Below are 144,179 nucleotides of genomic sequence, written 5' to 3'. Positions count from 1 at the left end.
TACAGATGTTAAAAATTGTCTCCCTAAAACAACAGTAAAAAGATTAGAAAAAGAACAATGCAAATATAAAAGATTCGTAAAAAAAAAATAGAAAAATTTGATTTTAAACATTTTTTCCAAGTACAAATAACTGAATTTGCACGTTTCCTGATCAAATACAAGGCAGAAGCCTAAGATGAGGCAAGCGTCTCTTCTCGGCTTAGTGGGCAAGCATGCCTTCCAACTCAGTGCACTCACTGAGTGCACTCAGATGGTAGGCATGGCGCCTGCCAGTTTCTGTTTGTCAGCAAGTTGCCAAAACATTGATTATACACCATTACACCATGACTTTCTACAGCCCATGTAATGTATTTAAGTGTGACATTGTTATTCTTGCCAATCGGGCAATAAAAAACACAGAAATGTCAGACGGGAGCTGCTTGCAGTATTCGCATCATCCTGAAGGGGTGGGGGCGTGCGCAAGCTGAAAGGTGCCCCACTGCCATTCTTCCATAGAGAGGCAAAGTGTTTTTTGTTTTTTTTGTTTTACTTCATTGAAATACACAAACAGGCTAGAGCTACATTTACAAACAAGTCAAATGCAAGATATTTTTATGCCCTGATGAATGAACGAATGAATGAATTTGACTGCCACGATGGAGGACTATATTTTAAAAATCTCCAGGAGGTGATCAAACTGTTAAAATAAGTTATCAGAACTTATACTGGAGAAGAATAAGGCAAATCTACTTCACACAGAGACAAAGAGGTGAGACCACAGATGTTTTTCAGTTAATACAAATGAATAAATGAAGTAGCGGAAAAAACAAGTTTAAACAAAGTGAATTATTTGTTGCATTTGTGTGGTTATCCTCTTAATGAGCAACATTTATTAAGATTAAGATAAAAAAAAAAACCTCCAAAAGATTAAGATAAAAAAAACAAACTCCAAAGGAGTCAGTGCCTCACCAGCCATGAACCTCACAGCATGTCACTGCTGCATGCTGGGAGTGAAATTATTCTTGCATCAGAACAGCAAAGATGGGCTTCCATCTTTTCATAATAAGTCTGCTTTTGGAATCCTAATAAATAGAGCAGGTCATCTTAGGGTGAACATATTTTGATTACCAAAAACCAGGAGACAGAAAGAAAAATCAACCAGCTCAGATCATGTTGCCATATTATTTTGCTTATTTTAAGTCATTACTGTACTATTGTTACAACACTGAAAAAACATAATCATAATTATACAATATTTGAAATCTAAGCAAGGTTAAATATCTAAAATCATGGTAATTAAAAGAACAAGTTTTTTTTTCTTACCAGACACTTTTGATGTTCAATCATTCGGCTCATCGTAAGTAATGGGTACTAAAATTGAAGATATCATAATTTCCAGACTGTAGAGAGCATCGGTATGTAAGCCGCATCCGCAAAATTTAAAGACTAAAAAAGATTTGTACGTACGTATATACACCATACCTGTCTATAAGCTGCAGGTGTTGGATATGTATGGCTGGAGGACATTATTCAAGTTATTGAGTGACAAAAATCTTCAACAAGATGGTTTGGACTACAAGCAAAGCGGTTCTAGCAATTTGTATATAACTGATTTAATGCTGAAGTGTTCATTATATCGTCATCTGATCATTGAACTATGTCTTAATGCGCTCTCCCTTTTGGTAAATGCATTTGATTAATATTCTTCAGTAAAAATAATGACTTTGCCTACCAACAGGTATAATGTGTAGTAGCTCAGGGGTTTTCAAAGTCTTACACTGGACCTTAGTCATTTAACAGTCTTTTTCAAAGTCTAGTGGGCTAAGTGCATAACTTCATTTTTGAATCGTTTTCTGCCATAGTCTACATATTCTTTAAATGCCACCTGATCTAGCAATCCCATGAACCTCTCTAGTGCACGTCTCACATTTTGCAAGCCACTGTGTTACGCCACTGTATCTGCACGAGTGCTTCTTGCAAAAATATATTATGCCAACTACCCAATTTACACAACATCACGAGAGACACAAGAAGATCGATTGAGGAGGCGGTTTGGGAATAAATGTAGGGTGTTGTAAGTCTTGCCAATCTTTGCGCTGAAAATCAAGCCTTTTATTGGATGTTTTTAAATGTTGTGGCAGACACAAAAGTGAAACCAATATAAATGCAGATGGTGTTCAGCCTAACCAAGGTTACCTTTTGCCCATCTGGCTCTCATTTGCTCGTGTGTTCCAGTATATAACCAGATTTGGATCCCTTTTATGTGTTGCCTATTTACAAACATTTAAAAGTGTTGTATGTTTTGAACTTCCAAAACATCGATGTCATTATCACTAGCAAGTCATTGATGCTATTTAAAGTCAGGTCTTGATTATGAGATTTCATTTGGCATCCTATTTGCCCACTAAAAAAATCTGTCAAATACGTGAGGTCATGACAGCTGCTCCGGCATTCATCCAGTACCCTGAAGCCCTGTCACCACTCTAACTGCGTTTTGGGACCAGGCCAGAAATGTTTGCCAGTGTGGCGACAAACAACCCACCGGTGCTCATTATGTGGAAATACTGTGTGCTTGGGTGAATATGACAGTCTTGCAGCCCCAAAGGTCTATGTGTGCTCAGGTCATGACTGTGAATTAGGTGGCACTGCTCTCCTGCGAGTCATTGCCAACTTCAGTGTCAACATACTGTCTGCTCAAATCTGTCTCTCAAAGCCACAGGCCAGTCATGTGGGTCATGTTGGAAGTGACAGTCATTTCGTCCCTTAAATGTTCCATCAACAAAAGCATGGAAAGGCAAAATGACACTGACATGGTCACTCTTCAGAAACCAGGGAGCCATAGCAATCAGACTGAAAATTAATGTCAGAGGAAAGAGGTTAAGAGACACTCAGAATGCTGAATCATGTGATTAAAAAAAATGTTAATTGTTGCCAAATATGCATTTTTAATTATGTATGCACGCACAGGAAATGGGCACAAATGCGGTATTACTGCAAATGTTAGACACTCAAACCCAGTGTTATTTCCGTCAACGATGACGATGAACACGGCTCTTTGATGACTAATACGTGACGAGTCGTGTGTGAGTTTTCGCTGACGAGGCGAGACTGGACAAAAATGTTAGTGTTTGGTCTATCAGACGTTTAAAATGCATGACATTTCTGCCTATAGCGTGTGTAATCTTTCAGGCAAAAACTAAAACGCAGCAATGTATCCCAGCAGGGCTGCAACTAACGATTATTTTAATAACTTATTAATTGGTCAATTATTTTTTCGGTGAATCGGATAAAAAAAAAACATTTAAAATTTCCGCCTCTTTATTCAGAAATAGAAGATTTGAACTGACAGAGCAAATAAGTGCACAAACGCCAGGTTGACACTCGAATGGTCTGTTAAAATAATGTTAAAAAATAAAAAATCTTTTTGTGAAATGGTAAAACAATAAATGTACACATGATCATTTTCTTAGTCGATTAATCTGTAGCTTGTTGTTTCAGTTAATGGAGTAATCGTTGAGGCCATAGATGGACCAAATTAATATGAAGCAAACACCTACACTTAGTGGTTGGGTCCACATCATATCAGAAAACAGATACAAATGCTCATCACCAAAGTCAACGGTGATATGTGTGAATATCTTGTTTTGGCTAAAACACGAAGATAAGAGGTCTGCTTTCATATGTTTCATATGTTCTTATGCACACAGGTGCATCATGAAAAAAACAAAACAAAAGTGTTGCATTTATATTTTTGTTGAATATAGTATTACTATATACAGTAAAATAAAGTGGGTAGTTTGTTGACCTAACCCATACTGATATCATTAGTTTGCCCCTTACAGCTGTTGTTCCTTTCTATTGTTTAACCACCAAGAATTAGGGGTGTCACGAGACGAGATGATGCAGGAGAATGGTTCTACAAGAACGAGATGATGCAAGACTTTAACATAAATTTGAAGAAAAGTAAAATGAAAAAATATGACAGTTTATTAGAGTCACAAAACAATGCAGGTGCATTTTGAAATGTTTATTGTTCCACAAATTGATGCTAAACAATATTAGTCACCATTTTTTTGGAGACCAAATAAACCACTGTTATGATAACATATAGTATTAATAATAAATAATAATATATCATCATAATGCAATATTTCCTTTAATGTATTTTCTCACAGTCAATTCGTACTGCCAGTCAAACATTTGCAGCATTTCCTAAAATGCTGGCTTTTCAATGGGGTGTCAGCATTAATCGTTCCAGATTATAGTTGAGCAGTGCCAGTTTTTGTATTATCTACTTGTCTTAGTCTTTACGTCAGGGCTATCTGGCAGTGTCTAAGAAGACTGTGTCTAAGAAGCTCTGCCTTCTTGGCACTGTCGCTGGTCAGGGACTGTGCTACATTGTGTTGGGGTTTTTACAGCTTTCAAACCTGCAGTGGTGGTACAGTGGTGGAGATTCATTCCTGCTCACCTGCCCGGGGGATACTTAACTTTTGTTGACCACTTGTATTTAATTACTGATTGCATGACACTTGAAACATTTCCTGTGTTTCGCTTTTAAAGGGCACCCCTACTTGCTAAATATAACGACCAGGTTGCTAAATTACCAACACGGATCTCTTTGAGATATGAGCTGTGTTATGAAGCGGAATCGGTGATTGGCGCTGAGTCATATGTAACGAGTGTCAATAGAACAGCTCGGTGTTAAAGGTGCAGACAAGTTTGAACATCTACGTGTTTTGATCTGACAAATCTTAAGTAATTTTGATCAAATGTAGAATTACTGCTTGGATATTAACATAGCGCCAACTCTTCAACTCTGATGGAAAAACAAACACACGTCACTAGCTGACGCTGGGAACACTGAGAAAGGTTGGATTGTAAGGTGTACGTGAAGCACTTAATGTGCACTTCCAATAATGTATCACACACTATGACTTCCATATTGCCGCATTATCACTCATGGTAGCGATGCCATAGTTCACAGTCTGATAGGCTTTTGGCTGCCCTGTTCTTACGAGACAACTTTTTGCCAAGTGAGAAATCTTGTCACGTTGTAATCTTGTGAGATACAAGTTATATAACATAGTCATCTTATTGTTGCACAGAAAAAAAAGACAACTCTTATTTTTCTTTTGCACAACAAGAGAGGTCAATCAATCATTGATGCCATTTACATGCCGTTTGCAGTCAGCAGCTGAACAATGAGTTTAACACTCAATGGAATGCGTGATGGAGGCAATTGTAGAGGAAAATAAAATATACCTTAATGATGGGGATTTAAAAATCAATGAAGATTCTGCTTTAGGTTTTGCTTTTTTAAATGTGCATATGCTCCAATTGTTCAACATAATCAAAGTTGGCACACACTTCAAAACATTGTTAAATAATGTATGCATAACCTCTGCTTAGAATAAATACTACAAGACATGATAAGGAGGGGTTGGGGGGGACAGATACTACAACAACACCAGCTACAACAACAGGACTACAATAGTCCGCGATAATAACAATAACAAGGTAATATAAATAGCCACGGTGATACAACTATTTTGAGACAGTAAAACTGAGGAGTAATAATAATAATAAAAAATATTAACCAGAACAATAATAAGATTAACAATAACTGTTAGTGTGAGTGTGTATATGTATGCATGTCTACATGTATATGTACGTGCATATATGTACGCTCATGTATGCATACATGTATTTGTCACTGAGAATGTATGGAAGGGGTGGGACTGCTTCCCACCCGCCCCACACAGTCACCAGAGAGCCACCAGACCCACAGGGGCAACCGGAACTGGGACAGGCCCTCCAAGACCCAGCCTGTAGAGACCGCACCCCCACACCCCAGGCCCTGGACAACAAGCCCCCGAGACCGGCGAGAGATCACGCGCCACAAGGGCAGATGAGTCGCCACCTGCCACAGGAAGGAGACCCGCCCATGATCGGGAATACCAGCTCCCCACGCCTCCCCACCCCAGAGAGCACACATGCATGTACACCCACACCGTGTATGCTCCCCCGACACCTGGAATCTGCACCGTGGCACCCTGACATGCCCCACCAGAGCGATATGCCAGACAGATATTGTTACATTACAAAAATCAAAGTGGGATGCATGGAGTGCTCTTAAACTTTGCACAAAACTCAACAATGCTAGCTGCTCCTAATTAGCATACATAACACCTCTTGTTTCCCAAGGACATAAGTCTGATTTTATATCATATATTATTGTTATTACACAGTGGAATGCTTTGAGAACAAATAACATCAGAAGGAACCCAGGGCCCACTGCATCAGCATATGGCATATAGAGGGTCCGATCGAGGAGCAAATAGTGGCCCTGCTGCTGGGTCGTCGTCCTCTTTCATCCCCCTGTTTCCTAGTATCTCCTCCACACTCTTGACACTGTGCTGGGAGACATAGCAAACCTTTTCACAGTGCGGATTGATGTGCCATCCTGGGTGAGCAGCACTAACTGAGAAACTTCTGTGTTGCAGAAACCATCCCCTGCTACCTCTAGTGGTGAGGGCTCTGGCAAAAGTGACCCCCAAAAAAAGTGACCACCAGAAAGGATGAGCACAGGGAAATAATCTGTGACCAGCACCCGCAGAACCATTTTTTTATTGGGGTTGTCTTGCTAATTGCCTCTTATTTGTTGTTGTAAATTGTTTTATCGCCCACATGGACGGTATCTCCTTCAAGCTTGGGTCCTCTAACTAAACCGGGTAGATTGAGGGTTCTGCGCAACATCTTTGCTGTTTTCAGCACAGTCGTCCCTCGCTTATCACGGTTAATTGGTCCCAGACCTAGCTGCAATAAGCGAAATAGGATTCAATATTAATGGAATATTTTTGTAGTTAGAGCATAGAAAACCTGTTTATGACCTTCTAAAAACAGGTTTTAACATTATTAGAGCCCTGTAGACATGAAATAACACCCCATTTATACGCGTATCACCCAATATAGTAGACATAATACACAATGACAAAGACAATGACAAAGACCAAATGACTCCGTTGGGCTTATGAAACCCACTGTTTACTAAGCTTTGACACACTGCCACACCTGCATCAGAGGGAGCGATGTTTGAACCGCGATGTAGCGAGCGACTGTATTGCGGATCAAATCTGTTGGAGCCATTGTTGGGGTTACTGCCCCCAGTCACCCAATAACTACTGGCAGCAGCTGTTGCCTTCACATCTTACATTTTATCTAGCTCTTTCTTCAGCCCTTGCTATTTCTCAAGCTTTTCGTGTTCCTTTTTCTGATGTTGCCGTCACGCTGGATTGCTACATCCATCACCACCGCTGTCTTCTGATGTTTATCCCCAACTACTATCGTATGTCAGGCTAGTTGGCCATCACCAGTTTGTCAGTCTGGATCTAGAAGTCCAACCAGATCTTGCCCCGGTTGTTTTTAACCATCTTCTGCCATCTTGGCTGCGGGACTTGTTTTGACAGCCTGCAGCTTGGGTCGTGTCCGAGGTGGTAGAGGCTGGCCTCTCTTACTCATTGAACTGCTATGATTAGTTCTGTCACTTTGTCTTTCAGACCAGCCTTTTCTCGACATCAGTATGTTTTTTCGATGATGGCGCATGCTATGCAGGGACTTGTTTTTCTAAGACAGCCAATCTGGCTCTTCCTTCTTACTGGGATTCTGTTGCCAGAGGCATTCACTTAGCAGGCCATCCCTGGGGGCCATCTTCTTGATATAATTTTGGAGGCCTACTTCCTCCTGGATAATATCTGTGATGCTCACTAGTCCTCGAATCCCCAACCCTCCACCCCCCTTTTGGCTTTGTGAAGCCTCAGGATGCTGGACATGGCACGGAATACTCCATGCACTGTAAAGTATGATATCAGTGCCTTTAATCTCTTCCAGTGGCCAGGGTATTATGCCAGCGGGGTATCTGATGACTGGTAGGGCATAGGTGTGAAAGGCTCGGATCTTATGCTTTCTGTATTCAGCTGAATCTTCAGGATCTGTATCACATTCTGTAAGTATTTGGTTGTGGCTGACCTCAAAGCTGCCTCCTTATGGTTTGCTTATGGAATCCCCAGGTATTTTTAGCTGTCTAGTTGCATTCAGGTAGTTCAACTCCTTCAGTTATGATCATCTTTAATGATGTAACACTTACGTTAAATACATTACACAGGCTCCAGAAAGCCATGGTGTATAATAAATGTTTCTGCAACATTATATTATTGGCGACATGCTGACAAACAGAAACTGACACCGTGGCACCATGATCCAGCTCAGTGCACTCAAAGGCAGGGCTTGCACACTAATTTAAGAGGGGACGATCTCAGCAGCCTCATCTTAGCTGTTTTTACTTAAGAAAATGCTAAAAACTATTGGAATGATATAGAAAATAAAATGTCAATATAGAGTACTTTTGATGAAGTACTAGTGACAGCTACAGACAAGGTTAATGTTAAGCGTATGTAAGCGAGAAGCGATTTATAAGATGAATCAAGTGGCATTCATCACAATTAGTATATAAAAACACGATGTATTCTAAGGGATACTCACTCTCGTCCGTGAGTTTACAATTTTTAATAAAATATAATGTATAGTGTATATACTACACAGTAATTGCTTCTTCACCTGAAGAGTTATTTCACACTTTTTTGTAAAGTACATAACTCCGCATGTGTTCATTCATAGTTTTGAGAATCTACATAAATAAATAGTAAGTAATCATGAAAATAAACAAAATTAATTGAATGAGAAGGAGTGTCCAAGCTTTTGGCCTGTATACTGAATATCAAAGTCATAATTGTACCATGTGCAAAAAGCATGGTTGGCAGCTTTGGGCAGTGTATGCAAATGTCACCGCTCTTGGTACAGTACTTAAGGAAAATCCTTGGAGGCATCGACTCTCTTTTTCCCACATACTGAGCTAGATAGGTATAAATATAATATGTACAAAAACAAAAGCAAAAAATACAAAATGCACAAGCAGCATGAGTGAGAATTAAAATAAAATAAAACAAGGTAGAGGCTTTAAAAAGTTACCCAGGGAAAAAAAAAAGCTCCATACTGGCTTTTTTTTGTACACATGGTAAGTATGTGATTGCTATTACAATAATAAAGTGGTTACCAACATTTTTATTAAACTTTTCGAGGCCCCTCACCATTACGCATGTAATATAATATACATTGGATCTTTGGTTAGCGTCATTAATTTGTTACAGAAGGTCTGATTCTAATTGAAATGGACGGTAAATGACACTGGAAATTCATATGCAGTTATCCCTCGTTTATCGCGGTTAATTGGTTACAGACCTGACTGTGAGGTAGGATTCAGTAATAATAAATGGCATATTTTTCGTAGATAGAGCATAGAAAACCTGTTTATGACATTCTCAATACAATTTTCACCATTATTAGAGCCCTATAGACGTAAAATAACAGCCCATAGTAAAGCTGCAACAATTAAATCGATGGTTAATCGATTACCCAATTACAACTATTTTGCTAATAGATTAATCGTTGTTTGAATTAAATATGTAAATATCCTCTGATTTCAGCCTCTCAAATCCGTGAAATCATCCATGAAAGCAGACCTATTATTTTTGTGTTTTAGCCAAAACAAGATATTCACACATATCAGCTATGACTTTGGAAAACAGTGATGGGCATTTTTGCCTCTTTTCTGATTTGTTGTGGACCCAACCACAAACTGTAGGTGTTTGCTTCATATGAAATTGGTCCGTCTATGGCCTAACCCATTACTCCATTAATTGAAACAACAAGCTTCACATTTATTGTTTGTACTGAAGCTATTTAACAAACATTTGGATTTTTTATGATTTAACATTATTTTAACAGAATATTCAAGCAGCAGCCTGGTGTTTGTGCTCTTATTTGTTCAAATCTTCTATGTCTATTTCTGAATAAAGAGGCGGACATTAAAATGTGTGTTTTTTTTTTTAATCCTATTCATTGATTAATCGAAAAAATAATCAACCGATTAATCGGTTATTCAAATAACCCTTAGTTGCAGCCCTACCCCTTAGTAACAACACATTACAACATATTGCTCTACAGGATAACTGCAGGGACACAAGAAACGACCGCTGCTTTAAACATAGCATGCTAGCGAGCTCACTCGTTAGCCTCCAATTTATTTAAACTGTAAGTTTGTCTGCAGGAACAGCGTGCTAAATTGATGGTTGCTACTCGCTGACTTTAGCATGAGTTTGCAACCCTGTTACTTTTCTGTCCTTTTTTAAAGTACCAGAATGTTGGTAACACGGTTATATAAAAACAATAACACATATTATACAAATGACACCTTGATGTCTGAGCTGAGCCAGTCAAGGTTTTCACAATATAAATGTTCATTTTTTCAAATAATTGGGAAAGATAATGTTTTGAAGTGGAAAATAACCTCCAATTCTGGAATGAATCATGTAATCTAACAGAATACAATAATGTTTCTGAAACTCTTTCACAGCCCACAAGTGCTATGGCCAAGCCTGTATTTCACTTGCCAAAAATGTAAAAAGACTTTCAAGCGTGTCTGTCAATCAAGGCTATCCACTGCAAACCTTATTCATTGATACATGAGAACCACCAGCACACATTTTAAAAGAAAGATGAATGCATATTCTGCTGGGATCAGATATGGTGGCGAGGGATGGAAGAGGGGGATAGGTCAGCCTGTGTTCAATTTGCCCTTTCTTGTTCTACAGCGGAACGTAATCAACATGCCATTGAAATATCTCATTGAAGGAGAAGAAACAGGTGCAGCAAATGCATTTTCTGAGGGTCAGAGCTGAGATAGCATAGATGTCTTTACTTAGTAGGCCTCACTGTATGAAATTGATCTGGATGTAGAGTATGGCCCTGTGACATCACATTTCCCACAAAGAGACAAGTAAAAATTACAATTTAACATGGACAAGCATGGAGTTTAAAAGTTATACAACTGACCTGAGCTATCTTGGAAGGCCCATGGTAAGACGTGTTACCTCCGTGCACAACACGTGCAAATCATTTTAAAAGCCCCAGTAATGAGCAGCATTAACAATAATACAAAGCTATACCACAAGTCAAAATTAATTACTGTGTTGAAAGATGAATACTCGGGATATTAATAGAAGAAGGGCTGAAATGTATCTGTCTGAATAATTGAAATATGGTTTGTTTTTTTTGGTCAACAAACATTCAAGGACATGCGCCTGCACTAATCATTTTGTTTTGAAGCCAATATCATTTCTAAACAGCACCACACTGACAAAAATCTCAAGACAGCAAAAGTTTTGCACTACAAAGCTCTTGTTTTTATATAGGTCAAAGGAAGCTAATTTTAGCTTAATTAAATTTTAGGGCCTCGTCAGAGTATGTCTCTGCTCTGTACGGTATGCCAAAATAAAATCAATAAAATACACCTGTGTTTGCTGTAAATAAAACATACACCTGTCCATGCCATAACCCCACCGCCACCATGCGCCACTCGATCGTAACGTTGACGCCATACACGCTTGTCTGCCATCTGTCCTGTACAGTGAAAACCGGAATTCATCTGTGAAGAGAACACCTCTCCAAAGTGCCAAATACCGTTGAATGTGAGGTTTTGCCCACTCGATTCGTCGGTTATGCCGAACTGTAGTCAGACCCTGAAGAGGACGACGAGCATGCAAATGAATTTCCCTGAGACGGTTTCTCATGGTTTATTCATAAGTTATCCGATTTGAAGAGTTGAATTATGACTAAGAGACCGATTAAACGCTCAGCAAGTTTTTGCAGTTGATTTGCTGTTTAGAGCCTCCCTTATCAACCTGTGTGTAAATGGTTGTCAATTATTTCATAAGACAGAAACTTATAAAGTGTGTAAGTACAGAAAAGCTCATATTTATCAAGTGTGCAAACACCAAACGCACACATACCAGCAAGTAACCTGTGTTGATAAATCCCACCTGTTCTAAACTACCATGCTTGTGCATGTTAAGGCTCATCAATTCATAAACTCGTCCAACTGACGAGTACACCCTTTAAGAATGCCTGAATGGATTGTTTGCCTCTCCAAAATCATGGCAAAAATGGCGAGGAATAGATATTTTTCCGACACTGAGATTGAGGTACTCGTAGGAGAAGTAGAAACAAACCAAAAAATATGGTTTGGAACACTTTACAGAGGTGTGACCAACAAAAGACAAAAATTGGCCTGAGAGAGGGTAACGACTGCTATTAATTCAGCTGGATCAGAGGAAAGAGTCTCAGAAAAAAAACAAAATAAATATAAATGGTTTGACATCACAGTCAGTGGCAAAAAATGTCTCACGGCCCACAGATGCAAATTACCTCTAACTGGAAGAGGACAAGCAACAACCCAGCTTTCACCATGACATCCGTATTGCCAGCATCATCAGGGACACAGCACCATGTGCCATTATTCCTGATGGAGACACAGACGCTCTCCCAACAGAACCAGCTGTACCATCAACGAGTCAGTCATGCTGCAGGTAAAATAAAAAGCCGGGCTGATAAACATTTATTTAGACAGTTTAATTTTTGAAAATTAAAATAAATGTGAAAATAATGTGATGTTCTTTCAATAACTCGGAAACTCAAGCAAGCCTCGCCTGCCCTCAGGAGCCGGGGGCGGCGGAGGAGTGTACTGACAAACATCGCAAACACTGTACTGCACGTCAACGAATCACTGGCGCAGACTGCATCGCAAATGTTAATCAAATTTAAAATGTTGAATGATGAGATTTTCCCACACACTTTCAATGCGAAATGTATCCCTTTTCAAAGATAGCTAACAGCCAGGCTTACCTAAAATCTCAATCTCTGCATGATCCGCTCTCTCTTGAATGCCAGCTTCATTAGGGGGTGGGACAGGCTCTGCATTAGGCATCAGCTTGCCTGCTCTGGGGGCTCCTGAAGAGGGAAGACTTGTATGTCACAGACTTTTTCAAGCTTATACTCAAGTGCCCTCCCTTCACTGGACAGACACAGCCATCAGCCTTGGTGCAGGCCTATTGTGCGTTCAATTATGCTTCTTGAACATTTCTAGGTTGCAGTTTGTTGGCTCTGGGGTTACTGTGTAAAAAAAGTAAAAAAGTTTTTTCCGGTGGACATTTCCGATCACCTATAGAGATGTAATAATAAACCATACAAACCACAGAAAATAGCTTTGAAATGTTGCAACACTCACCAATCAACCATCCATTCTCAACTGCTCCTGCTTGGAGGCGCACACCCACAGAGCTCTTCTGCAGAATGATTGAGTCATGCGTTCCTCCAGGCCACCAGGCAACAATATTTAAAAGGGACATACAGTACAGTATGTGGATCGTAGATTATTTGTGCAATGATTGAATGAAATCTTTTCCTGTTGACATGTTGAGCTGAATTCATTGTGTGATGAAGCTTTGATTGAGATGTGGGTGCAATTTGTGGCTCCAATTATGTTTGGAAATCCTGCAATGGCATACAATCCTTAATTTTGGCTTGTAGTTGATATCTGTATGGGAGCTGGATGTAAGTTGGCACCAGAGGAATGATTGCATCTCAGTTATTCCGATGCGAAATGCCGCATTTGTCTCCAATCTCCTGCTAAAATGTTCCGATGGTCAAAAAATCCAAGGGTAGACAGGAGCTGGACGTGCATTGTGATGGCTTTGGTGCATTTTGTCTCTCGCTCCAAAATGGGTTGCAAATCATGGCATAAATCTATAACTTTGTAATTGGGGAAGAAGTACCTGCAGAACTGCCACCCAGCGCGCTCACTGAACAACACGCTGTTTGAGAACCCACAGGAAACAGGGAACATGTGTGAGGTCTGAGATTGCTGAATGCTGTGCCTCTCAATGCGTTCTATTTGTAGTTTCACTGTTCTACCACTAGGTTTTGTGTGTACGCATGGTAAGAGTTGCGTTTAAATTTACACGTTACTACGAACGAGTTGATAAATCACACACTTGGCGTGAGAATGTGCTTACACACTCATTACACACACACATCTGTGCTTACACACAGTAATTTACAATATTGAATTTAGCAATTTGCACTTTTTATTAGCTGTAAGCTGTAATAATACATTTTTTTAAGAAAATGGTAAATATGCTTGAAATATTTCACTCTCTGTATCGAGTATCTGTAGAAATAAAACTGAAACTTTTCAAATATGCCGTAAAGCACCATGTATAATCCGCACTTTGTTTCCACTGGTAAGAAGCAAAAAATCGGGGTGCGGTTTATACACGATGACAGGTCTGTGACCAGACGCAGAAATTGACGAGAAAGCCATTTTGGAATAGCCGTCTGTGAGTCAGACAGTTGCTTTGACTTTAGCGCCCTCTGCTGTCCAGTTGCTAAAAATGCTTGTGTATGCAACTAACTTATCTGACGGCTGTCTGTATTTTCACACAGTGAAACGATCTCTATATACACTGAAGCTAACCTAAGCTTCCAATGTAAAATACAATACAACGTTGGAGTTTATTCAAATTCACACTGAAGCAATGCAATAAAAATAATAACAGAGAAAAAGAGAAGCAGTGAAAGATATCAAAAAATCTCTGAAAATTGCAAATTTCTTTATTTTGATTTTTTATTACGAAAATTATTATTATTATTATTAATCTGTGCATAGCCATAATATTAAAGATCTAGATGCCGAAGTTCAGATTTCTCCTTTATTCTTCTTTTTGAAATTGCTTAGTACCTTTACGCATGTTGATTTGAGATGAAAGAGTTGGCAAGCATTTATGAACTAAAATTTTTTTTTTTTCCCCAGACATGAGCTTGAAAATCGGGGTGCGGTTAATACACGGGTGCGGTTTATACACGGTGCTTTACGGTATTCAAATTTATTGTGATGTACCTGTACAGCCACAAAATTAGACATTTCACTTGTATCTCACAAACCAAGAAATGTGATAGTTTCATTAAAAAATTGTTTTTAAAAAAAAAAGCAAACAAGTCGATGAAAGTTTTTGTCGCTGTTTGTTATCTTTAAAGGGGTAGTTTGGATTTTTTGACATGAAGTTCTATAACATCCCCATCAGCAGCGTAGTGTATCAGTGAAGACACTTGCATCCTCTTCCGCTGTGGAACACACACGTAAACAAGATGGCCGAGGCGCTCTGTCACGGAAGAAGATGCGAGCGTCTTCGTCACATACGCAAGAATGCACAGGCGACAGTGCGCAGGGATACAGCAGGAGACATGTATAACGCAGAGCGATTTATGAGGCCTGATTTTTTTAAAGTGGCATTTTTGTGATGCAAATGCATTACTTGGATGCATGAAAGATAGGTCAACTTGAACAGTTCAATTTACCAGGAAGAATGATACACATCTGCGGGTACTCGTTTTCTACACAGGTGCAGGAGCAAGTCTGAGGCACTTCTGGTCAGATGTCCTTTACCTAGCTTAGCCCCCCTCACGCGGGCGGGTGAGGGGGTCATCTTGTTGCATGTCTCCATGTGTGACACAGTGGTCTTAGCTGATTGGAGCTGGCTGATACTAAGTGTGCCAAAGGTTGTGATAAAGGATAAGATGAAGGCCAAACAAGTGATACAGATACATAGAGTAAAAAAGTCTGCTCTGGTCACGCTATATAACATGTGCCAAGAGAGGCCCGGGGAAAGAGAAATGAGCAAAAACTGAAAAAGAAGAAGCATCTGGCTGCATCTAATGCTGAGTACAGAATGTGTCAAATGGAAATATCCATCAGAGTAGGGTCAACAACAAACTGCAAAGACATTTAAGAACCACCCACATGTGCAGCTGGAGGAGAAAGGGCAAGCTCCCGCCTCTGACCCTGGAAGAACTGACTATTTTTTTTTGGCAAATATTTCTTCTATAGCAGAGGTGCTGTTGAAAAGTGCAGGTATCCCTTGTCCATCTGCAACGCAAAACAAAAATAAGTCCATTTATTCCAAAACAAATAACACCTGGCAAGCAGATAACTGGCTAAAATGCTGAAATTACGTACTTCAAGCCATTTTCCAATACTTTCACAGACCTTAAGACAGAAAAATCTTCACCCATTTTCTTGACAGTTGACTGCTGGGCATCCAGAATGACACACAGTACATATGTCCATCACTTTGGTGAAAACTTTAAGATGACATCCTGCCTTCTTAACTGTTTTGAGATTGCCGAGAGACATACTGCAGAACGCCTGACATGAGCAGCTACTAAGAGCGGCAAGTCGACAACAACATGGTGTGCTATGTCACTGATAATGCTGCAAACATAAAAGCCTAACAAATTTTCAAGTGGCCCCAACCCCATGTTTTTCGCACACAATAAACCTGATGATGAAAGATGCCCTGAGAATTGTGAAACCAACTGGGCAAGCTGAAGGCTATTAGGCTGTTGTAGAGTTTTTCCACAAAAGCACAGTTGCCACAGAGAAACTGAAGTCCACACAAGGTTAGCTGGCAATGCCAGAGCTAAAGCCCAATTAGGGGTGTTCAACCACGTGGAAGTCAACATTTTATGGCATCCTCAATTTCAAAGATGTCATTATCTCCAACCGAGCTGTCGTCTAAGTCAAGAGGAATGACAGACAGTGAAAGAGGTCTGCACTAATATGGAGCCCTTTTAGGAGGTGACTGTGTGGCGAGAAGTGCTGAAAGGTATTTGGCAGTGTTGCCAGGTCTCACGAGAGAAGCAAGCAACCAGCTCTATGAAAACATGCCACAGGCATTCCACCACACTGTGAAAGATATAGAGTACATACATTTATTATTGCATTATGGACATGCAACATTATAATAAAAATAACTAGCATAATAACTGTGAACAACAAATTATAAATCATTTTTTGAATAACTTACATTTTTAAAATGTGATGTATGACAGGCTCCATAAGTGGCTATTTTAGCTCATTAAATTGTCAAATTTGTTTTGGGGCTGTAAAACAGCTAGCCTCATCGAAGAGAAAGGTGCACAGATGTCCTACTTTTTTTTTCTAGCTTTACCTATATTTTTTTACAGACGTATATCCATTTTATTCTTTTATTGTTTTTATTTCCTTGTTCTTGGAAAATTTTTACAGTAAAGTTGTTTTGCATGAAAGTTATGTTACGTAGTTTTTATTGTACCACAAACTTTTTTTAGGTGAGGGAAAAGTCATAAAATAAAAATACAGTATTAAACAATAAAATAAAAACAAGCTCAAATAAACAACTACACATTTAAAAACAAGTCTAAAAAGATAAGACTTGCGAGATTTGCAAGTGACTTTAGAGCAAAACAAGATCAAAGCACCAGCTTGAAAGATTTGTATTTGCTTTACAGATAGAAGTAAATATTAAAATACTCTTTATACTTACAACACACCATGCATAATTACTAAAATAGGCCACAATAGAAGGCTATGAGTGATGCTAAATGAAGAGCCATATGGGAGCAGTAAGGAGCTGTTGTGACACCACCTACTAGCCTTTGGAGGATGAATTATTTGAATTACGCTATTAAATGTAATTAATATATATATTTTAAACAATTATAATCAATTATGCTTAAAGCAAATAAGTACAATTTATTGAAATCCACTTGGGCACCACCCTGAAACAACCAATTCCCTAATTTATAGCTCGTTATCAGTCTCACAGTCTTGCACTTAACAACATATGGAATTATGAAAAACGCCAAATGAATAACAATAACCACAACTACCAAATGTAATAAAAAGTAAGAGTGATGCAATTGTGTTTTTTTTTAAGACAGAGTTTGGTATTACTTTTGCGAAACACAAATACTATCTCATGTATTCTTATTTCTCATTTATCATCATTAATATAGAATATTTATACAAAACACAATAAGCGTAATTTAAACCTTATGTGCGTGGGTGAGCTAGAGCGGGAGAGAGAGATAACGAGACAACCGTTTGCACCTTCAAAAGAATGTTCTTTGTTTTTGTGGGGGGGTGCGTGAATGAACTTTGCATGATATGATGCAATGGAGAATATACAGGATTAGTGGGAGTTTCTAAGCTTCTCTCCGTGGAAAGAAAATCAAATCAATACGTGTGATGAATTGATATAAACTGGTTCCGTTAGTGATGAAAGATCGGTTTGCATGCGCAGGCCGTGTCTATATAAGCATGAGAGAACATCACATTACTAACTAAGCAACGGATCGCACTAATTATATTGTTGTGTTGTAAACACAACATTAAGAAAAGACACTAAACATGCTTCAAGATTCAAGAGTTTTATTGTCATATGCACAGTAAAACAGGTAGTTCTGCTATGCAATGAAATTCTTCTGCTCGTTCTCCCAAAAAAGAAAGAAAACACAAGAAAATGAATAAGAACATAAGAAAACATTAATACCAATAAATTAAGCAACAAGAACAGAGGAGACATGAATACCAATTAATAAATAGAGTTATGAGTGTGTGTGTGTTGCGTGCGGCGTGTGTGAGTGCTTCGTTGAGAAGCCTGATGGCCTGTGGGCCATGCTTAGCCGTCCAAAGGAAGAATGATACTTTTCTGACGATAATTTTATGATCTTCCTAAAGTTGAGATACAGTCGGTATCAAAATAACTGATCAGTGCAACAGGACAAGTATTTCTCCACCAAGTACTAAGTCATGTTTTACTTGAGGATTAAATATTTATTTATTATTTATATTATTTTGATTGCCTTATTTCAAAATCAAAATACACTTTTGTTATTGTCTGAATTTTGACGAAAAAACTAAGAAATAGCATTCGAAAGTTCACATTGTGTGTCAAGGCAGACATCAGCTCATTTGCATATAGTCTTTACATTTTCGTTATATTGTGCGTGAAACTAAACTATGCTGTTTACCAGTGTTGTGTCGGCCACAAACTTTGAAATAAACGGCAGGAACCGGTTCGCGTCGTTGAGAGCCGATGAGTTTTTTCTCGTCTTTTTCTCTGTTAAAGGCGAATGTCATGGGTCCAGAGGTGTGGCAGCGTGTCTATGTTCACACTGAGCAGGGGGAGGGGCGGAGTTAAACACACTCTGTGGTGCCCTTAGAGCTGATTTGTTCGTGAGAATTTTGCATGAAGAGATTTGACCTATTTTGACTTAATTTGTCTATTGAGATGGGTCTCTGTTTTTGTATCTTATTCATAATATAACATTATAATATGTGCATGGCTCAGATCAAGGGTACCCAAGTGTTACATTTAAAATTTTAAACTCGTGGATAGACCTTGGTAATGTTATCAACACAAACTTCAAACATTGCAAAACACACACCCAACATACCAAAGCTCGAGACATCTTCCATTTCCCATAGCAACCCTCCGAAGTTCACTATTTCTTAAATGTAAAGTACATAACTCGGTGTCCACTCGGTGTTAGACTTTTGTTCAAATAATCTTATTTTACTCTTTTATACACAAACAATCACTTTAGTTGCAGAGTTGAGTAATTATTCCATGAATATATACCATTGTAATCATCATGGGGTTTGTTTTTCCATGGAATTATGTCCTTCAAAACTTTCATCAGCAGGCGGACACAAAGGTTATGTACTGTTCACTAATGATTACACAACAGTTATTTTTTTTTACACTGAGAATATTTGAATAAAACACATTAGAAACCAATTTCAGACATCATTCTTTAATTCTAAGTAGAAATCATGACAAAATTATCAGAGAAAATATTGTTAATTTCACAACAAAAGTAGACATGCTTTACATGTAACATTTCAATGTCCAAATATAGACACTTTTTTACAACATAGCCGTGCTAGCGCAAACTAAAAACATGAACAGGCTTAATTTATGGTTTGGTAAGCTTCCTCACTCTATAAACGTCAGAGTGATAGGGATAATACACATTGTTAGAACAACTATTTCAAATACTACTCAAGTGAAGTTGAAGACAGCAAAGGGTTCCCTTGATCTGAGCCATGCACATATATTTTTGTAGCTGCTCATTGAGTTTTAAATGAATCCATTTCAATAAACATTTGATATCATGTATTTTTTACGTTTGCAATTCATTTTGCACAATACACATACGTTGGTAATAAATTCATTTCAGACAACAAAAAACAATCTGAGGAGCCATTTGGGAGCCGAAAGAGAAGGCTTTTTTAGTGAGCCGAACCAAAAAACGGCTCTCTAAAAAGAGCCAAAATTTCTATCACGAGTTTTTACCATCGCGACTGCACACATTTTGTCTGTGCGTCATGCCCCTTGAAGTGACAGTATGCTCTCACGTACCCCTTTCAGGAGAATCACCCTTAATGTTCTGAATTGTGAGTGGACATTCCGTCTCTTTAGTAATATCAGTGTATCGGTATTAGTATCAGTATTGCCAGCTTGGGGACTTTCCGGACCATCTTGGTGACTTAAATTGTCAAAGCCAATGACATAACTGGTGACTTTGACTGGTGTAATGTGGAAGCATGTACTGTAACATACATTTAATGTCCTTAACAAGCAGCAAGAGTTGTTGCAAGCACCTTGCTAGACTAATTTCAGTTCATTTCATTTGCAGTTTTGTGTAGGTTGTATTTCAACTTAACAGTGGTTTTCAATTATTTTCTGTCATGTCCCCCCAAGGGGACAGAATTTTTTCATGCCCGCCCAATTTGAAATACTATCGAGAGCCTGACCTCCCTCATCACACCACCCCACTCGCCCATGGGGGCAGCCCGCCCCGCTATTTGGGAACCACTGGGTTAACTGTCCCTTAGCATCCTCAGTGGTGTGGTTGTGTATTTGCACACGCTTGGGCAATAAATGACTGCTCCTACGACGACAGCTTCCTCTTGACTGTTTTGTGGAGGGAATGAGAATCACTAAGTAGGTTGAATCAGGCTCCAACCACCCATAGATCAAACAGGAAGACGTGCTATGGTGAAATTTAAAATAGAACTGCATAAATTTAGCGCTTGATGTATCTATTCCTTTGTCACATGGATCAGCATTCAAGGGCATGTCTTCTTTAAGTTTACTCAAAAGCTATGATGACCCTTGGCTGTTATATATAAAGTATGTTTGCAACCTGACCAACTGGCACATCTGTAAATAGTACCTTCTGACAATGTGTGCTTTTTCTTATCAGAAAATTGCGCTTTAACACCTGACACATCAATGGGCGAGGTAGGTGCTTGGGTGAGTGGGTGGAAAGCAAGTCATGATTTGCTCACAAAAAGAGACAGATGAGCATGGAGAAGGGTTGCTCACCATCATCTTACGACAAGTGATCATAGAAAAATGTGAGGAGGTGTCAAGAGAGAAATTTTGGTTCATCTTCATAAAATGTATCATGTGAGTGGTACAAGTAATAGTAATGTTACATTATCTGGAAACATGTTGTCATGTGCAATCACAAACAAGTGATGTCAATCAAAAGTATTTCAGTCTTTATCGTGCTCCCCCCGACTCTGTAAGTATGATGGCCTTAAAAGAAAACTGCTTTTTGGGAATTTTGCGCATCATCCACAATCCTTATGTGAAACATGAAGACATATTTCTTTCTCTTTTCTGTGCGTTCTAAAGACAGAAAACGAGTTAGCATGAGGGATCTAACAGTGAGAATGTTTACATGCAGTCAAATAACCCTACCCGGTTCCACACGGCCATGTAAACACCAATAACCCTTTTGAAAAACCAGAATATGCTCATATTCCGTTTTTTAAAAACCCAAATATTACCCCTGGGTTACTCCTTCTCCTGAAAATTGGCTCATGTATACGCCCATCCGGATATCCCGACGAAAAGAACATTAATTTGTGTTCCGTGCATGTTGTAATGGAAAGGAATCTTGTGTCTTTGGCAGGAAATACATTTAAACATGGCGAAACGCAAAACCCCACATTTTTGGAGCGACGAGGAAACAAGCCACCTCGTTAGTGTGGTGAAAGACAAGAACATTATGTCTTTTATTGACCGTAGAAAGTACGGCAATAGCGAGAAGTTACACGAAGCAGGGTTTGTACGAACGCACCTTCAAAAGTTTCCGGGGGGCTCTGACGGATGCAGGAACTATGGATGGCACAGCTCTGGCTACATTTCCTATTTCTTCACGTTCTTGCCTTCCCTTCATGAAGAAAGTATTGTAAGCATGTAAACGGTTTATTCTGAATGTTTCAGAAACCGGAATATTGACCTTAACCCGAATATTGACTGCACGTAAACGTAGTGAGTGTAAGTCACGGGACACACCTATTTCGAAAGCCCTCTAAAAAAATCTCTGACAACATTTGTATCATTTTATAAACATGATGTGATCATGCATTAGCAGGTACATTCATGATAACATGTAATACTTACAGTATTTATTTTTATCATTTTAAACATTACTGGAACTTCTTTGTTAGGCAACTTAACAGAGCCGACAGGAGCTAACGCTACTTCCATCAACAAAACATCAGACAAACAGTGTGTCTGTGCGATTACTAAAGGACAACTACTTTTGGACAAATGAGGAAACAGAACCTTATCTTTTAAGCCTGAATATATGCAGGATGAGCTACAGGTTATCAGGTAAGACTCCCTCTTACCCCCCCCCTTAGCGCTAGTGCTAAACGTTTCATGAATAACAGTATAATAAAAACAGTCACTTACAATGTCCGCTCTCATTGGGATGGCTTTGTCTTTCAGCACAAGACTTAGCGTAACCCCGTAGCGCTTGTAAATACAACATAGTCCTCGTGCTGACAACAACCTAGCATCTTGTTGAGTCTTCGTAACGAAGTTGATAGCTAGTAGTCTTCACTCTTGTCTTGTGGTTTAGTTGGTAGCGTGTGGAATCTCAAAGTTGACCAACTTTTCGGCTCATTGCCACAAACTTCTACAATACACGTGCGATTTATGCATGATTTATAACCTAGCGTTAACTTTTCAAAACTCACAAACAACATAGCCGCTTGCTGCAGTAGGTAGTATACGGCTGAGTGACGCTGAGACTGGCGAGGAGTTGTGTTACTCCGCCAGCATAGTTCTTTGTGTTAGCTGCTACAATAACAATATCACTGTAGCTTGGTTAATATACACGTCAGTTATGCAAATGGTACATTGTTGCTGTTTTTTCAGTTGTTTTTTTTCGGGCTTTATCTTAAAAATAGTTGTATCCCATGACGTCCATTGTTAGCTCGCTCAGGCTAACTTGTTTTCTGTCTTTAGAAAGCACAGAAAAGGGAAATAAATATGTGTTCATGTTTCACATAAGGATTGTGGATGATGGGCAAAATCAAATTAAAAAAAGTGCAGTTTTCCTTTAACAGGTCAAAATGGTGGCAAGTTTGTAAAAACATATTATAAAAGTTGTCCTATGGTTAGTGAGTTTTCATTAAAGATTACATAATCAAATAATTTGCAGGATATATAATTTGCATACACTGGTATTTCACGCTGTTTGATCAGGACATTGACCATGGAACCAGATGTTACATGCTACGGATGAGCCGGATACTCGTTTCAGACGAGTATCTGTTACGGATAATGCATATTTGCCGAGTACGAGCATGGAACGAGTACAGCTCGTCATTATCTGTACTCGTGATTAAGGAAAATCCTCATTGGGCAACTACGTATGTATTCACTCTTCATGTTCTGTGATTGGCCAGTCACACATCGTGACCGCCCCTCCCCAGACAGACTTGCTGCAGGCTGCAGTCAGAGAGAAGCCATGCTTCGGGCACGTACGTGGTGCAATTGGCAAGACGGAGTTGAAAACAGCTTGTGTCGCACTGGTCACTGCCTCCACTCCACTCCTCAGCTCAGCTCGTATTTAAAGTTACTTGGTAAACTTGTTTTGTTACCTACGGGGTGCATTTGACGGTGGGTTTTTTTGTGTTTTTTTTCTGCTTGCCATCACTGGAGGTTTGCATGAATCACCAACTTCACACAGATCATTAAAAATAATTAAATTATAAAGTCTTACAGATCACATACACACATACACATATAGCTGAATAATAAACAATAATTATCACAACTTCTGATCAATCCATGTCAATTTCATACTTAAAATAATGTACAGATTTAAGTCGCACCCATTTACTTTTAAACCACGCCCACTTGTGGCTTATGCCCCACCCACTCCGAGTAAAGATACGGATACAAATACTTTAGATGGATGAACAGATACAGCTACAGATAGTGGTGTACTCGCTTATCCCTAGTATTGATATTGCATTTCATGAAACAAGGCACGTTCATTTCCTAAAAATAAATATTATAAACTATTAAATTATTTCATTTTTCTTTTTCTATTTTTCTTTTGTACTATTTATTGGAGAATTACAGATGAGCAGTTTACAATTTTTTGTAATGTTTCATTTTAAAATGTATTTACGTTTACACAAAAGCTAAGTGTTTTTATGCTTTGTATTTTGTTCCCTTACTGTACCGAATAATATACCAAACCGGACAAACCTTAAAACGTATGTACTGAACTGTGATTACGGCGCACCGTTCTCAATTTTTGTTGTTAGCCTAGGTAGTTAGATAGATACATTTTTATTCTTATTTTGCTCTGGCAGAGGTTTTAAAGCAGCTTTACAGACAAAAGTTCACAGATACCAAATGCTGTAATGTTTTAGCTGGCCAGAATTCAAATAGTAAAATGCTGATGCAAAGCATCACTCGAGGCTTCAAGAATGTGCTGCAAAGTCACTTGTACTTAGTAGCATTCCGAGAGACATCTTCATGGTTTCAGTTTCATCTATTTATATGGACTGATATAAAATCAAGGGATAAAATGGACTGGCGGTACTTTATAAAATGTCTGCTAAGCCAGTGTCAACTTCATAAATGGCTTCATAAGAAGCCGGTGAAAAGTCATGTTGGGGCCGTGTCTTCCTCTCACCCTAATTAATTAGCTTCATACCATTGAAACTTCTCTTTCCGCCGTATTTTATATCATGAACTGAAGCTTCTAACAGGGTCATGCTACTGGGTCCCCATGAATGACTGCTTCACCATCCACCTCACATTACCAGTTACAGCGGCACTGCCATAAACGTGCAGCTGTATTTATCATAGTTATGATTTGGAGACAGGGTCACGCCGTATCCCACACCCTGCAATCCCCTGCCTGAGATGCAAGTCTCATAAACACTGCCTTGCTGCCAGCAGGCATCCTGTTATGGCACCTGTAATTGGTTGATTAGTGGTGAGGAGAAGCCAATGCTGTCTTGTGAATAAATGACCAATAAGGCACAAGTGTGTTCCCCTGGGCAGGAAAGTACCTATTAGGGCTCTTTTCCAGCACCCCATTGTCATTGCTATACACATCCAACCTTTTCATGCTATTACATTTGTTTTCCCTCGGAATGCTTTTGCCTTTGTCACAGTCTAGTAAACCATCACTTTTAAATTGCCTGTTGTTCAGAGATAGTATATCTTGGCCTAGTTTTCTCTGCTGTGAAATGTTTGATTGCCTGGTTCAACTGTACTTTTGTGGAGTAATTAGGCAATGCCCCTAAAAACTTCAAAATCATAAGTGTAATTAAATTCCCGTAAGTGGGTATTGCATCTCACCATCCATGTGTTTTCTGCACATTACACTAACAGCACTAGGCACGGGCCGGTTACCGGTTTCAAAGTATACCATGGTATGAAAAAGTCATGGTTTCAAAGCCGATGACATAGTCCGTCATACCGTCTTACGGTATGAGAGAAAGTAGAGGTCCAACTATGTGGAAATACTTTGTCATGCCCTGTTTTATTCCTCGCAGAATTGGGCTTCGATGTGCTGAAACCAGCATGAGCTGTGTTGCCAAAAGTCGGCAACTTAACCATCGCGGCATCGCTAGCACTGTTTTTAGGTGCCATTAGCATCAAGCGGCGCTGATGTGACGTGTGCCCTCGTAGAAATTTGCATTCCGTATCATGTGGATTTAGCGTGTATTTCACATGGCTTTGCAGCTGTCTAACTAATGTGTAAGCACTTAACACTATTTAAGTACATTTTCCACACGTTAACATGAATATCATAACGCAATCAGTCGCAAATGTCATCGTTTAATCGCTTGTAGTGTAAAACACGTATTGACGCTACTATTTGCAGCTTAAAACGTATAGTATATGACAAAACACACTAATAACATGAAGTAAAAACGTTGTGTGAAAGATTCAAAAGGATGCACATTTAGCCAAGGACAAGTAGTGTAAATCGTCTACTCTACACTGAACAACACGCAACAACTACTTGGCAAAACCTGGAAACAACAATCACATGACCCGGAAAGGGAAGTCAAACTTGGTGACACAAGCAAATGCGTAAAAACTCAGCAAAAACACAGTTCAAAAATTCCCAAAAAGTTCACCATGCTATGAAATAATAACATTACAAGTTTTTTTTTTTATTATTATTTTTGCTGTTACATTTTTGGGCCACCGATTAAGCCAGTGATTTATTTTCATTTTGCTTTGTTTTTTTTAGTAAAGAAAATATTTCTGGTCTTGTGACATTAGTCGCAACATTACCCACCATAGACTGCATTTTATTTATTATTTCTTTAGAAAAATAATTCAATTATTTTTGGTTATCTTAAATATATATGGTCCACTTCCAGCATATTCTATTGTAATATTTAAAAATAACTTCAACTGAAAAGTTTTTTTCTCTTCTTTTCAAGAGATTTCAAATAACACATTTTAATTATAATACTGTTAAACCATGATATTTTTGCCCAAGGTTATCATACCGTCAGAATCTCATACCGGCCCATGCCTAATCAGCACTTGGCAAGCGAAGCTTTGCTCTCTGGGGTACAATAGCTAAATTATTATGGAAAAGATTAGTGAATTTTAATCACTATTTATATACTTTACAAGCATTCAGAATGCAGTGCAGAGGCAGAGGCTATGAGAGTAAATAATCTTCATGTCAGAATTATCTATGCAGCTTTTAGGTAGTGCTGGGAGCTGCTTTGTTTAATAAAGAGCTGATTAATGAACAAAGCAATGGATGATGATAGGATAGTAGAGACACGGAGAAGAAAAACTGCTACTGCTTTCTAGGCGCTCTTTACACTTGTTTGCTCCTAGGTGTTCATGGCATGGCTCCTTTCTCTGGCTGTAGCGAGTCAAGAGAGGGGTGGTCGCTGTGTGTGACTGGCCAGTCACAGAACATGAAGAGTGAATACATAAGTAGTTACCCAATGAGGATTTTCCCTCATCACGATGATAGATAATGACTCGTTTCATGCTCGTACTCTGCAAAAATGTATTATCCGTAGAAGTCTCAGTGCTTGATTAATCACTTTTACCTAAATCCATGGGATCATATTTATTATTAAGCCAAAACAATGTGCTATTAACCAAATTCACCTTGAAAGCATGCTCTTCAAATAAAGATAATATACTGTGTATGTAAAGAGAATAGTAATGTGACCTGAATATATGGGCTGCCTGCCAATCTGCTTATCATCAGACAGACACTTAGGTGTGATTGTATGCTCTGTTCCGTGTGTGTTTGTGCTTTGTATGCATGCATCCAAGGTGGGATGGAAGTGAGGTGGGTGCCTCTCAGTGAAACAATTAAAGGCTGTCTATGTGCAGGTTGCGTCTAGAGATTAATACAGAGGCAAATTGCATGGCCTTATCACACTGTGAAACTAACTGCATGTGTTGTAGGATAAGAAAACATCACTTTGCTGTTGTCCAGGCAACCTCTTCCTTCCAATACCAAAGATCTAGAAGTCAATTATTCATTACGTGCACTACAGTGCTACAGTGTACCACAGACTGGTGTCAGTCCTTTGTACATACAGCACAACAGCGGTACTTAATGTCCACAAGCATGTCCACTCTTAATTGAATTCCGAGGAAGCAAGTCAGTATATTTAATGCAATGATAATATACCCTGTATTGTAATGTGGCCATATAGGACTCCTACAAATGCATACTTCACAAATTACTGGCACATATGTATTAAGATAAATTCAATTAGTTGTTTGGTTTTGTTTATGTTTGTTTTATAGAAAACAGGCAAGGTATGTGATGTTTTTCAAAGGCTAAAATGAATGAATCTCTGAATGTATGGCATACTGGCATTTGACATGCTTGGTTAGAGCAACATATTCAGCTTACTATTCCTGATATGACTTATGGAGACTGCAGTTCCACCAGAGCAAAAATGTAATTGAGTAACTGAGCACACAAGTCCAAACAAAAAATGATTTGATTAATCAGCAAACTGGTTGATGCAATCCCTCGGTTAAATGTTTTGGTTTTTGCAACAGTGGCTGCCTAAAGAGTTTTTAATTTGGATTTACATGAATAGGCCAGGGCCGCATGGTGTCTTAGTGGTTAGAATGTTGGCCACACAGTTAGGAGATCGGGAAGATCTGGGTTCAAATATCCGTTGGGCATATCTGTGTGGAGTTTGCATGTTCTCCCCGTGCGTGCGTGGGTTTCCTCCAACATTCCAAAAACATGCATGTTAGGTTAATTGGAGACTCTAAATTGTCAATAGGTATGGATGTGAGTGTGAATGATTGTTTGTCTATATGTGCCCTGCGATTGACTGGCGACCAGTCCAGGGTGTACCCTGCCTCTCGCCCCAAGTCAGCTGGGATAGTCTCCAGCATATCCGCGACCCTAATGACGATAAGCGGCATAGAAAATTAATGGATTGATGAATGCTTAAGGTCTGTTTGTCAACTTCACTTATTAGTTAAAAGGTGAAGAAATACAGATGATCTCTTTCTCATGCCAGCTTCAATCAAAATCCATATACTGTTTACCATTTACTGTTGTACAGCTGTTATTTATGAGGGCTCTCATATGACCACTTACCAGTGGCTGCAGAGGGGCCACAGTCATAAATCAATTACACAGAGGGTGTAAATCTACTGAAGTCCAATAATATAAAACATTTTCAAACATGTATTGCTACATACACAGTCAATATGAATTTAAAAAATGATATTGTTAGAGATGCTCTGATAGATTACTATCGGCCGATTTCCGTAAAAAACACGTGATCGGCATATGATGATAAATGCCGTTCAAAGCCTGTGACAAAAAACGATCTCTGTGCGGCGGCGAAATGACAATGCATGTCACGGTGACAACACCTGTATTGAGCCGAAAAGGAACGCACTTTTTTCCCATAGTGCCGCGAGAATCAACACTAGTCTGTAAAACCTCAATGGTTTCTGTTTGACAGCTTGCCACAGGCTACGCCAACTGAAGCCTGTGTATTTCATCACTTCCTTTTCAAACCTGTTGGTGTTCGACTTTTCTTGCATCATTTTATACTCACTTTCCCTAGTTGGGTGATAGCTGTTAACGGTTGCAGCTAACTAGCTAGCTAGCTAGAATTCTCCACCGATCTCCAAATGTGACTTTTTACCACAGTGACTTTTTGTTTTAAAAACAAACAAGCAATGCGGTCAGTTTGAAGCTCGTTTTTGTTTGACAGGAAAGTGGATATTACGTCCATCGGGTACATACTAACTTTTTTAAGTGTCTATTGTTGTCGTTATATGAATTATGTTGTGTCCTCCAAACACTATTTATGTGTTGTTGTTTAATGAACATTACCCATTTGCCAGGGGCCCTTGAAATTGTCTAATGGGGGCCCTGGCCAATAGCACTCATCATAAATAAACTGAAAAATGTACAGTTAATCCATGTGATTGTTATCCGCCGATCTCACTCATGGATGATCGGTATCTGAATCAGTAGCATAAAACCTTGATCAGAGCATCCCTAGATATTGCGTTAATTCATGTGATAACAATCGTGAAAAAGCTATCTCATGTTTGAACTTTAGAGTAAAGTTTGAAACAAGCTTGCACGGTGCATTGGATCTAAGAACCAGTCAACATAATGGCCGAGTCCAGTGTTACCTTTTTTGTCTTGTGTACTCCCAGTGCCTTTTTGTCATACCATGAGTACCCCCTCGCTTATACGTGTTGATAATTCTCCACAAGTAGAATGTAATGCAACTGTTATGAGTTTGGCGCACCTCTGCCACAAGTTATTTTCTCCTTGGAGAAACTAGTTGCATCGCACACGTACCATTTTATTGTCTGGTGTAATATGAAATGAGAATATTTAGGTTGCCTGACAAAAAGGTTATTAAGCACAGGGCACAAAACTATTTATGGGCTTCTCTATTCTGGAATTTAAATGTATGTGGTAGACTCCTGTTTTCATAAAATATCAAAAATAAGTAAGTCCAAATATATTCCCCGTTTACAAAGACAGTGTTTCTGCTAAAAAAAAAAAAATACTGTAGGTTCCTTTAGTCTCTCAGAAGTCCAATATGAGCTGACAGAAAATGAAATGGAATAATAAAATTAAATTTCTATAAAATAACTGCTGTGGCTCTTTACCTTATCATATGAAAGAGCATACTCTTAAAAAACCTTGTTACACAACATTAACATATCATAACATTAACATATGAGTATCATGAACTTTACACATTTGATTGCGGAATATCTTTTGGACACAACAAAATACTACCTTAAAGTGCTCATACCACCAAAAAGTTTGAAAAAAACAATAACAAAATGAAAGTGCTTAACATGCTCAAGACACCAAAACACATGTTAATCTTATTATTTACTATGTGGAAAAATAACATTCAAAGGCATATCTCCTGTGTTAGATTTGTGCTCGAATGTTAAAATATTTATTATTTTTTATAATTTACGTCACTTCTTCCGTGTTTGGAGGAGGCGGAGCAGGTGACGTCAGATCCGGGCAGCCCCATCCGAAACGTAAGCTTCACTACAACGCATTCTCTGATATTATCCTCCACTTATATATATACTGTATATACTGTATATATATATATATACAGAGTCAGGCAAAATGATCTGACACATTTGTAGGTTAAATTAAAGGTAAATAAAGTAAAGAAACAAAAAAGTGTTTTTATTTTCGAAAACTGCATTTAATGCCATTTTTTTCATATAATGCCATTTTCCTTTTTTTCTTTGAAATGCCATTATTTTCCGTTTCTTTTTCAGTTGCTGCCATGAATTGGACTGGTGAGCATCGCGCTTTCATTGTGGAAACGTTTATCAAAACAAACAAATCTGTAACTGCAACACAACGAGCGTTCCGTTTGCACTTCAATCTTGGTAGACATGATCCCGTACCAGCTCGAAACACGATCTTGTTATGGGTTACCAACTTCAGAGCTACTGAATCTGCATTGAGTGTGTGGACAATAATGGATCCCATCTGACTGATTTAATTTTTAAAACTTAATGAAACAGAATGGAATTATATGTACTTTTTGAAAAAAAAAAACAACACTTTTGTTTCTTTACTTTATTTGCCTTTTATTTAACCTATAAATGTGTCAGATCATTTGGGTGAGGGATCCCTCACCCAACCCCATCTCCCCTGGTAATGTGGGTGGCTGTTCATCTCAAGCTCGGGTCCTCTACCAGAGGCCTGGGAGCTTGAGGGTCCTGCGCAGTATCTTAGCTGTTCCTAGGACTGCGCTCTTCTGGACAGAGATGTCTGATGTTTCTCCAGGTATCTGCTGGAGCCACTTGTCCAATGTGGGGGACATGGCCCCCAGTGCTCCTATGACCACGGGCACCATTGTTGCGTTCACCTTCCATGCTCTCTCCAGCTCTTCCTTGAACCCTTGGTATTTCTCTAGTTTCTGGTGTTCCTTTTTCCTGATATTGCCATCATTGTGATGGCTACATCGATCACAATGGCTGTCCTCTGCTGCTTAACCATGATCATGATGTCCGGTTGGTTGGCCACAACCATGTTATCGGTCTGTATTCGAAAGTCCCACAGGATCTTAAGCCTCTCATTTTCCACCACCTTGGGAGGTGTTTCTCATAGTGATCTAGGGGTCTCCAGTCCATATTCTGCACAGATGTTTCTGTACACTATACCGGCTACTTGGTTATGACGTTCCATGTATTCTTTTCCTGACAGTATCTTACACCCTGCTATTAGGTGCTTGACTGTTTCAGGGGCCTCTTCGCACAGCCTGCACCTGGGATCCTGCCTGGTGTGGTAGATCTGGGACTTTATTGCTCTGGTGCTCAAGGCCTGCTCCTGTGCTGCCATGATTAGCGCCTCTGTGCTGTCCTTCAGTCCAGCCCTCTCTAGCCATTGATAGGACTTGGTCATATCTGCCAATATCGGTGGTACATCCCATGCAGGGGATTTTCCTCCCATGATGGTTCGTCCAACTCCTTCTTTTCCAGTTTCCACTGCCTGAGACATTCACTAAGTGCTTCATCTCTTGGGGCCATCTTCCTAATGTATTCGTGGAGCTTGGATGTTTATCCTGGATAGTGGTCCTGATGCTCACTAATCCTTGGCCTCCCTCTTTGCGCTTAGCGTATAGCCTCTGGATACTGGATTTGGGGTGGAACCCTCCGTGCATGATGGGCAGCTTCCCTGTTTTAACATCTGCGGTCTGAACTTCCTCCTTTGGCCAGCTTATTATCCCAGCAGGGTATCTGATCACTGGCGGGGCATAGCTGTCAATTGCCCGGATCTTGTTCTTTCCATTGAGCTGACTTCTCAGGACTTGCCTTACACGTTGCAGATACTTGGCCGTTGCAGCTTTCCTTGTTGCCTCTTCATGGTTACCATTTGCCTGTGGTATTCCAAGGTACTCAGCTCTCCTCAACATCTACTATTCTGCCCTCTGGGAGTGCAACGCCCTCTGTATGGACTACCTTTCCTCTCTTTGTTACCATTCGGCCACATTTCTCCAGTCCGAATGACATTCCGATGTCCCTGCTGAAGAACCTGGTGGTGTGGATCAGTGAGTCAATGTCTCGCTCGCTCTTAGCGTACAGCTTGATGTCATCCATGTAGAGGAGGTGACTGACGGTGGCCCCATTCTTAAGTCGGTATCCATAGCCAGTCTTGTTGATTATTTGGTTGAGGGGGTTCAGGCCTATGCAGAACAGCAGTGGGGACAGAGCATCTCCTTGGTATATGCCACATTTGATGGAGACTTGCACAATTGGCTCAAAGTTGGCCTCAAGAGTGGTCTGCCACAGCCTCATTGAGTTTGCAACGAAGGCTCTTAGAGTGGTGTTGGCCTTGTACAGGTTCAGGCATTCCAGGATCCATGTATGCGGCATTGAGTCATAGGCTTTCTGGTAATCAATCTCGGCAGTGCACAGGTTTGTCTGTCTGGTTTTGCCATCTCGGGCGACAGTTCTGTCAACCAGTAGTTGGTGTTTGGCTCCTCTGGTGTTTTTACCAATGCCTTTCTGTGTTTCTGTCATGTATTGATCCATGTGCCCACTTATCTTAGTTGCTATGATGCCCGACAGGAGTTTCCATGTTGTTGATACATATATATATATATGTATGTAACATAATTGTGCAATAAATATGTGTAAAAAATATTCAGTCTGCTACGTGCAATAATACTTTGCTTGACTCTTCAGCAAATAAGTATATTGCACCAGGCAGTGTTTTCTTAGCAATTGTTCCCTCAGGACAGGTTTGAACTTTAATGGAAGCCATGTTATTTGACCCTGTGATCCAGCGGTAGTGAACAGGACCAGAGAGAATTTGAGATATGCTCAACGTGATGAGCAAAAGCGCAGGCTGTGGCCTTTCAGCCTCTGTGGAAGGTGGACTGAAGGTCATATCCACCTTGGAGAAACAACAAAAAAAACCTGTTTGTGTTGGACTTGTGTAAACTACAATGGGTGAGCAAGAATAAGATAACAAAGTTATTTTTTTCTTACAGATGATAAGTCTGCAAATCTACCTAACCCATACTTGCATAGACAGAGAGCATGAGATTCCTTTTCTTCTTCTCTGTGACATCACATTTGCTTTGCTCACTCGTGCTTCCTCATTGCTGGCTCACCCCCATTTCCAATCTCTGTTGTTGCCTTTGTTACCCACCGTGCTTTCAGAATACTGCTCATCAAGACAGACAAAGCAATTCCAGGGTGAGTTGTGTGAAAATAGGGAGTTTAACCAGAGGGTGTTGGAGAAAATGGCTTGTTCTGTCCTTTCTTATTTGTTGTGGATGAGGTGGACACTTGGCCATACTGCTCCAACCACTGTCGTCAATTCACATACAAAGAGCTTGTTGTGTCTTGTGAATAGGCCTAATGCTTGTTATCAACATGCGACAATCAATAACTGCCTTGGGATTCAAACACATCAATATCCAATACACAATAAGGGGCTGAGTGTGTGTCACAACGATAGAGAAAAGTCATCAAAGTCAATATCAGACACTTAAAAAAAAAATGCAAAGAGTATACATTATGTCCCAATCGGAGTTGTTCAATAAAGGTTTTGGACTCTCGGTCTAGACTGCTATCAAATTCTCAATTGAAAAATATATTGCTGTTAAAAGCCATGTTTTTCCTCACCTTTTATATGTTTGATAAGAATGCTTTTAGGTCAGCCCTTGTGAGATACAAATTGCATACTCATGACTTACCAGTTAAGTGTTTTAATTGCAGCATGAGATGTATTACCCACTGTTATAGTTTTCATTTTATTTATCCCTGGTGGTGTAATGATACATGCCTTTGCTTTTTATGGCCGAGGGTATAGGTTCCATGCCCGGCCAGTGTTGCGTTAGGAAGGGAAAAAACTATGCCAACTATGTGATTGACTTGCTGAAAAGCCCCCCAAAAAACCTTTGAATTTAATTTATTTTATCTGTCACTTTGCATGAACTGCTTAAAACATTTCTTAAGAAGTTGTTGTTTCATAAATGTTTCATCCTTGAGCTTACATGAGTCCTCTCTGGGTACCAGAACTAAAAAAAACTGTTTAAAGACTGGCAGCAGTTCCAGAGATCTATCTAGAGTGGTTAGATCATGTTTCAGAGCGACATTTCATATTTCAAATTAAATTACTTTAGCTGTCACATTACACTCAAATTGTTCAACTTCCATTGAAAGTGGCATAAAGCGCATAAATATACAAACTGTGATGGCAAATTTGCAAAATATAGTGACCATTTGTAATAGATGTGTTGAGCTATTTAATTTTTTTTGGTTTGGTTTTGTTTAATTTTATTTGAACATGCATGCAGATTACAATGGACTACATCTCATAAATCATTTCACAGTTCCACATGTCCAAAAGGAGTAGGAAGAAGCATACCTTATTTAATCCTACCCCCCCATCCATTCCACATCTTGTCCAGTACATATTATTCACTTCCTGCATCCCATGTAATATTTTTGATATAATAATCAGTGTAATAATAAATAATAAAACATAAAAAACAAGCATGACAGAACAATAAGTATAATAATCATCTTCTGCCTTGTATTTAGCAAGCATCAACTGCTTGTATTGTTTTTTGAATTCGCTCGTCTTGGTACATTGAGTTCCTTGCTCAATTCCTTCCATAATTGTATGGAATATAAGTGCTTTAAGTTTAATTTTCCTCTAAGATCATATTTCTCCTCTCTTATAGAGAAAGACTGTATGACGTTTTTAGGTAACAAGTGATTGTTAACTTTATGCATTATTTTAGCAGTTTGAAAAGCAAATTTTAATATCTGTGATTTTAAAATAAAGGGTTTGTATGTACTCTATATGCGGCATTATGAATTATCCTCACCGATTGTTTTTGCAGTACACTGAGTGAGTGAATATTGGTTTAATTATTGCCCCATATCTCCACACAATAGGTTAGACACGGTAATACCAAATAACAGTAAACAGTGTGTAGTGATTTTTGATCAAGAACAAATTTTGGCTCATTCAATATTGATGTATTTCTCGCGACCTTTTGTTGTATATTTTTGTTATGAGATTTCCAAATCATTTTTTCGTCTATTATAATCCCCAAAAATGTATTTACTTTCACTCTTTCAATATCCACTCCGTCTATTTGTATTTGACCGTACGTATCGTTTCTGCTATTTCCAAATAGCATTATTTTAGTTTTACTTAAATTCAAGGATAATGTGTTTTTATCACACCATGTCTTTCATGACCATTTCATCCTTGACCTTTTTAATTAGTTCTTGTGTGCTTTCCCCAGAACAAAAGGCAGTGGTATCATCCACAAATAATACCAACTTTAACTCCTTTGTCACTTCACAAATTGAACAGTTTTGGTCCCAATATTGACCCCTGGGGTACTCCACATGTGACATTTAAACTTGCAGATGTGTATTCTCCTAGCTTGACAAATTGCTTCCTGTTTGCTAGCTAGCTTTTAACCCAATTCAAATTTTGTTGTTAATATATTGTGATTAATTGTATCAAATTGTTTGTTGTTGGTTTATTGCAAATGATTGTAAGTTCATAAATTTTGCAAATAAATAGAATTCATAATGACGGTTGGAGCAAGTAACTCAGTGTATAAACTACTGTATGTAAACTGTATGTATAAACTAACTTAAGGAGGTTCTTTTAACAGCCAACAAAAAATGCCCACAACCACAAAACATAAACAGAGAAATCATGGAATACTGAATATTGGAGGTATGACCCATAAAGATTATTGTCCCCTTAGCGATGTGTTGTTTTAGTCCACTAGAATACCACTTGAGGGTGGTACATACTGTATCTATTGGATGGGGGAATGAATGACACAATGGCCAAAAGGCCCGGACAGCATCAAATGTGACAAAAATGAAATAAAACCAGGAGGTTTACAGACTGCAAAGTTCTGGCAAGAATAGGAAAAATATGAAAGCTTGAGGCTTGAGGGTTCATATTGGCAGAAGTAAAGAAAGCAGAATGATGACAGACCTTCTGAGCCTCAAAGAAATTTCGCAACTTGCATTAAATAAGGACATTTGCTTCACAAATCAATAAGTCATACAAAAAGCCACGGGTATTGAGCTATATAAACATATAAAAGGCGATGGGAATTGCTGATAATTAGCATTTTAACCTTTAATTTTGTTCTTTCAGCATGGATATGCAACGTTTATGCAGTGATGACCTGCTGTTTCTAATTTGTCCGAAAGACAAAATAACTGCAGTCCTGATGATTGAAATTCATCATGTTGGCTTGAGTACACATTGTGCACCAGCATATTTTCTCATCCCAAAGTGCATATGCTTGTTCACTTCTTAATGCTAACAAACCATGCACCACATGTAGAGAAATCAGTCAGCTCAGCTCATTTGACCACTGCTGCATCATCACTCTGAGGGCGCCAAACCTCCCTGGTGCATTATGTATGCTCTCATAGACCTAATTGAAACTGAAAATGTTATGTTCCACTCCTGTGCTTTCCAAATACATTGTCGCGCATTCAGTAACCAGGCTTCAGACGCAATTACACTCAACAAAAATATGAACGCAACACTTTTGGCTTTGCCCCCTTCTTTCATGAACCAAACGCAAGACTTTTCTTTCTACACAAATGGCCTACTTCTCTCAGATATTGTTCATAGTTCATAGTGTGTTCATAGTGTCTAAATCTGTTAGTGAGCACCTCTCCTTTACTGAGTTAATCCATCCACCTCACAGGTGTGACATTATCAAGATGCTGATTACACACAATGGTTATTGCACAGGTGTGCCTTGGGCTGGCCACAATAAAAGGCCAATCTAAATTTAAAATGTGTGGTTTTATCACACAGCACAATGCCACAGATGTTGCGAGTGTTGAGGGAGCGTGCAACAGGCATGCTGAGTGCAGAATTGTGCATTAGAGCTGTGAATTAAATGTTCATTTCTCTACCATAAGCCATCTTCAAAGGCTTTTCAGAGAATTTGGCAGTACAGCCAACCAGCCTCACAACCGCAGACCACGTGTAATTACACCAGCCCAGGATGTCCAATTCCAGCATCTTCACCTCTAATATTGTCTGAGACCAGACACCTGGGCAGCTTTAGCAACAGTCGATCTGCTTAACCAAAGATATTTTGCACAACTGTCATCAAATTTTTTTAGGAAAGCTCATCTGTATACTCATCGTCCTAATCAGGGTATCGACCTGACTACAGTTCAATCACCGTAACTTGTGTCCAAACTTTTTGCATAGAGGGTCAGATTTGGTAAGGTGAAAATGTGGGGGGCCGCCCATCACACAGTCTTTGATAAACAACATCCATTCTTTTTCTCTGCCGCTTATCCTCACCAGGGTCACGGGTACGCTGACTTTGGGCGAGAGGCGGGGTACACCCTGGACTGATCGCCAGTCAATCGCTGGGGACATATAGACAAACAACCATTCACTGTCACGTCCATACCTATGGACAATTTAGAATCGCCAATTAACCTAAACTCCACACAGAGATGCCCAACGGAGATTCTTTCCGATCTCCTGACTGTGTGGCAAACATGCTAACCACTAGGCCACCATTACTTTCACAACCTCACCTTCAGTAAAAGGTTTGCTGTGCTTAGCAATCAGCGCTGCCACCTCATTACTGGCCTTTGTGGCGTTTTCATTTGACTCTCGGGCTCTTGTGAAAAACTGCTGTTGTGGCATTAAACTAGCTGTGTTCGTTCACTGTACTCTTGTCGTAGCTGTTAGCATGTCTTGTTAGGTAATGTCTCCTGACACTGAACTCTTTAAAAACAGCCACAGTCTCCTTGCAAATGAGAAAGACACAGTTGTTCATATTTCTGTGAAAATATACTCCAATTTCCACCTTTCCTTGAATTGTCAGCACTCAACTGTCAACTTTCCTTTTTGATTTGTTGTCGCCATTTTAGAAACTGTCCGGAAAGGGTCACACATCATCATGGAGCTGGACACAGTGCTGTTGCTCTCTTGTGGATGAATGTGAAATTTCATTTAAGCGTGTATTTTATACGCTGATCAACAGAGCTATGGGCCAGACGTTATTAATCTTTTATGACAGAGGTTGCAGGCCGGATAAAATTTGACCACGGGCCACATTTGGCCCCCGGGCCGGACTTTGGACATGTCTGCTGTAACCAAATCGATTGGGAAAATGCTCATATTTTGTAGTGTCTGGCACGTTGGAAAGGTGTTCTCTTCACGGATGAATCCTGGTTTTCACTATACAGGGCAGATGACAGACCGTGTTTATGGCATTGTGTGGGTGAGTGGTTTGATGATGTCAGCATTGTGGATCGAGTGGCACACGGTGGCGGTGGGGTTAAGGTATGGTCAGGTGTATGTTCGTTATACACTGACAACAAACGCCGGTGCATTTTAGTGATGGCATTGTAAATGCAGCGCGATACCATAACGATATCCTGAGGTCCATTGCTGTGCCATTCATCCTCAACCATCACCTCATATTGCAGCATGATAATGCATGGCCCCATGTTGCAAGCACTACACAATTCTAGCATATACCACATCGTGTTGTATCTAGCAGCTTTGCACAGACATTGAAGAGGAGTGGACCAACATTCCAAAGCCCACAACAAATAACCTGATCAACTCTATGTAAAGGAAATTTGTTGCACTGCATGAGGCAAATGGTGGTCACACCAGCAGATACTGACTCGTTTTGACCACCCCCATACACACACACACACACACACACACACCGGTGGGATGGATGGATTATCTAGGCAAAGGAGGCACGCTCACAAATCAGAAAGTTTAGACAGATTTGTGAACGCTATTTGAGAAATATAGGCCTTTTGTGGACATAGAAAATGTTTTACACTGTCGAGTTCAGCTCATAAAAGATGGGAGCAAAAACAAAACTTTTGCGTTCATACTTTGGTTGCGTTCTGTGCGTTGAAAGAGTTTTAAAGTTGTAAAAACGTGCGATGGCATGTGATTTTATGGGAGCGGGGTTGTGGCCAGATGAGAACGACATGGGACTGAAGCAAAGCCTCCCTAATTATAAATTTCTTTTTTGGCTTTCACTTTATGATTCGTGCTGTTCTGTGTAGATGACGGCCCTGGCAGATGAAACCACACGCCATGCTTCACTGGCACAGCTTAGAAACATCCAATCAGAGGGCTCTGGATGCCAAGTGAGAGCAGCCAAGGTAGCATCTTCATGTACTTTAAGTGGTGTGGAAATTGGGTTGATTCCACAATGTGACTCTTAATCTTCATACAGCATTGGTCACATGAACTCACTGGCTTGATCCAAAAACATTTGCAAAGGAACTGTGGTCGATGTGGTGCAGAGTTACAGTACATTGCCAACTTTTCTCCCACTGGGGATGAGTTATTTTCATTGACATAGCGAGCAAGGAGTGATAAGTGCATTCCTAACATTCTTACTTTTTGTTTGCTAGTAGAGAAAAGCTTTGCAAGTGACGTTGTTTCCTTGCTGTGGAAGTGGATGTGGTACTTTAGTGATGCCAAATTACATTCTTTATGTCAAACGAGTTGTTTGTTGAAGTTCTGATTTAGTGAATGAGTTTAAAAGGTGTGGGTTTGTTTTTATTCTCACTTCTGCATGCACACAGGAAATTCAGTGGCTCAGCCTGTAAAGTTACAGAAACAGCTCGTCATCTTCTTGAGCAATAAAAGCATGGAAGGAGTTACTGTTTTAAGTCCAAAACAGACCAGTTAGGATAACAATCGGAGGGGAAATGGAATTGTTTCTCAAAACAAATTGTCTGTAAAAATGTCCTTTAAAGTGTCAGGCTTAGTGTACTAGCTCCTATCCCCGTGGTTCAGTACACCTCTTGTTCTGTCTGTGAACATCTATAACTGTCTTCTGTTAACGGAAACAAAAGTGTAGTTTGGCCCTTGCAGATGTGAAGCTCCAATGAGAATTAATTAGCACAGATAGAAAAGGTGACTCAGGAAAAATGCAGGGTATGAGTCTGGGATGTGGTTCAATGCCATTAGTGCTGCTCTTCGGAAAGTGCAAAAGTTCAAACTAACATTTTGTAAGTAAAGAAGTTAATTCACACTTCCAAAAAGCAAACCAGATGTTCATGTTCACAAGTCAGAATTTTACACTAGGGTGAAATTAGCTGCCTTTTTCATAAATGTGAGGGTCTATAAACCTTTTTTCCACCAAGCGGTAAAGCTGAGTTCAGTTTAGTTTGTCACACTTTGGTTTGCAAATCCTGATCTGGCTTGACGAACACTGATGCAAAGCGCAGCCAAATCATAGGAAGACTGTACTGCAATCGCTCCTCACAGGTAATACATGACAACCGTCACCTTTTACGAAACAAATCAGTTGGAAGAATCAGAAACTCAAAAAATAATCAAAATCAAAATCCATGGCCCACTTGCTCAAATAAAGGCATATACTGTTCATATGATGAATGCCATCACTCCACCATGCACGATAGCAGAGTAACATTGTGAACACATGTGTAAATAAGATGAACAAACTACAGATATTTAGGCTGACTCCCAATTCTACCCTTTAGCCCTTCCCCTTCTTCATACCCGACCCCTTAAAACCGAGGGCCGAGGGGAAGAAGCCACTAAGAAATGGGACACCACTTGATTCTCATTAGGAACACATCTTTACAAACTGTGACATTTATTGGCAAACATACTGTAGGCCTGTGATAAATAACAGCTTACAACCAGCGCTAACAACATTAATAAAAATAGAAAATATATAAAATATAACAGAAATAATAATAACACAACATGAACCTACAGTATGTACCTAATGTACCTACAGTAACTACCTAATGTAAACGCAATGCATTTAGGGAGTGAAATAAATGCGCATAAAACACCAAAGTCACATCCATGTGAGTGTGTCCGCAATACGTGGTATGTCATGTTTTGTAGCCAGGGTCAACATTTTCGTAACCAAATTATTATTATTATATTAAGAAAGAAGAGAGCAAGACTTTTGACGACGGCAGTTTGTGGGGAACTTGCTGAGGCTTCTCTTCCAACGAGCATGAGCCAGGAGTGGTGCGACATTGACATTGACATATTTTTTTAATAATTTTCGGATGATTTTGCCTACATCTGTGAGTATTTTTCTTCAACTTTCGCATGGCAAAACACGGCTTTCGATGACTTATGGGTCAGATATAAGCAACCCAAATGTTCCGACTGCATTCACATCGGATACATCTCGGATTTATATCTACATACCAAAGGCTATGTTTACACTGCAGGTCAATATGCTCATATGTGACCTGTATCTGATTTTTTTCATGTGTGAACAGCACAATCCTGATTTATTCAGATGCAACTGATGCGATGCCTTGTTCATATGTACATATAAATCTGAGCTACGGCTGTCTGAAACATGAAGTTGCATATATCTGACATATGCGTCATCAAAAGGTGTGGTTTGCTGTGCGAGACTTGGATTAAGGTACTCGTTGATGTAGGCAAAGGTTCTTCTTGTCATCTGAAAACAAATTTTTTAAAGTCTCAGTGAAGCGGCTCGCAGCAACATCCCACCAATCCTTGCCACGCACACCCTCCTCGGAACAGACATCGCAGCAAGTTCTCTACGAACTGCCATAGCCAAAATTCTTGCCCTCTTTCTTCTTAATCTCCTACGTGGAATCATTTGGTTTCATTAAGGAAGACGACAAGAATTTTGAGTCACTGCGACGTCTGTTTCAAGGAGCGTATGGGTGAGGAGTCGCACCCAGGAGTGTTACGACATTGAGTTGAGTTATCAATTCCAAAACATTTTTTCGCCACTGTTTTCTGCTTCGGCTGCCATTTCTTTTCGCACCTGTCTATTTTGGCAACGAATTGTGACGTCTGTCGCCTTTTGATGACAGCAGTCCTTGCGGATACATACCAAACTTATATTTAAATATGAAAGAGGCTTGAGTCGCATTTGAAAAAAATCGGAATTGCACTGTACACACTGGCATGAAAAAAATCAGATACAGGTCACACGTGAGCAAAAAATTGGACCAACTCTGTCGTACATGGTCGGAATTTTGGGACCCTTTTACAATGTAAATGGAAAATAATCAGTCTGATTTGGATCGCTTGGTGGAAACAGTATATATATATATATATATATGATAAATAAATGATAAATTGTATATAAATTATTAATAAATGATATTCACTGTCATTTTTAAACATGTATTCAAGCCAGATCCCAGCAATGCTACAGCTGCAAAATGACCACAGTACACTGGAATTAATTGTCTGTTTTCAATTTTTTATGACGACTAATACAGTCCTAATTTATAATGAGGCAATCTCATTAAAAGAGAGCACCAACAAGAGATTACCTTGAATGGCAAGGTCATTAGAAAGTAACATTTGGTACACCACCTCTCTCATATGAATGTATTAATTAACATGAAGTATGGCATCCGATACCAAATGTCTCTGCCAGAAGCTTGTTTTGACCTTAAAGTGGATTCCCTGCTTTCATTAGAATAATTCATGCCATTATCAAACACAGAGTGCAGTGTAATGTCAGCTATAAGGTTTTATGAGAAATTAGCACAACTGCAAACTGCAGGCGAGATGACTAGAAAATTAAATGCAGCACATTTACTAGAAACACTTGGTAAAGGTCAACATTAAAATCTATGAATTTGTGTTTTTATTTTTGTTTTCTTGGTGAATCAGGCATGCGCATATTTTTTTTTCGAATAAACGTCTTGCATAAAATTACCTTTCTACTAAAGTATGATTTTAAACAAAAATAAACAATTCTTGAGGATGTGGATATGTGTTGGTGCCCACAAGAAATATACAATCTTAACCTGGCCTCCTCTTTGCTTCTCCTTTCCCCTATTCCATTTAAATCAACAAAATGGACACAGAGAAACAAAATTGGTTACATTACTGAATATGTACACTAGTGCACGTGTATACCTAGTCATATACAGTATTGTAAGATTGCATATGATAAAAGCCATGCAGTGTCTTCACAGTTAGAGTGAGTAGTATATACTGTTGGAGTGAGAAACAGTCACTGAGACAAAGATGCAAGGATAGAAGTGGATACAAAGGAGGAATTGGATACTGGACTAAAGCATAAGAGAACACCTCTGACAAAATTTATCAAGGGTGTCTGTCTCATCAGTGAGATGTGTGTGCAAGGGAAAGAAGGAAGGCAGCTGTGTGAAGGAAGCATCGCTGTCCAGCACTCAACATAGGAACCCTCTAGCAAACACAAACACCATCTTGTCCCCCATCCTCCCCCACCTGTGTAAGAAACTAGCAGACTTTGTCATTATTTAAAGAAAGAAGTCCTGCTTCTGTTTGCACACACGTTGTGTCCGTCTGCATTTTACAAATCTGGCATCATTTTAGCTGTGACCTTGATTGATTTATGCTCCACACCACCCATGCTTTTCTAATGAGCCTTAATGAGTTTTAGTGTGTGGCGCCTAATGGATGTAGTGTGTCTTTAACTGCAATGAATATTACGACACAAAGCCAATTTTTAAATCAATTTATTTGTTAAAGGTTGCTGTCTGCCTTGGTTAGGTACTGCATGGGGGGTGCTAACTTTCAAATGTGTACATTCCTCCCTCTTCAAGATTCAAGATTCAAGATTCAAGAGTTTTATTGTCATGTGCATGGTAAAACAGCAGTTATACCATGCAATGAAAATCTTATTCTGTTCATACTCCCAAGAAAAGAAAGGAAACACGAGAAAGAATAAGAACATAGAAACATAAACACATAAACATATATACCAATAAAATAAGCAACAACAACAGAAGAGACATTAATACAAGCAAATAATACAAATAAATAAATAAATAAATAAATAAATAAAGTGCTATGAGTGTGTGCGTGTGTTGCGTGCGGCGTGTGCGAGTGCTTCGTTGAGAAGCCTGATGGCCTGTGGGTAAAAGCTGTTTGCCAGCCTTGTGGTCCTGGACTTCAAACTCCTGTAGCGTCTGCCTGACGGTAGGAGTGTGAATAATGAGTGTTGTGGATGTGTGCTGTCCTTGATGAGGTTGTGTGTTCTTCGTAGGACTCTAGATTTATAAATGTCTTGCAGTGAGGGGAGGGCTGCCCCAACAATGTTCTGTGAGGTCTTGATCACCCGCTGGAGTGCCTTCCTATCACGTGTTGTTCCTGCTCCAACGTTGCAGGCCACGCCCCAGTTTTGTTGTTAGCTAATAGTAATAAATTTGGTTTAACTGCTAACGTTACCTACAATTGAATGGATAGCCTATCACCATCACCATGTCATGTCTCCATGTTCAGGTTGAGAGGGAGAGCACCTTTAAAAAAGGAGTTATAACCTAAACTGCTGAACATTTATTGTACATTCCAGTGTATAAGCCGCACCCACTAAATTTAGAGGAAAAAACTGATTTGTTCTTACATATAAGCCATACCGGTGTATAAGCCACACGTGTCCACGTCACAAAACGGCATTTTGGCGCACACGAGTCCGTGAGAATCAGTCAGGTCACACTAACACTCAAACGTTATACCTCAGAAATATAGAAACATGTATCAATACGAGTTTTATATGAAAAAAACCCAACATTTTCAAGTGTTCCCATCATGCATTTTATTTCAACAATTAGTTGTTGTTCTGAAGTAAAGGAGATATCACAAGATTAGAATTAAGCCGCACCGCCGTACAAGCCGCAGGGTTCAAAGTTTAAGAAACAAGTAGAGGCTTATACACCGGAATGTACAGTATATCATACCTGTCAACATTTGCATTTGAAAATATGGGAAATTTCATGGGAAAATAAGGGATAACCAATCCACCATAGATTTAGTAACACATAACATTAGCTTCCATTATTTCTTCCTCCATGTATTACACTAAAAACAGAATGGTTGACAGGCATGAAGGAAATATATAATATATATATAATATATATTATTATTACAGTGAAACCTCAGTTAGCGGACGCCCCTGTTAGAATGTTTTTCGGTTAACATAAAAAATTTACGGCAAAATTTTCCCTCGTTTTAGGTTAATTTTCCGCTTCACGTACAACATGGTATACGTATAGTCGTGTTGTTAATACACTGTCCAACTGTGTTCTTCATGTATTTTTACCACAAAATATCCTTGTTAGCAGCGTATTAGCATGCCACTACCTGGAAAGAGGAACCGGAAGTCAGCTGTCTATGTCATTAGCGGTGGATTCTCCAAAATTTTAACAGAAACAGGTTTATAGTTTTACAATTCTAGTTTTACATGCATGAAACAAGTCTAAATGCATATAAATGAAAAATGAAAAGGGATAAGTGAACATTTAAGGTTACTTTTACCTTTATTGAAGACGTGCCTGTTCTCAAAAGACACGATGTGGCAGAGAGAGATCAACTGAAGTGTTTCTCACCTACTTGGTCAAATGCTTCGTTGGTTCCATTTGGGTTATTGAGGTGAGAAACACTATTGAATTCAAGAAATAACTCATGGCAAAACACAAAGGTGGCGTCTGTGTTGATCTCACTGCTACATTGTGTCTTTGGCAATGATCATGTCTTTGGTGAAGGTAAACATAACCTAAAATGTTAATTTATCCCTTTCATTCATCATTTATATGTATTTGGAATTGTTTTCTGCATGTAAAACTAGAATTGTAAAACTATATAATATGTTTGGCTTTCTGGAACGGATTTATTCGATTTACATTATTTCTTATGGGAAAAATGGATTCTGTTAGCATCCATTTCGGTTCGAGTCGGACCTTCTTGAAGGGATAAATGACGCTAACCAAGGTTCTACTCTTTTACTATATCACTTGCTTTGTCACCGTTAACACTAAGCTGTTGATGTTTTATTCAGAAAGCTTAATATATCTTGAGCGACATTGGATTGGTTTTAGCGTCTTTAATGCACAAAATGACAAATCAAAGTGGCTCCCAGCCTACAAAGAAGTTTGGACACGCCGAATAAGTGGTTTACTTTGTCATGAGTTTGAGCATATTACTGAGTACTACAGTCGTCCCTCGCTACATCACGGTTACATCGTTCCCTCACTCTATCACATTTTTTAAAAAATTAATTCATTAGTAAATTATTGCTGTTTTGTGGTCGACTATGACCTAATATTAGTCAAAAAATATTGATGGACCAATGATATGTAGTATTCTGGTCACTGGGTGTCTGAGATAAAGACTGTTTTCTCAATTGCTCTACCATCTACTCCTCTCTTTTACTATTTTTTTCTATCTTAACCCAAACGGTCGAGACAGACAGCCGCCCCACAGAGCCTGGGTTCCCTTCAAGGTTTCTTCCCCAGAGGGAGTTTTTTCTTGCGTTCGTCGCCAAGTGCTTGCTCATGTGGGGTTCTGTTGGTTTATCTTTTAATTTATAATAAGTGTGATCATGTGTAAAGTGCCTTGAGATAACGTGTGTTGTGATGTGGCGCTTTAAAAATCTAATTTAATTGAATTGAGTAGGCGTCAGTAATGTTACATTGATGAGACATGACATTGTATTACACTGCATGTAGTCCGACATGAATGAGTGGAAAAAAAGGTTTGCCTCTCATTCCGTGTAGAAGTGGTACGTTTTTGGCTTCTTACTTTGTCCTTGTTACCCACCGCATTCAAAACACTTTCTTAAGTTCAGAATAAGTAAATTGGAGAGGTTAACTACTTCGCTCGGTATCTTATGTCCCTGCAGTTATCCGGTAGCCTGTGCAATGTGATGTAAACAAATGCATAATAGGAGTGTAAAGGTGACTATAGGGGTGTTATATCATGTCTGCAGGGCTCTAATATGTTAAAATGCATATTTAGAAAGTTAGAAACAGCTTGTCTATGCTCTGACTACGAAAATATTTAATTTATTAATATTGAATCCTACTTCGTGGAAATTCACTTATCGAACCAATTAACCGTGATAAACGAGGGACGACTGTTTAGATATTTTGTCCGAAACCATCAAATGTGTGATTTGAATTGAATTGGACTGCCATTCACAGAGCAGTCCAGAACCTGTGTCAGTTTGCTACTGATGATGGAACCCTGCAAGCCAGCCTTCTTGCCTGTTGTTGCCTGAAATTGGAAATATTTTGGATAACATTTCTTCATGGAGTACAAACAGTGAAAGCGCCATGTTGTCCAAACATCCATCATCTAGACACGAGGAACACTTTGAACTGATCACTAGTCAATCACAGGAGCGACCCGAAGGTAGTAGATTGCATTGAGGTTTGATAATGGTGTTAGCTGGCTCGTTATAACTAACCACAACAAACAATTCAAAACATGGAGAATATTTACGTGGAGGAGCAAAGGATTGAATATCTAATAAAACATGAGTGACATTACTGTGGAAATCAAAAATGATACGTAATTACCTACATGTATATGCTTTTTTTGGTCTCCATTCTGCCTTCTTGTCAGCTTTTTTCATGAGCTATAGAGCTCTTAGTCCTTACCCCTTAGTTCTTGATTTAAGGAGAATTGGGACACTACTTGATTCTTGTGAACATGCAAAACCTAGGGGTAAGGGGTGAAATTGGGATTCAGCCTATGTAACACATCATCGAAACATTGTTCCCTTTTGCCCTGGAAGACCCACTGTTGTAAAATGACAACATCACTTTCAGCTGTCCCAAAAACAAACCTGCAAATGTTTTTTTGAAAGACCACATTTACATAGTCAGTAGGCCCTATTGTTAGCCTTGCAATGCCATTGGATGGTAAATGGGTAAATGGGTCTGAAAATCAGGCCATGAACTCAAACAACTTGTGAACTTTGCTGGACGCACCTCCTTGTTTCCCTCAACTCCATATGTTAACACTGAAGTAAGTTAAATCCTTGAAATATAGATTTTGTGTTTTTTAGAATGTCTAGAAGAGATAAATACTATATTATTGTGGAATTCATACAACATATAGATTTTCAGGTTATAACTTATAACTTACAACAAACACGTAGTTTGTTGTAAGTTTACAACATTGGGTGAGAATGGTAGTCAAATTAGCATAAGGGTCATTCTCCCGAAAGGGGTACCAAAAGCGTGACATAACAAGCAAAAATTAAAGTTGTTATTTTCTAACCAATTTGCATATTACAGTAAAGTACCACTTGTGCTGTTTCAGTTTATGAAGGAAAACTTGCAAGAAAATATCACATTTTGGTATATTTTATGGCAGCCAGGGCACTGAAATGGTAACATTCACAGCAAAAATGCCATTTCTTTAGTGTTTCTGTGCATTTACGTCAACAGTAATAGAAAATAACATTGTGCACAAGCATTGTTAGTTAGGACAAGAGTAACACATTTTACCTTCAGCGGAAACATGATGTAAAAGAATAGTTCCCCAAAGTGTAGTGATTTGAAAAACCGAATTGTACCATTTATCATGGACATTACGCCATATTTCTGATTCTGAATCAGTGTCACTTCCGTTATTGTCTGAATTGTTGACGTAAAAAATGGAGAAATAACACACAAATACTCTGAAGTTCACATTGTGTTTCAAGGCAGACGTCAGTACATTTGCATATGGACTTCCTCGATTCACTTTTAGTTACATTGTGTGTGGACTACACTGATTACGGAATTATTACGGGAATCACAGCAGCTGAAATGTAAGTTCCACCGTTTTGTATTATTTATTTCATGGTATTTGTGACAAACTTTTGCATGTCAGAAAATGGCGGTGCACAAATGGGTGGAAATGGACATCAGATTGTGTTTTAGAGACCACAGACACAAAGAAAGTATTGGACACGGTTTCCCTCTATATTGTTTGTTCAATTTGTTTGCAGTATATTTTCATATGGCTATAGCTTCAAATCACTTTAGTCTGCACGTCAACCTCGCTGGTACCCCTTTCAGGAGAATCGCCCATATGCACCTTGTGCATTACAGGGGCTTAACATGAAGACAACCAACCTCACATTCACACCTATGTACAATTTTGTGTCTTCAAATAATCTAACATCTTTTGGACTGTAGGAGGAAGCTGAAGACTAGCAATGCTATAACACTACCACTGCATCACTAGGCAACCTCTGCCCCCGGGCGGGTCTGTCCACTCTGAGAGGTGTAAAATATTTGCATATTTGGCAACTATTTATCTATACTCTTGGCGACACATTTAAGATATAACATATTATATTTATATTTAACATTTAGCTTCATATTAAACGTTTATATTGAAATTTAAATGTAACGTTTACATTTAGAGAAGGGGTGTCCAAACGTACATGTTAGGTTAACTGGCAACTCTAAATTGTCCATAGGTATGAATGTGAATGTGAATGGTTGTTTGTCTATATGTGCGCTGCGATTGGCTGCAAAACAGTCCAGAGTGTACTCTGCCTCTCGCCCAAAGTCAGCTGGGATAGGCTCCAGCATACTCCCGCGACCCTAGTGAGGACAAGTGGCATAGAAGAATCGATGAATGTATTTAAAAACAAAGCTTTTTGTGATTAGTTATGAGGTTAAAAATTTCAGCTTTTTCTCTTTATATTGTGTCTTTTTGCTGTATTTTTGATTATTATATTTTATTTCCACTATGTGTGTGGGTCAACATAAAACAAACCGTGATCTGCAAATGGTCCCCGAGCAATCACCGTTTAATTTCCACCTCAAATGTGACAAAAAATGAGCTAAATGTAAGAAAAGTGAGATAAATTTTGAAAAAATATCAGCTGGAAAAGCTTGACTGAAGTTTTACATTCGGCAGTCCATTCAGGAATCTTCTGAAGTCCGCCATTCAATAGGCCCAGTCTTATTTTCTCACTTCTATGTCAGTGACATGTGATTTCTGTTCCTTTTCCCACTATTTTTTTCCATTCACTGCTTTTATGCAAATGAAATGCCCACAGGTTTTTTACTATTTTTGCTTGGATGTTTAAAGTAAGTAATTAGCCGGTCACTTCTGTAATTGTGTTTCCACAGGAAAGTGATAACACATTTCTATGCAGATGAATACATTATTTTACGGGTGCTGACTTGGTGATAAGAGCTGGTTAATACACAGCTACCCTGGGATACTTAATGAAAACGCTATTGTTCTCATTTTTTTATCTGATTGATAAGTAAAATTAAATAAGGAACTCATCTCTTTGACAAATGGGTTCAACTATAAGATTAATTTCTTCTTACCCAGGATTGATTACAGCAGAAGTGTTGAAGCATCCAAGTGTATCCATCATATTATGGATTCTGATCAAAGCTGGGAGAAAAGAACCCTTTTTTCCTACACATTTCTAAGGGTGATTATTATTTCTGCAAAAGCAGTGAAAGTACCAATATTTGTAAGTGTCAGAAAATCATTAGTCAAACCATGGCTGACTGAGCAAAATGTCAGGGGCTTAGCTGTAAGTCAAAAAATAAGCTTTTTGCATATGTTGCTGAAGGTTTCTTTCTTTCTTCAAAAACCCTTGTTTCAGTAGATTAGCACCACAGAGCAAGCTGTGATTGCTTAACTGCTCACAGCGTCAGGAATTATTGCTGTGCTGGAAAAACACAAAAAGCATGTAGATGGCTCAAAACATGTTGCAAGGAAATATTGAGCTTCAAGGCCCCTATTGCAGTGGAAGCACTTACCACCCAATTAGCCAGAATGTGACAGATGGCTGTTTGGCCAGGATGGAGGGTTTTTTTTTTTTTTTTTTTTGCTCTTCAGCCATCAGTGTGTCAATCACTTGCTGCTTCACTCAGTGCTCTCAGGTTTGACGTTGAAATTGTCAAAATTGTCAGGACTGTGTCATCTGCACACTTCAACACAAAAATGAGGAGTTGTATTCCAGGTGCATGAGCTCCACCTAGTGGGACTTCCTCTCATGGAATGTGCCAGGTGAACAGCAAAGAACTGCTCATTTTGCATCGAACATTTCAGCATATGCAGCAATTACAGCATTTTGAATGCTTACCAACTGACTCCAGTAAATTGATCCATTAAGTGTGCCACTTCAATAGCAGTCGGTAGCAGTAGTAAATTATATTTGCATGAAGGGTATTAAGGGGAAAAATGATTAATAATGGTTAAAATAAAATAACAAGTCATTGTCCAACATGAGCCATAATGTACAAATGGGGAGAGGGCAACAGGACATATACATCATTTTTCCTCACCTTATCACGGGACACAGTGAGAGTTGTGTTACGCGGTTGGGCAATTGTTCACAGCCTAATCTGAGCCTCATAAAAACTCATATATAAAGCCTACATCCTTGCACACATACAGGACTCTCCCTGCGGGTTCAGAGGCAGATTCCTGACTGCAGCAGAATCACAGGCTTTAGCAACAGGGAAGAAATGTGTTAGATTGCAAGCAGAGGCGTTAGGAATCGGTGCATTTGGTTTGCTTTTCAACACTCGCAATGTCTGATGCTCCGGCTTCAAAGAGATCAGGACAAACAGGTCAAATAAAATGATTAGTAATGCAGCCAATGGAGTTAAACACAAAAATATATGGTTGATATATATTTTTTAAAACAAGAAATCAAACAATAATGTACATTATTTTCTTCACTTTTTACCCCCACATGCCCACCCCAACATATTTTATGGTTTACCCAGACTTCAGACGTCTTCCTCAAGGGATCAACCACAGAATTCAAAGCTTACATAGAAAAGGGTCACTTTCACCCTTCACAATCAATTTAATTTCATTCAGAGCTGGCAAAGGAAAACAGACAGCTTGAGGCACGAGACTTTAGATGTCCTTCACAAAGATGAGCTCCATCCATTCCAAATGTGAACAGGATCCAATTTCAGAAAATCACCTGCCCCTGCCTGTGATGGTGAATACTTGAGGTCGAACTGTGTATTGCTCCCCATTTATGTACAGTTGGAGAGGATAAAGACAACCTGAGTACCGAGCTGCAAAAAAAATTAAATTAAAACTGTGACATTCAAAAGAGGAAACTGTGGTTGCCTTTCTCCTAAAATGAGCAAAAGATTAATGATTTGCACTGTAATTAAACTGACCTAACCTTCACGTAAGCCCAGTAAACGTAGCTTTCCTCACTGTGTGCAAACTACGTTACTATAATGTTACCTTTTATTGAACTGTGGCCAAAATTCTGGCTTAATAAAAATAATAGGTCTGTCAGTTGAAAACTTTGAAAACTATCAATCATGATCATGAATCATGAAGCGCCATTGCTCCACTGAAGGAAATCATGATTGTGCACCCTCCACTGTGATGTGTGAAAAACATCTCTGGTGGGATCTTCTTTTAATGCCTGTAACGTTGGAAGCCATCAGGACCGTCAAGGTTACTTTTTTCCTCAGAGAATAAAACTTTCTTCCACCTTTCAATGTCCCATGTTTGGTGCTCCAAATGGGCATTTTTGTGGCGTTGAAGGAGACAAGGCCTTTGAAGACATAATTAGGGATGTCCAATAATATCGGCCCACCGATAATATCAGCCCGATATTGGCATAAAAATGTAATATTGGTCAATATCAGTATTATTTCCTAATAATGAAAGCCGATAATAAACATAATGCTGTATATAGGCCTATGGGCTCCCCTATTTTCCGGCGTGCAAATGATGACCTCATCAACCGCCTCTTAAGCGTGTAAACATCTGTCGGTGGAGAGTAGCAAGCTAGCTCACTCCTTCCATCCATCCATTTTCTATGCTGCTGATCCTCACTAGTAGGAATGTTACAATTTCCGGAAGTAATCGATGGTAAAATCTGACGCAGTGTGTGCGCTTTTCATTAGGAGAGTCCGTGGGGACGTCTGTGAAAATGCTGCTTTTTCATATGATATCGGTTGTATTTTCATTCGTATACATGTTTGTTAGATTATTTCTTCCTTTTCAAATTCGTATTGAATTTATACTGAGTGTTGGACCACCTCGAGTCATATGAGTGCTTTGAAATCCTTTCAAACTCATGGATCGGAGCTTCAGGACAAGATAAAAGGTATGTTGAATATAAATTGACTTAAATATCTAAATGCAGGTATGTAAGAAAGCACTTGGCGAACTCTGTGTCTTCCACTGCTGAGAAAGGCTGCTCATCTCGTCCGATGAATTCAATCAAACCTTCAGTTCAGTCAAAGGTATGTTCAATGGAATACTCAATTGCATACCCACATTATGACCAGATAACTTGACTTAATCAAGTACTGAAAATAAAATAAGTACAACACCAAAGCAACCCTAGTCTGCGTGATTTTAACTGTACACAACACAGACTCAAAAACCACAGGTTACGCCTGTACATGTGTCTTCCTGAGCAGGGGGACCTTGTGTGTACTGCAGGACCTCAGTCCATTACATTAAAGCAGATTAATGGCTAAGCTTTCTTTCTAACGCAATAGGTTACTTAATAAGCCTTTAAACAACATACTGTACAAAACAATATCAACTTTCTACATTTTGGTCGTCACACGATGACCAATTGAACATGTTCCAAAGCTTAAATATATACAGTGATTAAATATTCTAAAAGATGACAATAATAAATTACATTGTTCTTGCCCACATACTGTATTTAATTATGTCAGCATATACATATTCATACTTTTGCTATCGTTTGTCAGCTGGTTTTCTCAGGGGCATTTTGTAAGACTGAAATCGAAAAAAAAATATCACTCAAACCTTTTGGGAAATACCACGCTCAGGCCCCAAAGCGCGACTGTATGTTCAGTGCAACTGTTTACAAGCGAAAGACACACAGCTGGATATGGTTTACATAAAGTAATTGCCTTTGGTTTCAGGGGAATACAGAAATGTATTGGTGCTACAATCAATAAAAGTGCACAGGCTGGATGGCAGCAGCTGCTCTGCCCAACTGGAGATGAGTGTAAGCAATTAAATAGGCTAACTAAAGTTGTTCCTATGTCTACTGTGCTCGAGGGACTGTGAAATATGGGGAATAGAAAAAAAACAGTATTTGCTCACTCAATTTATTCAATTATGTTTTTTCTAGAATGTGTATAAAATGACGTGTTTTCAAGATATGAATATTTCCCCTGGGCCTTGCAACTCTGAGCTCTTTAAAGTAGGTGAGGTATATGAATTATTTAGTTTTGCCTTAATAGGGATTTTATTTCCATCATTAGTCAAACTGTTACTTGATATTCATTTTTATGCACTGTTGTCTGGGTGCTGTTGCAAATAAACTTGCTTTCAATGGTATTTCATTATCCTGCAATGATTTTAACAAAGGTCGTTACCAGTATTTTCTGTGTTTTTTACAATTCTGTCCCTGAGCTCTTCTCCATTTTTTACCTCATGGCTTGTTTTTTTTTTTTTCAATATGGTTTTCTCTGGTTTTATGCACTTAAGCGCATGAATGTTGAGAGTCAAGCGTTGACATTAACAATATTGTGCATCTCTGTGCAAAAATTTTACTAATACACAAGCGCATTCACTTTGAAAACTGTGTCTAGGATGTTGGATCCATTTTCAAGCCATGTAAAAAGACAAGCATAACGCTCCTGACAGCAATACCATTCGTAATACAGTAATCCCTCATTTATCGCGGTTAAGACAAGGGCAATTTATTCTGTACCATTTTGCATTGCAACTCTGCGTGACAGGTGACAAGCGGTGACAACATATAACACAATGACGAACATTGTCCAGACAATGATAGGATCGATGCTTTTCCGCTCGTAAGCGTGACATCGACTGTATGTGTGATTGTGCGCGACACTTTAAAATGTGCGACACTCTATGCGACAATATAATACTGATACAACCGTTAGCATACAGTGGTAAAGAATTCAAATACTCATGTCTCCCACAAGAACAACTTTTCCTCCTTATCCACCAATAACATTAACAGCGAGGTGCGTTCACGAACATCAGAATTACGAACATCAACACCAACGGTTCGTTACAGTAACACTGCTGACACCAAGTGACCAGTATAGAATACTACATTGCAATGTGCCTTTCAACGTGTGAAGCTGCAAAATTCTAACCAAGAAAGTGGCGAGGAACGACTGCATACTGTCATCCTGAACTTCACACAGACCCTGTGGGGTACATTAGACGTCAGGGGGGTTATTGATTTTTTCAGTTGTCCAGCACAGTGACAGCATTTCTAAGTATTCAGGTGCAATTTCTACTTTTCAGTGTGTGTTGGCTGAATGTTTAAGGCTCTGGTCACAAACAGAAGCAGTACATGAAAAAGATGTGAAGAGAAACCACAGTTGAAAAGCAGCACAGTAGGGCCCACCCAACCTTCATGACAGAGCCAGTGTAATGGCTTGCCCAGCTGGGCTTAATGCCGAGGTCACCGCTGAAGCGTTAATCTATTGTTCCCCTCCATTCCTGAGGGATCCTTTTTGCCCAACGAGAGCTTAGTCTACTTCAGGCAGTTTGATCTCCTGAGATGTAGAAGCCCTAGATATAGGCAGGATGAAACTGAACTGAACACCAAGTCACATACTTGCCCATTGTTATTTTTCACCCACAAAGTTTTCTGGCCATGAGGGTGATAATACATTAAGATGAAATATGAGGTATGGCACTCGCAGGGATCAAGCAGGCTATAATGAATGCCGTCTCCTCTATCTTTTCACAAAACACACTCCTTTCTGTACATGTTGAGAAATGAGTGCAAGTAAAGCACAGGGAGTGGATATAACTTTGGGGGTCTTTGGGCAGGGTATACTGTCTGAGCGTGTGTTTGTATCCATTTAACATTTACCAACACTATCCAGTGGAGGCCAGATGTGATTGATGTATATGTTTTGTTGTTGTTGTTTCTTTTTACACTTGTTCATACAACTTGATCGTAGTATGTAGTGTATCACGTTCAGTCACAGCCACATCATAATAACAACATAGATAATTGTACTATGTTACGTTCATGAAAAAAGTGGCAAATGAAATCTTACGCTGACATTCATGTCAAGTGATAACAGTCGCGATGATTTGGACACCACATGATTTTTAAATATCAACCTATCATGAATTAAACATTTTATTCGCATGGAATAATTTGGCCCCATACCTATAGCTTAGCTTATTGCTTTGAAGCTGATGTGTTAGAAGCAAAACAGAAGGCATTCAAGGCACTTCCACACTAATTAAATGCAAGTGATGTCGGAGGACAGAAATTGGGAATCCAAAGTTCCTGTACTTTATCAATATTATCTGTGTAGCGGAAATTGTGTGCACATTTTGCAAAAAGCGCATCTATAATGACGTCTACTACAAATCATTTTACAGAATGTATGTCAATGCGATTTTTATAAAATAAACAAAACCTTGAGGCATTAATGGCACAAATCACTGTATTTCAAATTGAGTTTCCCTATTCAGATGATCTACTCATTTAGTTTGGTCTTTTTGGATGCCATAGGTAACAGCTTGACAATCTTAAGGTTAGTTCAAGAGTCATTTTGAGGGCTTCAGACTCTTAAAACAAGCAAGGTAATCTCTTCTACAGTTACTGTTGCATGTAATTTCAGATATCCAGTGGCGATTATGACTCACCATCTGGGTGTCATAAAGCTCTGCTTCAACTGGCATGCTGTCTCAGTGACTTAATTCTCAAATCAAGGTCACCGCCAAAAACATTACTATTCATATTCATATATTTATTTATCCTCTTTTATATGACTGGGGGAACAGATACAGAATGACACATTTTGCCAATGATGTTGCCAAATTACAATTTCAGTCTGCCTATATTAAGAGTCATCCATCCATCTACATCATTCTAGGGTTTCCCCTAGGATTTTTTGAATCTGTGGTGGTGGGCTGCATGCGTCATGCCACTGCTGTTTCGCTGTGGCAGCATTTTTTTTTTTATATTTACATTTACTGAAGGTAATAATGTCAACATTATGGTCTTTTCACACGCTTGAACAAAAAATGCGTTAATTAATTTTAACTACCTTTCTCTTGGTCTTTTCTTCCTCTCCTTATCTGTCAAGTGCCAACAGGGCAGACAGGTGATTCCGGTGCACAATTTTCAAATTAAAGTGTAGTGAAACATTTTTATGATATTTGAAATTGATATCTGATTGGATATTTTATCTTGAACTAATTGTGGGCTACAAGCAAACGGATAACTTTTGTTATAGATATAGTCATCTTACCGCTCAGTTACTTTTTCTGTAATCGGAGTAATAAAGATGAAAGCTACATCTCTGTGTGTAGCTTGAAACACAGCGGGAGAGCAAGAGCAAATCAGGAGGGGAGCTTAGTGTCAGCTGACTGATGTCATATGACAGCTACAAAGTGACATTGACACAGTCGACCCAAACTACCTTGGTGATCTACCGGTAGCTCGCGAACGACGTAATGGGCACCCCCGGTCTAAACTTTCAGTTTAAACATCAACAACACACAATGATCCAGCAACTAGGTGAAGGCGCCAGTTTAAAACTAACAGTCACTGAATGCTCATCAGCACCAGGTATGGACCCAGCTCTCTCCAACAGAAAGAAAAGTTGCTGACTATGGTGCGAAACAGGAAGTACAAGTCTCTAACACTCTGATATGAGTCTCTAAAAGGAAACATTAGGAAAACAAAGAAAAACAAGACTACAAATCCAACCTGTCATGGGCAACACACACGGGAGGCGACATCGCCTCGACTCCATTCATTTTCAATGGAACCTGCGCGAAAGGGCGATTGTCTCGTGTCACCGTCCAGCCAAACGTCACGCTAAATTTGTGCGTGTGAAAATTTGCGCTCGTACGTGTCGTGCGACACGTGTCTTGCAACGCGATCCCAGAAGGTTGACAAATTTTCTACTTTTCAGCGCTGTCGCCCAGACAAGGACCAATCAGCGGGAGTTTCATTGATCGACCAATGATGACAGATGCTAATCAGTACGCTGTACTTGCCGTGTCAGATTTCCCAGAGCTATTTGACATTTCTACATTAATTTACACAGACATTTATGTAAGTTTCTCTTCAATACTAATAAGATCGGGTACGAGCAAGAGTCCTTGATCAACAGGGGCCGCTTTTCCTCCTCTGAACTACTTTGATACTCCGAAATTCCCTCCACATTTGACAGCCAATAAAACCGTGGGAGAGTCGTACAATTCGCTGGGGATGTGAATGCGTCATTCACTTGTGTAGCTGGTCACAATCGCTTGTCGCCTCCTGTGTGCATGGTTTCATACGCGATGGCGATGAATTTCGCCAATCGCGGTCGTCTCCCATCACACAGAACATGACAATTACATTTACTTTATACCATATATGTTCAATGTATGTATACTAGTATACAGTATGTATGTATTCCAATGAAGGCGCTGTCATACATGGTGAGAAAGGGGTCTTCTTTCTGCTCCTTTTCATTTCATGTTTTGATAACTTAAAAAGTCTTGTAATAACTAAATTGTCTTATCTTTTAACATATAAGAAGCGATGTCCTAAAATGGGCCCGAAACAGCTTTGTGCGTGACTTAAACCCTGTGAGTGGTTGTCATGTGACTATCCCAGGATAGTTTCCCCCGAATGGTAATATGTAAGCTTATATTTTGCCATTGAAGGTCATTTTAAAGCCATATAATAATTGTAATGCTTAAATAGGGTCTGAAATATAACAATTCAACTGTTCTTATATTTGTTGAATGAATTTGTATAAAACAAGCTACAAAAATATGTATGTGCCCTATGCTAACTGAGTAAAACCATTTGCCAGCTGTAGACACTGCGACACATAAATATGTGGTGTTGTATCATCTACAAGGGCATTTTTACTTTGACATTGAACACAGGGACACAGGCACAATGACTGAACTGATACTGTTTACACTATGCCATCTTGTGGCTGAAATGAGTACATCACCTTCTGTGAAGCGTATTGCAATAGATTGATGGCATCTGTCACTCAGAAAAGGTAGTATTTTGTATATTTACATTTATATTTATGGTTATTTTGTAAAAAAAAAACAAACAAACAAACAAAAATGATAATATTTGAGACTTTTGTTTACATTTGATGTACATTTGTATTCAAATCAAAGTCTGGATATTGGATAAATTCATTCATTTATTTATGTTCAACTTTTTATCCTGTTGATGCACTGCAATAGCTGGTCCAATGTGATCTGAACCAGCTCCACCACAGTCAGTACAGTCACTAGTTATTGCCCATGTCGCTCATCAATCAAGTTTAACCGGTCATTTTATGAGACAAGACAGAGGTGAAGTAGTTGAATTTGAAACGCACATTATCATTTCATATGTAATATATGTAATAATTGATTGGATTTATATCGGGCCTTTCTAGACGTCCAAAGCGCTTTACAATGAGAACCCATTATTCATTCACTCCACACACCGGTGGTGGTAATCTACATTTGTAGCCGCAGCTCCCCTGGGGGAGAGTGACGGAAACGTGGCTGGCAATTTGTGCCAACAGCCTATTTGACCCCCACCAAACATTTATTCACATTTACATTGCACTGGAGGCAAGGTAGGTAAAGTGTCTTGCCCAAGGACACAACAGTGACTGGGATGGAGGTAAACTTCAAACAAAAAACAAAAAAATCCAACAAGATCCAGGCAGATTAGCTTTTGAGGATCCTGAAGGGACAAAAAAGTTCTCCGTTGTAAAAGATGAACTTGTTGGTGAGATGTGAGATCCACATCTGTCATGATAAAAAATAATATTAATATTGATTATATAAAATCAATATTAATATTTGTCCAGTGAACTGTATTATAAATTGTTTTCTGTATGATTCCAACCATCTTTCTTACATTAGTAAAAGTAGCTGAATTTGCACATTTCCTGATCAAATACAGGGCAGGAACCTGAGATGAGGCTGCCGCGAGCGTCTCCTCTCGTCTTTGTGCGCAAGCCCCATCTACCGTCTGAGTGCACTGGCACCTGCCAGTTATGTTTGCCAGCATCTCGCCAATAATATAATTTTGCGGATACATTTATTATACAATATGACTTTCTACAGCCCTTGTAATGTTTTTAATGTAAGTGTGACACCATTACTCTTGTTAATTGGACAAGAAAATACACAGAAATGTCATATGGGAGGAGCCTGCAATACTGTCCTCATCCTGAAGGGGAAGGGGCGGTTTTATTTTTTCTTTTGGACAGCGGCACCAGCTGGAGAGCAGCAAGTTAAATGCATTAAGTATGTTTTTATGCTCTACTGAATGAATGAATTTGACTGTCAAGATGGAGGATTATATACCCAAGCTCAACAAAAGGTGATCAGACTTTTACAACAAAGTATCAGAACTTTTCCTGGAGGAGGATATGGTGCATGTACTGCATGTACAATAGTTAAGACCACAAATAGTTTTCAGTTAATAAAATAAATACATAAATGGGACTCAAGTATTTTTTAACAAAAGTTAATTATTGTCTTCTTTTTCCTCATTATCTTCTTAATGAGCAAAATGTATTAGCATCTTCGCAGCGCCAGCTCGTGTCCGAGCATTGGATTTTGTCAGTTTCTATCCACGCTATTGGCTGATGATAATGCCGAATGTGGCTTTGGAGGAAGAGATGTGGTCAGTATTTCGTATTCTTTTTTTGTGTTTCTTTTCCTCATTTTGTTGTCTGCTCTGCTCAAAGGAGCTGGTTGCAATACGTATCGCAGCCCTCCAGGCTGTCCTATCCCTGGCATGGGTTCCTGCGAGGACGGCTGGAGCCAGGGTCAGTTTGAGCTGGTCTTTGAAATGGAGTTCTGGCCCTCGTCTGGCTCTTGTCTCCATTGTGAGTTCTCTGTAAAGCATGATCCTCGGGAGACGAGACGGCTCCATTCGCTCAACGTGACCTACCCAGCGGGGACAGTGCCTCACCAGCCATGAACCTCAACGTCAATGTTGGCGAGTTATCATTGTAGGATGTGTGTTTAAACTGCCACATATGGAATAACAATATGTAGCCTCCAGTTCATTTCACAATGAATAGGTAAATTCTATTTGTTATTATTTATTATTAATTATTTATAGAAACAACAAATACAACCAACACCGCAAATTAACTCATTAAGTGAATTTTGACACTGACTGTAATGTGAACTTAAAATAAGATTTTTTAAAAAGCATAACATAAAAAAAATAACATTTTGTGGTTTCAGACGTATTTTACAAATCATCCATCCATTAATTGGAAAGAAAAGTGACAGCATAGCAGAGTACAAGTGCCACATTTACAGAAACCTCTGCAGCAGAGTTGTGTAGAATTACCTGAAGAATATTTGATTTCAATTGTCGAAAGAATGCCACGAATTCTATATTATATGTTGCTATAGTTTAAGATGTCCAACCCATCAATGAGCTAGCACAGTGATTGAATGAATAGCTTCCTCCTTCAACACAATGCGAGACATAAATTCTAGAAGTGCGATATGTACTAACGGCCACTAGAGAACAGTATCTGCTACAACAAAAAGAGCCATTACCGCTCTCAGGCATCAGCGTGTGTTTTACAGCCTGGATGCTCCAAGCTTTAAGGGGTTGCAAGTCAAAGTTCTGTGAAGTCATTTATCATATTTCACGACTTCAAATATGATGTATTACTATTATTAACATCATGTACATGTATTACTTTATTGTTATGGGGCTCAAATATTGTATTTAAAAAATAACTGTAAAGTTACTACACATTTATAATTATAGGAATTAAAATGCATTTCTGTATATTCGGTGGTGACCTATTAATATACAGTATATTATATATAATAAATATTTAAACAAAGGCCAACATTGATTATTGCTCACCGCTAAAGGGTGTTGACACTGGTCTGGACCGAAATTTTAAAAAAGATTTGGTTTGTCATCGTGGGCTCAAGGAGGTCCTTTAAGCCAGAGGCAGATAAGGCTGCATGCGTCCTCCTGCTGGCATACTTGAAGGAACCCAAGATAACAATCATGCCCCAGACTGATTAATACACAGAGTTAATTGTGTTAAATGTGTTTCTACTTGGGCCGCACGATGGCTGAGTGGTTAGCACACAGTCACACAGGCCACAATGTCAGGAGATCAGGAAGAATCGCCGCTCGGCATCTCTGTGTGGAGTTTGCATGTTCTCCCTGTGCGTGTGTGGGTTTTCTCCTGGTACTCCGGTTTCCTCCCACATTCCAAAAACATGCATGTTAGGTTAATTGGCGACTCTAAATTGTCCATAGGTATGAATGTGAGTATGAATGATTGTTTGTCTATATGTGCCCTGCGATTGGCTGGTGACCAGTCCAGGGTGTACTCGCCTCTCGCCCGATGTCAGCAGCATACCCCCTAATTAGGATAAGCAGCATAGATGGTGTTTCTACTTTACAGCTGTGCGCTACAGCTGCTGATGTGCAGACTACAGCTGAGCTACCAAGCACACCTTGCTTGGTTATCCAAAGTAATCTTAACGTCTGAATTTCATGTTGATATTTCTAGAAATAAACCACACACTCCCTTTTATGTCGGAAATTATTCCAAAAAGCAGTGATAATTTCATTTCATATATCATTCAGTATATACGTGATTGTGTGCGACACTTGAAATCTGACCAGTTGTACCTTGTATCCTAAGCTACAATATAATAATTATCCAACAGTTTGCGTGCAGAAATATAGTGGTAAAAAAATAAATATTAATTTTAGCAAGTTTATGTGTGTGCTAGCAAGGGTGTGTTTTATATCTTTTCACAATCTCAAATACGCCCAGTCCTCCTGTTGTCCTCCCTTCTTGCCAGATGTCCCGCCCACCTCCATTTTGCTTCCTTTATTTTTACCATGATGTCGTTGACTTCTGTGAATTTCTTTATTTCCGAGCTTCTGATTTTGTCTTGTAATATGATGTGGACCATTAGTCTTTCCATTGCTCTTCATGATAAGTGTTTGTTCAATGAATATTGTTGTAGTCCAGGTTTCACATCCATAAAGCAAGTCACTGTCGGCAGTCCACACTGGTTGAAGATCCTTCTTCTATGGTCTATAAGAACTTTTTTTTTTTAATCACATAGAATATATTTATATCTGCCAAAGCAGCTCCATCCAGCCTTAACTCTGATTAAAACGTCGTCTCTTGTGTTGTCAACCATTGTCTCTGTCTGGCTCAGATACTTGCAGCTTTCAACTTGCTCAGTCTTTTCATTGTCAATCTCTATGGTCTCATCTGTATGGAAATTGGCCATGTACTTACAGTAGTTTTTCCTTCGCAAATTTTTAAGCCAATCCTTGCTCGTCCTGTTTAACTCATTTAACTGACCATCCATGTCCTTGACTGATGTAGTCACAGCAACATCATCTGCAAACCTCAGATAAGTTAGTCTCTCTCCGTCTATACCAATTCCATTCTTTTCTAGATCTAAGTTCTTGAATATCTCCTCCTCCGTTGTAGCTGTGAAAGTTTTTGGAGAAATTGTGTACCTTTGTGCATGGGTTTTGATACATCTTTGTCCGGGTGTTTTGTTGCAGTGGCATCTGTATATACAGTATGTCTTCTATTATTGGTTGACAGCATTCATTAATTAAAATTTTGCCAAAACAAATCAACATGTTCCACTGAATTTCATAGTGGATAGTATGAGTATGTTTTGAAGTATTCTGGTGAATATCTTGTACTCATGTGACAGCAAGTTATTAGGGCTGTAAATCCTTGATATCAACTTTGTCCCTGGTCTTATGCAGTATTATGATTGTTGCCTCTTTCCATTTTGCTGGTATTTGCCCCTTACCTCAGCAGTCACTGTTAGTACAAGACTTTCCCCACTGGCAAGGATATCATGTACAGATACGCCTGCATATTATTCTCTGAGAAGCATTACACAATCCGCCCTGTTCTTTTTTATCTTTGCATACACACACATAGCTTAGTGTCACCCTTCCATATCATGAGTCGGAAGTTCGACCTATTGAACAACATAAAAGAAGGATGACACAACCCTGGCTTGATGTAGCTACTTCTTTTTCTATTAAATAGTACAACGTCCTTGAGCTTCCTAGACTCATTTCACAGCTGTTTAGAACTAAAGAGCCCAGAGGATGCCCAGGGGGTACCTTGGGGGTGTGTGGGCTTCGCTCTGTAAAAGGTCAGTTCTCAACATCACTAAACCCCATCTATTGACCACATCCTTCTGAGCTGACAAGCCTAACCAGCCAGACGCTTATTTTCACTAGTCAGTGATGTAGTGTAAGTGTCAAGACACGGGGACTGCAGGACTATCTAGCTTCTTCTCTTCAAATTTTCTTGTGACCAGTAGATCACAATCCAGCAGAGGTGCATAGAGCTATCAAGAACATGTCCTGTGTCTGGTAGCAATCCCAGTGTCCCAACAAGACACCTAAACTGCTTGAAGGGCTTGACTCTTGCCAGTGATTAGAGTGAGGTTCGATCTTTGAACCTCTTGCACCAGTTGTTTTGGGAACAGACCACTTAACTATTTGATACCCCTGTGGGTAAATATTATGTCAAAAGGATGACTCACGACGGAAACATCCCGGCAGGAATGCAACATTGAAACAACGTTGAATTTAATTGTTGAATTTGGTTATAACGTTGAGCAACACAAACACAACGTCAAAACAACATGCATTTGCTGACGTTTTGCATGGGTTCTGACGTTGATTTGACCATTGGATTTTGGTCACTGCAAATTTGAACCCTTCATAAAGTTATATTGAACTCTCATTTGACAAAAAAGAATTACAATATACCTTTCAAATTGAGTAATCATTGTGTGAAATTTCCATATCAATGACCAAGTTCTGTTGTATATAGTGTTGTAAAGTGTATAGTGATGTATTTGGATAACGTTGTGTTGTATGAAAACCAAGATATTTCAATAAAGTTCCATGTAAAAAAAAAAGCTTCTCAACCAATGAAATCACAGTTGCACCTCCTATCCCATAATGCATAACGCATGATGTCAGACAGGAAGAGGAAGCGAGGCAAATTTCAAGACTTTATATTATATATATTTTAATCAGTCATTAATCTACATGGTACATTTTGAAATTATATACTATGTATACTATAATGCATGTCAATTTAATTTTGAAGTACTGTAAACATGTATCTGATGGAGAATTAACTTTTATGTGAATCTACAGAGAAGGGCTCTCCATGTGCATGGAGACTACAAGTTCCTGTAGTTGGACATCAGTGCACCTGGATGTACGTCTGATTTTCAGATTTCCAACGATCTCCCTTACCCCACAATGACAAGCCTATGGAAGCCAAGGGAGACGATGCCTTTGAAATAAAGTCTGGCTTAATAAAGCCAGATGGTCACAGGAATCATCAGAGGGATGAGAGGATCCACAATTACTGGATCTCCAGGGGGCGATGTGTGGTGGAGAATCCATTTGCAATCCTGGCCCAGAGATGGCAAGTCCTCCTCACCACCATGCACCCAAGGGCTTCCGTTCTGCAGGACATCACTGAATGCTGCGTTTGCCTGCTCAACTTGATGAGGATCCGTTATCCTGCTCTTCACAATGGAATCCTGGATGAAGATGACAAGCATAATGTGGTGCCAGGATTCTGGAGACAACTTGCTCAGTTTGAAGATGTTACGGGAAAGAACAGAAACCCCAGAAAGAGGTAGCGGGAGATCCTCAAGCATTACTTCAACAGCCCCGATCCCGTCCAGTCGTAGAAGGACACCCAGCCACCAGGATCTATCCTGGACAAACACTATCCACATAATGCCACAATGTCACATGAAAGAACTACTCCTTCATGCCGTTACCCTCTCCTGACTACTCAGACTGCTGGGTAGGTGTTGGAGAGTGCACGACTGGACGGGGGGGTGTTGAAGGTGCTGGATTGTCATCAGACTGATTGGTGTTGAATAGCTGGTTGAAGCTATGGGTGGATGTTGATGAAGTCTGTGACAGTGGGGTGCTGGCAGAGATGAGGCTGCCACATCACTGAAGGACACTGCTGGCTCTGGGCCCTGGGATATGTACAGGTGATTAGGGTCTATGGACCTCGTACTGCGTCCTTTAGGTCCTTTTTCATGGGTGCTTCTTTGTTCAGGAGGCAATATTGCTTGAGGCTTGGAGCCACTCAACCATCTCCTGCTTCTGTTCATCTGTGAAGTCAGCCATCACCATCTCCCTCTTGTGCTTCTTATGGGACTTGGCAGCCTCACTGGGAGGAAAGTCATCATCACTGTCAGAGGATAACTGTGCTGCTGGATGTTGGACCTCAGCCTCTATCTCCATCTAGGAAGCAGAGGGAGGGGCAGTGGACTCAGCTTCAGACACGCTGAAGGTTCTGAGGCATCATCAGGAATAGAAGCTGGCTCTTCAGGGACTTCATGGGTTGCAACACCTCTTCCCTTGTTCGCGCCGGCGGTGGAGTTCCTCACCTTGGCTCTCGAGTTCCTTTTTTCCTTCCTACTTTTCAGCGGCAGCTGGCTGGGTTTTTATGTGACTATGCGGTGTTCCACATTACGTCTGGACTCATTCGAGAGACAACTGGGACATTTTGAGGCGCATTCGAGCAATAATCAAAAGATTATGACAGTATTTGAATCCCCTCAAATCTGATCCGAATGTTTTGAATGCTCTTTAAATACCGTAAGAATATTTGTCCATTATGTTATGTTCAAATAAATACAAGCCAGATTCTTATTTGAGTTATGCGTTAACTTTAGTTAACTTTTGGAATATTTTGTCAAAAAGTGCCAAGACATTTAGGTAGAAACATTCACAGTATAAATGTCCACAGTTTGGTCCATCTACACAAGGATGTACAAACATTTAATTCATCATTAAATGAGGTTGCAGGATTTACATTTGACATTTGAGTGTGTTAGTCTGTCAAAGAAATCAGTCTTGCAGAACACTTAAAATGTTCTCTTATGCTGGACTGTCTGTTAATTTCAGGTGACATTACGAAACTTTCTGCTGAGATGCTTTCAATTGAGGGACAAGCGGTCATGAGCCCTCACGCAAATTTTGTTCACGCTGTAGCTGCAGTGTTAGTTTTCAAGTTACTACGTCTTCAACCTGTGGATGGGTCATGCACCTTGGAGTTCATCTAAAAGTTATTGTAACACTTATTACATTGTTTGTTTGCCAACTAACATCAACTACTCTTAAATAGCTGGGAAGAGTCATAATGTATTTTCCCTTTAGAAAACCGCTCACTCCCTTTGTTTGTTCTTTCAAGGAAGAAATACTCTCAGGTGCAAATGTATTTAACCCTTAAGCTGCTGTCTTGGTGTATTGTTTATAGGTTCTTTTTGGGAATCAACCCAGAGAGAGGTTCAAAGTCTAAGAAGTGATATGCCGGAAGCGTCAACGCACAAGTGAGCTCACTTCTTCGGAAGGTCGTTGACTGAATGGATGGATCGCACCTGAATATAAGCCACATCTGCTAAATTCAAAAAGAAAAAAAAGCTCAGATATGGCATATGCATACTTTAAACCCAAGACTAACTTAGTGATCCGTGTGCAGGATGCACGGTACCATTCTTGTATGTAAATGTTAAAGAGAGTGAGATGAAAAAAACATGAGAAGGGAGCGCAACAGAAGGAACAGTTTGCACATGTGAGAATGAGTGAGTGAGTGCTATGTAACGCCTCACTGCACATTGGCAAGAAATATCTGTCTCATGCCAGATGTCCACCACCTCACTTTTAGCCTTATTTATAGTAGGTATTTCACAATAGATCTGCTGTTCCACAAATCAATCATCATTTGATGATGTTACGGCCATGTGTATTGTAAAATGATGCATGATACTGAGTATAGGATTATATAACGGTAGTAACAAATTTGCGTTAAATATTTTAGCTGAATTAATGCATACGCATCATGGCAAGCCACGGCTCTCTGTTATGACGACAGACGGTGGCACAGTGAAGTTCCCCACAGAGTCTTTTATAACTTTATTTTGACCTGAACACATCAACAGCAGTGCAACCGGCAGCCACAGATTGTCTATGAAGAAGATGGATTGTGGGTTGAGAGAGGACAATGGCGAGATAGAGGTGACATGGGTGATGCAGGTGACGTTGACACAAATGCAGTTGACAACTGCAGCCGAAGCAACAAGCTAGGGGTTAGCATTGCTGAGCCATGTGGCGCAACACCGGAGCCTGACACTGGAAGCAGTTCAGAGTCGGGTGACTCAGAACCCGACCGTGATTCTTCTGACAAGGGGCTGCCGTCTGGATCGGTCAGCAGCAGCGATTCATCCCCACATCCAGCAGACCCCACAGTCACTCTGCTTGAATTTGCTTCTCTGCAGAAAAAGCTAGTTTTCTAAAACTCAATATTCTGTGGGTCCTGAAAGTGCAGCAAAAATGCCTCAAAAACTCGGAGGTCTAAAAAAAAAATGGAGCTCTCTGCCCTGAACATGGCTATCAGGTCTATCAGTCTGGAAATGGTTATAAAGTCATTTCAAAAGCTTTGGGACTCTAGCAAACCAAGTGAGAGCCATTATCCACAAATGGCGAAAACATGAAACAGTGGTGAACCTTCCCATGAGTGGCCGGCCAACCAAAATTACCCCAAGAGCGAAGTGACGACTCATCCAAGAGGTCACAAAAGACCCCACAACAACATCCAAGGACCTGCAGGCCTCACATGCCTCAGTTAAGTTCAGTGTTCATGACTCCACCATAAGAAAGAAACTGGGCAAAAACAGCCTGCATTGCAGAGTTCCAAGACAAACACTTCTGAACAAAAAGAACATTAAGGATTGTCTCAATTTTGCCAGAAAACATCTTGATGATCCCCAAGACCTTTGGGAAAATACTTTGTATTCTCCTGAAAGAGAATGTCCAGCCGTCTGTTCGTGAGCTCAAGCTGAAACCAAATGGGTTCTGGAGCAGGACAATGATCCAAAACACACCAGCAAGTCCACCTCTGAATGGCTGAAGAAAACCAAATGAAAACTTTGGCGATGTCAGTGTCCTGACCTGAATCCTATTAAAAGACGGTACATGCTGGAAAACCCTCCAATGTGGCTTAAGTACAACAATTCTGTAAAGATGAGTGGGCCAAAATTCCTCCACAGCACTGAAAGAGACTCAGTGCAAGTTATCACAAACGCTTGATTGCAGTTGTTGCTGCCAAGGGTGGCCCAACCAGTTATTAGGTGTAGGGGGCAATCACGTTTTCACACAGGGCCATGTAGGTTTGGATTGTTTTTCTCCCTTAATCATAAAAAGTTTCATTTAAAAACTGCATTTCGTGTCCAGTTGTGTTGTCAATGACTAATATTTACATTTGTTTGATGGTCTGAAAACACTTAAGTGTGACAAAAAGGCAAATAAATAAAAAATAAACTATTTTCACACCACTGTATCATGGTTACAACCTCAACATTAAGATCAAATGTGATAGCAATTGAACTTAATGTTATGCAAACTCTTTAACGTTCACGTGTCCATCTCATCTATCCTAAAGTGTTGAAAAGGCATTTAACCACTTTAACGACGTGCTTGGGATGTCCTTGGAGATTCTTCCATGCAAATAAAGCTCACGCTCCCTCGCACTTGTCTCTGATTCCACCCACTTTGTCTCTCGCGTCTCTGTCCCATCTCTTCCACATTTCAGCCCAATGAGCATGCTGCTCGTGCATCACACTCGCTGCAATTAGACAGACTCACTTCTGAGCAGTACACTGTCATACAAATACAATACCAGGATTTTGCTTTCCTGGATCAAAGGCTGCATCGTACTAGAACATTTGGGATAGCCAGTGATAAAAAGGGGAGACGCGCATCTCAACTGCTCTTGCACAGACTCAACAGATTCAAGGTAAAGGATTCATGTTCATTTACTGACTGACAGTGTTCCATAATTGTTAATGAACACGGACCTCAATGTATTATGTGTCTTTGGTGTTAATGGTGTACAGGTTGGTTATTTTGCATAGCTTTGAATGGACACTTTTATTCATTCATTCATTCTGCTTATGTCTCACTACCCTTAACTGCAAATTTTTGTTTTTAGTAGACCTGAATATGAACTGAATTATTTGATCCCCTGCTGATTTTGCCCCCATCCAAAGACATGAACAGTCTAGTATAGTAGCTTTATTTAACAGCGCGAAAGACAATACAAATAAAAAATAAATAAAGAGAAACATGAGATAAAAGGATATAAATGCATTTTTGTCTTTATCAAAAGACATATTACCTTTGTTGGCAAGTACAGCTCGGACGTCAGGTGTTTCTTTTCAATAAATTGTCAATTTAAATTTTAGTTCAAGATAACGAAATAAATAATAAAAATAATAACACTAAATATAAATCTGTCCTGTTTAACTTAACACAGTCCATATATTATTATATTATATACTGTATATTCTACATCCATCCACATACATATTAGCAGTACTTGTGCAGTACTTTATTTACCAACTAGATTTATACTCAAACAGTGTGGCCATTGTCTTTATGCTATTTTGTGGTAATTTGTCATCATAGAGATGAAAAGTTTGTATTCAACCATAATAATAATAATAAAATACTAGTTGAAGCAAATATTTTTTTTACGCTTTGGCAAGCTACTCAAAATCAGCTTGATCCCGAGCTACCAGTTGGACATAGTGTAACTATCTAAGGCTGGACACCATGTGTTTATGTTCATTAAACAACGACACACAAGTAGTGTTCTGAGGACGAGACGTAATTAGTATAATGACAACAAGGTTACGTTAACCCAGCGAACGTGACATCCATTTGAAGCTTCCCCGTGGGAAAAAAAAAACGAGGTCTGAACTAACCACGTTGCTCGTTTGTTTGTCACTGTAGTAAAATGTTCAATTTTCCCACCGGAAAACGAGAGGTGAGGATGACAACTAGAGTGACAGCCAGGAAAAGTGTGTAAACAAAGATGCCAGAAGTGTCGAATGGCAATGAGTCTGATTGGTGAGTGATCAGACACGCTGGCATTGATTGGTGTGTGGCAAGCTGCTAAATGGAAGCCATTGGCATTTTACAGGTAGTTTTGATTCTCATGGTAATACGGGACAAAGCGCATCCCTCGTCAGCTCAATACCGGACGCGTCATTCTATTTATAAATACGGGATGATTCAAGTTTTCAAGGGACGGTTGGCAACCCTACTAGTGAGGTACTTAATTTTTTTTTATGTTAATAGAGGATAACCAGAAAAGAAGAATAATGATTCACTTTCATTAAACATTTTTGCATTCAAATGCAGTACCATTTACACTGAAAAACCTTTGTGGCCTTACCTTTTATTTGTATATGAATTGCATGCGCCCGAACCTTCTCCAGCACAAGCTCTGTTACTTTGTTGTAACACTCTCATCACCTTCTGTTGAGCTTGTATTATATAATCATCCATCTCAGCAGTCCAATTCATTCATTCATTCAGCAGAGTATAAAAATATCTTTACTGCACTGACTTGTTGCTGACTTTAGTGTATATGTATTTCAATAAAATAAAAATGTAAAAAAAGTTAGCGCTGGCTTTTCCTGTCCGTAGAAGGATGGCAGCGACAAGCACCTTCCAGCTCACGCAAGACCCTTCCCCTTCACGTTGAGGTGAAGTAGGGCAGCTCCTTGGCAGATTTCTCCGTATTTTATTGTCCGATTATCAAGAATAATGGTGTCAAACAAAAAATCATTCCGAAAATATATTTATAACACAGTTCAATTGACAAATAGGAATATTTTACGTTGATTTTTATTTTTCATGATGACATGATGCCACCCCTGACTGCCCGTCACTGCCTCTTTTTAGATTCTCTCTAAATACTGACAGTTTCCCTTGCAACTTGAAGTTTCAGCGTCATCAAAATATTTTTGGGGGGATATTTATCCGTCGTTGCCTTGGCCATATGTTTTCAGTCATTATCCTGGAAACATATGTTTGTATTCTTGGGGGCATGTGAAGAATTTTTCTGCCTCCAAACACGGTGAGGAAAATTTCCAATAAATAAATTAAAAAAGTGTAAATAAAAGTAAATACTTTGCTCCTAACTGTACAACAATACAAGCTGTCTCATGACACATTATATGACACACGGGGATGCTTCACGCAAAGCTAAATTCATTGGCACAAAAATTATTCCAAAAACAGAACAAAACAGGAACCTGACTTCAGGTACTTGATAAATTTTGCAACGTAACCAATATTTTTGGAAGAAAATAACAGTAATTCAATAATCCAACAGTAATTCAATAATCCGCCCACACGGCCGCCTTTCAGGGATTACATCGCATGCAGCACAGTGCTTTAATGCTGCTCATTTTAATGGCCCAATGAAAACCAGGACATTCATCACTTACAAAAAAAACAAAACAGGACAGGATGTGTAAGCAGGACATGTCCTGGGAAAAGAGGACATTTGGTCACCTTACAGAAAAGTCCAATACAGGCGTCCCTTGTTTATTGGTTCCAGACCCTACCATGATAAATGAATTTCTGTGATATTCAGTGTTAATAAATGGAATTTTCGTAGTTGGAGAATAAAATACCTTTTTATGACATTTAAGACGGTTTTTAACATTGTTGGAGCGCTGTAGAAATAACACACCATAGCCACATTTACACTCCCATTATTCACTGTTTACACTTCCTCTTATGCTTCAGGGACTCCAGACGGCCACTAGCTAGCAAGCTAACCAATTAGCCTCAAATTTATATTTTTTAAACTTAAGAAGCCAAAAACTTACCACTTCCACATGAAATGGGAGGAGAACATTTTTCTCTCTATATTGTCAGACATGCCATGGCTGACTTCAGGACTTCAAGCAGTGTTAAGGTAATGTAATGTAAGGTGATGTCTCAATTTTGTGTCATTACTGCCGCCTAGTGACCAGAATACTACATATCAGCGATAATCAAACCGCAGTACTGCAAGGGACGACTGACATAAAAGTACAACCAGGGAACTACAAAAGTCAAAAAGGTCTAACAAAAGACAAAAAACTAACTGCAGGCACTGTGGACAAAAAAAATAAAAAATCTAAATAAAAAAAAGACACATGAAGGAATGGAATGGTTGATCAGGAAGCAAGAAACTGCCAGAAGCAGAACAGCATACAAACTAGTTGTGGTTTGAGTGTGCAGCATGTGTCTAAATATTAAATACACTCAGCTTATATTACCCTACCTTCACAAAACGTAAACTTATAATAAGAGTAGCAACCTGTAAGTTTGGGACAGAACAGATAACCTTAATACAAAATCAAGAGAGAGATTGTTTTAGTAGAGGGATTTTCATTCAACCGTGCATAGATGTACCTTTCTGAAGAGAGTAGATGAAAGTAGCATCCAAGTGTCCCTCGGTAGCTTTGTTCAACTCAAAATTATTAGACCATAAACATGATCTAAAAGCTCAGGTGTCATATCAGGATGCCCCCAAAACGGTAGATGTGCCGAAGCATTGCATGCTATCATTAGGAGAGAACATGATTCAATGTATTTTTTCCGAGTGCTTTTTTCAGATGAGTGGAAACATTTTAGTATTCCCTTCCTGACACAGACGAGGCTACCAAAGTGGGACCTAAACTTTACGTCAATTAATTGCACTCTAAAACTTCTGTTTTTGGAAACTGAATTCACTTACTCAGCGGTGCATGAGAATGGAAGTGCGTTCTACTTTTTGCAGTTTAGCTGGGCTCACAAATGAGGGTCACGGAGAAAACCGAAACAATTTTACACAGAAAATAATGTAAGTCCAATTGAAAAATATATTTTATAAGGCATAATTAAGTCTTGCCTATGCAGCTCAACAAAGAGATAAAACTTTTTTGCCTTTGCCATCAAGAGATCATACCAGTGTGAATGCCTGACAGAAAATTATATTGAATCCACATTTTTGCCAAGATTTTGGCTTTTAAAAGGCTTGCGGTCTTAAGTTTTTGATCAGCTGATGAACAGCCTATTTCACTTTTAAAGCTTATTTGCAACAAATAAACAAACAAATTGTTTAGTCAAAACAGGTTTTGTCTCACTCCCATTTCTTCTTTTTGTATTTTGAAGCTCGACTTATGTCACAACGAGGCGACGTAGCCGGAGCTTTGGACCCCAAAGCAGACAGACATAGAGCGGAGTAAAACAGGTTTACTAGAACAGAAGGAGCACGATACACGTGAATACAAAGAAAAGGTTGGCCTAGGGAAAAAAAAAAAAATACGAAAAAAAATCACAGCGCAAGCTGGGGGCGAAGCCACAAAGAAAAATACAAAGTACAACTCAAGAACTAGACAAAAATACAAAATGTGAACTAGCAAGGCTAGTGCAGGGTGGAGCAAGAATAGAGTATCTGGTTCAAGTGGCACAGCATGAAAGACAATCCGGCAAACTGCCTGCTGATAAAGGCCTGATTAGCAATAAGCCGCAGGTGAGTGGCAGGTGGCTCCGCCTCAGGAACTACCAAAAAGGCACTGCAACACAAAGAAACAAGTGGCGGCAAGACTAAACAATTCAGGTTCATGACACCTTAAGGATCCAGTGGTGCAAAATGTAAATTCTTGACATTTTCCAACTGGTCTTAAAGTGTTGAAGTGAAGGAGTGTAAGTGGTTGTGCCAATCTCTCCCCACTGCACCTGTACCAAACCGCTGACCAGCCTACTAAAATAATGTTAGAAAGCATGTTGTTGTGCATTTATATTTGCCTTTGTCTCTTTTTATTTTGAGGTTTCAGCACACATCAAGTCACACACAGTTACAAGAAGCACGTTGCATTGCTGCTAGCAGGGTTATTAGAATTAGCTTTCTGAGTTCACAGAAAGTGGAAATGTCTTCTTGATTAGTTTGGATTGCCAGCAACGGTTTGAAAGGCACACTACCGACACCTCCAGGATTTAAATGGAACAGCAACAACCTGAACGGACAATGTGAGAAATTAAGTGTGGCGCAGTCAATCTGGACTGTGGATTGGAAACTTCTAAAATGGCCTTTAGCTTGGGCTAACTGGATGCAGCGGTAAATTATTTCATTTAGTGCATTTTCTGGCAGACTAATACGTTATCAAACACAAAAAAAATAAATGATGATGACATAAAATGTCTTCTTCTTGCGTGTTTTCTGAGCTGTATGAGCCTGTCATTTGTTTGTTGACTGAATGCACTGACTGTGTTAGAAGGCCCCCAGTTTTGCCAGCGTAAGTAAATGTATGTTTTCACGAATGTGTCTTCTTCGGGCGTTACACCCACTTTCGACGGTCCTTGAACACACCATGTGCGACGCAGATCGAGAATTACGTGTATAACTTTCTCCGACGCTGCACAGACAGACGAAGGGGTACGCGACTGTCAAAAGTTTGGGAACCAATGGTTTACATAGCTTTCTATAACCTTTAACGTAAGTGTGGCATTATTCTCGCTCATCGGACAATGAAATACAGAAAAAGGTCATACGCGGAGGCGATGCAGTACTTCGCCTCATCCTGAAGAGTTGTGGGAATGCTTGAGCTAGAAGGTGCTTGTCACTGCCGTCCTTCCATAAAGAGGAAAAGCCAGCATTTTTTTTTAAACCACAGCAGCAGCTGGAGAGCAGTAAGTCAAATGCATTAAATATATTTTAAACTCTGCTGAATGAATGCATGCATTTGACTGCCAAGAAGGATAATTCTATATCCAAGCTCACCAGAAGGTGATCAGACTTTTACAACAAAAAATCAGAACCTTTCCTGGACAAGGATAGGGTGCATGTACTTCATATACTAATAGAAGGCAAGACCACAAATGCTTTTCAGTTCATACAAAAATAAATACATGTCACTAAGAAGGATTTGAAAACATTTTTTTTTAACAAAAATGAAGTATTCTTTTATTTGTTATCCTCATGACAAGCAACCTGTGTTTAAAAAAAAAAAAAAAAAAACTCCAAAGAAGTCAGTGGATCACCAGCACCTCATCACACATCACTGTACATTTCGTGGAAAATGAAGTCCTTCAAATCAGCAATAATCACAAAATTCACAATGGAATCATTTGCCTCTTTTCCGAACTAACAGAAAAAGACTGCCGAATAAAACCACTCCTGAGGCAGAATGTTTTTTTTAATGCTGCAGGGAGGTAACTAGGCAAAACGATGACAGCAAGGACAGGAAAAAAACAGAAAGTAAGCCCAGAATAGCATGACATACATACAGTATATAACATGCTCCTTCTCATAGTTATTATATAGTCAATCACAGCCCTATGAGCGATAGTGTATCCTCTCTGTTTGTGTCTTTTTGGAAAACATCCAAAATATGACTTCATTAGAACTCAATCCACCTCTTACTTCCAATGTCATCATGATCTCATCTGTCTGTCTGTCATGGTGACTTTAACATGAAAACATCAGAACATCAGAAAACCAGCATTGCACCAAGTTAGGTAACACCAAAGATACCAAAAGGCACCCAAAATGTGACACACAACCTCTCATGATCTAAAATTGGGTCTGTTAATCCGCCGACCTATAAAAGGAGGATAACCAATGTTGCTTGTTCTATAAAATTCATGAGGCGTGTCTCTGTGTGTGAGACGTTTTCTGTTGCTGTTTTTAGCTCCTGTCCTCCAGGAGCCAGTCTTTGCTGCATGGCTGAATAGAACATGCACTGCTTCCTTCTGACTACACAGATTTGTCAGGATTTTTTTTATAAATAGCTCAGCAGCAGCACGTGTCTGCACCATACTGGAAGCTGAGATATCGAAGGGAGGAAGAGGGGGAGAGCGAGGCAGAGGAGAGCTTGAGTAAGCACAGAAAGCCAGGCTTTTGAAAAAGACACAAGCAAAGCCCCAGCACCTTTTGCATGAAAACTGAGATGAGATGATATGCTGTCAATTGCGCAAATAGAGTCCCTCCCCCCATAGATACCACTGGTTTATGTATTTCTCAATCTTACTGTAGGTTCTAAAACATTTTCAACAATTTTACATTCATTTTTTAAAAGTCAAGTCGCTTTTAAAGGGCTTTTGTCACAGTAATATAGCACAATTTGTCACAGTAATATTGCAAAATAGTAATGCCTATTCAAGTATTCAAGTTGTTTCAAGATAAACTAATGAGTAAGTGGGTCAAGTCACCCAAACATCACAGTTACAGAACATGTCTGTTATTAGAAATACAATCCTGACGCATTCATTTTGCAAGGCGAAGTTAACTCTAACCTTGAATTTAGTTTTTCTTAGCAGTTTATTCTCCCTCTGGAATTGATTTTGTTCCCTCTTCCACTTTCGTAATATCTTGCAGGATTCTGACATGAAAGGTGACCTGGGAGATCGAAAATCCTTGCTGAAAATAACAATTCATTAGTAAATGAAATTCCCCCTGAGATTATGCCTCACAGATTACACGCACATCTGCGCTCGTACAGTGCATCCGTTTTTATGGGTAACATCCAATATGTAACAGGGCTATTTCTGGGGCAGACCACACATCTAAAGTGTTGATAAAACAATCAGCTGACATTTCGAATGTTTCACAAGTGGTTGGAAATCCCTTAAAATAGCATGCAGTCCATCCGCTCATCATCCCAAACACAATTCAACAAAACTGTGTTGCTTGGTACTCATGTAGCTCCATCAAATACATGTCATACAGTATATTCCTTCATTGTTTATCAACAATTAGGGAAAGCATCTTTCTTTTTATTTTGCATTGTTTAATTAAAAAGTATTTCCAGATTTACATCTGGATCGGATTCCCAATTTAGAAGAGAGCACCTTTTTGTTTGAATCCAACCATTTTTTGTGTCAGAAAAAGTATTGGAACATGTGACTGACAGGTGTGTTATGTTGTGTGTCTGATTGCATTATGTATTCTACTATTCAGGAAATTGAATGTTGAATGTACATGGGTTTTGCCTGTGTAGACTGCGTTTAGAGGTGAAAACAACATGAAAGCCAGAAAACTGTCTGGGTGAAAAATAAGCAATCGATCAATCAGAATCATTGCAAAACATTGTTCATTGTCAGGACATATTCGGTTTTCCTTGGTCCTTGTCCAACGTCTGTTACGTAATACACCAGTGGTTTCTTTCGTCTTCAGGGCATTCCAAATGCCCTGAAGACGATCACCAATGTACATCACCAATCACCAATGTACACACACACACACACACACAAGTATACACTGTACATACAGTGTATATATATAGATATGGTGAAATTTAAAGACCATTTATTTCCTACAGTAAATAAGTAATACAGTTCATGTATTCTCATGTTCCTCACCGTCACACATATGGAGGATACTTGTTGTGTTTTCTTCTGTTAATTTATCATCCGCTTTCTATATTACAACATCCCCTCATCAGCGTGAGTAGCATGCACTATGACGAAGAACGACAGTCCACAGCAAAAATAAATGCCATTTATTGTTAAGACACACAAACACAAGAGACAGGAATTGGACCGAAATGTTTGCAATTTTCTAACTTAAAAATGTTGAGCCAGGACAGCTGAGCTAAGTCTTCAAATGTAGACATTTGTGTTATATTTATTTTGCAGGATTGCTGCCATGAAGACCAGACTAGGATGTTTATCCCGCAAGTCTGACTCCTACAGTGATTTCTCAGAGTTCCTGCCTCCAGCCCAGGAAGCCACCGCCAGATGCTTGAAGTGAGTCCAATACATGCAGTGCAATTGTAACAATTCTCTTTTTTTGTGGCTTCATGATGTTACACTGACTTGAGAGGAAGTTACATAGCAAAAATAATTGTTGATGGCAGAAATGTACAAAGCAGTGGGTGGGCAATACAGCAAATTTTGGTATCGATACCATCCGTCCATCTTCTTCCATATATTCCACGTCGGGTCGCGGGATAGCAGCCTAAGCAGGGAAGCCCAGACTTCCCATTCCCCGGCTACTTCGTCCGCCTCCTTCCAGCAGATCCCGAGTCGTTCGCAGGCCAGTTGAGAGACATAGTCTCTCCAACACGTCCTGGGTCTTCCCCGAGACTTCCTACCGGTTGGATGTGGAGAAAACTCATTTCGGCCACTTGTACCCGTGATCATGTCCTTTCGGTCACTACCCAAAGGTCATGACCATAGGTGAGGGTAGGAACGTAGATCAACCGTTTTTTGGAAATTGAGGGCTTTGCATTTCAGCTCAGCTCCCTCTTCACCACAACGGACCGATGCCGAGTCTGAATCACTACAGAACGCGATCACTGATCTTGCGTTCACTTCCCTCACTCGTGGACAATACCCTGAGGTATGTAAACTTCTCCACTTTGGGGCAGGATCTCATCCCCAACCCGGAGATGGCACTCCACCTTTTTCTGAGCAAGAACTATGGACTCGGACTTGGAGGTGCTGAATGGTATTGATACCATACCTTGTAAATGCCAGTACTGATACGGATATTGATACTTACAATTGTTCAAGATCATTGAATGATTTTGCTTTTAATTTGTTGGTCATTATTATGATGATCACAATAAAACGACAGGACAAAGATTTGAGTCAAACAAAAAGTATATGTTTTTATCAACAAACTTATTTGTGAGCCATTTAACAATGTATAAAAACAACAATATAAGGCAATGTAACAATCTCAACTATCCATCCATCCATCCATTTTCTATACCGCTTCTTCCTCATTAGGGTCGTGGGGGCATGCTGGAGGCTATCCCAGCTGACTTCGGGCGACAGGCGGGGTCCCAATCTCAACTAAATAATCTGATTATTCCCTTTTATTACATACAATTGTCTAAGCAAAATAAAGCCATAGTGCAAAATAAATAAGCACTACTACATACACTACTATTGGCTCTCATTCTTTTTGACCTCAAAGTCATCTTGTGTCCAAAGATTTATTTCCTCAGGTGTGTTTGTTTGTAAACAATATGACCATATATAAATACAACAATGTCAACAATGTAACGATACGATCAACATGACACAAAATCAGCGCTCAGCCACAGGGAGCCCAGGAAACATGAATGTTTTTTTGTTTTTTTTCCAGCCCATGTGTCTTATAAGCCATGCATGCATAAACCAACACCAAGCCCGTAGCTTTGTGTTTGGTTGTTAAATAAGGCTTAAAAAATGACCATGTTGCATATTTCTTATGATACAGCCCATAAAGCTCTGTTTTACCCGTCCACAAACTTTTCCAAACAGACGTGATGCTCGATCAATGTGCACTGATGTGTACTTGCGCCTTAATTTAACAAGAGAAAATGTGGATTCCCAGCATCCATTGAGCCCAGGTCCTCATGCACCTGGTGTACATAATAAACATCAGACTGCAGAGACAAGGTGGTACAAGCTGAAACCCAATAACAGGATTCCCTCCAAATGAAATGTATACAGTGTAGTGCTACTAAGCAAGGTAAAGAGGCAGTGACACCACAGTTTAATATGAACGATATCAAATACTTTACTAATGTACAATTGCCTCACGTTTCACTTTTTAACTAGCTATTAGGGTGCTTTATTAAACACTGCATTATTGATGAAACGGTATGAACAATTCATACTGCATCACATTGATTATTGTGATGCTTTTCAGCATTCACACAATAATATCTAACAAAGCCTTGTGCAGAAATAAATTATTTTTACATTAACAGGCATAAAGATTTAACATAGAATGTCCAAATGTCCAGGGTGCACCCCAACTCTCACCCCAAAAAGACAGCTGGAATAGGCTTCATCATACCTGCGACCCTAATGAAGCGGTACAGAAAATGGATGGATAGATGGACAGGTCACTGCTGCATGTGACGTAATCTCTGAGCGGCTGCCGTATGAGAGTCTTTTTGAGTTAATGATGTTAAAAAGCCGCAGAACATACGCACAAAGTTAAGCCTTTAACACCTGCCGAATTGAAGTCTCGTAATAATGAGGATGTTATGCACAATAGCGGTTCAAATTCCCAATTTCTTACGAAGGGCACATTAAAAAAAATATTCGTTACATTCCAAAACTTAATAAACATTTGACCTCAGGTTCCTGTCATTCTGTTTTTGGAATTTGTGCCTTTGGTTATACTTGTAGATAGTATTTTTGATATAACAATTTTCTATTCATACAGAAGAGGCATACTTTAAATGTACTTAAATGTAAGGAAAATATGGTTTGTTGAACACATTACATCAGTGTTTGTTTCCATTCTTACTGAGCATTTTGTTTTCTTTCCGATCAGATTGTCAACAGATGAGGTTGTTAGATGGTCTGATTCATTTGACCAAGTTCTTTCTCACAAATGTAAGTACATGTTTCTTTCTTTTTTTTTTCTTTCTGGTGGGGGCATTGATTAGTCTGTAAAATTCATATGCACCCAGCGTTAATAAAGCAAAAAAAAAAATTGTGTGACTTAGTCACTTGCTATTGTGCTAATTGTCTCTTTAACTCAATGAAATCAATTCTCCTCTATCGTTCTCTTTTTATGTAACTGTTATTTCTGCATTGTGAACGATACTTACTGCATGAATCATATACTTGTCTGTGACCTTTTGTTCTTGAACGTGGAAAAAACCTACACATTTCCATTCACACAAATGGGGACACATTTTTTTACATTTCTAATAAGCTACATAACACACTGAACTGACAAGCTATGTTCACATTGTATTATTTCTTCAGACAATTCAAATAAAGTAACCCATAATACTATTGATACATAAATCACAAATAAAATAAATAATGCTCAAGTAATTAAAAACGGATAACTATAAGGTACATCCATGATACAATTGAGTGCAGTCATGTATAATGTAATCTACATGTAATATAATATAATCTATATATGCCCTGTGATTGACTGGCGATCAGTCCAGGGCATACCCCAACTCACAAACACGTCTAACACGGGTCTAATGTGGGGCGGACCTCTCACCAGCACCCCCTGCTGCTCAGTGAGAACAGAAACTGCATAACAATAAGTGCTTCCACTTTAAAGAGATCGTTTTTTGACATGAAGTTGTATGACATCCCTATCAGCAGTGTACTACATCAACAGTGACTTACCCCCCCGATTGGTCCTGCGAATTGGTCGAACTTCCGTGACGAGGAACGTAGTTACGCTTAGTTGCTGGGTCATTTGAGTGAAGAGTTTGGAAGTCACCAAGTTGGCAACGCTACTCGGAACGACATTTCCTCATTGTCACAAAGACGACGGTGAGGTGCATTCAGGGCCACTCCGAACATCAGAATGTCTTGATAATGCGTGTATGTGGTCTAAATGAACAGACATACAAAAAAAAAAAACAATACGTGGATATTCTTATCACTCACTTTGGAACGAGAAGTTACATCTAGAAGTACAATTTGCTGCATTTATGTATGCTTGGAAATCTCAGACACTATATCTAAACTCAAAACAGTGAATTTAATTAAAGAAATGAAATGTTTTTGTCTTTAAACGTACCCCCTCATGGCTCATAACGCGGTTAAAATGTGATTCAAATGTTCTGCTACTGTTATAGAGACTAGTGTGAGGTAAATACATTTTCAGACATGTGTGGTATCTTTTAGCATGATTTGATATGAGGTAATTTAGGATGATGCCTTGTCCCTCCTGATTACACCACACGGCCAGAGTGACGCTGCTGCATCCAACTAGCAGAGAGGCGGCTCTCATCGGTCGCTTCAGGACTGCCTGGCTGTCAAGGACACGTGTGCCTGCACCGTGACCCATAAAACCGGCGTGTTCAGAGGTGCAGGGAAGATGTCGCAAAAGACAAAAACATTTTTTAACCCACTGCACTGGTGGGATGTGCAAAATGTTTCGTTTGAATGACGCTACCGTCGTACTTTGCTACGAGTTCTTTCTTGAATTCTAAAAGTCTTTCTCATCTTCTAAGTTCTGGCACTTGCAACTTTTTTGGCCCCATAGTGCGTTACTTTCTCTAGCTTGAACGTCTCATCATTGTGCCAGGGTGGACGGAGAAGAGAGGAAAGTCTGGGAAGCCGTTTATTCGTTTTGTCACACATTTACACTCGTGTTTCTTATGTATTCTTCTTTTGCATTGCCACGTTTCCTTACACTGCTGCACACCACATGCAAAGTATCTGTTTGCACTCCCAGTTTGGACTCATCATTATCAAATATTATTATCATAAACCCACCACACCACGGTATCCTGTTCAGTGTGTCTGTTAAGCGCATCCTCAAGATGGAGGACCCATCCCCGCCCTCTCAGCGGCAAAAGATACAAGGAGGCCACATTACTTGCTAGTTGCTGCACTGTTCTTTCAAATGGCTGCTCTGATCAGGAGAATTATCAAACACAAAAAAGCCCCTGCTGCCATCGGCCCGTACAGGTGAGAAAGATTCAACACCTATTTGAAGATACCATACCACATTCATTTGCATAATGTCCCTCACCTTAGGGTGCAAAGTGCAGGTTTAGATTGCACTATTTTAAGTAAATAATTAATCATGCCAAGCCATACCAACCTCTGTTCATCCCGATTTTGTATTGCATTTGTAACAATTTTTTTTGTTTAATTAATGATGCTGACATATTTAAGAATAAATTATCAGTGATTCCCTTACAAAAACAATGTAAATCTAGGAAACTTCACCTGCACTGTCCAGTGTGAACGTACTTATTTCACAGTCACACTGGTTGAATTTTTGGGCTAAACAGTTACTGAATCGATTTAAAGTTACTGATTCGTTTAGGATTGGATTGTTCCAAATGAACCAAAATCGTTATTGAATCATATCGAGAAACATGAATCGTGAAACCAATCGAATCGTTATTAAAACAAATCGTTACACCCCTACAGGTGAATTCAGTACCTTGTCAAGAATGAGAACCACATGACCACACGGGTCCGGTCTGTCTGCAAGCTGCAAAATAGCTGACTGGAGCAGCTGCTCACATTCGTCATCCCGCTGGGGACAAATTCCCAGGGTGAAGCTTTTCCAATCTTTTTGGGAGAGCACAGGTGTGGCAGACAGCACAGCCTGAAAAAAGGCAAATGGGGTGTTTTGTTGTTGTTTTTGATGTTGGATTTTTACAACCTAAGCTGAGACACGAAAAACAAAAACACACACAAACATCTCCTCACTGGCTGACACTCCCTTGGCACACAATATGTTGCAAAGGTGCTTGGCCTGAGTGGAGAGCTTGGGATCTGACGTAAGAGGCAGAAAAAGGCTCTTCCAGCATCCTAATAAGCGCTCCACCTTGTTCAGCAGTACTTTTTGCATAGCATACTGTGCATTTACTTTGCATATTGTCAACAAGAGAGGAGAAATATGACCTTAGGTAAAAATTAAACATAAAAAAATGTACATGCGAGAAAAAAAAAACTTTCAGTATATCAGAATGTGTAATCAAACTACGGAACGGACTATAAAATGGTAAGTAAAAATACACTCAAATTAGCCATTTCAAAACACAGTACAAGCAGTTGATATTTAGAATCCTAAGTGTGTACAGTACATACAGTGCTATGTCTAACTGTTGCACTTAATACTTATTCATATTTTTCATATTTCAAACAATTTACATTGTCTGTACTCATCATTACACAATGTTTGTCAACTATTCACTTCTTACTATTAACTTCTCTTACACTTACTATTATTTATTATTAATGTTAAATGATTTATTTATATTGATTGACTTACAAACCTTAACTCATATTGTAATACATTGTCATACACTGCCTTATCATTTTCCTATGTTATTCCAGAATTGGTAAAGGGTACATGTTGAATACACAAAGTGTACAAACAAATTAGTTTTTAATGATTTGTTTTTAATAGACTCTGGTGGCTCAGCAATGTTGGTGCTTTTAGATTTGACGGCAGCTTTTGACACATTTGACCACAATATCCTTTTATACCGCCCAGAGACGTGTGTAGGACTGTCCTCCATTGGTTTCAGTCCTACCTAACTGATCGGACTTTCTCTGTCAGCCTTGGACCATTTACATCAAAGACCTCCTCTGTTGGCTATGGGGTGCCCCAAGGTTCTATTCTAGGTTCTGTTTTGTTTTTATTGTACTTGCTGCCACTGGGTTCTATTTTTAGAAAACACAACTTGTCCTTTCATGTCGAAATATACCTTCCTTTAAAAAAAAATAATAAATTATTTTGCAGCCCTGAAAAACTATCAATCAATTTTCTGATTTTAAATGATTTGAAAACCGAGATTGTAATTTTTGGGGACACTGTCCTCACTGATGTCAATAGCCCGCCATTCATTATTATCCATTATTGCACCCCTGCATTAAAAACCTTGGTGTATTTATTGACAGCTCTTTTACTTTTGACACTCAAATAAGCTCAGTGATTAAAGCAAGCTTTGTCCAACTCTGGGTTCTCGCTAAGGTGAATCCTTATCTACCGATAAACCAAGTGTAAAGAGTTCTACACATGCTCATTTCCTCATGTTTGGACTACTGCAACTCCATTTATTTTGGCCTTGACCAGTCGATCACTTCAATTTGTCCAAAACACACGTAGCTGCCAGCCTGCACAGGGGAAAAAACACCGTGAGCATATCTCCTCCATGCCTGCTTCACTCCACTGGCTGCCTATTGCTTTTAGGATTAATTTCAAGACTTTATTGCTTGTTTTTAAATTTCTAAACAGGTTAGTCCCATCTTACTTATCTGATTTACTGACTTTGCACACCCCTGCTAGAGCACTGACATCACGCCACCAGTCTCTCTTGAGCTGTCCCAGGTCTTGGTTAAAAACAAGAGGAGACAGAGCTTTTGCAGTCACGGGCCCTAAACTACGGAACTCTCTCCCTCTGAAAATTAAATCGGCCCCCTCTGTGGCGTGTTTTACATCGGCACTAAAGACGCACGTCATTTTTTTTAGAATTGTTTTAAACAGTGTATTTTATCATATGTCTTATTTTTCTTTTTCAATTAGTCTTTTAATTATTTCTGCTTCTTTCTCTTTTTAGTTTAGTTTTTTTATTTCAAATATGCAAACAATGTTACACTGAAATACATCACATATTCACAATTCACTGCTCAACATGTCTAAAAAGGAGCAGGAAGAAACCAAGCTTATTAAATCCTACCCCCTCTCCACATCACAGCAGCTTCTAAATCAGTTATAGATTTTTTCTCTCTCTGCATCCATAAATCACAAACCCCAGGCTAGATCCCAGGATGACACCATCACCTCCGTGGGCCAACCCACCCCGAGCTCCCGAATGCACCGTACAATGCCCAGCGCCTCAGCAACCCCTGCTGCCCTCCAACAAAGAGCCAAAATGCCCAAACCCTCTTGATCATATCACCAACATGTCAACATTCAAAGTGGCACCTAATATCCAACCATCTGTACCTCGTTATTGCCAGAGAGCAGCAATCCATGCAAGATTTTATTACTTTAGTGATGTTTTTACTTTGGCCACTTTGTTTTGTTCACAGCTTTTTCTTTTTTTATTGATTGGTGGAGGACTTTGCGGCAGCATGAATTGTTTGTTTAAATGTGCTTTATAAATAAACTTGACCTAAATGTATTAGCAATTGATGCTTTGCATCTTGCTACTCATTTATGGACATGTCTAATTGTGAATTGCTGCAATGTGATATATTCCAATGTAAGATGTTAAAAATAAATTAAACCATTACTGTTATATAACAAGGAGCTGAATGGCAAAATTGACAAGTCTGTGATCCATTAATGGAGCAATAAATGTCCTGTTCCGTGAGCATTGGCATTTGAAAAAGTCCTCATCATGCTGTTCGCATTTGGATATCATGAGACCAAAACGACACCAAACAATTGATCAACAGTACCTAGCGATTGCGAGGATTCAAACAGGATGTTCTTGAAGGGAAGTGGCCAATGAGCTTAAGAGTGTAAGAGAGTGCCATTAGCAGGTTGCAACAGAGAGACTGGGAAAAATGAACTGCAAGAACATTTAAAAACAAAAAAATTCACCTGTTGCCAGCTTTGTGTTATAGATGACAGAGCATATTATTTGTGTTATTAATATTTCAGCTTTTTGTTGCTACATTTTGCATTTTTGCTCTTTCACCTTTGTGATATAATTGTATTTTTAGCATGTGCCACAGGCCAATGGAGAACAAGCTGTGGGCCGCAAATGGGCCACACTTTGGGTCACCTCTGGCTTAGGCTAAATGCACAAACCACTTCAATTAACAATGTTTGACACAGCACATTGTTCTTTCTTATCTACATACAGATGCTAATTGAACATAATTATGTTCAGTAATTTCTTCAGGTCTCTCAGTCAAAGACTTTTAAGTGAGCTGAGTGAATAAAACATCACAGGCTTCTCAGTACCCGCGTTTACCTTGCCTTGACTCGAGAGTCAAGTGCCTTGCGGCCGTTCCACCACTGAGCATATCAGACACGCACCCAGAATATTGTCCATCTCCAGGACCAACCATCTACAGTTATAGAGTGCTGTAGAACAAAAGACAATTGTTGGAAAAGATGGTGTTACAGATTTAAATTCATGTATGACCAAAAAACTGAACACGCTAGTGTGTTACATATTTTGGCCTTTCATCCACACTCCTCCTAGATTTTGTCACTGTATGAATGGAGAATGCACTTACTAGACACAGCTGGCTAAATGCCTGATGGTGCTATGCCAGCTGGTAATGCCCAAAGACGGTGAATTAAGCATTGTGGCAGTTACAGGGTTCTTCTGTCCCGTATATATTGCCTGAAAGGCACAGACTGTTGGAAAAATAGTGGGAGGGGGGAAAGTGCTGAAGGGTCAACCAAGCTGAGCAGAGTAACGTACATTTCTGTTGTTATATATTTTTTTGTATTGTGGATTTTGCTGGAACACTAGAGGAGACGGAGTAAGCTTGTTCACATTTCTACAAGACACCATTGGCCTCATCAGATGATCGGCAAACTTTGTGGGACAAATGTTTTAACACTGCCCCGCAGATGGAAATAAAAAGTCAAAAACCCAAGGTGGCAGTAAGTCAATCTACATTTCTGCTGCAAATATTCTGCACAGTAGGCAGCCTACTGCTGACAGCTAATGCAGTGCTAATTCCTACCTGGCTTGTTATAACCCGCTAGCTAGGCAGCTAATGTGGTATCTGTTGTAACGTGCAACAATAAATCCAAAAGGTTGTCTTTGATTGCTGCGGCACTACCAGTCTCAGAATAATGTGGGTTTTCATGCCAATTTGCTGTAAAAGACAACAATCGTTGTCTCTCGTCTTCAGCTCTGTTCAGTGTGCAAAGAGCAAGCTGATAGCTGTGACTATCACTGCCAGTAAAACATACCATACTCCTCACAATTATGAATATTCTAGCCTATCTTGCAGTTGATCTGTCAGTTCAGTAAGTAAATCCATATTTTTCTTTATTAGGAATCTCAGAATAATAGTATGGGATTTAATTCCAGGGCTAAATAAGCAGCCATCACTGGTCAACGGTCTTTTATTTTGTAGCGTGCATAGAGATAAAAAAAAACATACTTGTGGCCATTTTTTTTGTTATATCATTGTTATCACAACACAATATCAGTGAAAGTTGTTAGTGTGTTATTGTTGTGAATATGTCACCTTCTTGTTTTGCTTGTGTAGTTCATGGCTGCATGTGTTTGAAAGTGGTTTTTGAAACATGTTCTTGTCGTGACGTCAAAGCTAAAATGGCGTTGGTTCAGAAAACTCACAGGGGGCGTGTCCAAATCACCACTTCATTTCACTCATACTTGTTTATCTATGACAGCAGTATGACAAAAATGTTTAATCCAGTGGGTACTTTCATTTTGTTATTGTTTTTATCAAACTTTTTTTGGTGTCATGAGCACTTTAAAAGATACATGAGAAGCATTAATGGCTTCTCTTAAGAGTGTGTGATATTTATGAAAATATATATATTATAAAAATTGATATGATAAAAGTTGTCGGAAATTTATCTTGACATAACTGGCGTTCACGGCTGTTGGTATTCACGTACAGTGAAACCTCAGTTAGTGTATGTTTCGATTTATGTTTAAAATTGATGCAAATCCATAAAAATTACATGTACATGAGTCATGTACATGTGGCCATGGCCGATTATGCAAACGCCACAGTTACATTGCAGCCTGAAACACTGATAAAGAATTGCAGAAAGACCATAAATACAACAAGACAATGAGGAGTCTAAAAAAACAGTGTGATGTATTGAAAACATAAAAACATGGCCCTGAACATGGTGCCTTAATTGTCCCAGAGAATCATAATCTCAGTTCTAAGCAAGAAAATTGCGATTCTCATTTTTCAAAAGATATTGTGCAGCCCCACTGTAATGTGTGTGTGCATTAGGAACAAAAAGGATGACATGTGGCAAAAGCCTTGGGATCAATCAGGGAATGAGCTCGACCCCTTGGTACCAAGACATTTTCGATTTGTGCGAACACTTTGAAGGCCTCATCCAATATGCAAGCCTTCCCAGATAAGTGGAACGAATTACCACTGTAAAAGTTGTCAAGTGGTTGTAATGAACAGGTGTGCCAATAGTCATTTCCATATAGTTAAACTGAAATGTAGCAGGTGCAGATGTCATTGCCACAAAGAACAATACCATCCATTCCATTTCCGTACATTACAATAGAGAATAATGACGAAGTTAAACACTCCACTCAAACATTTAAACAAGATGGCTACTTTGTCTCTTGAAGCTAATAGACTCTATTGCATTCCATTCTTTTGTATTGATAGCAGATGTAAAGCCTCACCTGGCCTGGCGTCCGGGTGAGGTCATCTCCTTTTATATCCACTCCTCTGGTCAGGTCAGCCATCCCTCTCCAAATCCCTTCAACACCTCCAAATTGGCGTCTTAAGAACAAAAGTTACAGGTTAGCTGTGAAAACCTACTTTGCAAACTCTAGCATTTTGTCGTTATACCTTTACATAAGTACACATTTTACAGTTGATAACTCTCCAGCAGGGGTGTCTAAATTTTGCCACCGAGGGCTGCGTACTGAAATACAAAGGACGCGGTGACCTTTTTGATATTTTTTTTACAAACCTGTTGTGTTGAGGCAAGGCTGGCATAAAGCAATGCCGCAACATGGTTGCAGAGGCTAAGCGAGCTTAGCTTCTTGACTATATGGAAAAGGATCTTTTCCATATATAATGGACTATTTTTGACCAAGGTAGGCATATCGTAGCCATGAAGGGCAAGCTCCACAATTTTTACCCGCTGGTTAATGTGCTCAAAGTCCAGGGATCCAACTCCAAGTCGATGGTTACAGGCTCTTTGACCCCGTCACACAGCATGTGGGCCTGAAACCATAGTGGAGGCCTAACACACGTCTGCAAAGTGTGAAACAAGTTTAATTCGGGCTTCACAACATTGTAAATTTTGCCTTACAATGATAGAGTAATAATGTACATACTGTAAACATAACTTTAAACATAGAAAAAAATGAAAGGAAAGCATACACTTTATGTCCAATAGTTATCAGTGGGGAAACTCTTTATTGTCTTTTTAGTGAGAGGAGTTTAAAATCCAATTACATTTGCATTACCCAATATAGTAGATATAATCAAAAAATAAGACATATTAGATATAAATAAGATAACAGAGTCACACGTTAGCAGTTCCTTGTTGTTTTTTTTTGGACAGCGTACTTCCCGCAGTGGCTATTGTCTCATCAATGTATTATAAAGGTGGCTTTAACTGGCTTTACACTCGTATTACCCAATATAGTAGCCATAATAAGAGTAAATAAGCCATTTAAGACAAAATAACTCAGTAAATGTGTTCGGAAGGACACTTCCTGTCCTCTGTACGTCTGTATGCTCGCCACAAATGTGTTCCCGAGGGGACCTTACAGTATATACAGTACATACACATATGTATATACAGTACATACATATATACACACATGAAAACGATCATATATATGTTGTTGATATATTGGTATCTATTATTGTTGTGATTTTAAATCTACTCTGTCAACAGACTAAACAAAACATCATGTTGTGACCAGTATTGTTGCATATTCACAGATAGACCATCCTGTCCCCTCTGCCTGGCATTATTGGGTAAACAGCAGGGACAAGAAGGATGAAATAACATGGCACCATGACACAGTGCTTGTAGAAAAACATGCCCTGCCTCAGTGGTTGCACATTACAGTAATTGATCATTTATATAATTTATATATAAGAGTTATTCCTGTGTTTATTTATCTGTGCAAAAAAAAAACAACTCTTTCCAATTTCTAGGAACTACAGTCTATGTACTGGACAAATATCAACAATAATATGAACTGTATGATCTCATGGGCAGCATGGTAGAAATCTGACTCACAGCCAGGAGGTTCTGAGATTGAATCCAGACCAGACCTTTCTATGTGGAGTTTGCATGTTTTTCTTTGGCTTTTGTAGCTTTATGCCGGGTACTTCAGTTCCTTTCAACCGTGCAAAACATGACAGCAGACAAACAACACTTGATAAACCTTCTATGAAGAATAGAACAACATTGCATTCATATATTTTGGAAAATACTGCTACTATTGTTAACCTGCAACATTAATCCACTTTGTAAAAAAAAGTTTTCTTCTGTTGTTGTTACTTCCTTTCTCTTGCAATGTCCAGATGGCCTGGCTGCCTTTCGGACATTTCTCAGAACGGAGTTTAGTGATGAGAACATCGAGTTTTGGATGGCCTGCGAGGACTACAAAAAAATCAAGAGCTCAAGCAAACTTATATCAAAAGCAAATAAGATCTTCAAGGAATTCATTGACATTCAGGCACCAAGAGAGGTCAGTGTGGTTTAGTGATATTTTGTTACAAATAAAGAAGAAAACTGGTATACAGTAGATCCCTGCATTGAATGCCAAAAAAACGCCATGGAGTTGTCCATTTTTGACTCTTTAATCAAGCCCAGGATATGCTGCTAGGCACTGCTCATAACATTAATTTGCTTGAGCTTGACATTTATCCCCTTACTCACACAATAGAAATGGTCATCAATCCAAATGCCTACCTCACTCACGGTGCAACTAAAAATAACAGCGTGTGATACTGTAAATGCTAATATTGTTTTGCATGTATATTAGTGTGTAAGCATTTATTTCAAAACCCTCATAGTCCCTCATATTTACATTGTTTGTGTTATTTTTGGTTGCACCCTGTGTTACTTATTTTTGCCATTCGGGCTTTGCCTGTTGGTTTGTGATGTGTGAGTAAGGTTATAAATACTGTATCAAGCTGATTCACTGCAAATACAGAGCATCTCCTGAAGCAAATTGAAATTTGTTTCTGACTATGACCTGTGCAACTCAAGCTTGCTACAATGTGCAGCCTTTCAGTGCCGTTATGTCCTACGCTGTCATTATCTAGTTCAATACTACAGTATATAAATTATCACCAAGTTAGGGTAAATTAATGAGTTTTCTCCCAAAGAACAGCCCAATTATGGAGATTATGAGCACACAAAAGCAAATTTTCCCACAAATATAAAACAAATCAGTGAATTTGCGGGAATGTTGAATCGCGAATGTGCGGGGATCCATTGTATATACTGGTGACTGTAACTTGGTATATACTGTACCATTCATTCATTCATTTTATATGCCGCTTCGCCACTCAGTTTCAAAACTAGTCAAAAGTTTAGAATAAACAAATTGGAGGCTAACTAGTTAGCGCGGTAGATTTCTATTGTTAAAGCGGTGGCCGTCTCATGTGTCATTTCAGAGATCCCGCAGCCTGTGCAAAAGATGTGAGCAATGTAGTGTAAACAAAACTAGCAGTAGTGTACGTCTATGTATGGCATATTAATGTAAGACTGGCTGTCCCGTATATCAATCAAGTGACAAACGTCACAATGACGATGGATGATACATTGATGTCGTTTTTTTTGTAATGCCATGCGATCAACCCACATTACATTCAAGATACTACAATAACAATTAACTTTCTCAGTGAGTTATTATGTCTTATTATTGCTTATCATGTCTACTAGATTAGGTAATACAAGTATACAGGGCTATGTTTTTAGAAAGTCATAAACGGGTTTTTTATGCTCTAGCTACAAAAATATTACATTTATTGAGTCCTACTTTGCATAATTCACCTACCGGGGTTGGGGCTGGAACCAATTAACTGCGATAAACGAGGGACAACTATACTGACATCTAGTGACCGGTGTAGCATACTACATACTACGTCTGAATGCGTCTTTTGAATGCCTTATATTTGTATTTTAGACCATTTAACCATTTTTATGCTTGAAAAAGCTTAATTTCGGCCAAAAATGCTTTAGGCCGTATTTAACCATGAAACAGCATGATTGCTTAATTAATATATTTTTTAAAAACTGTGAGTGAAGCCACAAAATTCGAAGTGGCGAGGGACAACTGTACATCAAAAATAATGGAAAACACTTCAGTAACATCACGCATTGTAGCATCCACCACTGACCACCACAGATGATGAGATGACTGATACCCTGACCCTGATCCAAGAGGACATCTGCCACAGGAGACTACTAGCCTTGATCTCACTAGGAACATTCCCAGATCATATACTGGCATTTGGAGGCTATGTAGAATACTGAGCCGCATTACAGTTATCTTGTATCATTCAAAATGCAGTCGTCATTATGTTAATTATATTGTTTCTACTGATTGTTTTTAAATTACTTTGTTGTAAACTAATTAATGTATGGAATCAGCAAAGATTTTTAAGTCAACCAGTGTAATGTACCCTTATTGTTTATATTCTGGCAGGTAAACATTGACTACCGCACCAGGGAGAAGACCAAACAGAGCCTGGAGGACCCCACGCCCAGCAGCTTAAATGAGGCTCAAGCAAAAATATATCGTCTCATGGAGAAAGACTCCTACCCACGATTCCTCAGATCAAAGATGTACCAGGATATTGTCAACAGGACACACGCCCATGGCCAACGGAGATCTGTTTGATCCTATTGAAAGACAAGTTAAACAGACATGAAAATCGTATAAATAGAATATTTAGACCTCAGATTATTAATACCGATGAGGTGACATGCTTGACTGTACCCTTTGTCTGCACCAGTTCCGTGTAAAGTATGCTATCTTTATGAATACGAAAAGTGAACTTGTACAGAACGGGAGCCATGGACACATACTGTACATAATTGCTTTTCCTCACCATGTTCGGTGACAGAAAACAGCATATTATGTGATTGCATGACTGATCTGAGTTATATTGTTTGGTCTTTTTGTAAGAAGGTCATTCTGTCTTGTAAAAAGCCTGACAGCTGTCATCTGCTATGAAAATAGATGGTTCGAATGATAGAATACATTTTAAGTCATCATTCGTCATTCAAATGTTAGTTTACCTTGCAAAAAAGGTATTACTCTAAAATTATGCAATTAATGGTTTAGTTTATTTCCAACATGCTTAAAGTTACTTAGAGGTAGCCTACATCACATGTTTACACTTTACAATTCAACATATCCGAAAAGGAGTAGGAAGAAGCAGAGCTTATTTAAGCTTCTCTTGCAGTGCAGGAGAAGAAGTGCAGGGTATGTGATAAACAATACCTTAATGAAATAACAAAAAGAATAAAGACTTAGGACGGGAGTCAAATTGACACAAACCTTACAAATACTATATTACAGATAAAATAATAAGATAAAATAATAAATGAATTCAGGACAGACACTGTGGTTCTCAGCATTCTTCTTCCATATGCCTTGTAAAAAACATATCCTTAATGTCTTATTAGTACACTGAATCGCTTGCTTCCCTCTGTTTTTGTATGAAAAGATAAAGCAACGCTACATTGACGAAAAAACAAGCTTGATATGAGCAGAAGCAAAAAAAAAAATATGCTCCAATGAAACTACTCTTTCCCATTTATGAGAACTAGAGTACTCTACACGATATTCTAGAATGGTCCCTCACTTTTCTTAGAATCGTTCTTACACAACAAACAACTCTCTGACCAAACTTCTTGTTGATGGTCTTGTAACCCATGGACAACTTTCTGTAGCAATGATTTAAAAAAAAAAAAAAAACTTTTTAAAAACACCTTTTTAAAAGATTTTTTTTTTTTAATTACTGTATGTAAATGTATAACCATTTTGGAAAGAGAGCTTTAATTGTATTGGAAAAAGAATATACTGGTAGAAAGCCCATAGTTTTTACATGTTTTTGTCGTCTTGTTTTATTCAGAGTTTATTTTCTCACTTTGTTTGGAGGTCCTTGAATGCACCATAGTTGAGACAAAGTGAAAGTTTCTCCGATGGTGCCACAAATAAACTTTTTTTTCCCGTTCTTCTTTCACCTCATCCTAAATGCTAGTGCTGGCTGTGATCTTATTATGATGATATTATGTTCTTATTATGTTTGTGTTGTCATATTTATTCAGTGTTGTTAATCCATGCTAGTATGCTGCCTGTCACTCACACATCAAAAAATGATGTGATTATCTTCTCTCATGAAAATAAACTCCAGGCTCGAGTCTTTATTCATTTTGTGCTTTTAATTTGATGTTGTTGGAAGCTACGTTTCTGAGACTTTTGTTCAGTGCAGTCAGACAAGATGTAACGCAGTGCTTTTAATGTGAAGGCCGGAAGTGTGTTGTTGTTAAGAGTCTTTCCTTCATGTTAAGGTTTCACATCGTCGCTCTGAAGCTCCATGCAAAATTTCACATCAATTCACCAGGATGATTCTGAGAAAGGTGAGGGAAGCTGGTTCATGATCTCAAGGAGGCTGGCACCCTGGTCCCCCCCCAAAAACATTAGTAACACCTATCAAGGTAAAGGACTGAGATCCTGCTGTGGCTGCAAGGTCCCCCTGCAGCACATTTTCTGGACTTTTCTTATATTCCGTCTCTCTTTTACAATGAACCTCGTAGAAAAATTCAGGACGGTTCATACAGTATCTTTGTAAGCTTACAAAATAAGTAGGGGATCAAATACAGATTTTTCCCTGTAACTTTGTCTAAACCAGGCTTCGGCAACCCGGGGCTCCAGAGCCACATGCTGCTCCCTTTGCCAAGGTCTGTGATTTTTTTTTTTTTTTAACACCGAAGTAGGTGGCTTAAAACCAGTTTTTTAAGAGGCATGTAAACAACCTTAAATAGATTGGCTTTTTACAAATTGGATTAAAAAATTAAGTAAACCAATATTTTGCGACATGACGCCTGAATAGAGTAGGCAGAGTAGTATCAAACAATATTTTAACACAAAAAAAACATTTTTATATTCACAATAAAAAATCATACCTGTGCATTCTGCGAGTCAGTGACAACAAAAAACAAAAAACATTCACAACCAGTACCCTTAATCATACAGTACCTTATTTCGTGAAGTAAGAATGGAATACATACAACAATTTACATGTCACTGACATGTAATCCAGCAATTAAAAATAGCAGAAGGTTTGTATTTCAAATAGTTAAAGCAATCCACCACAGTTGTGATGTTTTTTACATGCCTCTGATGAGTACCAGAACCACAAGAACCAAAGGACCACACATTAAAACCATTACCAGCAACATGAAAGAGCTGTTGAAAGTTTTATTTGTTAGACCGAAGGCTTCTGGACTGATAGCTCTTAGCATGTAGCTTCCTCTTTTTCTACCCACCCTGCTAAACAATAACCACAATCGCCCCCAAGTGATACAGAGGCACACAGCATTTGGACAACAATCTCATTAGAGTTAGTGCATGTAAACAGGGACTTCACGCTGAGGTGTGAAAATTGGAAAAAAACAAACTATTTCGGTAATCAGACTATACTACTACAGACTACAGATTTGAACCAATATCTAATTTTTATCGGCCAGCAATATTGGTCAGTAGTATGTGTTCAGTGCATCTTTCTGATCCACAGAGGCAGGTTCAGTGGGATCCAGCTCACCTATAATAGAAAGCTGAGTTGTAGGTGCCTTTTCCTTTGACTGCACAAATTCTTAACTGAAGGTGAAAAACATTATAGTGGCTTCCGCATCCTTCAATATTTCTGTGAAAAGGTTTGATTTAAAACGGCGTGCCTAAAGTGTGGCTAAGAAAAGAAAACTAAAATGTAAGCAACAGCAAAAATGGAAAAAGCAGTACATTTATGAGAATTAAGTAAAAATATTAAGAGAAAAAAAGTCAGAATTTTACGACAATGAGCTTGTAACATTATGGAGAAAAATGCCATTTTAGTAGCAGAGGTTTGAAATATATATATATTTTTTAAAGGTGTTTTTTAAAGTCCTAATATTATGAGAAACAAACAAAACAATATAAAAGGTGTAATTTTGGAAAATTAGGTTGAGGAAAAAATATATAATATTATGGGAATAAAGTCATAATATTAAGAGAAGAACATTTCCAGAGATTAATTAAGAAGAATGTTGAAATAGTTGGAAAAAAAATGGAAAAATTTGCAGTATTTTACAAGAACAATGTCAAAATATTAAGAGAAAAAAAAATCATATTTTAATGAGAAAAAAGGCACAATTTTACGAGAATAAAATTGTAATATTATGAGAAACAAAGCATAAAAACAAAAAGAGTATCTGTTGCTTTACAAAATATCAAAGTGGCCCTTGCATCCTTTCATTTTTCAGTGTGTGGTCCTTGGTGGAAAAAGTTTGGACACTCAGGCAAATGGTCATTGAGCTGCACCCGTCCACTCTTTACTGAGTCACACAGAGGGGCCTTCAAAAAAATAAACAAACAGACCAGTGTAATTTCAGGAAACATCACTGAATTTTCCCGTAGCATTGACCTTTGACTCGGATGTTGTGTCTTCTATCGATTCTACCCAATCCCTACTCGCTGTTGTTTTTAATCATGATGTGACAGCAATGCTGCCGAAAAGCTTACCCACATCATTTCTCTTCATTTAACTACACATACAAATCTGTAGCCTGGCAGCATACTAGATATTTACACATAATGAAAATAGTGTGGCGTTATAGCAGCTACTACAGTAGGTGTGTTTGTTGCAAATGTGTATGATCTGTATTGTGCATGTGATTTGTGATCGGTATCACAAAGCAAAGCTAATCCAACAGCTGTGTCTTGCTTCTGATAGCAACATCGTATTTAAGGTTGTAGCAAAGTGTCCTTAAAGGGAAAATGCACTTTTTATGGAATTTTTGCCCACCATCCACAATCCTTATGTGAGACATGAACACACGTCTTTCTCTTTTCCGTGTGTTCTAAAGATGTAAAAACAGATCAAAAGAGGCAGGTAATTAAGGCACGTAATGGGACCCACTAAAGCCCGCTATTAAAATACCTCCAAAACCTCCAACAAGGGTTTATGGTTTTATATTCACATTCATGATAACATGTAATACTAATTTTGCCATACTTTTAGTCAATGCCCATACTTTCAGTCCTGGGCGCACTGAAGAAAACATAGAAACGAACATTTCACCGAGCGTTAACTTTGCCAAACTCGAAAACAAAAGCACAGCAGCAGTGACGGCATCTTCAATACGTAGCGTTACATTTCAGTAGTGGCCTGAGATGTTGTGAGTGCGGTGCTGACGCGCTGTGAGCGAGTGTGTAGTGAAGCTAGTCACTAACCAGTGTGGTGTGGTGAGGTGTCACTACAGCAGTAACATAGTTCTTTGGCCTAACAATGTTAATGACAATAATAATACAGTAACAATGTCACTGTATCTTGGTTAATATGCAGGTCACATTATGTAAATGGAGCATTATTGGCGTTTTTTGGAGGTTTTTTCAGAAGGCTTTATAAGCAGAATAGGTACGTCCCATTACGTGCATTCTTAGCTGCCTCTTTTTATCTGTTTTTATATCTTTAGAAGGCACAGAAAAGAGTGTTCATGTCTCACATAAGGATTGTGAGACATTAAATTGTCTTGCAGATCACCATAGTGTTAGTCATCAACAATTACCACACAGCGAGCAATCAGCATCATCATGGTAAAGTTCACCCGAATCATGACTTCAGTTTGACTCAAAGCCTCATATATATATGACTGTGCAAAAGTGAATCTTTTAATGTTGTAAGCACCATACATTGCAATCACATCTGCATTGTTGGTTATTATTTGACATTAACCACTGCTTAATTGTACCGGCGTTTTGCTTTATGCAGTACTGCTTTTTAATTCTGTGACGTAGCTACCCACAAAATCTACAAGAAAGCTTGACGCACAACTCCCTCAAGAATAACTGCTGGCTGCGTGGGATATTTTTGTACCTTGTTCTTTCAAAAGCAACAGCAGCTGTTGGCAGTTTGAGCATTGAGTCAAACATAATGCCAATTTCATGGTTTGTGGCTTTTATAGAAGGAAAAAGGAGGTTTTAGATTATGCAAAAGGTGAACACAATATTTGATTGCGACTGTGACCAGGTTACTTTTTGTCATTTGCTTTTCAAATTGTGCATATTATTTATTTTTGTTTTCAAAATCTGAAGTTAAATAAATCTAATAGATGTTCTAACTCACATGTGTCAAACTCGTGCCCTGGAGGGCCAAATGCTGCAGGTTTTCTCTCCAACCAGTTTCTTCGCAGGTGATTTAATTGATGAGCTCCTTCCCCTAAACTGAAGGTGTTGATCATTAAAATCACCTGCTTCAGTGACTGGCTGGAAAGAAAACCTGCAGTGTCTCAGCCCTCCATGGCACGAGTTTGACACCCCTGTTCTAACTCCTTATGAATATCGGTGTGGCTAATGACTGAACCATATACTATATACTGAATACAGTCAAATCACTGTTATTTTTATTCTTTTACCCCATTTGGTTCACATATGTTACCAGTGCATTTAATATCCAGGCTGCTTCCAGTTTATGCATATAAGCAATACCTCCTTCTTGACCTACTTTCTATGTTGAATGTCCCGTTACCATTTAAAGATGGTTAGTAATGAGTTTCATTCACTAAAAAAATACGTTCGTACTATTTCCTGTGCTCATCATTTCTTCTAGAGTTTTCCATTTCTGAGCCTGGGGTAAAAGCAAGGTATTCTAAAATGAATGCAAGTCGTTATTTTCTGTCGAGTAACAAAAGCTCCACATGAAAACATACCTCAAGGAAAGACTAATCTCATCCCATCCTGTATTTCATCTCTGTGGAGAGCAATGACGAAGGGACACGCTGAGTTTGAGATGAGATTTTCTGTCCACGGACATCAATAAATGACACGAGAATGCAATTTCAGGTTGTTTTGGGTTAAGAGCTGATGATAAAATCATGGTTTGAGGTAAAGTTAGGCACAAGCATGCAGATGGCCACAAATGGCCTCGAGCATCAAACCTTCCCAAAGCACTGCCTGAAGCAAGCTGAAAGTGAGATGTGGCCTATTTCAGTTGAACTTCGTTCAGCGTACACCAGGGGTGTCAAACTCAATCGCACAAGGACCAAAACTCAACGCCTACTTTAGGTTGTGGGCCCCCAGCTGGGTATCTTTCTTATTATTTAAACCTCACATTTTCAACACTTGTATATTTCTGCATATTAAAAGTATTAAAACCTTAAAACCTTCTTGTCCTTTTAACCAACATATTTCAAGTGCAGTGTGTGAGGCCTTAAACTTGGATTGTGCTTCTATGCAATTTGCTTGTTAGCTTCTTTCATCATGAGTGAACAATGGCAATGGAGGAGAAGAAGGGAGGGTTCTGGAGCTGAATCTAATCTAATCTAATAATTACAAGGCACTTTTTTTTTTTGCAAATGTTGTTCCAAAATTGGAGGAGAAGAGGAGGAACGTCAACGTCAATTCAGCAGGAGGGTTTGAAGGGGGAGGGGCGAGCCGTGTGTGAAAAATAGACATTTGTATTGGCATCTCAATTACCCCTGTTTTTTTCGGCATTTACAGGTGGTCTCGGAAAATACTGTAATTGTTATGACTCACAGGTGCCATGACAACAACCTGAGGTGGCTGTACACAAATGACGCAATGGCACTTCATTGAGCCTGATATTTGCTACATCGTCAACAGGATGTTGAATAAATATCCAGTTGAGAATAAAAATCATGATTTGCGTGTTTTTAAAGATGTTATATTTTATTCCGTTTTATGACAATTATTAGAAGACAATGTACCGTAAATAAAAATGAGACAAATGTTTTGTCATTTTTGTCACTATTGGTATTTTCCGTGGTTCTGAGAGAAATCTTAAAGTCTATGATTCAAGTGCACCAGTGTGAGAGAAAATACGCTTTCCCAAAAGTCAAATCTCTGTTGCTATGAAATATTTGTTTTTGATTACAGATCATCTATCTTCCAAATGATTAAGAATTGTGTTTGTGTGCTGATGTCAGGCGCATGAGCCAGTTCAAGGACACTGAATGTTACAATGAATGAATGAACGTTAACTAACCTCCTTGTTAGTCTTGCTTCTCGTTGTGCCTTCTCCTGTTGCCACTGGTACAGAAGGTGTGCTGATATCACAGGATGAGTGCATGAGGAGGTGGTTGGGTTCCCTCAGGCGGCCTCTCTTTAATTTCCTGGCAACAAATGCTTCTATTAAAGCTTCACTCGCACAATGATTCTGGACATGTTAGGTAATCCTTGTGCAGTTTTGTGTCCTAGCAGGGGCCATCCACTCCACATTTGTTGGCTCAACCTAATTTGTGATACTTCGTGGTACACTGAGCTCAGGCTAAATGCTTTTATTGTATTTTAGGAAGTGCACTTAGTGCAATGGTCTTTTGTAGCACAGATGGTATCCCTGAAGACTAATCAATCAAAATAGTGTCTCTTTACAGTTGACAACAGTGATTTCTTAATGATTGAGGGGAAGTACTGCAGAACCTTGGCTAGTGTCATTAATCCGTTCCAGAAGGTCAGACTCTGACCGAAACATACTCAAACCATTTTCTAGTTTTCATAGTAGGCAGGAGCCACTCGCGAGCTGTAAGGGAACTCGCAGGAGGTCATTACTCAATATAACAGTCTGACTCACGGTGTCATCTCAAAAGATCTCATAGTTAGATCCAGAGAGAGCTCATGAGCTTTGGTGGCCCGGCAGCCGTTGGCCAATGAACTGCTCAGCTGGGAGAAATGCATTACTGGGAAAGGTTCAAATACTGTAGATATTGCTTTTTTTTAACTCGTATCGGTACTTGTCTTGTATATTTCTTAGCTACCTTTTGTGTGTTAAGTTGCTGTGTGATGATTTTAGTCTTCTATCTAAGATGACACTGTGAGTCAGACTGTGATTTTTGATGGGTTGAAAAGCTCATTGTGAGTTTTCTTATAACTCATGTTTGGCTCCTGTCGAATAAATAGCTGGCTGGTCCTCACAGACTTTTGCACGCTACAATATGTCTTTTTATGATGTGAACATGTGCGGCTTATACTCTTGTATATTTACAAACCTGTTTTTCCCTTTAAAATTTAGTGGGTGCAGCTTAAACACCGATGCGTCTTATACAACAGAAATTACGGTATATATCATAGATGGGCAACAAAGCTGACTTCTGGTTCCTGTTTCCATGTAATGGCAAGCTAATACAAGGACAAGCCTAACAAGGATTTTTTTTTTTTTATTAAAATGCGTTAAGAGCACAGTTTGACTCACACAGTGTATTAATAACACAAGACACATGTCACATTGTGTGCAAACTTATGCAAATGTATGCAAACCAAGGCAAAATGTTGGCGTAAATGTTCTACGTTAACGGAAAAACACGCTAACCAGGGCTTAAGCTAACCAATCCATTCCACTCTATTGGTATTTAATAAAAATAACTCTTTATTCATAGACATTTAATTTACACTAATTACACAAAAATACGCTTTATTCACAAACATGGAAAATATGCAAATGGATGAAACACAAAATCTCCATTGTCGCATTCCATCCATCCATTCTTTTCTATGCTGCTTATCCTCACTAGGGTCCACTGTCGCATTGTCTAATCAGAATTCACCTTCTATGTGTTGTAATGTCAATGTAATCTGCCCAGGGCCTTCACAGCTAGAAGTGCTGGCCCATGTCAGTTCAACTAGTAAGAATGGTGTTCTTTCTTTAACCAATCAGATTTTAGATTCGCCTCACAGCCAGCTCACATGCACACAGTAACATCAAGATTTCGGAATAGTACTTACAAAAAACATTTTATTTCATTTTTTATATTTTTGTCATGTTAATGTCAAAATATTGACTCAGAGCTGCTCCAGATTATGTTGTAGTGTAGAGGGTTTGAGTGTATTCAAAGATAAAGGGTTAACTGGGTTTCAATTCTGTAAACATTGCACACATTGTTATATTGTCTTAAGGCCCAGGTACGAAATGCACCACCCGCCACTGGTCTAATGTACAGCCAAGTTACTCTGCTACTTCCTACCACTATGGCACCACTTAATACAACTACTACAATAATAAAGATGTTATCTGTCTCTTGATAGATACTAAATATTAACAACTTCCTTTGGGATATCCCAAAAACTAGAAACTAATTTATCCAGAATGTTTTAATTTATTATCCTTGAAAAATACAGCATTGTGGCAGTATGAGAAGACAGTAACTCACCATAATTAAACTAAGTTATGTTTAAATGTCTCATGGCCCCATTCAACAAGAAGATCAATAACCGTGTTTCAAAAACAATGGAGTTGCTTGTGTGTTGAGAAACAACAGTGCTAATTTATCCCCAACAAGGAGACCAAGAACAGAACTACAGTTATAGCCCAAAGCTGCCCTCAATGTTTTCTTGCAGGGGGAATACAGTATTCAGTATCAGTATTCCCTTTCAGCTTTTTTTGGTATCTGTTTTCTTAGATCTTGATAATATTGCAGTGTTTTGTCCATTGATTTTTGTCAACAAGGTTACTACATTCATGCTTACATGCGAGGTAAACATCAGTCTGTCACTACCAGTCAATACAGTCTTAGGCAGAACATTTACAGATGTGTCATATACTGCATTTTCATGACTTAATTCTGGAATTATACGATTAGCATCATCTGAAATGAATTCCTAAACAACATACTTTTACTTTTATATTACGACATGACAAAACCCAAACCACAAGAATTCAACAACAAAGTGGGAAGGAAAGTGTCATCAAAAGATCCATTTTCTGTATCTTTATGTAACCCATTTGGTTCAATCCAAGGCTACATACTGCCATTTGGGTTCATTGATAGTGTATATGGTGTATTGGTTCTGTTTTTTCTTGATGCTGTACATTGGAAGTAAGATTTACAATTTGTTACAGATGCATTATATACTGTACATTTCTATAGTTATTCTCATTTTACCATATAAATCATGACTGCGGATATTGTATGATAATGAACAACCTGCACCTTGTGGTAACCAAGTGTTTCCAATTCATCTTTTTTGTGTCAGCCAGTGAGTAAATACATCAAGTTAGCATAAAATACGATTTAACCAAGGTATCCTCTCAACTCTGAACCTGACATGAACCACCAAGGGAACACATTTGTAGCAACACACACAAGCACGAGTCTTATTTATGCGTTAAATGGCTTATTTACTCTTATGTCTACTATATTGGGTAATACAAATGTAAAGTTGACCATAGGAGTGCCGTTTTAGAAATACATACGTACTTGTATTTTTAAACTACGAAAATATTTGATTTATAAATAAGGAATCTTACTTTGTAGAAATTCACTGATCACGGTTGGGTCTGGAACAATTAAATTACTGCATACTCGTGTCTTGTCATTTATCTTTTGGTAAATAAAATACAGTAAAAATTGGCGTATTTCAGACAGAGTTGCAAATGGTGATTAATCATGATTAATTTGAAGACTCAATCTGATTACAAATGTTAATAATTTGACAGACCTAGATTTAACATAATGTTTTTCCTTCTAATCATTCTATAGAATAAAAATTATGTTCTAGTCCATAGTAAGGCTGAGCTTCATTCAGTGTTTTAATCACATGCCTTGTTCTGTGATTAAAACTCTCCAAGAAACACTGGCAGAGTAGAGAATCCATTGGACAATAACATCTCTTGATGTTGTACATGAAAGAACTTGAAACTATGATTTATTCTTTCTCTAATAAAAGTATAATTAGCAGCATAGTAGCAGTGGTTAGCACTCATGTCCTGGTTTGATCCCAGCTTGGACTGCTCTGATGTTCTCTCTATGACTGTGTGGGTTTTGTCTGGGTACAAAATCTTATATGCTCTGTTCCTTTCCAGCCAGTTCTGTTGATCAATGTGTTCACACAATTGCAATTCAATACCTGACCGCTGCCTACCGCTCCTCGGGTTTTGGGTTAAATGCAGAAAACAACTTGATAGCAACTTGACACATTCACAGTTTCAAAAGACAGGAGTACAAATTAACCTGAAAAGATCTATTTGTATGTGGAGTATAAACCTCATACTGTATATAACACCACTCTAGAGTATACCCAAACAGATAACTGGTTTATTCAGTCTGTTGAAGCTACTTGTTTTGTAAGGAAATGTGTTTTCGGGGACACACTGAACAAATATTTGTCAGCTCTGGCTGATTATCATTTGATAGAAATTTCCCAGCTTCCTCCTTTCATGTCCTTTCCCTTTGGCTGACTTCACCAGCAGTCTCACCCATCCTTTTAACCTGATTCGCTGAGAGGTGTGATGACACATTGGAGGCAGGGGCAAAGACTATAAAACCTCATGTCTGGCTGTATTCACACACACTGTGGATCTGACGTCTGACTGAGGATATTTAACCACCACCCAACACAAGAGAGACACAAGCTCTGACCAGCCACAGCCTGCTACGATGTGTAAAGGACTAGCATCACTGCCTACCTGCTGCTTGGAAAGGTACATGAAGATTAATGAAAACAGAGAAAGAGTACAAGAAATCCACTGGAACACTGCTGTTTGCTTTTCTTCTGTGTAGACAAATGATCAATTTTCTTTATTGTCATTGAGTAGGTTAGAGTTGTTCTTATTTGCATAGCATTAGCAATGCCGTGCTTGCCAATGTGTATGTATTAAAAGGCGATTTATTTTGTTTGTATCCTTTTCACAGTGCCAAAGAGCTGAAAGCAAGACTGAGAAAACTATTGCATAAACCTGATGGGAGTCTACTCTGCTGCAAAGTAGGGAAAAACAAGTAAGAAAAGTCATTAGAGATGTTCTATACCATCACCACAAGCAATATGTGTGCCTTCTTGAAGTTTGATGAACTCTAATCATGCACCATTTATTTTAGGGTAACCCTGGAGGAATGCCTGAGGTGGAAAGAGTCATTTGAGGAACTCCTTTCCAGCAAATGTAAGTATATCTTTACACACGCGTATTGTTTCTCAGCAATTACACAATTTCATGAGCGGACACACACAAATGTATGCATGCGTTTTGTAGACACAGTTGCAGATGACTGTAGTAACCTTGTTGTGCTATTAGTAATTCAATTTCCTCTCTTACCCCAGATGGACTGTGCGCCTTCACTGCCTTCTTATTATCAGAATTCAGCGAAGAGAACATTGCATTCTACTTTGCATGTGAAGACTACAAGAGTACCAAGTCTCTTGCCAAGCTACCTGCTAAAGCCCAGAAAATCTATAATGAATTCATAGGGACTGATGCTCCTCGGGAGGTAAAAAATATGAACATCCTAATATTCGTTTTGATTAGTTTACTACTGACACAGACTAATCTGGCTCTATTTCTGTCTCGTTTTCCTAGATTAACATTGACCATGAAACTCGTGATGTCACTAGAGTGAACATGCTCTCCCCATCGCCCTCCTGCTTTGACCAAGCGCAGCACAAGATCTACATGCTCATGGCTAAAGACTGCTACCCGCGCTTTCTGCGCTCACCTGCCTACAGGGATCTCGTCAGTCAAGCCAAGCCTGGCACCACGGCTACAAAACATCCTCAGCAGGGGAAGAAGGTTTGAGCTCTCATTATAGACCCCATCAAGTGACAGAGCCCAAAGACCATCATGAGTGCAGCGTGTCCTCTGTTGACTTCTAAAGCGGGAAGAAAAATTTCCTCAAACTGGAATGTTCATGAAAAGCTATGTTGTGTCTCAAAAGTGGGTTGACTGTAAATTCAATAGAAAGTAAAAAGGCTGAGACGATACCGCAGCACTTATAAATGGGAAAAGCACTTTAACTGCCCTTAGGCAAATACTTGTTTGTAATGTCTGTGCAAAGTTCAACATTGTGAAAATATGTACTGGGTATGTTATGATTTTGTATTTATTTGCCTGTATTTTATACTGTATATTTTTTACAAAAAAATACTATAATCATGTGCAATATAATATAATGATATTTATATCAGTGTTGTATTTTTATATACCAGCAAATAAACCTAATACATTAAAAATAATATGCAAAATTCAGTTTTCATGATTAAAAGAAAACAATGAATGAAAGCATTTGATCAGGTACACCTGCACAGTCTACACGGAGTATACATGAATTGTATCAGGAATGAAGTTTTTAATCGACACTGATTATTATTGTGATTGTAGTTTGCTGTGTTGGAGGACTGCAAGAAATATTTGTAATATACTGTAGTATTACTGTTGACTGCACCACAACCACACTTTTCAGTGCTCTTTTTCTATGACATCCTTCAACCTGTGTTTTGTTTGGCTGTTATTCACCTTAGAAACCATGTGAATAGGAAATGCTTCAGCAAACAGGAAGGACAGCAAGAGAAGTGGCAGCATGAACGTAACAGAGAGAGCTATAAAACATGATTATCTTCGCAACTGTTTGCACTTGCCATCAACATCAGGCAATATAATGTAGAAAAAGAGACGCCGCAATGCAAGACCATCGCTCTTTCCATCAACCATTCAATTTCAAAGAGGTATAGGAAAAATATTTACCTCGTCGAGTGTATGATTGAGATAATGTTGGTCTGATTTGTTCTCCTTAAAATGGTTCAGTCAATATATACTGTAGGCTGTATCAGTAAATCCTGGAGCTGAATGTCTATTTTGTGTATTTAAATGTCATCAGTATAGTGTGGAGGCAGTGAATGGCAGGGAACAGCTGGCCTTCAGACCTGCTGCATAATGAAAAGCTTATGATGCCGCTTCCCTCTATTGTGACCTTCAGACATTTTTGTCTTGATGAGAGTGCCGCAATGTGCACATGCATTACTCGTTCAGTCATTTGTCTTTACGGACCATGTAGCGGAATAGGCAGTCTTTTTAGAATGAATTCTGTCATTAGTAACTAATAACAGCAAACTATCACTTGCATTGCTATACAATATTTGCATGTGTATGCATTTGTCATGTGCGTTTGTTAATTACAAGAAGCATTCACCTTGAGAAGCATATTGGAGCAGTGGGCAGTGTTCCAGCTTGCCCAGGAAAGCAATATGCCTTGTTCAAATGCATCTAAGCCTTGAACAGAGCAGAGGGAAAGCCCTGCGCTCACAATATTTATTTACAGTATGTCTAAGAAAGCAAGCACATTTGTTTTGTTTTTGTTTTTGTTTTTTACAGAGATTGATTGTTTTCTGTCAATTTAACTCAGTGTTGGGTGGTGCATATACCTGGGCCATTAAGCGGTCAGAATAATACAGACGATCAATAACATACAAAAATGCAATATAGCAATCTATTGCATAACAGAATTGGGGATGAATAATATTTTTACTAAAGCCAGAAACACAGTTAACCCTTTATCTTCCACTACTCCCGCCTCTAAACCAGTGCTTCTCAAATAGTGGCGCGGGCCCCGATCAACTGTCAAGGGGGTCGTGAAAGGCAGGGAGTACTTTCAGCGATAGTGCAGACGTGCCAACATGTACAAATTTATCATACTCAACACGTAATTTGACTCTTGAACACGTATTACTCAAACAATATGATGAACAATACCCTATTTGTCTCTTTTCTTCATGTCGCAACAGTATCAATTAAGCACGGCGCTGTTCATGTGATGATACGTTCAAGTGCGCTGGTAACCTAGAGCGTTAGGCACAGACTTTCAGACATCAACCAATCAGAGGACACAAAAAAGTGCTGATGCCACTGTACACCTGCTAGCTGGCCCTATGAGACGAATCTGAAATCTGATGGTTAAAGAAACAGCCCCATTGCTAATAGACACAGGCCAGCACTACTGATTTTGAAGGTGGATTACGTTGATATGGCAACACATAGAAGCTGAAATCTAACACATACTGGATGCAGTGCAGCGAAGATACACACTATAACACAAAGATTATTGACTGTTGGGAATAAATCGTTTTTGCCAAATCACAAAAACGGATCACCCATGGCTCGTACTATGGGAAAGCTACCAGTGGCTATCACGTTCATGGGGTACATAACTTTTTCGAGTGTCACGGAACAATTTTGCTCTTTTGTTGTCATTACACTAATTATCTCTTTTCCTCAGAACACTATTTGTGTGTCGTTTAATTAACATATACACATTGTGTGTCCAGCATTATGATTGTGACACTATCACTGTCACAAGTCTCCAAGCTCACCAGCTGATTTTGAGTAGCTCATCAAAGGGTGAAAGAATATTTGCTTCAACTCTCAGTACTTTTTATTATTATTATCATTATTATTATTATTATTATGACTGTTGAATTCAGACTATGCTATTTTGTGGTCATTTGTCATTATATAAAGCCAATGGGTACACTGTTTGAGTTAAGATCTGCTTGGTAAATAAAGTACAATTTAAAAGTCGCCAGTCATAAATAAAACAAAAAATAGCTGACAGCTCTAATGAAAGCTGGACACCCCGAAACACACTGAATTTATACTGTTTTAAGAAAGATTTCTATTTAATAAAAGACACTTATTTGTATTATATTATTGTGAGAATTTTCTTATCTTGAACTAAAAAATGTATTATTGGACAATTGATTTCCCATGTATTCGTATTACTCCAAAACATGCAGAGACACTCAGCACTAAAGTTTATAGTTCAAATTACCTATTTACCCTTGGAATTGTTTAACTTTCCCCCCATACGGCCCTCCTTGCCAATAGCACTCATCATCAATCAATTGAAAAATTTACAGTTAATCCATGTGATCAGTATCAGCCAATCTCACTCATGGATAAGCGGTATTGGAATCCGCAGCACAAAACTCTGACCAAAGCATTCCTAATCACTTGTCATTGCCTAAAGGAATGAAAAGAAGAAAAACACCATTGTATCATTTTTAGTGGTTTTGATCACATTGAAGCTCTATATATAGATAGAATGTGTGCTTGCAGGAAAGGCTCAGGAGGTATCAATGCAGAGAGTTATTTACTGCCTTTCCCCCATAAATGACCTTTACCTGGCATGTAAAATTACATATGAACAACCATTCACACTCACATTCACACCAATTTAGCGGTTGTTTGAAAAGCATTGTGTGAAATATAATACTGTTTGGCGTAAAAAAAATAAACTGTGTCTTTATGCAAGGACTGCTGGTATGTTCTTTGGTGTTGAGCTACACTGACATCTAGTGTTTACATTTGTATTTTTTTCTTCATGCAGGTGCAAGAAGCCAAAATATTCAGCTAATCTCCACATTGGCAGCCTCAGTACTTTTGTCAGAGAGGAGGCCAAACTAGAGTCACTGGTCTGGGGAAGGCTCAACATCAGCAAGTGGCTCCTGGTCATCCAGAGAGAACTTCAGAGCTGATCCCACCACCTTGGTGACTGTACAGTGTTAGTTTCGTATTTGCTGATGAATAGATGCTGGATGAAGATTTTTACATAATGTGCAAGACATATTATATAAAAAAGAGGAACATTGATTGTATTTATTATGTACCTGACGGAAGCTAAATATGTGTTCCCTTGTTGATCGAGGGCTTAGGTTCCCAAAATAGCCCACAATAAGTGAAATCCGCAAAGTAGCCAACTTCGTTTTTGTTTTTTTTACAATGATTATATATGTTTTAAGGCTGTAAAATCCCTCACCATACACTTTAGACGCTTTTCTCAGACAGGCATTAACATTTTATCACATTTCTATCTTATTTAAACACTCTCAAAGTAAGTTCAAACCTTAGTTTGAATTTTAATGATCAACCTACAGGTCGGACAAGAAATTAAGCCACTCACGTGTATTTTTTCTCCTGTGACCATGCCTTTTCGTCCTTGTTAAAACATGTTGCTGCAGTCCTTCGCCTTCCAAGCGAAGATTCATTTACAACAGGGGTCACCAACGTGGTGCCCGTGGGCACCAGGTAGCCCCCCACGACCACATGAGGTGCCCGCAAGCCTGCTTTTCATTCAGGTTTTCAGTTAATAATGTGAAAACACTGGAAAGAAAAGTATTCTGAAACATAAAATGTGAGTTGTGGATACCAGCATTTTGTGAATGTTTTGGTAAAAAAAGCATATTGGATTTGTTTGGGTTGAAATAAGGTATGAAAATCATTTCTACAAAAATGAGTAGCTTGTGGCCATTTTCATTTTCTTAAAGTAGCTCTCACAAGAAAAAACGCTGGTGACCCCTGATTTACAAGCTAGCAAGCTAGCATGACAGGGGACAAGCAAGGAGACCGAAGGAGATTGATTGACAATTGTCTACAGCCAATCAGGACGCAGAAAACAATGGGCGGTAAAGACAGAAGGTAAGGACAGGAGACACTCAACTTCCCACAATGCAATTCTTCTTAAAGGGCCAAGCTCGGCCTGTAACAGTTTGTACCCTGTAAAAAAAAACAACAGCGAATCCATGAAAGGTGAACCGCGATAGAGCGGGGAAACACGGTCTTGTACAGTCTGGTATGTAATATACTGTATACCTGGTATATTTACAAATTCCCTTGACCGCATCTGCAGTTTTTTCTCCATAAACTCATCTCTTTTTTCAGCAATACGTATGTGAACATATTCGATCCATTTCTAGAGCTGCTTTACCTCCCTCCAATGCATATCTTTCAGCCTCCCCTAGATGGTGCTGCAGGTCCATCACAAAAAGCATCCAGCCAGGTTCTTCCTCCTCCTCTCCATTAATTCCTCCGGCAAACACAGTCTGGGGTGAGCAGAAAACGTCACTAAATTGCCTCCAGCTTTTGGGGTGGAGTAGGGGAGGATTATATCTTCTGAGGGGAGGTTCTCTGAGCCACACTTTGGCACAAACAGTCAAGAGGGGGACTGAGAAGAACATGACACTCCAAGCATGGGAAATTTCTAAACAGTCCCTCGTGCATGGGGAATACTGTATTGAAATAACTTCCAACTCTACAAGTTCCTCTGAGGCCACATCCTCCGTATGCTTAGGATCATACTGCTCAGTATTATTTTCAAAGACGTTATTTAAAAGTATTATCATGAAATTATGATGCATTGACCTGGGATTTATTTACTGTGTCACAAGACGCTGTAATTAGCTGAACACTTACGAGTATGCTGTATCTGCCCTGTTAAAGGCAAAGGGCCTATTTTTTACTATAATTATGTAATTATGTGAAAAAATGAGGACACCCAATGAACATGTTTACTGTATCTGGCAACGTGTCATGTAAAAACTGTAAAGGAGCTAGCTAATTTCCAATGTATATATTGTGTGTATTAATGCACATAAATGACGTATGCAAGGGAAAAAGTACCATTTAACATCACTTTTACCTTGATTGAAAACTTGCTCACGGCGGAGAGCCACACGGACATTGGACCACCCTCGTGTTTTGCTACAACTTCTTTCTTGAATTCAATAGTGTTTCTCACCTTCTCACCTGCTGGCACTTTTGTTTGGCTCCATGGTGGGTTATTTTGCAGCCATGAGCAATTTAAAAAAAAGGTGTCAACTGCTGATGACATTATAGATGGGCAATGGAGCTGGGGGACGATGACCGCCGGTTCCGGTTTTCAGTTGAGCTCATGCTAACAGGCACGTTTTGTAATAAAGACACGTTACGGACACAGTTGGACCCATGCAGTGTATTAACATGACGCGTCAACACGCCGGATTCTCTATTTGGGCACTCGAGTCTGTGGAATGATTCACAGGTGACGGACCAGTTTGTGTAATATTCTTAAAATTAGCTTTACAGCATGCTGTATTATTGTGTATTTAACTAAGCATCGCAAGATTTGGTGCAGGGTGTGTGATCCACGACGGTTGAATAAACAAGCAATGCTGGAAGTAGTCCATCCACGTCTTTAATAATACCGGAAGATTCAACATACCAAAAAGGGTAAAATACAAGTTTGCTCCATGCATTGTTGTATGACAATCGAAACAGTGTACGAGAAAAGAGGAAAAAAAATTGTCAAAACCTTTGGGCAAAAAACGAATCATATGAAAACTGGTTCAATGTAGTTGCAACACACCCACTCCAGTCCCCCTTCTTACATAGGGGACCAAACACCCTGGCCTGCCAATAGAGTCATGTCAAGACGGCCACACAGCCCCACTTTTTGACCACTTCATCAACCTCAGCCCAAAATGAGGACAGGCCAGCGTCGAGTCCTCAGACATTACTTCCTCATTGGAAGATGGCAACACATCACAACAGAAGTGATTTAAGGATGCCTTTTCTATCAAGCAGTAGCCAGGGAACAGACTCATTCACTGTATTAGTATTTCACTGCGATCTTAGATGGAAAATGTTCTCTCAGAATAATGGAATGTCATTTATTTCTCTAAGGCAAGAATGCTAACGAACACTTCATTATTTGCAATTATTTTTTGTCCATGTTTAGGCCTTCAACCTGCAACAGACAAATCTCCCATATTTATGTCCTAAACAGGAGTTGTGGATCTTCTCTTCCCCTTGTGTTGAGAAACAGTTTAATCTGAAAAGCCTTTACAAATAAACATCTTCACGAAAACAATTTATGGTGCTGTGGGAAGAGCCGTTTAATTTCCTCTTGCATTACAGTGTGCTACAAGCGCTGAGAAACTGGACACTTAGTCACTCGAACCTGTGTCAGCAGTTCACTGAAGCCAACTTGAGAAGAAAGCGTATGGAGGTTTTGAGTAATTTCTGAAGTTTGCAGTAATTAAAGTGGTTTCAATACAAAAGCATCCTACTGAATCTCTTGAATGTACCACCATCTAACTTTTCCTGTAAAAGACAGCCTCAACAGTTTCGTCACCCTATTTCTAGTGTGAGCATATCACAAAGGAAATTACAATTAAATCAGTGAAAGCAATAGTTATGTCATATTCTGTGAATCTGGAAAGATATCATTTACAATGCCGTTTTCAACTGGTTTCTCAAGTTTGGTGCAGATCCATTTGACATGCAGCACTCAGTGATGCAGGCTCAGCACAGAATTATTCATACCTGGGTCACATTTTAAGTTAAAAGACGATAGGTTTTTAATAATAATAATAATAATAATGATAATTTTGAGGAAAAATAAAATCCTGGTCAGCTCCCGTCAGACATTTTCTGATGGCTGCTTCACTTTTTGGCCACTTAGTACCATCAAACACCCTTTGCCTTCATCAAACAAAGGCCAAATAATACACGTGTCAACTTTTTAACACAATTAAATAACGATGACCTTGTGAATCTTCATTCATTACTTCAGTTTAGCGTCTTCTTTCTTCAGCTTGCATTAAAAAAAATCGGAAAATGAACAATGGAACGATATACAGGTGGTCCTCGGGTTGCGTACGACTTCTGTTCATAGACTACGATGTAAGTGAAGTTTTGGTCGGATGTTACACTTCAATTATATTATTACAGTCGTCCCTCGCTACGTCACTGTTCAAACATTGCACCCTCACTCTATCACGTTTTTTTTTAAATCAATGAATAATTGCTGTTTCATGGTTGAATATGGTCTATTATTAGCTTAAAAATATGCATAATTAAGCATATTGTACGTATTTTTGGCCTAAATTAAGCATTTTGAAGCATAAAAACGGCGAAATGAAGGAAAATACAAATATAAGGCATTCAAAAGTGGTATGAAGTTTAATACAGTATCTGTGACTTGTTTTGTGTGCCTAAGATGCGGTACCTGTGTGTGATGTCAGCTGGCTAGGGTTGACTGTTAGATGAGTGCTAGCAGTGTGAATGTTCACTCTATGTGTTCTCTGCTTGTTCATAAAGCGATTGAAGTGCATCAGGCGTTTCTCCGTAACTATAAACAGTGGCAGTAGAGTAGTATTCTGCACCCGTCTAGGTGTCAGGAATGTTACATTGATGAGACAAAAAGGTTTTCTTTCTGTAACTACGGAAATATTCCATTTATTAATATTGAATCCTCAGAAATTCACTTATCACGGTCAGGTCTGGAACCAGGGATGACTGTACACCTAAATTAACTCCGAAGTCACTCATAGTGCACACAGAACACATGAAAGATACAATATAGAAAGATACCAATGCAGTACAATAATAAACCACTAACTCTAAGAATTAAAACAGAAATAAAAAAAAGAACAATTTTTTACTTTCTTACACCATGTGTGCGCATGTGTGTATGTGTTACATTTTCCCTACAATGCGCAACCTTCTGCATTACACTCTTTTTGCCTCTCTCAAAAAAACGTAAAATACATTTAAATACACTCCTGATTAAATCTTAAGACCAGTTGAAAAATGGCTAGAATTAGCATTTTGCACATTTGGATCTTAATGAGGTTTTAAGTAGAGCTACAATATGCAAAAGCAAGAAGGGGGAGTGAGACAAAGAGCATTTTGAAAAAGTAATTTATTGAAAACAACAATTAAACTGAAATAGGCTGTTTATGAGCTGATCAAAAGTTTAAGACGATCGCTCAAAAAATAACAAAAAACTCTCCAAACCAGAACAAAAAATGTTCTCAGTAGGACTCAGTAATGAGTAGCTCCACTGTTCTTGTTCATCACTTCAAAAATTAGTTTGGGCATGCGTGATGCGAGTGTTTCCAGGAGGCTAGTGGGAACATTGCTCCAAGTGGTGAAGATGGCTTCACCAAGGGCATCAACTGTCTGGAACTGATGGCCATTTTTATAAACTTCCCTTGCCATCCATCCCCAAATGTTCTCTATGGGATTTAAATGTGGGGAACATGCAGGATGGTCCAAAAGAGTGATGTTATTCTCCCTGAAGAAGTCCTTCGTCAAGCGAGCATTGTGAACTGCAGCGTTGTCCTGTTGAAAAAGCCAGCTGTTACCACGCAGACGAGAGCCCTTAGTCATGAGGGATGCCCGCTGCAACATCTGCATCCGTTTGACGACCCTGCACCACCTGAAGCTTCAGTGTTCCACTAAATGCAAAATCACCCAGATGATGATGGACCCCCCCCCTCCACTGTGCCGGGTAGAAAACATCTCAGGTGGGATCTCCTTGTCATGCCAGTAATGTTGGAAGCCATCTGGACCGTCAAGGTTACATTTTTTCTCAGAGAATAAAACTTTTTTCCACCTTTCAATGTCCCATGTTTGATGCTCCCTGGCAAAGTCTAAACGGGCAGTTTTGTGGCGTTGAAGGAGACGAGGTCTTTGAATTCCTTTTTTGTTCTTTAAACCCTTTTCCCGCAGATGCCGACTGATGGTTATTGTGCTGCAGTCGGCACCAGTAAGGGCCTTAATGTGGGTCAAAGACCGCCCTGTGTGTTGATGGACAGCAAATCGGATCCTCCGGCTCAGCGCAGGTGTGATTTTTTTGGGTCTACCAGTTGACTTTTTTGTTCCATAATGCTCAGGATCTTTCTTTGATTTACTGCACCCAACCTCAACAGCAATGGCACGTTGCGAGAGGCCTCGCTTATGCAGCTCAACAATCCAATCACGTTCAGAAAGAGAAAGCTTCTTAGCTTTAGCCATCGGGACGGTATGACAGTGTGAATGCCTGACAGAAAATGCAGATTTTGCAGATTTTGGCTTTTATAGTGTGTGGTCTTAAACTTTTGATCAGGTGATGAACAAGTTCCAAATGTTTTTTGTCTCACTCCCCCATCTTGCTTTTGCATATTGTAGCTCTACTTAAAACCTCATTGAGATCCAAATGTGCAAAATGCAAATTCTAGCAATTTTTCAACTGGTCTTACGTTTTTGATCAGGAGTCTATTAGAACGACATCTTCGTTAAAAAAAAAAAAGTCAGTTGTTCAAGTTGTAATGCGTCATGTTCTGAAGACATAAATATTTACCAAAGACTTTGGTGCTCAGTGTGTGTTTGATGAGTGACGGTCTGACATGAATGCACAGAACGTATTTAGCAGATATGGTTTACATGTAAATAAACATATTTTACAGAAACGAGCGCAATATCATTTATATGATTACATCTTTGATAACAAGATCAGTGTTTGGCTTGGATGGCTTGCTCCTGTAAATGAAGGGTGAGGATGCTGCAATAAAGTCTTCCTCACACTGTTCTCAAGCTACATAAAAAGGCATTCACATGTAAAACACTTGCTCTCCTTCGACCAGACTCCGCAGCCGCCTCTGCTGCACACATTCCAGTCTGATTGGCTTAACTTTTGGCCCACAGCCCAGAGCGTGTCTGCATAAAACCCCCCCGTGTGTTGAAAGCCAGGGTCAGAAAGCAAAAGGAAATCTCGCAGACTCTCTTTGGACTTAAACACTAAATATTAAACAGCCTGTAAAGCACTGCGTCTGAAGTTTCTGCAAAATGTGTAAAGGTTTAGCTGCCCTGCCCCAGACCTGCCTTGTAAGGTGAGATTTTTTTTTTTTTATCAACTTTAATTATTTATATAATCTCATATTTGTTTGACTTTAGGTTTCATTCAAGAAATTTGTATAATCGTCAAAATCTTTGTTTCGTCAGAACACCTGAATTTCAGTTATTGATCTCTGAAAATGCTTTCGTCAGCTTGCATGACTAAACCACTGTACTGTACTGTATAATATTGCTAGCATTGTTGACAAGGACTGTTTTTAAGCTCTTAAAGTTACAAATAGCTTTCAATTTTACAAATATAGTTAACTTCTATGTCGAAAAAAGATTATTCTAATAAATTCTTTGCATTTTTTAAAAGGTAGGTCATAGATTTCTAAATCTGTTCATGTAAAAGCAGACATGTGCAATATGTAGGAATGATGGTAGCTCATAAACAGAGTTTTTAAAGTTGTAGAGAGTGAGAGGAGTCACGCAATCTTTTCTTTCCCCGCTGGGCTTTGTGTCTTGCAGGGCAAAAGAGATCAAGTCAAAATTGGGAGTTTTGCTGCAAAAGCCGGAAAATGCCATTGACCTCATCATTCCCTATCCGGAGAAAACTGAGAAGAAGCCGGAGAAGCTGCAGAAGTAAGTCTCTCCTGCGTGGCGGGGAGGGAAGGCGATGTTTTATTGTATGGTAATTTGTGGCAAAATAGCCAGCAGCTTAAGCAACAACATGATGTAAAGATCAAAACATTTTCTTTTCCACCTTACATACCTTCGACATTGCTGGAAATGCAGTGATCAAGATGCAAGTGACTGTACTGTAACTATTACGCTTAACATTTGAGTCAACTGGTATGAATAAGAATAAATAGGTACAATAAAAAAAGTGTAAAAATTCTTCATCAGTGTAGTCTTACCAGAAATCAGTAGGATTTTTGTTAACATTTCAGTATTTTCTCCAACGTTTCCCGATGTTTAATTTAAAGCCTCATCGTTTTCATTAATTAGCAGAATAAGGTCTGCAAAATCATGTTTAATATTGTATTTTCCTAATATTGTATCATGTAATATTGTATTTTTCTAATGCATCAGCAGATATCTAGGAGAAATTTGGAGGCTTTAAAAAAATATTCAAATTAGTCATTTCAGACGGCAGACAAAAATATAATTCAGTGTTTGGGAATCTTTTGTTTCATTGTAGAATTTGATAACCATGCTCATAGTTGATCTGGGTTTTAAAATTTTCTGAAATGTTCCATCAAAACCAATTGAGTTTTGATTTAGAAGTTTACATCATGGGCTTAACTATCTTACTAGTTCGGGGCCCTTGATGATTGATGTTTGAATGATAAAACCATAATCCCTCATTTATTGTGTTTAATTACTTCCTGACCCAACCATGATAAGTGAATTTTCGCCAAGTAGGATTCCTTATTTATAAATCTAATATTTTCGTATTTAGAGCATAAAAAAACCTGTTTGACTTTTTAAACATGGTTTTTAACATTAGTCATCTTTACACTCCTATTACTCAATATAGTAGACATAATAAGAGAAAATAAGCCATAAATAAGACCTCAGCTTGTGTGTGTTGCTATAAATGCGTTCCCTAGGAGAGGGGAGTGGCAGGCGGACAGAACGTGGCATCGTCTTTTTGCTTGGGATTTTTACGAGGGATTAAAAGCTTGTTGTTCCGGCAATCAAGTATGGTGCATGTGTGTCTCACCAAACATTACAGTAACAATACTGACACCTAGTGAGCAATTTAGAATACTACACATCATTCACAGGGTCTTTGAATGAGTCTTCTGAATGCTTTAAATTTGCATTTTAGTTCATTTAGCCATTTTCATGCTTGAAAAGGCAAAATAATAAAATAAATAAAAATAACATTTTTAAAAATATATTTTTTATATAGTTTTATTATTTATTTTTGGAGAAATCAAAATAAATTCAAACCACTGGTGTTTTTAAAAGTAAGTGAAGATGTAATGAATAAACGGTGTGTACAAAACACACAGAAAAAGTACAAAAAAGAAGTTCAAAAGGAGGTAGCTTGCATAAAACATGGTTAACAAGTGCCGTGAGAAAAAAAATTAACACAAGAAAAACTCTGTAAAATGGAAACTGATTAAAAATCTGGAAGAAGGGAAAACAATTGTGCTGAACACCGGAAAGAAAAAGTGCGGAGCAGCGAGGCAGTCCTGAAAGACATGAAGAAAATCTGAAAAGTATGAAACAAAAACCTATCTGGAATAATGGCCAATATAATCAACAACATGACGAATAATAAAAAGCCATGGCACAGAACAACTGAGGAAATCTGAGGAACAAGCTGACGTCTTTGTGGCGTGGATGTAGGGCTTATGAATGGCACTAATTACTGATTGCGTCCACCTGCCTCGCTGGTCCGGTCCCAGCTGCAAAGCAAGCTGCCTGCAATGCAAAGACAAATCAGGAACAGTCAGGCAGAAACAGGAACTCAACAAAATAAGGCCCAAAACTAACACCACCTACACTAAATAACATGCAGTATTGTGGCATATAAGTTGTATAATCATTCCACCATAGCAAAAATCACACTTCAAACAATTCATCATTCATACACGATAAGTGCATGTAAACTTCGGACCGACTGACTGAAACTGTACAGTACAGGACCAGATGTAATCAACTGGTAGCAGCTGGTTTCCAGGCAGATTAAATGGTTCGATGGTCTGATTTAGCGAGGCTCTGAAGATGAGATTTGCAGCAGCAACAACGGGATCTCTGTGTTCCATTATGTTTATTGTTGTAATCGTTCGTCACTGTACTGAATTGTCATGTCGGAACACATCAACCATATTTTTGGAGAAGCCGACGGCAATATATTCTTTTGTATGCGACTGTTAATGTTTGCATCATGAGCAGATTTTTAACTTGGAAAAACATTCAAAAGAACAACACATTTCAAATACCTAGAACACAAAGCTGACACAAAGTTTGGTCTTTAAATATACAAGGATATTTTGTGGATATACTGAAATCTGCCAGCTTTCAAAAAACAGAATTTTGCCTTTGAAATTTCCATGGACATAAGCAAAAATTCAGTGTGCAGTTGATTGTTTGGTTAACATTGGCCATTTGGTTAACATGAAGTATTCTCTATTCAGGCCTTCAAGTGAGGAAGCTGCTCAGTGGCGTGAGAGTCTTGACCAAGTCTTGAACAACAACTGTAGGTCTATTTTCTTTGCTTCTTTGCTCTTTTCAAGTTATTCACAACACACACGCAAATACATATTAATACAAATTGTATCACAGGCATTATAAATGTGGAATGTCGTGACTCTACCGCCATACGCATTATTATTTTAAAGCAGTGGTTCTCAATTGGTTTGGCTGTGTGACCCATATCACCCTTCAATGACAAGCGGCGACCCAAATTGTGGACATTTTTTAACGGATAGCTCTCGAATATCTTATTTATTTCATAAATTACAATTATCTATTAAAATTGTATATGTAAAAAGACTGTTTGCAAATGTTACAAGGCTGCATTAGAGGGCGCTAACTTTTGAACGTGTTGCAAGTATTATATCCCGCCCTTTTCCAGCTCCAAGCGAGTAAGCTATGCCCCAAGTAACACACGCAATGGCAGCAGCTTTTGCGAAGCGATGGCAATAAGCCTGTCACAGTAACAAATTTTGCTGGGCCAGGATTTTTTTATATTATTAAAAAATATATATATTATTTTTATTCATTTTTTTAACATTACTTTGTCAAGAATTATATGGCAAACTAATGAGAGTACATCGTATCGAAAGCGATAAGCTTTAATTTGTCAAGAGTATTTAACCTTGTAATTGGAATGTCCAGAGCTTTTAAATAAATGAAACTCCATCATCTATGTTATTGTTAGTGAGATGTCTTGTTTAAACATTCAATATTCCAACGTTTTTTTTCCAAAGTGGTCTTAATCTTCTTTCATAATGTTTCATGTTTAAATTTTCCGTATAGAATATTCTAGTTCGAGTGTATTAATGTCTTTTTCCATCTTTCCATTAGATGGTCTTGCAGCTTTCCGTAGCTTCCTGCAGTCTGAGTTCAGTGATGAGAATATTGAGTTCTGGATGGCCTGTGAGGATTTCAAGAAGACCAAGGACCCGCTGAAAATGGCGGCCAAGGCCAAAATGATCTATGAAGACTACATCCAGTCTGAGGGACCCAAAGAGGTCAGGGTCTCGTGTCGTGAATGTCATGGAAAACAATGTGCACATCACATGCAGTTGCCTAACTAGAAGGTAGATGTAAACAGAGCAACGGTTTACGCTTACAAAACATGTTTATCACTCTGATTAGTATAGTTTTGAAAGCCACGTGTTAACAAATGTCAAAGGATGGAATTGAAAAATTGATCCCATGCATTTAGCTGGAAAAAACAAGGTTAGCAAATTGGGCCAATCGGTCGGATAGTCAATTCCCCTGATGCACTGTTACACTCACGATTACAGGCCGGAGTTTGCTCCGCAGCCACGCGTTGTCAGCTGTGTTTTAGTTCCAGAAATAAGAGCGGCAACAGCACATTTCCCAGACTGAAATCACATCTCTATTGATGAAGCAGACGGTCAGAACTGTCACCAACGAGGAAACGTATCAGGGGTTTTACTGGAATATCTACCACGCTACCATAAATAAACAAATAAATAACTAAAAATACCAACTAGTGAGATGGGTTTCAGATATGTGCGGGAAAAAGCTGATTGGCTTGCATTCATCCGCCATGTTTAAGCTGGTTCTTTCATTTTCACGCTTAATTTCAATCATTTGGAAAATGGAGCAAAAGCTACAAGAGGTGCACTGATGACTCTGTTGATCTTAAAGGATTTGCAAAAAAAAAAAGATATTCAGCGGGACTTTGGGACAAGCTGGTGGCTCTAAATGTAGCACACACTGTAACTAGTGATTCCCATTTGGACCAAAATCAATTTGGAACACAGGTCCTACAGCTAGGTATTGCATTCCTCAAACCACCGCCCATCTTGCCTTCATCCTGTTGAGTGAGCATTACAGTGTTGTCGCTTGTGAAAATGACTCCATGCACCTGCGTGTTCACAAACTGTGGTCCACTTCAGACGTTGATCTAACGCCACAATTGTCACTTGCTGTACTTACTCTGTTTTCTTCCTCCACCTTGAAGCTGAATCATGAACCTTCTGCATGATACTGAACTATAACATAACATTCACATGAGTTTGATTGAGGAGTCTAAACTACTCATAGGTGACAACATTGTGTTCCGCTGCCACAGGTAAACATTGACCACTTCACCAAGGATGTGACTTTGAGGAATTTGGTGGACCTCTCACCTCAAACCTTTGACCTGGCCCAAAAGAGGATCTACTCCCTGATGGAAAAAGACTCCTTTGGTCGCTTCCTGAGATCTGAGCAGTACCAGGAACTCCTCGTCAACTAAACCTGAACAGGAGACTGAGCAGCTGGGTTGGGAGGTGAAGTATTTCTAAAAATAGGATTCATTAATACAGTGAAACCTCGGTTAGCATCAATCATTTCCAGCAGGTCCGACTGAAACCAAAATGTACTCTAAACCAAATACATTATTGTTAAGAAATAATGGTAATCCACTTAATCTGTTCCAGACACCCGATAATATTAACACAAAAATAGTTTTAAAATTATAGTTTTACATGCTGATAACGATATAAATGAACATTTAACATCACTTTTTACCTTGATTGATTCAATAGTGTTTCTAATCTTAATCGTCACCCTAATCATGGTGACACTTTTTTTTGGCTCCATTGAGGTTATTTTGCAGCTTTGATCAAAAGAAAAGCAGAGACTTGTGGTGTAACTGTGTTAGTTTGCAAATAATTACAGAATCAACTGCTGATGACATCATAGACGGGGCGACGGCGCAATGACTTTCAGTCCCAGTTCTCTCCAGTTCTCTTTTGTTAGCATGCTAATAGGTCGCTAACAAGTATGTTTTGTGATAAACGTACGTTACAAACACAGTTGGACTCACTCTGTTTTAATAACACCACAAGACAGGCGGCATATTGTAAGCTAACTAGAAAATGCATGCCAATTGAGGCAAAATTTCGGCGGAAATTTGCAACGTCAAACAAAAAAAACACGCTAACCGAGGTTTCACTGTAATTAAAAAACAAAAGTCAAGAATGAATGCAACTGCTACAGCTGAAATAGCTTCATTTCATGTCATATCAATACAACAGGCTTAAAGTATCAAAATTCATATTTTCCAAATTGTAAGGAAGATACTATACAGACACTGCCGTACTTACAAACTAGTTTGTTCCAGAAGGCTGTTGGCATCTTAGCACTGCTACGATCATTCTTGCCATTAGCCATGATGGATGGGCTAAATTTATCACACTAAACAAAACCTCATACTACGCTGAAGGCAGCACTATTTTAACTGCCAGTGCAGTATGTTTGTAAGTAGTGGAGCGTCTACATTGGAAGTAGGCCATCCACCTCTCAAGTTAAAAAACAGACATGAATCCCAATCTTATTTTTTTTTTAAAAGAGAGTTGCTGGGAATGAATTTGAAACATCACCAAATTTTGTTCCCTGTGGTACGAAACGACTTTGACACACAACTAATTTAGACGAAGCTGATGTCAGTCAACTTTCATGTAGAAGAGATGAACGGGTTAGCTTACTAAATCTGCTTTTACTCGAGAGCACCCAAAGGAGGAAGAATCCTTTCACTTGACCAAAGTTCATGTTCATGATAGCGAGACACTGAGGCAAAACCACATGAACTCCATTTTGCAATTTATTATAAAAAAAAGGAAAAGGAAAGATAACCAAATTACACGCCAAGAGACTTAAATTCATTTACTTGCTTCAGAAAACATATATATATATACAGTATATATATATATATATATATATATATATATATATATATATATATAAACGTTTATATTTTACATGTATTGTATCATAGTTATTTACGAACATACACTATTTGGACAAAAGTCTTGGGACAAATCTTCTGCTCAAATAAGTCAACATTTAGACTCCTCCCAACTGAATCTTAATTATTTATCTGGACACTTTAGACTATTTCTGCAGAAGGCCGCATACAGAAAAAAAATGTATGTTCATCAATTTTATTTTTTACAATATGCCAAGGACTGTTTTAACCGAGTCTATGATTCTTTGGGGGGAAGTCCCAATACTTTTGTCCTTAAAAGTCTTAAACTTGTCCTTGTTGACCAAAGTTAATATATCTGTGTAAACCAGGGGCATCCAATTTTGTTCCACTGAGGGTCGCATCCTGTAAAATCTAATTCGGGGACCATTTGTAATTTAGTAAACAGGCTAAAACCAAACCATGTAGATAAGCTAAGACGATGCATGTATTGAAAGAAAAAAAACAGCCTGCATGTCAGCTGTGTGTTACAGGGGTCAAAGTGTATTATTATTAGTGTTAGTATGAACATTTCAACTTTTTCTCGTATTACAAATGGCCCCCGATTGCACTTTGGACACCCCTGGTGGAAAGTAAAAAAAAATCATGCTGTGTGTTGTTGTAGTTGTTTTTCCCGCATGTATTGACATGTTAAAAAAATAAAATGTGTCACTGCAGGTTACAATGTATCATACGAACAGTGGAAAGTATAATGCTCACTTTCTCATCTCTCACAACAACGCACCAATTTAGGGACTCTCACCAACTTTCTATTTGGGCTCCGAGGAGAGGCATCCTTTTAGAGCAATGACGGCTAGTTGGCTCAGTGGTCACGCTCCTCGGCCACTAAACTGCAAGTTGCTAAGATGGGAGATCACGTGAGGGTGACTCACAGAATAGAAAATGTGGAGCGATATGTTTTTTTTTAAGTCTACACAAAGCTATGAGAAAACCTGGCGCAGTGCTTTTCCAGGTGTTTTTATTTATGTGAATGAAAGCTGAACCGCCCTGACTAAACACGACTGCAAGCATGAAAAATTGGGTATTTCTGTTTTGCAAGTATCATTAACTAGTAGTTAATCAATCATAATTTCACTGATATATCCAGTGCATTTAACATTATTGAGTAATTCAGCAACTTACTCTATATATTCTAGTGCACATGCAAGTGAGCATTGATGGAAACGATGGGGGAGTTTGCATGCAATGTGACTTCAAGTGTGATGGTATGTACTTTGTTTTATTTTATAAAAGCTTGTATGTCATAATCAACACAACAATACAGTATTATAATCTGCATATTCAGCACTTAGTCATTTGTGCAGAGAGGATTGCGCTTTGTGGCATAGATTGGCCAGTCTGTTGCCATAAATAAGGAAAGAAAAACAATTAGAGCTTGAGTGCTGAATATTTCACACAATCTTGCATGTACTGTATGTCTTGCCTTGACCACATAAAAATATACCCGCTACATATTCCTCTGATGATTTGTCGTGTTGTTTAACTTATTCATAACATAACTGTTTTAGCTGGTTACCAGGGTTATGCACATCTCAGGAGGAACTTTGGTCCACACTTTTTTACAGATACTCTCCAAATCCTGAAGATTTTGAGACTATTGCTTGACAATACCGAGATTATCGCTAAATCTCAGATCACTCCACAGATTTTCTATGGGATTAGGGTCAGGAGACTGGCTAGGCCACTCCAGGATCTTAATGGGCTTCTTTCTTGAGCCACCCCTTTGTTGCCTTGTCTGTGTGTTTTTGGTCATTGTCATGCTGGAAGATCCATCCACGACCCATCTTCAGTTCTCATCCAAGAATCTCTAGTACATGGCCGCATTCATCAGCCCCTCAATGCCATGAAGCTGGGCTGCACTGTACTTGTTGACAGAGTAGACGCATAACTGAGGGCAGTTAGATTTCCTGTCCCTCACTCAGTGTACCTTGTCCATTCCATTCCATTGTCTTCCGCTTATCCGGGTCTGGGTCACGGGGGAAGCAGTCTCAGTAGGGAAGTCCAGACTTCCCGGTCCCCGGCTACCTTTTCCAGTTCCACCGGGAGGACCCCAAGGCGTTCTTAGGAGACATAATCCCTCTAGCGTGTCCTCGGTCTGCCCCCGGACCTTCTCCCGACCTGGGCATGCCCAGAACACCTCACCAGGGAGGCATCCAGACTAGATGCCCGAGCCACCTCAACTGGCTCCTCTTGATGTGAAGGAGCAGCGGCTCTACTCTGAGCTCCTCACCCTATCTCTTAGGGTGAGTCCAGCCACCCGATGGAGGAAACTCATTTCAGCCACTTGTATCCGTGATCTCGTGATTTCGGTCATGACCCAAAGCTCATGGCCATAGGCAGTGGCGGACTTAGCAATTTTGTGGCCTAAGGCGAACACATATGTTCTTTTAACACAAAAAAGCAGGAAAGGCAGCCTCAAAGACCCCTATCAATACACAACCTTGCACTAAATTAATACGGCGGGAACTGAATGAGAAAATAAAGTTTCACATATAAAACCAGTGTCAAAATGCCAGATATTGACTTTTGAACAAAAACAACCCAGACATCATCACAACAGATATGTGTGCGTGTGTGTGTGTGTGTGTGTGTGTTTCAGAGAGGACGAGAAAGAGACTGTGTGTATCCTGTATGTATTGAGGGTGAAGATGCACAATTACACTGTCACAAAAGCAATTACTAAACAATACATGCCAGCAGTCATAACAGTTCAGTGGCTCCGATGTGACATCATCATCGCAGAGTTACTCGAGACATGGACGGTATAAGCATTATATATTCTCAAATATAAGCATTTATATTTCTCTATACATTGATAGTTAGTCTACTTGAAACACTTTCTTTTTATGAGTTGCAGTATTCAAACACGAGCATGAGTATTTGCTGCTTTAGGGATATATATATATATATATATATATGAATATATACCAGGGCTCAGGTATGTGTCAATGTGATATGCAATTGATTAAAATATGTAATCTCGATTAATTGCATTTTGTCCAGAGTTAACTCATAATCGCAAAATAATTAACAATTCAATACAGTGTACCAACGATACGATTTGATTCGATATGATTCTATGATTACATTTGTCAATGTAGATGTCAATCTTACCTTATAAAATAAAGAAGCAAATTGTATAAAAGTGTCATTTTTACAGTATTTTTGAATATGCAAAAGAGCACATCATATCCCTAAGCATGCTGTAAGGCAGGGGTCCCCAACCACCGGGCCGTGGGAAACATTGGTGCGATGATAACAAAACACACACACACACACACACACACACACACACACAAAAATTAAAAATGAAATAATTTGTAAAAAAGTACATCCATTTTTTGTAAAGGAATCCAAATTTTGGAAATATGTGCCATTGTTTTATTCAAAAAAATAATATATAGTAGTAAATCCCACAAATTTGCATGTTTAATGAGAGTGGCGACTTGTTCCACTTTCTTCCACGGTCCTTGACCGCACCATTTAACTTTGCAACGCATCTTCTCCCATGATGCACAGATAAGACTACTTTACTGTATTTTTCTGGTTTTTCTTTCACCTCATATTTGGTCCCAAATGCTGATACCATGTGGGAATGCATAAAGGTAAGATTTGTTGACCTTATTGAGTGCTAATGTATATACTTGTTGGTGCACCTTTCTGAGAAAAACAAGTACTGGCGGATGGTGGCTGTCATTATTCATTTAGTGCTTTTGATTTGATGTTGCTCCCGTCATAGTTTTGCACAATACATAATAAATAAGATAAATCAGATCGCAATAATGTACGTATGTTAAGTATGTGTTGAAAATGTTTCCCAATGACCAGCTCATGCGATGCTAACGCTAGCGAGAGCTAATGCTATTTGACACAAGCCCCGAAACCAGTACCTTCTCTCTTCTTCCCGGCGACGTACTTCGTGATAACTCGACTCACAGCAACACAAATAACTTTGGTCTTGTCGAGAGAAGCATCTGCCAGGTCTGTGAAGCTGAATTTACCATTCAAAATCCCATTTTCTTTTCCCATTTCTGCTCAATATTTGTTCCCGCTTCTGGCTTCACATTAGCTGCCACGCCGCTTAGGTTCCTCAAACTACGGTGTGGGCCGAGGGTCAAACAGGACGTGCGTTATTAACGCATTAACTTTGACGGCCCTAATATATACCATTAGAATATATTGCAAATGACCCTCCGCATACACGTGCCTTATTAGGTCAAAAACATGTTCAAGTTTCATACAGCAGCTTAGCCTGGTGAATTGCATCAGTGTTTAACAATAGAATCTTCCCACATAGCTTTCACAGGACACAAAGTTGATGACGTATTTGAACCGCAGACTGTAATTAAAAACAGGTTGTTGAAGACTTTTGTCCTAATATGGTATCTTGAATCACTGCTAACATTACATGATGCGGTGACCCAGCTGAGACTCAGCAACCAATGTTAAACTAATCGAAGACCACAAATTCAAGCTAGCCCTTATGGGAGATGAATACGTTCCAATAAAATGGCTTTTCTTGGTCCATCTTAATAAAGGGAAAGAAAAGTAGGATGATGATACTATATGACATTACTTTTTCTTTCTTACAAATTTGGACCTCACAATAAATACATTTGTCTGGAATGTGAAAATGTCTGATGAATGAAAACCAGAACGGAAACAGATGTGGCAGAGGGGGAGTCTGCCAACACAAACACAGTCACAGGCTTTCATGCTCACATCCGTTGCTATTTCCTAGAAATAGTTGGAAAAGCTCAGTGGCCTTTAAGCCCCAAAGAGCTTTAGTGACATTTGTGATGAACATTGAGTTTGACTTGTTTCTTTTACATGTCAGATATTGAGTTTTTTAGGGCAGCACGTGAAAAATAAATCAGCTAATGTTTTCATTTTATAAGAGAGCAAGCGTCATGTCTACCAACCCAAAATAAGTAATGAATTCATTTATAGGAGTGCATACGTAACCACGAAACGGCAAAACTCGGAACGGTGTTAACCCAGGATAACCTGTTTATCAACAATAACGGAGATTCGAATCCAGATCTTCCTGATCTCCTGACCAACATATTAACCACTAACAATGATAATTTGTTTGCCAATTATGATATCTACGTAATGAAGGGAGTTGTAGATTTATTTAGCAGCGTGATTGACTGAAGCAATGGTGCAAATACAATCTCGAGAAGGCAAAGAGCAATTGCCCTACACATGAAGGCCTCACTCCCTCACATTCTGATTCCGAGATATGGCGCTGGGATACACACTGACAGGTAAGAGTTATCATTTGATCTTTCTCTTGGTCCCAGCTCCCGGGAGCAGCTTGACCTCTTCCAAGTTGCAGCTTGACTTGGGGTTTGGTATTTCCGCTCGTTAAAACAAGTTGATATAACAATCTGACTCCACAACTCTTATCTTGACAAACAAACCTCTTATAGTCTAATGCCTAACTTGTAGACATACTGCTTAAAATGTGTGGTATACAGTTTAATTTATACAATTTACTTCCTGATCTATATAAGCATATGTTTCTTCATAGTTGGGATGTCTTCAGTATTAATCTACAAAGATCCACAATTAATTGTTAAAGTTCAATATGCTCCATTGGGTTGCTGTGAACAGATGCCGTGAGAGAGCGGCAATCATCTAGTGACGACATAACATTGTCAATCATCGTTTTAGTTCTATTCTGTTAATTCTATTCTGTAATCTACAACAGTTCATACTAGTCCTGTGACTGACTACGACCAGTCCAGGCCGAATGCCGCTTCACGCCCCGAAGTCAGTCATTCGGAATCGGTCTTTTCAGTCCTGCAGTGCTATCAAACCTTGGGTTATGGAGTAATGAGGGATACAAAAGACTCAAGACAAGCAGCCCCAGCAAGTATTATGTTTCCTGTGATGCTGCACGTGTGCAACAGACAGGTGGCTGTGCGTGTGCCCGTGTCTACGTGCTTCCTCGCATGGATGATCACATTAAATGGCCAGATCCTGTCAGGATTGCATTAGCAGGCCTTACAGCTGCTTGATGTGAGGGAGGCAGGAGAGAACATTCACTGATAAGCAGGTTAATGTTGAATGAAGCTCTTCTCAGGCTGGGAGTCTGAGGTTGATCAAGCACGTGTAATATGGCTTCAGGCAAAAAAAGATGCCCAATGTACAATCATCTGTCTTGCTATACATTACTGTATATACCAACAACACGTTGCGTATTATAAACAATAAACTAATTGAAATAGTTACATGTACAGTTACATATACAATAGAAATAGAAACACAATAGAAAACAATAGCGATAATTTAATGCTACATACTGTATGAAGGTGTAAGCAGGGCTTTTAAGAGATTAGTGCATAGAAAGAGTATAGATTAGAAACGAAAGACAGAGAAAATGAAAAAACTGAAAATATAATAGCATATAAGTACATGGGGTCACTGAGATAGCCAAGCTTTGGTTTGTTTTTTTTGTTTTTTTATGGTTTTAAATTAACAGGAAGTGAGTTTGAAGGCCAGCGCCTCTCATGGGGAATCCAAAGGTGCTTACAAAAAAGCAGGCTCCATCTGAGCCTGCGCTGGTGGGTCTACGCTGCACACAGTTACAACATCACTTTCGGAATGTCCAGATGAATGAAATTGATAATTGTTCAAATATTGTGGAACATGACAGCAACAACCTTCATCTGACGGACTTATTGTCTGTCCGTGGGCTAAAAATGGCATATGCTGAGAAGACTTTGACGAGTTTTGGTGTGATGTGGAGAAAGAATATCCTAAACTGGGAAAACATGCGCTGATTGACCGTTTGCCTTTTGGTTCCACTTATGTGTGTGAAGTGACCTTCTCAGCTTTGACACACATCAACACCAAGCAGAGGAACAGACTGCTTATGAAAGACAAGCACGCTCAAGTGTCTCATTAAATTAGAAATGAAAAGAAAGTAAAACCGCTATAGTGAGTCAGAATATTATTTTTGTGAATTGTTTTGTCGATGATTTTTACATTTTAGATGCACGTTTAAAGGGGACTTATTCAAAGGAGATCCAGTTTTTTACAGCAAATGTTATGAGTTACATATACCAATATCTTATCTATTTTGATTTTGTATTCATTATTTTTTTATTAATTATTTATTTTCAAGGTAACATATTGATTTTTATGTTTAATTAATTTGAGTTAGAAAGAAGAAAATGCCTAAGAATTAAAAGTCCAAATCAAGGAGTTGAAATAAAATGATTTTCATTTAATGATCAGTTGTGTTACATTCTACTTATTGAGAATTATCAACACGTATGAGTGATTGGGTACTCATGGTATGACAAAGGCTGTAGGGGTACACAAGACAAAAAAGTTTGGGAAACACTGATATCAATGACCTATATTGTGCTTGAAGAAGATGTGCATGATGCAGTTTGTGCTCATGAAGCAGGAGGACCATTCATCGCATCCATTCCATTCTCAGTCCTTAGTTGAACCTTGGATATAGGAGGTGCAATGTGGTTGTCGCACTGGTCATGGAACACTGAAGGATCAAATTGAAGGATCTGAGGCTCCTCAGGGAATGCAGTATGCCTGAATCTTTTTTCCCTTTCTGTAGCTCAAAGCACAAACTGAACTTCTGCTAAGAAGGTCCATTGAGACAAGCTCAGCTGTTTAAAGTCAAAGGGCATTTGCTTTGGATGCCTTTCCACAGGCCACATTCATTGAAGAAAGCGCCTGATCTGCAGCATGTGCAAACAAGTTCATACAAGTTCCATACTTTCATATACACATAGAAAACTCCTCTGATGTTGACGCAAAGGTATGTGGTCATATACTGTACATGACAGAGCTCAAGATAGATTGGATCAAAGGGCATGTCTTACAAGTGTATGCCGTTTGGATCTTGTGTCCATCGCCACCTTCTGGTCTGAGGAGCTCATGTCTCAATATGAAGGGCAAGAGGCCAGAAATTCTTATGCAAAAAATGAGTCAACTATTGTTTGTTCCTGCTCATATACTGTATATGTTTCAGCACTGGACAGCGACATCATCTTCACTCAAAAGAAAATGCCCATGACCACAATTATCATTCCCAGAATGTTTTGACGGAGTGGTCATTTTTAAGTAAGGTAACGATCACCACCATCAGTTCTAAAGTGGAGCTTTTGATTGATTTGGAGAAACTGTAACACAGCATAGTGTGATCAATATTTGAATGAAGTCATATCAGAGAGAAAGACTGAATAGTTTAGAGGACAAAAAGTTCAAGATGTGTGACATGTTGGTAGCGGGTTTACTCTTTTGCAGAGCAGAGAGACCAGGGGCCAAATATACAAAACTGGGTATATATAAGTGTAGAAATCTGTGTACACACAAAAGAGTAACCGTGCATACGCAGTATTTCTGTCAGATAACTCCACAACCGTGTTTTTTCTTCATACACTTCAGTCACTGCCCATGCCCATAATTCACCGTAGATGGCTTCCAACATACACCTACAATTTCCTTTTTTGCATATAAAAGGGTGTGATTTTGTTTCATTTTGAGGACAGATGGTGGAAGCAAGCAAACAACTGAAAAAGGAGAAGCGAAATTTCACAGATTGTGAAAGTCAGGTCATGGTGGATAGAAAGAAGGAAACATTATTTGGAAGTTTGGGCACAGGGAGTAAAAGAGGCAGTGACTTTGGCTAGTTATGAGACGAGAACCCTGGAGATTTTAAAAAAATGGTCCGACTTCAAAAGAAAGGCTAAACGACAGCGTGTGTGCGACCAGACGAGTAGAGGGAACCCCAGTACCCTCGCCACTGGATAAGCGAATGGCCTCGATCCAATGTCAAACTGCCATCAGTGGCATGAATGAGGATGCTGGGACTTACAGACCAAGTACAGTTGGGGGGGAGAAGTCGGTGTGCCACAACTTTTACCTGCCCAGACAAGCGCACGTTCCCTCACTGACCCTGTCCTGGATTCACAAAAAGAAACGCTAAATTCTATTGACAGTGTTGCCACGGAGCTACGGGAATTCCAGGTGGCAGTAAACAAAATCAACTGTACACTAAAAGAATGAGTTAATTGTATGAAAAATAAAAATGGTCAACCCTGCTGATTGTTTCATTAATTCACTACGCAATTGCTGCATCACCTGAAGACACAGTCACAGTCGGGGGGGAGGGGGGGGTCTACAAAGATCAAAGGGGGGGGGTGCATTGGGTCTGGTGCATTCAGGTGAAAAGGGGACGGCAGATTGTGCAACACAGCATAGGCTCACAATTCTGCAGACGTTTACTGGCCGGTAGAGTAATCTACCACCTGTGGCATCCACACTCCCATCTCCCCTTAAAGCAGTGGTTTTCAAATTATTTTCTGTCATGCCCCCCCCAGGGGACAGAAATGTTTTCACACACCCCCGATTTGAAATATTATTGAGAAGCGGATAATATCTGTTTATTAATCTGCACTGTACAGACTGAACTCAAAACTGGAACCAGGAAAATGCAATAAATTGGATAGCAGTGACGCATACAAGCGTATTCAAGAGTCACAGTTTCTTCTAGCACAGTTTCTTCTAGATCAACGTTTCAATACAGGACTCAGTTCAGCTCATTTTTCCAAAAGTACAAGTCTTGGAAAGCAGAAGCGGCACATTAGCCAGTTATCATCATGAGCGAAAAAATCTGCATGGTCTTTGAGACGTGAACATGTCCTCTCATAATGCGAAGGCCATTGTATTATTTGGCACAATCGTTACGCACGTGTGCAGTGACGTTAGTGAGGTTTTAATGACCATGTGAAAGTTGTTCACACCTGCTGTTTTTTTTTCTTTCTTGCTTTTTTTAATTTATTCTAAGCTCTCATTTAACTACTTCCTAACAAAGTGAAATGAAAGAAAAAAATATCTAAATGAAACATCACTCACAAATTCATACAGTATTTATTTTCCTTAATAATGTAAATGAAGGGACTGTGTATAGGCTAAGCATGGTCTGGAGCATGCATACCAGTACGCAGAGTCTCACTGGCCGTGGATTTTTAGACATTTGGATACATGGTAAGTGGCGTTTCTTGTGTACGGTCATGTGTATGTGACTTTATTAGGTACAGGCAAAGTACAAATCAAAAGGCATAGGGAAACAAGTATCGGAGGAAAAAGGTGAACAAAACTAAGACATGTTATACTAAGATTGGTGTTAGGAGTCTTGTAGCCAAGATTGGTAGCAAATAAGAAGGAAACAAGGAAACCAGGAAACAAACTAAACATACCAATGAGAAATACATGACCGTGAGTTCTGCAGCCAGAAACAACAGGAGCACGGCTAGGATACTGTCTAAGTAGTAAGACAATACCTGTACCCCAGAGACCCAGGTGTGCAGGCAAGGTGCTTAAATGCAAATCACCAGCAGGTGAGGCTCCTCACACCATTTAGGAGGAGGGGCCTAAAAGCAAACCACAATCAGAGACAAGACAAGAATGCTTGACCAGAACGAAATGTGACAAGATGGTTATTAAAGTTCGTATTTTTAAGGATAGAATTTAGTTTTAAAGATATTAAATATAATAGCCTTTTCAGAAATCTGTCATTCACTCTAGTCCTAGCCCATAAACTTTAAAACTAACCCTAACCCATAACCCCACACCTAACCCTGAGTGGTGTTTGTGCCACTTGGTACAAAGGTATTTTCCTTAACACAAAACTACTTCAAGGTCCTGGGCCCATTGCACAAAAGTAGGATTCAGACATCCAGGACAAACAACTGAGCTGAGCTCAACCAACCCAAAATAACAGCGTCTGGGCTTAATTGTTTGCACAAAGCCCAAGCCAGGATGAATAGACACTGATTAATCAAGCCAGGTGAAACCAATCCCGGATCAGGGCGCATATGCGGCGTCCTTAACAGAATCACAGAATCACAGATTCACCATGGCAACGAGAGCAGCATACTTTCCCCCAACGGAAGCAGAAATCCTTTTAAGCCCCACTCATTTCTGGTTTATGCCACGCCCACTCCAAGTACAGATACAGAACGTTTTGAAGGGTGGACAGATAGATACAGATACAGTGGCACACTCGCTCATCCCTAATAATAGTCCTGTGCTTAAGAAGCCTGCTGATTACTGACGATGATTAGCTGGGACTGGTACCTCAGAACAAGGGAAAGAGAAATCAAAACCATGCAAAAAAAGGAAATGGATATACCAAATTAAGAGCACAACAAAGGAAATATCAGTGAACAAAGAAAAAAACCCTAAGTCCAACCTGCATGTCATGTGGAACGTGTTTATCTATTCAGTAAGACAATGTTTTACTCCTGTATGTACTATTTACTCTCCATTCTTTTATTATTCAACTAAGGTAGTATTACCATGCATTCTGTACTTATTTGCCAAAGAATGTTTCTGTCTGTAATGCCTTGGCTTGATGTGTGTTGTGGTGGCGACCCCAGGACGCAGAGCGCAGGGCCCAAGTGCACGTAAAAATGTTTATTTTTTTATCAGAAGCAGCACAGGACAAGGCTTCTGGCTGCAAAGAGCAGTAACAAATGCACATAAGGCACAATAAGACGCAACGCTCCGACAAAGGAAGAAGAACGACAGCTGAATTAAATACCTAGCAACGCAAATTCCAGCAGGTGCGTGACAACACGAAAGTAAAACATGCAGAAAACAGAACAGGGCAAAACCGGAAGTGATATGAAAATAAGAGCATAAAACCAGAACTAGAGCATAAAAATGAAAAATAAACGAACTTTCACACCAGCCCCCACACAGGGAGTGACACTGTCAACTTTACACCTTTTTTAAATGCATTCTTTATTACTGAATAAGCTCTCTCTTAACTTTAATATTACACATTTTTATCCTTTACTTTTATCAGTAAAAAATTGATAATGTGAACATACAGTAACTCGGTAAGCTTTGCTTCTTCCTACTTTTTGGACATTTTGAACTGTAAACCTGTGGTGTATTTCAGTGTAAATTAATTTTAGGTGAAAAGTCACCTTGCAAGCCCTTGGACTGTCTCAACCATGAACATGAAATGCATGTTTTTGCATCATGAATGTTCCTGTCTAGGCACCACCAGCTAATTCCTTGTGGCAGTCCCTATCTAGTTTCTTCCGTGTAGCAGAATCGTGGCCTTGAGACAAATCCTGAATCAGTTTGGATTTTAGGAAGCGTCTGTAGGAGTCTTTCTCCATCAAAAGGTAGATCCTCTTCTGAGCCACGTCAAAACAAGACAGAGAGCCGCTCTCAACATTCTGCCTCGTTTCCTCTCTGGTCACCGCATCTAGGTTTACCTTGATAAGACACAAATAGAGGAATATGCTTAGACTGAATGATATTTGTACGGGTTTAAATCAAGTTACATGTAGTAACTGGTTTACTGATTGTACTGCGTCCAAGAAAAAAAAAAAAAACACCTCATTTGGAGCGTCCACAGCCACGTATTGTTGGTAGATTAACTTTGCTTTCTTCTCCAACTTGCATGCTGAAGTGTTCTTGAAGTCCTCACAAGCAACCCAGAATTCCATGTTCTCTTGGCTGAACTCTGACCTCAAGAAGCTGGTAAACACTGCTCGACCATCTAACAAAGACATAAAAGATATAATGGCATTTTACTGTCAATCAAGGTTACAGCCCATCAGATGACAAAGACGAGTTTTAACAATTTGAAATATATGTGAAGTCTTTCTATAAAGCAAATAGATTACTGTTGTGTGTTTTTGGCAATAATTTAACATAAATTTGCGATTAAAATGATCCTAATAAAGACAGTGCTGATAACGAATCAGCTCATGGTGATACTAAAGTATGTCACCCTCAAAAAAACAGAAATTTGGTTGCCTCATCCGGCCACAAATTCGAACCGCAGAGACTTTCGGTTCGGTATAGAGACATATCCATTTCCCACTTGGTACACACGAGTGAGCGACATGAAGTGTGCGTTGAGTCATACGTCTAGTCAGTGAACAAATAAAGTCCTCCCTCGTTTATTGCGTTTAATTGGTCCAGACCCGACCGCGATAAGTGAATTTAGTAGGATTCAATATTAATACATCAAATATTTTCGTTAAAGCATAGAAAAGCTGTTTATGACTTTCTAAATCTGTTTTTTTTTACCATTATTAGAGCCCTGCAGACATGAAATAACACACCTATAGTCACCTTTACAGTCCTATTATTCTTTGTTTACACCCACATTGCTCAATTCTAATGCGCAGGCTACGGGATCACTGCAGGGACATAAGAGACGGCCGCCGCTCATAGGACATAGCGAGGTACCTAGCTAACTAGTTCGTCTCCAATGTATTTGTTAAAAACTTTAAAAAAATGTTTCAAATGGAGACGAGAAGAAGGACAAAGGAGCAAAAAACGTACCACTTCCACACAGAATGGGAGTATAACTTTTTTCATTATGTCATGTCAGAGATGCCATGGGTGAGTCTATACCGTGTGAAGGTAATCTAATGTAATGTCATGTCTTATCTATGTAACATTACTGACACCTAGTGACCAGAATACTAATAATAGTAGTAATAATAGTACTTGTAATAGTAATAATAATAATAGGCCATAGTCAACCACAAAACAGCGACAATTTATTAATGAATTAATTTATGAAAAAACATGATAGAGCAAGGGAGCGATGTTCAAACCTTGATGTAGTGAGGGACGACTGTACAGTGCACTTCCCTAAAAAGAAACGTGTGTGTGGAATTTAGGTGTCCAAAATGCGTCCCGGTGGCCATTTTGCAGCCTGCAGCTCGTTTTTTTTATTGGCCCTTGGCATATTCTAAAAATAAAATTCTATTATATCCATCCATCTATTTTCTAGACCGCTTGTCCTCACTAGGTTTGCGGATATGCTGGAGCTTATTCCATCTGATTTCGGGAAAGAAGCGGGGGACACCCTGGACTGGTCACCAGTCTATATTATTATATATTACACTCATTTGCTTTGCCAGCTGGAACACAAAGCTAAGATGTTGATGTTTTTCTGAGATAGCATAGTGAGGAGTGTCCAGAGTTTTTCCACTGAGGGCATTTTATACATTAACAATTTCATTTTTTTCTCTTTACATTGTGCCTGGTTGCTCTATTTTTCAGATTTTTGCAGTTTTTAAAAATTATTATTACGTTTTATTATTTATTATTTATATGAATGATTATTATATTATATGCCGGCATGGCTCAGGTGATAGAGTGGTCGTCTCCCAACCTGAAGGTCGAAGGTTCGATCCTCAGTCCTCCCGCGATCGTGTCCTTGGGCAAGATACTGAGCCCCCAGTTCAGTAGGTAAATGTGCTGGCAGTGTCAAAGCGCTTTGAGTGCCTTGGAGGTGAAAAAGCGCTATACAAGTGAAACCCCATTTATCAATTAAAAATGAGCCGACTGTCAGCAGTATGTAGGTTTTTGTTTCACTCGAAAAATTATTTAAGCTATGAAGTTTTTTGTTTTGCATTTGGCTCCCTTGTGGTACCAAAAATGAACCGAACCGTGACCGTACGTACCTAACCGTAATTATGGCTGTTACACCCCTACTGTCAATACATCATACTCATGTATTTTAGATGTGCAGTGCACAAATCCTCAGTGGATTCCCCATTTCACAGATGTTACACCCCTCACACTCGTTCATCCATTGTCTATATGTAAACTGCTCACAGGGAAGCTGGAGCCTACCCCATGTGAATTTGGATGACAGATGGACTACACCCTATTCCGACCATCAGTCAATGCTAGGACTAAGGGCAGTAACTAAGGAATTCAGCTTGGGCTATGTGTCAAAGGCAAGTTTGTGAACCACTACGCTAATGATGCCTCTCAACACATTTAGTTTGAATCACATTCATCATGATTCAAAAATGACTAAATATAATATGAACATTTAATTGACTGTATCTTTGACCACAGGAAATTATTACATAAACATTACTGAAAAAACTTCAAGGCAGACTTCTGAAAAACATCAAGACATCCGGTTTAGTGGATGATGTCATGGAAGAGCAGGTCAGATCCCAACTTGTTCCCGAAAGAGCAATGCTCCTCAACACACACACACACACACACACACACGCACACTATCTGTTCAGCACAGGTCACAAAGCCCAGAGGGGCCATCCAGTCGTGCATTGAGACACGTAGCAGATAAGGAGAGCATGAGAATGTATGTAGAGCTAAGGCTATGTGTTAAGAGTATTCGAGGCGGGGACCACATTGTCTAACCAGAATGACGACTTAAAGCAACAAATATGTCATTATTTGACATGAAAAATAAATGTTAGAATTAGAGATGCACAATATTTTTTTTTCAGATAACTTCCTGCTTCTCAAGGCCGACACCGATAACTTTTTTAAATGTATTATTTTTTTAAATGTAGATCTAACTGTAGTTTGTGCACAAGAACAACTCAAACAAAGTTGGATTTGACAAACTGTACCTGTAAATTTGTTCTTAGCCAATATCATGACATCACTGTTATTACCAAAACATTTTTAAAAAAATAGCAGAAGTACAAAGAAGTGGTTCCAAGGGGTTTACTAGCTGACAGCAGCTGGTATCTTCAACGATGGTAAAGGGCTGGTCATCCAGCGCCAAATCACAGATCCCTTTAGTTGTATCTGGCAACATGTTTTCCACTTTTAAAACGCCGGGGCGATAGGAACAAGCCCCGGGGGTCGTAGCAATGCTGGCGAAATGTCTTGCTCTGAAACAGCAACGTTGCACACGATCAACGCCATGTTTGCTTCCAAGTGAGCTCAGGGGAAGTTACGCCAGCCCGTTTTTACGGGTAATCTCTCCTCATTGGAACCTTTTTTTTTATCAGTTAGACGAGCTATTTTTTTTTATGTTAGCGGATTCAGCGTTATTATGTCATAATTCATATTCATGTCTTATCGTCCCGATAATTATCGTGCACCCCTTGATATTATCATTCCGAAATGTGTTTATTACTGACGAAAAAGGCGTAACAAAACAAGAGAAAACTAGCCCAACTATATACTATACTAACACTAATAATACACTTTGTCCCCAATAACAGAGTTGACATTAACTCTTTTTTTCTGTAAATATATAAAATAAATAATAAATATATACTGAATATCCGCGACCCTAATGAGGAGAAGCGGCCTAGAAAATGGATGGATGGATGGATGGATATATACTGAATATAGAATTTCATTAATCAGTACCACAGTTACTGTTTTCAGTACAGGAAGTATTTTCACATTCCTTCATATCAAGAAATTACAATAAATAATTGTTTTGTATGTGTCACACACACTCACTTTCACTGTTCACCACATGGATGAATGATTCCTTCCATCTTTCTACCTCAGCAGCAGCAGCGGGCACCCTGGAAATGCAGAAAACAGTTTTAAAAAATTCAAAATGGAGTGTGGGAAATAAGTATTTGATACCATGACTATTTGTCCCAGAGCGACAGCGATTGCCTGCTATCTTGTATGTATATTTTCCAGTATTACACCAACAGTGGTCTCATTCTCACCAAGCCTCTTGGAGCACATTCCAGTCTTGTGCAGGTCTACAATCTTGTCCTTGGGGTTGTGTGACAGCTCTTTGGTTTTGCCTGTGGTGGTGGAGATGTTTGAATATAGACTGATTCTGTGACAGGTGTCTTTTATACACATAATGTGTTGACGTTACAAATACTGTCCTAGTGGGACAGGACTAATCTGTGTGCTACATTCTGGACTGTTCATGTCTTTTCAAGGAGAAAACTCCCTAGTGATTAAAAAACAAACTTTTTTCCCACTGCATTTATTATTTCTTTTTCTATTGTTGCCAATATTATATTTCCAATAACAATAAATGTAATCAAAATCCACAAGTGCAAATACACGAGTCACGAGCCATGAGCCGAAATGTAAACAGCAGAGATGTGCATGCATGCACATAAAAGAAATCATTTTCACTTCATTTCTCATGACATGTTTCATTGAAAAAACGCTTCATGTAAAAAGTGAATTTAGATTTCCAGTATTACAAAACAACCTTACTTTGAAAGCCTTTAAGAAGACACGGTGACACGTGTCATCAACACTTTTTAAAAGTCATAATATGAGTCCAAAATATCTGTGTGTTTGACTTACAGGCCTGAAGTGATGTACAGCATGTTTTTGGAGAGGTTGTCATGTGACTATCCCAGGAAGTACTGTAGGTGTGTCAGGGAAACGCATGCGAAGGAGCTCGTTGATTTCCAAAAATTTAATTGCCGTTAAAGGTCATTTTAAGCCAATTTAACAAATTCCAATGCTTTAATAGAATGTAAAATATTACAATTCAACTGTTCGTTCTGTATGTCTTGGATGCATTCCATTAAAACAGGCTAGGGATTTTTTTTATATTTAAAATTGCGAAAGAAAGACTGACATATTTCACTATTGAAAATATTTTAAATTTATATGTTTTTTTCATTTCTCCGGGCACCCCGGTTTCCTCCCACATTCCCCAAAACATGCAGGTGAGGTTAATTGGCGACTCTAAATTGTCCATAGGTGTGAATGTGAGCGTGAATGGTTGTTTGTCTATATGTGCCCTGCGATTGGCTGGCTCCAGCATGCCCCCACGACCCTAATGAGGATGAAGCGGTATAGAAGATGGATGGATGGATGGATGTTTTTTCATTCAATGCAAAATACATTTGTGGTACTAAGCACAAAAAAAACTGTCAAGTTGAGATATTTACTGTTAAGGAATACATTTACTATGAGCCCCCGATGTACTGTAATATAGATCTAGTATTTTAGAAAAAAAAAAATCAGAAATGTGTTCTATGTGATCCACGTGTGTGTGGTAGAGCCCCCATAATGTTCCTTTAAGCAGAACAACCAATTGGGTCACTGCCTTTATTTAGATATTAAAGTGTTTGGTCTCTAAGTCTCTATTGTGATCCATTGTGCTCATTGAAGTCAAATGGTATCGACAAACTAAGATGGCTGACTACCTGAGGTTTTTTTTAGTGGGTCCAGTCAAAAGGATGTGTACAGGTTTACTCTACTGGTGGTGGGTGGTAATATTTGGTCATTCTCAGGGGGCACAGGACTGAGTTGGTTCTTGGTGGTGCTGTCCGGTACATTTTTGCTAGGATACACATCCTCACAAAAGCTATTTGCTTTGTAAGCTATAACACAAATCTGACATGTAGGAGGTTTTCCCCTTTATTTATTTATTTTTTTTCAATTGCTTACAGTTGAAAAAGGGTTTTTATCATGTTTAATAACATGAATTAAATGTGAAAACTATCAAAGCAATCCACAGTCTTTAATATGTCTGTATGTGACCCTCATTGGAAAAAGTTTGGACACCCCTTACTTAAGATTTCCCCCAATATGGCCACCTACTGCACATGCATCAATGTAATCGTCTCAGACTTGAAACACAACAAAAAAAAAGGAATGTTGTTCTGACCTTTTTGCAGTGGCTTCATTCTTTTGCGTTTTCTGCTTTTTAGCCGCCTCTTGCGACGCTTGTTTCTGAAGCAAAACGCTTAATTTGTGTTTGATGTCTTTGGCACTGCAGAAAGGAAAAGAAGCGAGTCACACATACAACATTTTTATTAAGTTTGAAATTGTGTCTTGTTGGAAGATGATCTCATTTTAGCAACAAAGCAACACACTTTTCACTCTTTTCCCTTTTCTACATTGAAGTTATTGTAATGCAAAGAGACATTAGTCATATTCATAGTCTTATAGTAGTCGTAGTCTTATAGTAGCTGGCATGTGAAATCACCCTGATTTAGCTGTTGCTTAAAATAGTCTTACCTTTTCAGGCATGTTGCAGGAAGTGTCGCCAGTCCTTTACACATTGTGAAATGTTAGGATCCCGGTATTTTTTAAGAGGAAGGAGAAGCACAGTGTGGTACCTAACAGCAGAACTCTTCAGTTTAACACAGCATGCAGATAGTGTCTCCACCCACAGCGGTGCACACTGACAGAAATTCAATCTCCGCAGCCTGGGGAGTGAGGGGTGGATTCAGAACAATGAATGACAAATGCCTTTTTAGTCTTTGCTCTTTGTTTTGTTCATCATTAGTACTAGTAACTAGATGATGCAATGCCAGTAGACATTGTCTGTGATTGCTGAAAGGCTGAAACAAAACGAAATGCCGAATGAAGAGCCGAAACTGGACTGAAAAGCTATGGAAATGTGTACGGTTGGCAACATTACACCTAAACAGGAACTGAACTGGCACCCTAGCACACTATGATGTCATGTCAAATCACATGAAAAAGGTTTCAGCAATGGACACATTTGTCAATTAATCAGGAAGTAATAGTTTCACAAACTAAAGCATAGAAATATGCTGAAATGTAAAATGAATTTAAGAATAGTTTGGGAGCTGAGGTGAAGCTGTGCTGAAATGCTGTTATAACAAGCATTTCAAGACTGAATGTATAAACCAATGGGGCATGTAAACCCCAGCTCAATCG

The 144,179-nt window shown here is 39.0% G+C and overlaps 4 protein-coding genes and 1 long non-coding RNA gene across 5 annotated transcripts; 3 read left to right on the top strand and 2 right to left on the bottom strand.

The window, feature by feature from the left end:
• Nucleotides 1-70,244: 70,244 nt before the first annotated feature.
• Nucleotides 70,245-98,252, top strand: LOC129188928 (regulator of G-protein signaling 8-like). Its single transcript, XM_054790073.1, has 5 exons — nt 70,245-70,277; nt 78,944-79,054; nt 81,588-81,649; nt 91,958-92,124; nt 94,093-98,252. The coding sequence occupies exons 2-5, from the start codon at nt 78,954-78,956 to the stop codon at nt 94,285-94,287; spliced, it is 525 nt and encodes a 174-aa protein (XP_054646048.1). The 5' UTR covers nt 70,245-70,277; nt 78,944-78,953; the 3' UTR covers nt 94,288-98,252.
• Nucleotides 90,087-111,610, bottom strand: LOC129188929 (uncharacterized). The gene is made up of 3 exons (XR_008572715.1): nt 111,327-111,610; nt 101,657-101,783; nt 90,087-90,187 (listed from the first exon to the last, which is right to left on the bottom strand). It is a non-coding gene; the product is annotated as an uncharacterized LOC129188929 (long non-coding RNA).
• LOC129188926 (regulator of G-protein signaling 5-like) lies at nt 105,898-107,798 on the top strand. Its single transcript, XM_054790072.1, has 5 exons — nt 105,898-106,084; nt 106,296-106,379; nt 106,479-106,540; nt 106,699-106,865; nt 106,955-107,798. Exons 1-5 carry the CDS (start codon nt 106,041-106,043, stop codon nt 107,168-107,170), a joined length of 573 nt encoding a protein of 190 aa, XP_054646047.1. The 5' UTR covers nt 105,898-106,040; the 3' UTR covers nt 107,171-107,798.
• A 6,059-nt stretch (nt 111,611-117,669) lies between the features above and the next one.
• Nucleotides 117,670-126,211, top strand: LOC129189253 (regulator of G-protein signaling 5-like). The gene is made up of 5 exons (XM_054790761.1): nt 117,670-117,837; nt 118,313-118,426; nt 120,937-120,998; nt 121,829-121,995; nt 123,072-126,211. Exons 1-5 carry the CDS (start codon nt 117,794-117,796, stop codon nt 123,234-123,236), a joined length of 552 nt encoding a protein of 183 aa, XP_054646736.1. The 5' UTR covers nt 117,670-117,793; the 3' UTR covers nt 123,237-126,211.
• An 8,481-nt stretch (nt 126,212-134,692) lies between these two features.
• Nucleotides 134,693-143,657, bottom strand: LOC129188756 (regulator of G-protein signaling 4-like). Its single transcript, XM_054789723.1, has 6 exons — nt 143,511-143,657; nt 143,158-143,262; nt 141,236-141,316; nt 141,015-141,082; nt 137,144-137,307; nt 134,693-137,020 (listed from the first exon to the last, which is right to left on the bottom strand). The coding sequence occupies exons 1-6, from the start codon at nt 143,552-143,554 to the stop codon at nt 136,793-136,795; spliced, it is 690 nt and encodes a 229-aa protein (XP_054645698.1). The 5' UTR covers nt 143,555-143,657; the 3' UTR covers nt 134,693-136,792.
• Between the last annotated feature and the right edge of the window lie 522 nt (nt 143,658-144,179).

Source organism: Dunckerocampus dactyliophorus, chromosome 10, assembly GCF_027744805.1.
Source record: "Dunckerocampus dactyliophorus isolate RoL2022-P2 chromosome 10, RoL_Ddac_1.1, whole genome shotgun sequence".
In the NCBI taxonomy this organism is placed as follows: domain Eukaryota; kingdom Metazoa; phylum Chordata; class Actinopteri; order Syngnathiformes; family Syngnathidae; genus Dunckerocampus; species Dunckerocampus dactyliophorus.
This window is presented reverse-complemented; position numbering and strand designations above follow the sequence as displayed.

Bases quoted from the DNA above. Each gene is read 5' to 3' on its own strand.
- LOC129188928 (XM_054790073.1), top strand. From the start codon at position 78,954: ATGAAGACCAGACTAGGATGTTTATCCCGCAAGTCTGACTCCTACAGT. The intron at 81,650-91,957 runs GTAAGTACATGT...TGCAATGTCCAG, and splicing joins CCAAGTTCTTTCTCACAAAT to ATGGCCTGGCTGCCTTTCGG. The intron at 92,125-94,092 runs GTCAGTGTGGTT...ATATTCTGGCAG, and splicing joins ACATTCAGGCACCAAGAGAG to GTAAACATTGACTACCGCAC.
- LOC129188926 (XM_054790072.1), top strand. From the start codon at position 106,041: ATGTGTAAAGGACTAGCATCACTGCCTACCTGCTGCTTGGAAAG. The intron at 106,380-106,478 runs GTAAGAAAAGTC...CATTTATTTTAG, and splicing joins TGCAAAGTAGGGAAAAACAA to GGTAACCCTGGAGGAATGCC. The intron at 106,866-106,954 runs GTAAAAAATATG...TCGTTTTCCTAG, and splicing joins GGACTGATGCTCCTCGGGAG to ATTAACATTGACCATGAAAC.
- LOC129189253 (XM_054790761.1), top strand. From the start codon at position 117,794: ATGTGTAAAGGTTTAGCTGCCCTGCCCCAGACCTGCCTTGTAAG. The intron at 117,838-118,312 runs GTGAGATTTTTT...TGTGTCTTGCAG, and splicing joins CCCCAGACCTGCCTTGTAAG to GGCAAAAGAGATCAAGTCAA. The intron at 120,999-121,828 runs GTAGGTCTATTT...TCTTTCCATTAG, and splicing joins CCAAGTCTTGAACAACAACT to ATGGTCTTGCAGCTTTCCGT.
- LOC129188756 (XM_054789723.1), bottom strand. From the start codon at position 143,554: ATGTGTAAAGGACTGGCGACACTTCCTGCAACATGCCTGAAAAG. The intron at 143,263-143,510 runs GTAAGACTATTT...TCCTTTCTGCAG, and splicing joins CCTGCAACATGCCTGAAAAG to TGCCAAAGACATCAAACACA. The intron at 137,021-137,143 runs GTGTTTTTTTTT...TGTCTTATCAAG, and splicing joins CTGTGGACGCTCCAAATGAG to GTAAACCTAGATGCGGTGAC.